Below are 126,024 nucleotides of genomic sequence, written 5' to 3' on the forward strand. Positions count from 1 at the left end.
CACTTGTATTTCCAGTGCAAGCTGGGGATGTCTGACACATAGGTGGGTCCACCCAACGTGGAGGCAGATTGGATTTTATTTGGAAAGCAAAAGAGCCATGCCTGCTTCTCGTTACTCCTTGATCTGTTTTAAATAAGCTGTTTGTGAAGAGGTATTTTGCTGGTCAAGCAGACATAATTGAGTTTGTGACTTCCCATGCAACCACCCGAGTACTGCTTTTTGTGGTTGACTTGTGCACCGAAGGGCAATATGATAGAATCAGAGGACAGTGGTTCATTTTTGCACTGGTGTCTGGGGGTGGAAGGTGTGTGTGACTTCTGGAGTTAATCATCCTTTAAGGGCACAACAAGGCACAGCAGAGCCAGGTGCATCTGATTTCCCCAGGGCTTGATTATCTCATGATAACCACATCCTCTGAAGTTGATCTTCTGCTATGTTTTCCTAGGTTTTTTACAAAGGAATGATTTAGGTAAACTGAATTGACCATAAAATTTACCAAGTGAAATCCCCCCCTCCTTTTTTTTTTTTCTTTTTTTTTTCTTTTTTTTTTTAATAACATCCAAGTAAGCAGTCTGATTAGGGGGAGAGACTTGCAAAGTGAAATAATCCCATTTATATTTTAAATTTCAAACATGGGTGTCATCACTGAAACTTTAAGAACTTGCAGCTCTGAGATCAGCCTTCAGCTTATACAGATCAAACAGGAGTTAAGGATTTGAAGGGGCAGGGGTGGTCATAAAACAAACGTCAAAATAAACAAAAAATACTTTCTACATACATTGAGCTGCTGACACCTGTTCCACTGCCGTGGATTTAAGGTAGCTCAGCATTCCCATCCCCAGTGCTCTGCTCTGCAAGCATCAGTATCCCTGCTTCTTTTTTATCCAGAGCACTCCAGTGCTGTGTGCCCAGCCATGCTGGGTGGAAGTACTGACGTGTGCCTTATCCAGGCAGCTGTGACAAATGTGCTGAGGTACCTAAAAGGTATCCCTTTTTACACGTGTAAGAATAGGCTTTTCTCACTGTAAATGTTAAAAAATATATCAAGTTGGAGAAAGTGGTAGTGGAAATAAAAAATTCAAGTATCAAATTAAGAAAGGACAAATCAGATGTCATGTAGGGGTCATTTATTTATATTTCACTTGCATCCCAGACTGGCATCCTAAAAAGCCATAGTTCTCTGCCCATGGATGCTCAGGATGCTTGAATTCCAGAGAAACTAGAGCTCCCCATGGACATTATTTCATGAGTATAACGCATGCATGTGCCATGATGCAATGCCAACAGCCAGGCATTTGAGCATTCGTGAAGCACTACAGCATTTGCAGCATGGGAAGTGCCTCTGCATCTTGCCACCCAAACGCCTGAGCTTCATTTCCAGCCCTGCTGCTACCTCACGCTACCAGGTTGGACGAGGCACTTAGCTTCTTTCTGGGTTGTTTTTCAACAACTAGATGAGAGATGACTTAATATCTAGTGGATATGAGAAGATTTCAGTCTTCTTTAGATCACCGATTTAATTCCAACAAAAATCTCTGTAGGCAATTTAGATATACTATTATTAGTAGTAACACAGTAGTAACAGTAATAGGCAAGATATGGATTCCTCAGCTTATGTAGCCAGCCCTCCTTTTTTAATTATTAGTTTTACTTCAAAGCAGGTGGGGAAAAAAAGAAGAAAAAAAGAAAAAACCTGTTGACAGCCTCAGTGCTAACAGGAGAGTCCAGACTCCCGTGTCTTGTAGTAAATGTGACATTTCAGCTAATGTGTCTAAAAATAAAAGGGAAGCGGTGGAGAAAGTGCCTGTTACCTGCAAGTTCAGCCACACCCTGGTGCATTCTTTGCCTGATGAGATCTTTTTGTGACAGAGCCAAACTCCAGATTTCCAAAAGCCAAGGTGTCAGTCAAAAAATAGTAATTTCACCTCCAATTCTTGCTCACCGTCATTAATGTTTCAGCTGCTGACAATGGAGCAGTGAGAGAGTTGGATCGTTTCCCTTGGAAGGGGTTTGGCTCAAAGGAGCTTACTACCTTTTTGGAGGTTCTCATTCTACCCATGCAGATGAACTTAGGGACAGGTTAGCTCTTCGGTTACCTCTGAACCATTCTGGCCAGGGCTGCAAAACCTCCACAAATGGACCAGAGCTCTCGCTATCCCACTCTGTAAATCTCTGTTGGTGGTAGACAGTGAAGATCCCAGCCATTTTACATGGCACATGCATGCTGGTAGCTCACGGTCTTTATAACACATGAGGCTTTTTAGGCAAAGTACCTACTTCTACGACTAGTTGAGAATTTCTAGAGAAAATTCTTTTTCATCGTGATTCATCAAAACCACAACTTTTTGCAGGAATGTATCCATTTTGACCAAAGCTTCCCACATCCAGGATAGCTCTTGGCTTTTGATACCAGGAGACATCTCTAACAGACAGTGAGAATATTTGAATTGGAATATCCAAGGTCCCAGGCGAGAGCTTTCACCACTGGACTATTATATATTCTTGGGTGGGTCTTTTTTCTCTTGCTCTAAAATACTGATTCCTAATGCAGAGCAAAGATGTTTTTGAAATCTCAAGTATTTGTGGGATGGGAAAACTGTCAGACATCTTTAGATTTTATCCAGAATATTTTTTTTCTTTCTTTGCAAGGATATTTTTCTGAAGCATCATTCTTCTTGTTTCAGACATATTTTTTGCTAAAACTAAAAGCAGATGGAGGAGATTAGATTTTTTTAATTTTTTTTTTTCCTGAGGGAAATAGTGAAATCATCAAATTTTGCTTACAATGAAATTTATGGAAATGGTTGCAAGAATTTATGAAAATAAACTTTTTTTTTTTCAAAACTGTAATAGAAAACTGCAGTTTCCTAGAAGAAAATCAATGGTTGCACCATCAATATTTTTTTTTTTAATTTTCTTTAGACAACTCAACACTTTCTTGAATAACTTTTTCACTGGAAAAATAATTGTAGGTTTTTTGTCTTTTTTTTTTTTTAACCACTGTCAGTGCCAAACTGCTTATCTGAAGCAGGTTGTCTAACTCAAAGTTTTTGGAAAGAAGAGAAGGAAAAATACTATTATAATTTTTGAATACTTTACTTAAAAAAAAACTTTTTTTTTTTTTTAAAATGATGAAATTGAAATTTGAATTTTAGACATTTTTACCATTCTGGATTTATTTTTTTTTTATTCCCACTATTTTCTTAGGTTTCACCCAAGAATAGGACACCATCGATGTCTTCTGTGACCTTGCCTAAGCTAGTGGCAGATTCTGCAGTTGAACAATTTGGCTTTCTTCCAAATTAAAACAGAAATTCACTTTGTCTAGCCAGGAAGAATGCTATTTTGTTTGCCCACCCTTTGTCTTTCCTGTTCAATCAAGAAATTTTGAGTTGCTTAAGGCCAATTTACTCTTGCAAGGTGATGCTGTAAAATCCAAAGTCAGGCAACAGTGGTTTTAGTGGTCTTGGGGAAGTGAATGCAAGTGACAGTTAACAACATTTTGGAGGCTTTAGGTAAAGATTTCAAATGGAAGGACGGAGATGTGCTTGGGATGAACGTGGAAGAAGGCTTTTCTACCCAATTCCCAGTCAGCTCAATGTTTATGCACAGAAGCACCCAGGTATTTTTGCATTTTAGTGGGGCAATGCAGGACTGTGTTTGTATGGTATTTCCAGGTTGGTTCTCCAATCTCTGACTTCTCAGCTGCACATCTTTAAATGTAAGGTTAGTATTTTAACAGAATAAAGAGGTATTTGGGCTGGTAACTAAGCCATACCGTTTGTGGATCTGATACAGCGCTTGCACTGTTGATAATTTGAGAATTACAACGTGGGTGTCAAAGCCTTAGGATACCATGTGTCTCATGGTATCCCTCTGCAAGCTCCAGCAAGAGGCCCCTTAGCAACACTGGAAATCCCCACGGTCGCATGAAATGTGCTTTCCTGGCACATCAGGCACTGAGGTCATGTGGAATGTCTGACTAAAAGGGTTTTCTCTATCTCAAACTGGAAGAAACAGCAGGCAGTTTTATTGTTTTTCCTGAAACCTGCCTCTTTGCATGGGTGAGTACACTGGCACTCTAAATTTCTTCCCCCCTTCAGTAAAACCGATTACCTTCTGTTCTGCCTTCAGAGGCCTGTCCAATATCAGGGGAAGAAGTTCCTCTGTATTGCTCTCCATTTCACTTTAGATAATAATATTCCATTTTCCACAAACTCCCCTCAATGTTTCAGCTGGTTACAGCAATCTGATTTTGTCTTTTATAATAATAATGAAGTGCTTCTATCTGAGAAGCTGTTTGCTGGATAGGCAGTTTCCGAAATATAGACCCTGAAAATTCAGATTCTGGATTTGGCCACACCTGTGCAGGAGTTGTGGTACCATGGTAAATTGTTCTTAAATTTCTAGTATTTTTATTTTTTTAAGTAGCAGTGGAAGGAATTGAAGACCCTAAATCCCCAAAGCAAAAAAAAGCTGTATATTTTGAGAGGTTTTCTCTCCCTTCCCCTCTTCCCCCTAACAAAGCCCATCCCCTCTTCATAGAATTGCAAAATCATTCAGGTTGGAAAGGACCCCAGGAGGTGTCTGGCCCAGTCTCCTGCTCAAAATAGAGGTTAAAACTGAATTCAGACCAGGTTGCCTCAGTCTTCATCCAGCCAGGTTTGAAAACCTCTGAGGATGGAAATTCCACAGCCTCTCTAATTATTCTCACAGTAAACTGATTTCTCATACTGACTGGCTATGGTGGTGCAATTCTTTTTCTGAATGACATCTCCTGATGTCAAAGCATTTTCCTGAGGTTCTTAGTTTCTCCACGACCATCTCTTATTTGGGGGTAAAGTGCATTACTAAAATTCCTAGATTTAACTTCTGTATTTTAACCTCAGCTTCACTAGGTTGATCACTAGGTTATGTCTTGGTTAGGCAGAATTGACACAAAAAATTGAGAATTGCCCGTTTCTCATTAAATTATCTTTTTTTTTTTGGCATTCTGGTATACTATCTTTTGTCTTGCTGTACACAAGCAAAATAAAAATTGAGTGCTTATGTATCTCCTTGCATAGGATGCCAACAGATGGCAATATTTTATCATCATTAAACAATGCAGTTCTTTACTCCTTTGCACTGTGGAAAGTTTGCATTTACTTCTATATTGTGATAAAAGGAGTTGACAAAACTTGTATTTGTCTAGAAATACCTCTCCACTGTGGTATTTTTAATTTTTAAAAAAATATTGCAACTGTATTTGGCAGAATATGTCACCTTTGAGAATTTTGGAGAAGTCTCTTATATAAAGCCCTTACATGTGTTATGGTTCCTAGAAGGCTACACTCACTGCAAAGCAAGCACTGAAACATGAGCTTCTGAGTGTGTCCTAGATTTTTCCCTGGAAAAATCCTTCTTGTGCTTTTTCATACTGCTGCATTTCTCTGTACAGAAACAGACTTAAAGGCCCTGGCCTCTACATTACACATATCTCAATAGAAAGCAGGAATTCTTAGCTGCAGTAAACCTCATTGTTGGTTGTATTTGCTGTGTTTTTATTTTCCTAATCAGTGGCAGTGTATGCACAGACCTAGGAATGAAAAATCCTACCTTTAACCCATTGGGCGTGCCACCTAATCTCTCTGCTTCCACTACCCTGTGTGCAGTGGCCTGCTAAAACATTCTGGACTCAAAGGGTATTAGTTATTTTATCCAGTTGAGGAGGGAAAGCAGGTAGAGGGAGGTGTAAGTCAGGCACGAGGGAGGGGAAGCCTGATTACAGTCACAGCAAAAAGACTGAGTATACAAAGGGCATTATTAGAACATCCAAATCTGCTGAGGACAGTGATGTCTAAATCTCACTGGTACCTCCACTGAGCAGAGTACAGGCTCTCTGCCTAATGCAGACATGTCCCAGGCAGCTTTGGACATTAAGCATTACCTCTTCAGTTATCCCCCTCTCCTTTTAGATTATACATGTACCTACAGGCATCGTTTACTGCTCCTCCCCAAGAGCACCAGTCAAAGTACCACACAGCGCTGTAGGAGTGAAAAAATGTAGTATTTGTCCAAATGAAGTCACCAATTGGTCCTGTTTAGTGACAATCTTCTGTCTTTTCAGCCTGTTTTTTTAGGGCTTCATATGTTTTACAGCTGGGGTAGCGCTGATGGCTGCCTGAGGCCTGTAGGCTGCCTGAGCCTCCTATAAAGGTTCACTGGATTTGAATTTGGGAAGGGTGTTTTCACCTCTTCAGCCCATGTTTAAGGGTTTTTATGATGAAAACATAATGGCACATGGCACAGCTGTCCGCTCTTTAAATTCGACAAGAAAGAATAAAGGATTGTTGGCTGTCTCCACATCTTCCTGTCTTCTGTCAGATGAGCTGTGGGGGAGATGATGGCAGTGAAGGAAGGCACAAACTTTGCAAAGACCCATGCTCAGGATTTCCTGACCTACTGGGACACCAGCATGTAGTAAGTTCTTCATAAAGTAAGGAAGTAGACAGAAACCAACTCAAGAAGTCACCTGAAAACTTTTGTACTAAAATATTTGTCCAACTCAGATGCATCACAGCAATATGTTTGACTTTCATCTTGAAAACCTTTCCCTATTAAAGAAGATGATCTAGTGGACTGATGAAATCCTTTTTGCACCCTCTTCCATTTCTGTTTGCATATTTTAACGGCCAGGTCTTTTGCTGCCACCTTTTCTAATGTTTTAGCCCGTTTTCTATTTGTATTTTCAGATGCATTTTTTCCTGACATATAATCCAGAAACTAAGAAGCAAAACATCTTAGTGCAAGATCAGATAGGGTGGAATGCACCAGTACCCCTTCTGCCCCCATGGCTCAGAAATGTGCTAGCAAAAGAAAACAGTCTCATGAGACAGAGGACAGGAGGACTGCTATTTCAGAAAGGTTTTCAGTTGAACATGCCAGTTTTTTCAGAAATGAACTTCCTCCATCTCTGTTGGTCACTTTTTCCTAGCTGTTGAGAGCAAACATTTGGCAGGGAAAGGAAAACAGATGGTCCTTAGCATATTGTCTTGTTTTCTTTTTCTCAGTTCACTTTCTGAGGGGGTAAACCCAAGTAAATTGTCCTTTTCTTCTTTCTCTTTGGGCCAGGAATCCACGTGCCTTTGCAAAATATCTTTTCTTTTACTAAGTGTGCATTTCCCCCTCCCATTGTTATGACAATCGTTGAAGCAGGTATGAGCCATGTCTTGCATCCTGTAACAATACACATCAGCTTTGACCTCTACAACGAAGACAGGACTCCAGCAGCAAATCCACAGGCAATAAAAATGAGACCACCAGAAAACCAACTACCATTTATTTCTTTTTAAAAGTGTTTCTTTCTTTCCTTCCCTCAGCAGACTTTCCCTGTGTTGAAAGGGATCCTCTGGTCACAAGTCAGCAGGTGAGGTTGTCGAAAGCTTTGACAGTCAGTGAAGTGGAACATTACAACACATGGTAGCAGCACGCACCAACGGAGAGTCCCAATGCTACATGGACCTCCCTCCAAGAGCAACCTCAGATCGTTCTTCATCCAGGCCCCCTCTAGTGATTCAGATCCCCTACTTCCACTAGTCCCGACACTGCCTGGGTCCCCAGGTTGCTCTTTTCCACAGGTATTGCTAAAGCAAATAGCACACAGTATTTACTAGGTGCAACACTTTAAATCATATTAATCTGGCCAATAAAGTATTTATGGCCAATAAAAATTCCACAGTGGCGTAGCTGATTCGTAAGGAGGATGAACGACAGACTCATGCCCTGCCCCAGCCAGACTGTCAGAAGTCTGGGAGGAACAAGGGAGCAGCAAGAGGAAATGGCACCACAGAGCTCAAATGGCCCATGTGCTGGGGATGGCAGGAGAAGGAGACACATTAGCGTATCTGACTTATTGATCATAATAACAGAGGGGTTTTTTTATATATCAGATGAGCTTCCAGAGTCTTACTTAAATAGTGAGAAAGCCAAGTACTGCTCTGGTCTAAGGGAACTTAATTCTGAAGCAGAGCTGTATTAGTCGTGCATTAGATCCGTTTGAATCAAAACTCATTCACTACAAAACTGATAAACACTATTAAGATCTATAGAAACTGCTAAATCCACAGCACATTGTGAAAACATACACTGGACATGTTTCTGTGCTGGGGTCAGTTCTCACTGTGTTTTTTGGAGAGTGCCTCAGCTGCCCAACTCCTGGTTGCAGAAGGTAGATGAGTTGTAAATAACTTTACTCATATTGGGAAAGGAGATGACTAAGATGACATTGAAAACCTATAACACACCAAATGAATCACATAAGCTTCTCAAACCACGACCTTGGCCACATGGCTGGCCAACTCTCAACATCTCTGCTCCAAACCTCTTTTTAACATTCTTTCTTCTCGGATTAGGAAGGAGACTCCAGGGAGGATTTCTCTCTTTTTGTTGGTATTACAGACCTTATGTGGCATCTACTATGATTCTTCATCTCTTTATCTGAGAAACAGAATATTTGTGCAGTGCAGACTCAAGCCTTGGGACTAGCATGTCAAATATACAGGCTGAGAAAAGGGGATTAGTCTGGACCAGCCTGGTCATTTCTTATTTCTGGAGTACTCTGTGCATTTCTCCATGTTTTAGATGCATCTGTGTCTATTCCAGGGACACAAAGCTTTTTTAATGCTATATTTGAGCTGTTGCAGCCTCTTGCTCTTTCCTGGAGGACCTGAAAGCATAATAGCTGTGAATAATGCAAATGCTTGGTGTACACAAATCAATTTTACATTGCCCATTGTTTGTTTAAATAATGTATTAGGCTTTTTTTTTTTTTTTTAGTCCTTTAATTCTGGATAGCTGTCACTATTGAAATTCGTGTGGTTATGGTACAAGTGATTATCTTAGGACCAGAGTATCTCAGTAGATGATCGGTTTGGGGATGAGAGACTTTTCAGCAAATCATGGGTTGGTCCAATTTTGTTGTTGTTGTTGGAGTCAAAGCTAAAGAATTAGACGTTTCCAATGGAAATCACTTCCTTTCCTATATTAGCTCACTGGAGTAGATAGGAGGAAAATTAGGATACCTCGTTGCCTAGGTTGACTGGCATCTTGAAGCCCTGTGAGTCAATGGGCGTTTCTTAGACCTTTGAAGACAGCTAGGCTTCTGGTATTACTGACAGGTATCTGTTGCCACTTCCCAGGGATGTGGATAGGCACTTGCTATTTTTAGATGGAACATAGAGGAAGAGAAGGTAAGAGACATGAACTCATGGAACAGTTTATGAATTGTCTCTGACATTACGTTGCCTAGTCAAATCTATTTCTTAACCCATAGTAGTTTTGCCAGCATCTTTCCATGTTGCCACCCAAATTAACATTCTCTCCCTGTAGAGGTTAATGAGTTAGTGTTATTGAATGCCATTCTTCAACAATGATAGCAGAAATGGGAGGAAAGTGGCACTCTCACTGCAAATACAAATATATGAGGTTTTTTGTTTGCTTACTTCTGTGGGTTTTCTTTTTTCCATGCTAATTCTTAGGTGACTTTCCATTTGACATCTTGTGCAGCTCGGAAAGGAGGTTGCTTCAGCAGAACTTGTGCCTGTAATACCACCACCCTTTAGAACAACAAACCCATCAGTATGTGTAATTCTAAAAACCCTGACATGGCATGACATAAAGATGAACAAGGGCAACACCCAAAGTTAGCAAAGACAGGCTGTGACACTGGGGTTACTGATGATCCATAGGTCCAACCACTTAGCTGGATAAGCTACAGAAATTTATACCAGCAGAGAGGTTTGCCTCTCAGGAAGCCTCAAATTCCCATGCTCTCCTGTCATACAGACCATTTCAAACTGCAGAAAAAACAGCTGGATCGATCTGTCACATTTCCTATGGATTGATATTGTTTCAGAGCACACCAAGAACACGTACCGCTGGCCCACAAACAGTTATATGTCCAGCTTTTTCCTCTTGCTCTTTGGAAAAAAAGGAAAGCTGTGGCAAAGAGATGAATTTTCCATTCCTTCCTGAAGGAATGAGGATTTGTTGTGGTCATTCTTAATTACCTTGAGGATTTGTGGTTATCTGACACCTTGTTGGACCTGGTCTACGAGAAGATAGAGACTTCTTTTCTGTCAGCTTATGCAATTGGCTTTCAGCCTCAAGGTTTTGCAGTTCCATTTTTTTGTCTGTCCTGTACTCCTGTGTAGAAGTGCTGGCAGCCTATGGCCAAAAGCAAAGAAGCAAAACTTTCCATGAACATGAAGTATTGCATAAGTCGGTGTATGTATACGTAAGTGCGTGCATGTGTGTATCAATATCTGCATGTGTACTCTCTTTTCTTTAGTCATTTCATATGTGGGCAAAGAATCCTGAACTTCAAGTCATATGTTCATATTGTGTGATGTGATGGAAATTAACACCTTAATATATATATAAAAAACAGCTCCAATTAGATTTTTTTTTCTTTTACTGTGTTTCCTGCTCCTTATGACTAAGTGTGGGTAATTATCCTGGCTCACTTTTTCCACTCCACCCATGCTTAGAGAAAACCTGTTGCAATTTTTCTTGATATTTGCTTTTTTTTCCTCTCTCTCCTTTTCTCTAGTCTTGTTAATTAAAAGGTTTGCAAATTGTATGCAATAATTATTTTTATTCAGGTTTAGCAACCTAAAAGTAGAGATTTGAAATGCTTTAAAAAAGAAATCTTGGTGTCCAACATGATTTCTTTTGCTGTAAGTATTATTTAAAAAATAATTTTCCAAAAACTTATAATGAACATCCTCATATAAAGAGGGTCAGACCAAATAATAACACTAAACTCCACTGCTCACTTCTGTAAGAGTTCCTTTCTTGCCACGTAATTTCTTTCAGTTTGATCTGAATTCTGTAGCATTCTGGACCTTGTATGGTTTGCTATGGTTAAAAGGTAATGCCACGTCTACCCATCTACATCATTCCTGCCTCCCAAACAGACCCAGCACTACTACAAAGGAGGGCAGTCTATACATTACATATTAATTACATATTAAACATAGAGCTGGTCTCAAATACACCCCAAGTCCAACTATTGGCAAGCTTGGGCCATCACTGAAGTGTTTTAAAGAGGGAAAACATACCTCCTCTGTCAGGAAAAAATAAATGTTGGCACGCTCGCTTTCTTGCTGGCTTGCTTCTATTTTTTCTTTCTCTTCACCCATGAAAATGATCAGCACCTCCCAGGAGGAAACCTGGTCACAAAGCAAAAGATCTTTCAATTGATTTCAGTGCTATTTTCTTGTCTCTATACCCAGATCTTTGGAATACACATATTCCCAACTTTTAGAGAAAATCTGGCAAAATGCAGCAGTAAATTATCAAATAATACACTTCATTCATATAACATTTCACACATAAATAGCAAAAAAATATAAACATTGACCTCCATGGATCAAATGAAATGGGTCTCCCAGGCATTTTCGCATGACCTCCAAAACATCCATAACTTTTTTTTTCTCTAATAAATGTATTCTAACTTCTTAAAGGATTTACTGTTTTGATCTAAAGAGAGGCTTATTCTGCTCTACCCAATGGTCAAACAGCATTAATTTTAGGGCTTCTAGAAGATTTAGCTGATTTAAATATTTTTTCAAAAGGTGACATTGGTGTTAAATTGAAATCAATTGTTCTGTTGATACTACCTACAGGTGATAGGAGACTCTTTGTATTGCTTTACATTGTAATATACTGTGTGATGCACAGTCTCAGGAAAAAAAAAAAAAAAAAAATTAGTTATCATTGCTTTTTTCTTAATGAAAAAAAACGGTCGTCAAAAACACCATGGGTTTAGCCAGGGGAAAGGATTGGGGGGACTCTTGAAATGCTACCTGGGAGCAGAACTGAGGAAGAGAAAGAGTGGCTGGAGGGGGTGAGGCACCCTCTTTGCTAGGGAGCCTAAGAACTGCAGGGGTTGGAAAAGCAGGGAAACTCCTGTAATGCTGAAAATTGAGGGGAGCTACAAATGGAAATCAAGGTTAATGCTAGCAAAGAGCAGCCCAATGACTAATAAAGGTTCTGAATGGTGAATTAATCTTAATGCAAACCTGAGGTTCAGGACGGAAGTCAAATCTGCTCTGCTCCCCAAATAAGATCATTTTAGGAGCATTCTAGCCCTACAGCAGACAAGAATGTATAGTAAGTCTTGCAAATATATATGTACATATACATGTACATTAAAAGATTCAAAATTTATAAACTGAATTATCACTCTGCTGGTAAGAAACAGCACTGGCTTGAGAGCTGTCTTCTACCTGCAGGAGTTAGCTGGGAGAGTGTGAGTATTGTACTTGAAGCTAAAGAGGAATGACAGATCCGTCATAAAGGTTTTGTTTCATGATTCATTTTGGTTCTGGACACAATGAGTAAAAGAAGCAGCTTTATCCAGTGATTTCTCACTTTCACTGTTTCCAAATATTTCCTTGAGTTTTCTGTTGCAGACGCCGCTGGTGTCTACATTTGTGTGCTGCCCTGTGACCTTGGAGCATAAGTAGGCAACTTATCCAGGGCCAGGATGAAACACAGGATCAAGGCAAAATTATGCTGATCCTCACTCTAAGTAATTAAGAGATGTCATCTTTGACAAGTGTGAATGTGTAATTTCCAAGAGGAATAGTTCTGTGCCTTTCTGCAATTAATTGTTGGGCACAATTTAAACAAAACAATAATTTGTTTTAGGAAAATACAGTATCCTAAACAGAACTTGGGCCTTTGTAAAAGGACTTTAATATTTTGAATATATAAATAATGAATGACTGAAGAGGAAATCTGGTGTTTGCCTTTTTTTTTCTTTTTTTTTTTTTTTTTTTTTGTATTATTGAGTATGCTCCTCCAAAGCATCTTCTCAATGTCTTTCTTTTAAGTCTCTGAAACGCCACGCCGGTACCTTCTTAATTAAAAATCAGAATATGAAAATCAGTTGCGATATTAGCCAGAAAAGAAGAGGCAGTGAGCAGAGCATTGAGCTGGGACTCAGGGTACTTTCTGTTCTTCTCCAGGGCTTTGCTACCTGGGTGGAGAGGACCAGTAGGAAGTCCTCAGCACTTCACAGGATCCGACCCTAATATCCGCGGGCAATGGTGCCTGAGTAAGCTTGTGGGTTTTCCTGAATTACGTTTGGCTGTCAGCTTTTCTGCTGCAGTCAGCAGGGACTTGTTTTGTCTTGCCTTCCGCCAAAATAATTCCCACAGACTGAGCAACCAGAAAGGTTCAGGTACAGGTTACAGACTTCCAGTCATCCAGAAAATTGACAATCGCAACAGGAGATGGATTTGACTGTGTCTCTTTTTGAATATTTTTCCTCATGCATGAGACGTTAGGCAGACATCTTAGAGACAAATATCAGGTCCTTTTGTTCTGCCACTTCCTTTGTTTTATCAGAGGAATCTGACAGATCCAAGGGAGATTTTGTTGCCAGTGGGCTTGGTACTGCACATGCCATGCACACACCACGGGGTCTGTTCTGCAGTGATTGAGCTTGATGTGTCATGTGAGAAGCAAGAAGAAATCGATAGGGAAAATGGGAAAATAAAGGCTTATGGACAAGAGGAAAGTGGATAAAAAAAAAAAAAAAAAAAAAAAAAAAAAGACATTTTTTGTTCTACGATTTTCTTTTAATATTTAACTACCAGTTCCTGACAACAAAGGGTTCCTAATGGCCATTCACTGGAGAAAAAAAGAATTAAATTTGATTTCATATGAGAACAGCGATGCCATTTGTTACTCTAAACTGAAGTGCTGGTCTGTTTTAGGCTACATTTCTTCCAAAGCCTAAAGGAAGAAATCGTTATCATTATTCATTATCATTGATATCAATGAAAAGCAATTCTTCTAACTAGAAATATCACATTTAGAATCCAATCCTCGCTGGTGCTGCCTCTTGCTTACCATGCCCCAGTTCTGTAAAAATGCCTGACATATTCTAGGCTCTGCCACTATAAGGCTTGGCATTGCTTAAGAGGTTTCCTTCCTCTTTGTCTACCCCAAGTTTCCCTGCAGTGCTAGGAAAAATACTGATCATCATGAGATATGAAAGTGAATCCCAGGTCTATATCTCATTTGACTATCTATGCTACCGAGAATTTTCCTGGCACCGTAAGACTAAGTCTTTCCCTGCGTAAATTCTGGGATTGAGGTTCAGCAAAGAACAGTTTAAAGCATGAGTTACACTATAAATAATTGTTCAAGCTTTAGTGCTTTGTTGAATCAGGATGTGAAAAGTCATCTGACAGAGAATAAAACCCGGCTCTGAAACAAAGGGTCATTGAGTGAGTTTCATTCATGAAGAGCAAACACAGTTTTTCTAGAGAATGAACTTCAGTTATTCTAATTTTGATTTTTTTTTTTTTTTAATGTCAACATGACGGGGAACAATATAACAAATAGTGCCTATTTCACGATAGGTCTTTGTTTTAGGATTCAGATATGCTATTAGCATTACAGATTCCATCTTATTTAACATCTTCATATTTATATATTATCCTATTATTTAGATGTTAATCTGAGTGATGTGCCAAGTGTAAAATATGTCTTCTTTTGAACAGCAACGTTTCCAAGATGCTTTCCATTTGCCCTTTGGCAGCAAGAAGGTCAAATGATCCAAGAAAAAATGTATAAATACTATCTGTAATTCACATACACATTATAGGAGTGCGGTCAAAAAATATTCATAAAGGAAAGGAATTCAGATCCTGTTGTAGTTCCATCAAGTTATCATCATCTGATGCAAACAGATTCCATGAAGCAAATATGACGGTAGCCAATTCTTATTCTTAGTTGCTTTTAGTAATATTCCAAATCAATCAAATATGGAACAGTCAATATTTTAGTTTCTTGAATGCTAAATTATTCTCTAGCACTACACATCAGATAAAAAATAAACATGAAGCTGCTAAGACAGAGAGGAATAAATCCTCTTCTGGCAGAAGTGTCACTGTCACAGCTGAGCCTGCTCTGCAATCACAGTTCTTGCCATCATTCATGGAATCATAGAATCATCTAGGATGGAAGAGACGTTCAGGGTCATCAAGTCCAACAATCAGCCTGACCGACAGAGTCCCATCAACAAAACCATGTCTCTTACTGCAACATCTACACATCTCTTAAATACCTTCAGGGATGGCAACTCCACCATGTCCCTGCCCAGTCCCTTCTAATCCTTGACCTCCTCTTCCATGAAGAAATTCTTCCTAATGTCTGATCTAAACCTTCCCTGGCACAATTTGAGGCTGTTTCCTTGCTTCAGCTGAGAAAAGAGACTGGCACCATGACTACCGCAAGCTCCTTTCAGATTTGTATAGAGAGTGTTGAGGTCTCCCTCAGCCTCCTCTTCTCCAGAATAAACAAGCCCAATTCCCTTGGTTCCTCCTCATAACTCTTGTTTTCTAGTCCCTTCAACAGCTTTGTTGCTCTTCTCTGCACACACTTAAGCAACTCAATATCCTTCTTGTAGTGAGGAGCCCAAAACTGCAGGATTTCCAGACCCAATTTCACCCAGTTAACCACTGTAGTATAAAGTGGTTGTTATATTTTTTTTTTCTCTATGTCTTTTCTGTATATATTTTTTCAGAATTTAAACATGATTATAAGCACAGTTCTAGGCAGCAGCACTTACCGTGCCAATGAGGACTTTTTATGACTGTTCTCAGTTAAGGGCATACTCTTTTCTCACTACCTCCTTCTCCATTTGTTTCCATTTATTCTGAATTTATACTCCAGTTAAAAAGAGGGAAAATGAGCATCTCTGGTGAAGAAGAGCAACACTGAACATGTGGTCGTCGCTTCCACTTCCAGTCTGGTTGCATAACTTGGAGGAGAGACCTTATCTGCCTGTCTGATCAGAATATGATGCCGCAGAGCAGCGAATGGGGCTCTTTTTCACTCACTCTCCTGTTCAGACCTGCTGCTTTTTGCTCTGTGACATATAATGAATGTCAAGAGAAATTATTTTCCAGGTAATAGAGTACTTAACCCCAACAATTGCTGTTGATGTGGTGAGCAGCTCAGAAAGGGATTCACCTTCAGACACGTTGCTGCTCAGTAGGTGGCCAAGCAGCAGCGCAGTTTGCTGTCAGGCAGGGGACCAAAGCTGAGCTCTTGATAAAGAGAGCCAAATGCTGCTGCCTCTTTGGGAGCCCTGGTGTCTCATTTTTCCTATGCACATGGCATAGCAAAGACAACTCATGCAAGGGCTACAGGACTTGTTCAAAAGGGTCACGGCGCTACCAGACGGCGTGCATCACAGCCAGTGATGACCCAGAGGGCCTTCCTGCAATACAAAATATTTTATCTCATATAACGTTTTTACTTTTAAATGCAGCCCCAGATGAAGGCCAGAGTCCAGAAGAGTCCCTGTGGTTTCCCCTTAGCAATTTCCACTGGCTGGAGCACCTGGCAGCTGCCCAGGTCTCTCTGGAGTGGCTTGGATCAGTATACTTGGACATACACGATGAGAGTATATGTGGGGGTTACAGTGCCAGGTGACACAATGAAAAATCAGTGTTCTTATTAGGACAAATCACTGAAAATCAGGTTTGCCTCAGTCTGATCAAGATGCCTGGCAGTTCAAAGGACAGCATGAAAATGTCATCCCCGAGCCAACAAAAGCACTAAAATTCGACTAGAAGGAATCTGGCAGCTCATGACAGTGTAATATCTAAAGTCAATCATGATTAGGAAGTCCTCTTTCTCTGGCAGTAGTTGGACTGCTAACCAAAGACTGCATGAGATGCTGTCACTCTGAAGTTACTCACCAGGAAAGCCATCCAATTTTGGGAGGGCACTAGAAGCTAGTGAACAAATAAATAGATAATGCCTACCTAGCCCTCTATCTAACCTGCACCCCTACCTGACAGCACAGGCTATTTTTAATAAGGAAATGCCACAGAAGCTGGGTTTGCTTATCCTTGAAAGGATTCATTAATATTGCTTTCCTTTTACAGACTTCCATTTTTCTGTACTATATATTTTTTGAGGTCAAAACTCAAAGGATGAACAAGGGAAAGTCCACTATCCAAATAAAGTGAAAGACAAGTGAAAAGAAATATGTGTAAAGTCGGTTGCTGGTTTGTTTGTTTAGAAACCTCACCTAGGGTTTTGCTTCTGCTGGAAAGGCAGAGGGAAAAAGGCAAATGATTACAGTTGTGTTGGAAACCTCAGGAATTATTTTAAGTGCATCACGATAGTTATAATGTCGGTCCAGTTTTGATTTGTAGGATGGCAATATGAAGTATCACAAATCTCTGAAAGAAATCAGGGTGCTAGCATGCAAAACCCGAGGACAGTCTCAAAGCCTTGCTTGTTGTGACATGCTACCTTTATTGCAGCAAATCCTTCATAGCTATTTGCAGTCATTAAGCTAATCTGTGGCAGGAAAGAGAAGGGAATAGAGAGAGAACACAACTGCAGAATGCGAAGGAAATTACACAGACACTGTCCACCCCCAGATCTAGCTTTTCCCTTCCATGTGGTTTTGGGATACATGTGGGATTTCAGTTGTACTTGGAAAGCATAATGCATGTACCAACATCTGGAAGTATCATAATGGTTGCTGTAAGAATTATTACAGTAGTTGTGGATGAAATTTAGCGCTTTGCAGCACATGCAGCCTAACAGCAGCTTGCTTTAGTTATTGAAAATATTTTAATGTCTTGAACTGTGTTTAACTGAAAAGGAAAAAGAAAGAAAATGTAATCAAGAGAATAGAGAAGCGGGATGGGCACTGAACTTTTCTGTCCAGGCAGCAGGGTTTTTGAGGGCACGAGATGCGTTGTGAAAAGAATTGAGATGCATAAATTTTAGATAAGCAATGAGTTTTATCATTGGGCTCCCTCTTAAGGTTGGGTCAAGCCACAGAGGTTAACCTTTTCAACTATTTCCACCAATCGGGCTTGCTTTATATTTTGGGTGCCACCATGGGAATCCACCGGTTCTCCTATTCCAATGGAAGTTAGGAGATAAAAATAGGGAACCTTCAGCACTTACAAGGGATGGATGCTTTGAAATAGCTTTTCTCTTCGCTATGTTTGTGTTTCAGTTGGCTCATCTGTGATACGGCTACAGGGCAGCATCTCTCTGACAGCGAAGTCGGGAGGCTTGTTTGCCGCATGTGTATTGATTTTCAGGGCTTGGAAAGGAACTACCAAAATTGTGATGTGAAAGCTGTTACTTATTACTTGGTCTATTTCTTGAATTCAGGGTGGGCTGAATACTTTCTCATTGACTTAATTCTGACCCGTGTGTGCTCTGAGTGGCCCCACCACTGACTGGGGCTCTTTTTCCTGCAGGATGAAGCTTACTTGCATTGAACCTGATGGAGGGAGGGCTTGGCATAGCTATTGAGCTGGTCCTCGGATCAAAGACACAACTGATGGCATCCATTAACAGTTTTTCACATAAAGTGCTAGAAAGCGTTGTGTATTAGGCATGGATTGCTTGATCTGTCCTGTAAGCACCAACATCTGGACCTAAGGTTTTTGGTGGATGGATAGGTTTTGTAAGAATGTGATTTGTAAATAAGGAATAACAACCTACTTTGATGTGTTATATAAGGATCCAGCTGGATGTCAGCCCAGCTTTGGTTTTCTCTTCACATCTGTGTACTGTCCTGTGGTGCTCTGAACCTTGTGGGCATTGTGTCTTATCTGCAGTGAAAAATTGGGAAAGCCTGATCAGTTCCTAGTGAAGGAACTGCAGCCTCTCTCCGAAGGAAACCAAGCCCTGAATGCAAAGAACCCCAATTAAACCTGTTGACAAAACTCATTACTGGCCACATGCCACTTCAAACAGGCTGCAGGCTGGGGAAGGTGGGTGTTGTTTATCAGAGACACATCTCTTGAAGTTTCATAATAACTGCCTTTCAGGAAGAGGTCTAGTGAAAATAATTCCTTGCTGTATCCCATAGTGCCTTCTTGCACCCTGGGCTCTTAAAACACGATTCTGGGAATCAAAAAATAATAATAAAAAACCTATTCACTTAAGTCAGACCGAGCCAAGAATGGAAAATTGTCCTAGAAGTGCTTTTGGTTCCAGCAATAATAAAACCTGTCATTTGTTACATGTTAATTGCACGTTATTATCTTTTGTAGGTTAAGTCAACCAAAGGGTTCTTGTATAGTTGGAAACAAAATTGTAATCTTTATATGGTTTGCAACGTCAGGTTAGGGGTTTGTTTGTTTTCTTTTTGGTGGTGATGGTGGCTTGTTTGTTTGTTTTTCTGGTAGTCCTTGCTCTTAGACTGATTCTTTGCAAGTGAATTAGATACCTGTTTCCCCATGGAAATGTACAGCCATTTAAGTTAACTTTCATAGAATAATCTCAAAGACCAGCACTGCATTTTGGTATAAGTGAGCCTTACAGTTTCCCATTGGAAAGGTATATCCTAATCCTCATTTCTGAAAGACTAGTGGAGCAAGCCAATGATGAATCTAGGAAAGGAAACAAGATTTCCAAGCACTGAAGTTCTTTAACCACTGCAGATAAAACCATCTGCTCTGACCAAGTACTCTACAACAGAAGCATGATAGTTCTATAAGACTTTGCTTTAGCAACGAAACACTACCTTTCCTCTTCTCTCCCCCATCTCTGCTGTCATTTTGCTCCTTAAAAGTCTCAAGCACTTCTCTCCACCGCTCCCAGGACGCTGTGTAGCAGTCGCTGTCTGCACGCGGTGATTTATCAGGACTGGGAATCCCCGGCGCTGATTGACTGCTCCTTGACGCTGCTGATCAATCAGAGTCTGGGACAGGCCAGGGCAGGGACAGGGGGATTGGCTGGACTGTAACCTAATGCATCCTTGATGGGCTTCTAAATGTTTATGCCTGAATATTAGTTGGCTAAAGATCTGTGTTGAGAGATGGAAGAGGATACCCAGGATTTCTTGCATTCAACAGTAATGAAAATCGAGCCCAGGAAATAAGTAAAACATATTGTCCATTTTTCCTTCCACTTAGGAAGATCCTGGCAAGCTGTATCAGACTTTTCTAAGTGCCCCGGCATTTCTGCAGGTTACTATATCATCTTATACAAAAGCAACACCACAGCAATCATCCTCCAGCCACTGCACTCTCATCCCATATTTTGTCTGTTTCCATCCTTTACTGACTTTTACTGCACAAATAATGGACAGTCTGAGATTGCTGGCTGCAGACACGGAGAGCAGCTTTAAAAGCTGCACAGTATTTTTTCCCTATTGCCCCATGAATGTAATATAAACCTGGAATTGCAGGATTTGCCTTGTTGTCACCATCTTTTTTTTTCTCTACAGACAAGTCTGGACCTGCTTTTCCAGTCAGGGCTTTTACATTCGTCTGTTGATTTACTTTCTCACGGGGAAAAAAAAAAAAAAAAAAAAAAAAAAAAACAATAAAACAATCCCAATCCTCTTAAAGTCTTCCCCAAAAGGAAACAATACCCTGCTACCTACAGGGAAAACAAGACACTGAACTTGAGCATTCCTAGGAGAGATTTCCCCTGAAGAAGGGAAATGTGTTAGAGAGTGACAAAAATCATCTTCAGACTTATTTATACTTTTCCTAGAGTGCCGAGGGACAGCACGCGCTGCCAACTTGAGCCATGCAGGTGTCCAACCCGAGCCAGGCTCCTGGGCTGCAGTCAGCGGACAAGAGGCAGCCAGCCACCAAGAGGAGATGATTCCTCTCAATTTCCTTTAGGGCAGAACTTTTGCCTGTGCTTCTTTCACCACATTGACATGAGAGGGAGTTGGATACAAAATTTAAATTGGGTGATGAACTTTTAGGGAGCAAGAGCTGCAGGAGATGAGTTCTGGCTGTGGCTGCTGGTCTGCACAAGTCCGTTCTCGGGGCTCTGTACCTGCCTCTGAGCATCATTTTGTCAAAGGTCATACAGCTGACAGTCTGCACAGTAGTTTTCCAATCACTTGGAGTTAAAATAAATTGCACAAATCTTTCGTATTTTAAAATACAGTTTAATTAACCCACCTGTCCCCTTATCTCCAGTCCTGTTTGTACTCACCTGTTTCCCTATCAGTCGTCAATCTGTTTTCATGTGTGTCTACTTATGTAATCACTTATCCAATTCCTTTAATTTCAGCTCAAAAAGGAACATGGTTTCACATGTTTCTTGTCGTGTGTTACGTTCTGCACCTGGAGTGGTATGGGGGGTATTTGGGCGTTTGGTTCGGAGGGGGTTGCTTTGTCTGCCTAGCAGTTTGCCTCGAGGCATTTACAGTGTCTGATTAAAGCCTTCCCCCTCCTGAAGGACAGCAAAAAGCTTTGCAAGAAGGAACAAGTGAGATACTTTTTCTGGTCGTGGCAGGCTGAGAACAGACCACCGCACTAGAACAAAAGAAAATAAACCAGAACCAGCAGCTATAATTATACACTGCACAGCTGGGGGTAGGACCCAGCACATCCATGTTTGTACAGCATATGTATAATTTCTTTTCTTTCTATTTTTTTTTTAACTCTTTTAGATTCTTTGGAAAAATGAAGCAATGGGTTAAATTTAGCACAGGTATTAGGAAGCTCGTTGCAAGGCTCACAAATTGGGTGTGGGGCCCTGCTGGTAGCGTGGATGTGCAGCTACAGCTGCCCTGGCTGGGAAAGGCTGCTCTTAGCAGGTGAAGTTCCTGCTCTCTGTCACTTGGGCAGTGTCCAAATGTGCAGCAGGTAATCAGAGGGCTGTAATTCAGTTTGAGACAGTGACTATGTGAGAACGCTTCTTGTTTAGACAATGAGCAGCAGTGAGCAGCAATAATGCAATTCCACGTCTCTCTTATTTTCTTTTCACATAAAAGCAAAACCCTTCCCCCGTATGCAGCACACTAAAGGCTGAATCATTTCCAACCCTATCATTAATGTTTCTCATCTGGAAGAATCAACCAGTCCTAACGCGAGCTGCTGTCACTCCTGCTGGAGCGTGCCATTATGGTGAGATAGTCTGTGAAAAGTTAGTTAATTGTGATAACCACTGCGCAACTATTTGTTTGGTTTTCTGTTCCATGGAATAGCAGGAAATGTACGCAGCATCCTCATGCTGCCTGTACTTCTATAATACTGTCACTTGTGCTTTATATACACTAGATCTGTTCCTGCTTTTCTGCCTTCTGCGCTGTGTGACTAGTGACAAAAAGGGGCAGTCGCAGAGTTCCCCTTTTTATTTTGTTCTTGGAAGGGCAGGAGCATGGAAAAGCTACAGAACATCCAGAAACGTGCATTTTGCTGCCCAGGGTTTTCAAGCTGTCTGCATGCTGTGTGCTTTATCTTTTTAATATGTCGGTGAACCCCTGCACCTTTGGAGGGTCTTGGGTGCCTCCGGGAGAACCTAAGAGAGCTGCTGGAGCACAAGGTGCCAGCTCTGGCCCCTGCGTGGCCAGGAGCTCAGCAAGGCAGCAGGGGAGCAACCAGCTTCTTGGTGGGGTGCTAGAAGCAAGCCTGGCAGTGGCAGTGACACAACTTTACCTTACCTGCAGCATTCTTCTCACCAGGGGGAAAAGCTCTGTTCCAGGGGAGGCTTTAAACCCAAATCGATGTAAATAATATTTTAGTTGAGGACATCTAGTGGAAGAATGATATACTGCATATACTGCATAGCACGTATCTGTGCTAGAGCTGGATGGGAGATTGGAGGGTCTCCTGCAAGTCTGTACAGTGTGTAATGGAAAAACGGGGAGAAAAAAAAAAAAAAGAAAAAAAAAAAAAACACTTTCGAAATACTCAAATACTCCCTTGAGGAATGACAGAAATGCAATGTACATTCCTTTAATTTAATTAGGAATTTAATTCTCACAAACATCTCATTTTTTTTCTGTTTTCAAACAGATAAAGATTAAAAAAAAAAAACTTTTGAGAAATCCATCATTTAAGGGAAAATAATTCATTTTACAAAACTGGAAGAACTAATAAAATTAGAAGGTAGAGGATGAACTTTTTTTTGTAGCTTCAGTTTCAGGGAGACTTTCAATTTGCAGATTGAAGTGGTAATAAAGTAAATGAGGGAAATGATGAAATTGTTTTGGAAACAAGAGCCCGCTTTTTGGCAGTGACACATTTGTGCAGTGACAAGGGGTGCCCGGCATGACTACGTCTCCTTGGAATCACCAGTGATGATGGGAAAAGGTCATTTTTTATGTTGTTTCTTGTGCTGCTGTGCCCAGGAGCTCACAATGGCTGCAAGATCCAGAGAAAGCAACAAGAACCCAAGTTCGTGCTGCTCTTTAGCAGCAAAACTTTTGGATTTGCAAATGAACAACTACATTTTGTGCTGTTTAGAAGCAAGTAAGGATCAACGTTCGTATCTGACTAGAGACATTCAAAAGGCAGGACAAATGGTAGTGAAAGGCAAAGGGTAGAAGTATGAGGTCTATCACATGCTCCTAAATTTGCTTCTCCCACCCACTCAGCCCTGACACTGACAGGGCCAAATTGCAAAATTCTTTCCTTGTTTGTCAAAAAATCTGCCAAAATCAGATGTTACATTGTGCTGCGACCATCTCTGGCCTGATCATTCTTGGATAACTCCTGGGCAGACTTAACCTTGACCTTGACCACCTCTGTTAAGGTAAGAGAAGCTTTTCAGGATAACAAATACAGTAACAGCTGAGAAGCTTTCATTCATTCTGCTCCGCTGCCTTGACGTAAGCATTTGTTGTGTATATATGCCAAGTTATCCAACACCTCCTCAGTCAGTGGCTTTGTCGCTGAGGTTATCTGAAGCCTGCCAGAGAAATTGCTTCCTTTAATTGATGTATCTCTTTGCAACTGCAAAACAGCTGAAACGGGAGCAATTCCTGTCCGCATTCTTCAGTGGGGCTTTAGCAAATGCACTTAACTTGGGACTAGGCATTGCATAGCCCCTCCTTGCTGACTGGAGGTGCTTGCAGGGATCACAAGGAGCTAGAGCAGGAGCTGCTGAGGAAGCTGAGCTGTTCTGCCTCCGAAGCCACAGGGAGGTCTGAGGACTGGTTAACCAGAGCAGTGTTTAGTGAAGGTCAGAGATCTCAGCTTGTGGATTGTGGATCTGACAATTTTGTGTTGGCTCCGAGGCAGGCGAAGTTGATCTAATAATTATTATTTTCCATCTCTAGCTCGGAGGAGGCTGATTCCTTCCAACTTTATTTTTCTCCTTTTGGGATAATGAGGTGGATAAAAACCATGAGTGTTCTGTATCAGAATCCCTTCTTGACACTCTCACATGCTCCTAAGTATGTCATCAGTTGCACTCAGTCCCTGCTGCCAATACACAAGCAAAGGTTTCGGAAAGAGTTGAATTGGAAAAGAGGTGGGATCAGGCTCGCCCACATAATTTTCTTTTGTGCCAGTGCTAACAGACGTTTCGAGTTAAAGTAAGAAACAGCCAGGAAAAATGTGCAGATGCTTAATTCTCTGCAGGATTTATAATATTATACGGTAAGCGTTTGCACCCTATACAATAAAACCAAGTTGGCTTTACTACATATAAAAGAAAACAAAACAAAAAATCACAAGTTTGACAGCAATTAGAGTGAATAGACATTTATTTTATCCTTTTACTAGCAGGACCAATTGTGATTTTATGCTCTGAAAAAGCTCATTTTAAAGTTTTATGTCTGAAGTGGCCCTGCCAAATCTAGCTTAATATTGTTACATTAAATGGATGGTAAAATGTGTTCTTAAAACCCTCCATCCTGTAAAGGACCTGGAACCAGGGAACTACTGCTAATGAGAGTCAGGTCCTGAAACCCAGCCCTTACGCATGTTTGCTAGCGACCCAGCTGGAGGTGTTTGCCAGTCCCTCCCAGTACGGATCGTCCTTGCTTTTCAGCCTGCATGTACCATCCAAGCTCCCACTGATTTCCAGCCACCCAGCCCACTGGCCAGTCCTCAGCAGGAAACCCAAACAGCCTGGAACCGTGCTGGCACCATGAACATTTTTAAAGAGGTCTTTCACATCTCCAGAGGTGGATCTCTGACTTCCTAGATCCCCACAGCCATTCTTTTCGGCAACTTTTCTAGCAACAAGAAACCCTGAAACCATTGCTTAGAACTGGCTTTGCAATGGCAAGAGGAATTCTGATGATATCTTATTTTCTTTTCCTTGTGCATCAAAAATCTTTATAATTCTTTAAGATATCTCCAAGTGTTTAGGAGCATCCCTGTTACTTGATTGCCCACTGGTGCTTAGATGGCTCTCATCTTTATTGGCCTTATTACCCCCACAGAGCCCCTTGCTTACCAGTGCTTCCAAATATGTTTTTCCCCCCCCCATTTTTGATAGTGGGTTGGACAAATGTTACACACCAGGGACTGTTGTTGGTATTCACACCTGCACAGCTCTACCTAGACGTGATCTGGGCCACAAAAATAGTACAAAAAGCTGTAGAAAAAGCCGGACTGGAAATGAAGTGTCATCGTCAGCTCTGGTCTAAGCATGAGCAGCTGAGAGACAGCATGGATGAAGTAATAGGGCTTACCAGGTAAAAAGCCTCTCCCTGTGCACTGGGGCCTTCAGACTGGTTGCACAGTTCTCCAGGTCGGTGCAGAGGGTGCCAATTCCCGGTGCTGCCCCAATGCCCCGCAGAGTTCAGCAGACTCCCAGAGGGTGTGGAGAGCTTCCCATGCACACCCAGCGCGTTGGCTTCCCCCAGCAGGTGAGACCAGGAAATAACAACATGCAGCTAAGAGGAGATAATTACAGGGTGAAAACCGTCCAACCTGAAGGTTAGATATTGCCTGAAGGTAGCACAGGAGTGCTGCAGATACTGAAAGCTGCCACAGAAAAAGTTTCCAGCTGCCGCCACGCTGTTTCTGGTAGAGCAGGTCTGCAGGCAGAGTTCCCCACATCGTTCCCATGCACGAAACTGGAGTATTGGGTTTGTTTTCTACAAGGCTACTTAAATCCGAGGCTTTCGCAATGGAAGGCTGCAACGTCAGGGTTGTGCAAGGAACACAGAGCCACAGAAGTTAGGTAAAGCAGAGAGGTGTTGTGCTGCTTGCTGCCCTGAGATGTCTGAGCCTCTGCTGCTGAGTGACACCTTAGCAGGAGTGAGCACTTTTTTGGAAAAATAGTTTGCAGGTTGCTGTTGTGCAGTTGATTGGGCCAGGAACTGATACCTAATGTTACAGTCTGCAGTCTGTATTCACTAAAAATAAAGGTAGGGTTCCATGTTTAAAAAAAAAAAAAAAAAAAGGAAAGAAAGAAACAACACACACACACACAACCCATAATCAAAATTATTTGGATGTACCCACTGAAACTCGTGATTTTTATGAGTATTCCAGCCTACATCCTTCCTCTTCATGAACGAGCTGATTACTGAATTGTTAGGAAGCAAGGAGGCGTGGTGTGTCTCTGTGCAAGTCAGTAGGATCGATGTGGTGCTTTCCCATTCCCATTGCTCTTCCTTCTCCTGCTTGTTGCCAGGACTGAGTTAGGCCAGGATTTGATGAACCTGCCTCAGAGAGATGCTGATCCTAAAAACTAAGTGCGTCTTTCACAAAATGCTTGCATTAGTAATGAAGTAACGCACAAATATATCACTATTTTCCACTCTGCCCTTTTGCCTAGGAGGCATTACTCAGCAATACAGAAAGTTTCAGATCTTAATGTTGCTTTAATTAAGACACTGTTATTTCAGACCACTATTGGCTAGCTTCATCTTTTTTCAGGTGCTTGCTGAAAGCTGTTTTAGCTTTCCTGTAGGGTGGTGATTTCCATTTTGTTTGTTGCTTATTTAACAATTATATTTGACAGTCTTAAAAGCAAACACTGAGACTGCAGTAACTGGGAATTTAAAAATATCTTGCTAATACAATGCCAAGGGTTTTTCTCCCCCCTCCACCAAGTGGTTTGACAGCACCAGAGAGGGAGCCTGTTTTCTGTAGGTACAATTAACAGCAAAGAAACTAAGGGTTACCCCATCTGCCGTGGCATGGCTTTCTTTTGCTCACACCTTGGTGACAATCCTTGAACCAAACGCCTGTGGGGTGCTTAGGAGCCCCTAAGTGTTCTGAGGTCTCCACCCAGAACACTTTTTCTGGAGGGATAGAAGGATTTTATTTGGGTATCAGAGTTAGAAGTGGGCGTTGAGTTTAGATGTGATGGCTGTTTGCAGGTGTTATCAGATAACAATTTATAAAATGACCTTGTCTCTTAATATATATATAAAATGTAGGCTGCATCTATAGAAAAAATCAACCAGTAAGAATTCAACTACCACTTTCAGCCCATCTTATAAAATCAAACATGATTTTTTTTAATTTAATAATCTTTTGGCCCAACCCTTTTAAAATAATTTTCAGAACATTGAGCTTCTCAGCTCATGCAAGCATAAACACATGAAGTTAAAAATGCTAGTTTCTAACATAGAGACATCATCCTGTAACAGCATAGAAAAATCTAGCTCCAAATAAATCCTAAAGGCTAGAATTTGGACATTCATCCTCTCAGCATCGAGTACAGAGTTGACGGCAAATGTGCTTCTAATTTAGGCTATCCCCAGCAGACGCCTGCAGTTGAGTGGGGTGAGCATGTGCCAGGTATTCTTCCATGCAGACTTGGTGTCACTGGGAGGAGAAGGTACTTCAAGGAGAGTATAAACTTGGGAGGGGCCTAAAATAATTAAATAACTTACTTAATGTCGCAGCATTTCAGTTTATACAGAAGGAGAAACTCTGGCAACGTGAGTCAGGCCCACTTTTAAGAATGACTAATATTGCAAACAAATGTTAAGATAGTGGCGTTAAATTCGCTTTTAACTGCAGTTCTTAAAGGTCATAAAACTGATTCAGTTTTCCAGTTTCAACTTTTCCCATCTACTTTGCTGAACAGTAATCAGGTCATTGGGCCATTTCCCTTGGAGACTGACCAATACGTCCTCAGCTTTATTCTAAATATAGCAGTCCTTTTTTTAGTATTGTTAGTTTTCCCACTTTTTTCTTTTTTTTTTCACTTTACTCCTTTAAAAGTGAATTTAGTGCAGCAGAAAGGTGCCAGATCGACATCACTGGAAAATGACGTTCCAGGGCTGCTGTTTATCCGCAGAGAGCAGCCTGTGTTTATCCACGGCGTGTTGGCAGTGCAGGCTGACTTCTGCACCACTCCACCAGTGTGCCTTAACCTTGACCTGTGGGAACGAGGCTACTCTTAGTCCCTGTGCCTTGCTGTCCAAAACCACCCCGTGAAGGCAGCCAACAAGATTAACAAATCCTCTTGTCCTGGTTGCTTTGAAACTCAGACAGCAGTCGACAAAGGCTGGACTTGCGGATTTAATGGCATCAGTGGGATCCTTCTGAAATCACACAGAAAAGCTGGGATTCAGCTTATCCATCTCGAGCTCTCGAGAGACGATGCGTCCAGTCTGAGCTGCTTTCTCTAGACACCTTCTGTAATTACCTGACGAGGGGAAGGGACCTGTGCTAAGAAGCCCTATGTGAAGGCTGTGGCACAACTCCATTTCCAGCCTGGCTTTCCTTTCTTCTTTTCTGTTGGCTCTGAAGAGGGCTGGAGAAGTAGCTTAAACTAGACAGGTGACTTATGGTTGGGTAGGGTGTAGTGAATTGAATCCCACCCAAAGTGATTGGAGGGAAAACGACATATTGAATAGCCTCCTTCTTCTGCTATGTCAATTGGTATATATTTTCTTAGGCCCCAGTCCTACAACTGGATTCCTGGAGCCTCCAGCATCTGCTGCAGCCGATACCATTCACAGAGCAGGGCTTTATGTTGCAGGCTCTCCAGGGTGCTGTCTGCAGTCGGCTCCACAGAAGCGAGGGTCTTTTGATACCTTGACATATACAGGTTTGCACAACACCCAAAACAATGGGGGAAATGTGGTCCTGTTGGGAGCCTCTGGTTGTGATTGAAACATCAGTTTCTAAGTAAATAGTACTTGAATTAAATTTTAATAACTTTGCACTGCTGTTTATTGTGTCACCAAGAAGTATTATATATGTTATAATCGCTGCAATTTGCTCCTGTAATTGCAACTTCATGTTTTGCAAAATGCACGTGCTTTTCACTTTCAATCCGCAAAAAAAAAATCAGATTGACCCTGACAGCTCCCAACTTTTCCTTTTTCCCCTGTGTGTTTTCATTTCTCTTGACGATTCTTAGCTTTCTGCTTTGGAAGCTGCAGGACTATTTGCAGGCAACAGGGTGTACATATTAAAAAACAGCATAGCAAGATGTCCTCAAATGGATTTCTACTCATGATATTCCGGTGCAGCAGCCATCCAGTACAAGAAAATAAAATTGTCTTGATGCCCTAATGTTCTTTATGCTCCAAATCCAAGAAATGATGAGCTTGGTTTAAATGGTACAGATGCTCCACAGTACAGTGGACTTTAAGTGCAACGTTATATGTTATACTTTCTCTTGTGCTTTAGTCTTTGTTGTTCAATCTAATGTATGTTCTGGCAGAGGGGTGGCATGACAAACTGCAGTGAGTTACCTGGTTGGCACACTTTGCTCTTCTGGCTTACTGGGGTATTCACTGCTTCAGGAAATATTTTCTGCTCATTTCTGAAGTCAATAGAAGATGAAGGTGCTCAGCAGTAAGGAATCCTGCAAGTCTACCAACATCAGTGGCACAGCTGTGCAGGGAGAGTCCCTGCGCAAATACACTCACAGAAACTTTACATTTATGACTTTAGACACCTAATACAAATTTGGCTCAGAAACATGACGAGCATTCTAGCAGAATTCTGGTAGGTTGAAAACATTCATGGACAATGATTAGGGTTTTTTTTTGTTGGTTTGTTTTTTTTGCCAACAAAGAACAAATTATATTTGATTTTGTTTTGATTATTTTTATCAGAGTTTGTGATTTAGATGGTGGCTGACCCTGCACTGAGGAAGTATGTTTAAGAAACCTTTGAGCCTCTGCATGTTTTAGAGTATCAGGATCTCCATTCAGCTCTTTCCTCTACTATAGGTTTTCTGTAAAACCTGGATGAATCAAGATGAGTCTCATAGCTAGCTCCTGTCGTCTGAGCAACTGCCCAGGTGAGTCCCCCTGGACTCCTGATGTGCTGCTGGGAAGAGCTACAGATCTGCAAAAGAGGATTTAGCCCACCTAGTTCTTCCTCGCCATGGAGGCTCGAGTGTTGTCTGTTAGTTCCCACCGAGAACAAGCAGAGGTTTCTCCCTTCTGCCCCGGAGCCTTGTCCGTTCAGAAACTGCGCTGGGCTCTGTGTCGCTGCAGGGGGCTTAGCATGGAGAGCTGGGCTAGGGCTCAGCCATCCTCAGGTCCCAACAAACAGCAAAAAAACACAACAACACAGAAAAAGTTTTGACCCAATTCCATAACCTTTGAGAAGAAGGAGAAAAGACTTTCTTAAAGTACGTTTTATAATTTATTGTCTCAAAACAAACCCAGCTAGTGGGTCTGCCTTCAGATAGACAGATATTTGTCACTCTATTATTGTTTTACAGTGTCAGTTCCAGACACTTAAGTATTGTTGGAATGCAGTAGGGGAAAAAAAGTCATGTTTTAAATCTCCGATGGGGTAATAAACTGCAGCCAGGAGCTAATTGTCCTGAAACTTGATCCTTTACAATATGTTATTGCTGTAATGGGACTACCCAACTCTACTGCACTGGGGTTTGTTTCACCATTAGTTAGGTAGTACATACACATTCAAAAAAAAAAAAGAAAAAGAAAAAAACAGATCACAGGTTTGCTCCCAGCTGTAGACTTAAGCACAATTCTCAAAGCTATCGATGCATTTTGTACATTAAGCTAGTAAGGGAGGGTATTAATCCTCATCAAGTTTAATGGCTCACTGTGGATTTGCTTCCTACCAACTTTCTTCCACCCAAGAAGTCCTGAGAATGTTGTACCCCTCCTGTCAGGAGAAAATGAATCATTACCCAGAGCCTGGAAGGCCAGAGGTGAATTGGAAGCCACACTATGGAACACTCACACTACAGTATTATTATTTTCTTTTTACACTAGCATTAAATAATATTTGAGCTCAGGGTGGTCAGCCCAATGGGTGGTTTTACATGCTGAATGCAACCAAAGAAAGAGTACATCCATCATGTACTCGTTTCAGTTTTTGTTCAACAAGCTTTTTTGTATTGGTTTGTTTTGTTTTGTCCCAAACTACTTATTAGCCAACCAGATCTTAGGCTGTAAAGTCCAACTTCTAAATGTTAGCCCCCAGTTTGGATGGAATTTTGACTGGAAAATCTTTTGAAGATCCAAAAAAATGTGATGTTCTTTCTCAGTGTTTTTCTCATCTGTGTTCTGGTTAAGGCCAATTAATAGATGTGCCTGGTGACCATTGGAAAAGCTGTTCTAAGGATGTTTTAGCCAAGTAGAATGAGATTTATTGAAGCTAATGGGATGCTGGAATCATATTTTAATGGAAATTCACTGAATTCTTATTTTCTGAATTTTCCAACTGTAAAATCTAGTGTGAGTGTCATAAGATTTCCACCCAGTCCTGGGGTCCTTAGCTGTGAGTCATTAAGCAATGCCCAACTCGCTGTGCATCGAGTTCACAGGGGATGCACATTTCAAAGGGTCAGAGAGAAATTGAGGTCATCAGAGAGAAAAATCACTTGAGGTGCCGACACAGAACAATCAGGTGTTGTATCTCAGTTGCCTTCCATTTTCCTTTCTGATAGTGTCTTTATGTATGTGAGACTTTTAACATCACTTCCAGTTTGAAGAGTGGTGCAGCGACTCTTGATGTGCTGTTGAACCTCTTGGGTCTGAACCTTGGTGCTCTGTCCCTCGTGACCAGGTGTCAGTCATACGCCTGTCTAATTCTTCCGCAAGTCTACTCAACAGAATAATCATTATGCTTGTGCTATTTTAGCATATCCATGCTTCCCATGCAGTAATCCCATTCTGAAAATGGATACTAAATGTACCTCCACTTGGCAGCGTCTCTCTGTAGAAGATGCTGCTTCTGGAACAATGCTAAGAGTACTGTTTGTTGATTGCATCTTGGTGCTGATGAAGAAAAATGTTTTTCTCCCTAAAGAATGGGATTTTTATTATTATACACAACTCAGTTAGCTGAGTACCCCATTAGCGCCATGTTGCAGTCCAGGTAGATGACAAAGGTCGTTGCTTCTTTACACAACTGCGGATCTGACAAATAAGCAAATTCACTGGAAAGGGTGTGATGCTTAAAATGAAAGCCAAGAGCTTGGCACTCAGGACGCAGGCATGCAGGGAGCACATGTGAAGTGAGGAAGTGTTTTACACTATCATTTGTCACACCATAACTGCTTGTTAAACAATGGTCAGTCTTTCAAAGTAAATTCACTCCCTCCTGCCTAAAGAGAGCTGAGATATACATGTATATACACCATAAACTCCCATGGTTTAGACACAGCAATTAGAAACTAATTACACTAAAACACTTAATCCCAGTGCAGGGGGGGTGGGTTGGTGGGGGGGAGCTGTTGAAATTTGGAGTTGTTAATCCATCATCCTAAGTGAAGGAGCAGACCTGAACCCAAACCAGCTCAAGGAGGTTTTTCTGTTTACTCTTTCTTTAACTCTGAAAGCGCGTGTTTTGTCACAGGGGGCATTACTGTCATTGTGTTTATACTGAGCTTTCAAGGGGCATTTCAGCATGTAACAGTTAAAGTTTATTCCCAGTCTTCTCTTTGCATTTGAATTAAGTTCAACCAAGGCAAGAATTAATGTTAAACTCAGCTTTGGTATAGCTAATAGAAAAACTCCTACTAGAGAAAAAAGAGCCTTTCACTCTCAGATACTTCCAAAATAGTTGCTGTAGTTTATTAGAGTCACTTCAATTGCTGTGTGTTGTATTTTGAGACGTTCTGTGGCAAACAGTACATCTCTGCTGTGTTGTACAGTGCCTCGTGTTGTGCAATGCTGATAATCATGAATCCCTACAAAGCTTGAAGCATGCCTGACGATTTCTCTATGAGTGCTAGCTCAACAGCAACAGTGCGTGGATGTTAGTAAGGCCAGAAGGCAACAGACCTGTTCCTTGGCAGCCTGGGCAGCAGAAGGATGCTCTGTAAAGCTGGGCGTTTTGATGCTCTTACACATAGAGCGGACATGTGAGTTATCATACAGGTATCTCAGCTCTCTGCCATGTACGTAATGACTTCTGGAACAAGTGCTCCCAATGGCTTATTATTCAGTTTTACATGTCTATGGTTGAGGGGAATGCAAAATTGCTTCTTCATGGGGTTATATCATGAGGACCTTTCCCACCAAACCAAGGATTTTTTCAGTTCTGTGGAGGGTTGACCAAAATATGGGATTTCCATTCTCTGGGAAGTGCCCCTAGGTAAAATCTAACTTGACTTTTCCTCCTGAGATGCGTCGTTGCAGTGTACAGTAAAAGCTGGTAAGGGTAAAGCAGAATGTTCTGGCTTTCAGAAATGAGAAATTGTGATAATTTTTGACAAAAGTCAGCAAAATTGATACATATCTTTGAACATGTGGATTTCACAGCAGAAGGCTGCGACACTGGAAAAATACCAATCAGCTCTGTCTGAAAGATCAATCACGTTGCATTTGTGGAGGAGAAGTTAGGGAGAGGCCTTTGGGTGATTCACGTTCCTCCTGTTTCTCCTCTGACTTTGCAATGGGCCAAAATAAGCTTCAAGGGCACAACCACCTTTTGGGCTGAGTAGTTTGGCAGGTAAACCATATTCCACAGACATCGGGGGTACACACAGCTGAGTCGAAGTGGAGCCCATGCTCAGCTCTGCACAAGAGAGGTTGATTGTTTTGGCCTCTTTCCTTTGCTCTAGGGTAAAATAGAGGCACCCTTCTTGGGATATTATTGGTGCGAAATCGTAAGTTACAGTTTTATTACCAGTTGCTGTGTGCGTGTGTGAGGGAGAGAGAGGAGGAGGTGGCGGGTACAGGAGAGTATAACCACTCTTTTGTAACTGTGAATCCATTCTTTTTTTTTTTTTTTTTCTTTTTTTTTACTTCTTTGCAAAACACGGGTTTAGTTTTAGGTAGACAAAAATAGAATTTGCCTTTCCAAATTATGTTAAACATCAACATAGTTTGACAATCACTTTCTAAACCCTGCTTTTCTACGAAATGGTTGATTTCTTCAATTTGCATTGCTGAAAAAAAATAAAAAAAGAAATAGGTGGCCTATGTGGATTTATGAAATGTTCACTTTATATCCTACAAAAATTTCAATTTTATGTTGCAGATTTTACATGCAGCATTTTCAAATGCTCTGTAAAACCTGGCTGTAAATGGTCACAGTTAAAATGTAATTGATTTATTCCAGAGAATAATTTGGCCTAGAGACTGAGGCATAATCTAGCTTGTAGATCAGCTGAACAATGGGAAGGTCTTGGTACCAGAGAGAAAATCTGACTTACTAGCACTTATCGTGGAGCCCAGTGCTATATGGGACTCCTGTCCAGCCACGTGAAGAAGACTGCAAGAAGAAAAGCTGCTAAAGATGAAAGGGGGGCAGAGGATGGAACTGGAGATGATTTTCCTAAATACAAAAAAGATGGTTATAAGGCCCATTAAAAAATAAATAAATAATAAATTAATTAATTTAAAAGAAATGATTAAATCAACAATGAAGTAACTGGGGAGGAGAATGGCAGAATTAAAATATTCTTCCTCTGCATTTGATACTATATTCAGTGTAGTTCAGTGGCATGACAGGACATCTTCCCTGGCTCCCTAGCTGGACAGTTTAGTAGATGACAATGTTATTCAGAAATTTAACAAGAACACTTCTACTATTTGGGCAACGTTACACCCAGACAAGGACAAACTGAGGAGCCTTCTGCCCGTACAGTCCCTGAAAGCACTGGCAAGTTGTTTTAGACCACCTAACGTATTGATCTACAGCAGCCACGTTTCCCACGTCAAACATCTCCGTGCGTTTCCTTGCTTTACAGATTTAGAGGACCCTCAGTCTGTGTTGAGTTGTAAAGTTCTGTTCAATGGCTTGGTTTGCTTCCAGTGAAACAGGCTGGAAAAAATTGGATCTGAAATCAAGGTTGTTGGGGAAAATAATATTTTTCCCATTTGCTCCAGGATGTTTTCATTGATTGTTTTGCATAGGGTATTGATTTGTTGGCTTTTCCAGTGCCAGAAGCTTCAGCTGGTACATTGAGTCCATAAGGCCAGCTTTCAGCAACTGGCAGATTTTTCTGTTCCACTCAGCAGAATCAGAGCAATGTGTTCTTGGAGGCAGGATCACGAAGAGTTTGTCTTTTGTCATTGAAATGACCTGAATATATTGTTCAAGCCTGTCTGGCAAGATGGGAGCTCACCTTATGTACCATGGGGGGTAGTGAGGATGCTTTTTTTTTCACTCTTGCATAGGTAAGGTCCTGCAGTTGTCTTAATTCCAGCAAGGAAGCTGTTTGGAAACGAGAGGCAGGGGTGGCCCTGTGAGGATTTCTGTTACAGACAAAGTGCAGGGTGACTTCTTTGCTCCTCGAAGAGACGCTCTATATAAGTTCTAAATTTAGCAGACATTAAAGTTTATGTTGGTATTTTTGTAAAATGATTGTTAGAGTATTTTGTAACTTCTGTTCCCCTCTGGCTGGGATTCGAGAAACCTCTCCCTCCCACCCCCTCCCCAACTCCTTGACAGCAATCGCTAGTTGTAAAATAATAGACCATCAGCCAGCAATAATTTGCAATCCAAACAGACTTGACGCTCTCTGACATTTATTGAAACCTCAGACCCTGTTCGCTGGTTTCAGTTTTCCTCCCTTTGCTCTGTTTTTACAGACAGACAAGTGCTTAGATTTGGGTTTAATAATGAGGAGAAATTTCGTCTTGGCCCAGCTTTGCTTGTGTTGGCTGCGGCGGGGGCTTGCAGCAGACGGGCGGTTGGAGTTAATTACGCTAAATGGTGAGAACATTATTTGACCCCACTGGTTCGGCACCAGATGTTGTACGTTGCCTCTGAGAAACCAGCACAGACGTAACGCTTTCAAGGCTGGATGGGGAAGGATAACATACTTGGAGCTTAGTCATTTTTTGCAGCGTTAACTATCCCAGGATAAGCCTGTGACAAACAAAGCACTGCGACTTATTAGCTACAGATGACAACGTTCAGCTTGAGCCACTTGGGGCAAATTAGGGTATCACTGTATTCTTGGAAATGAATGCATCAAAAGCCAAAAAAAAAAGAAAAAGAAAAGAAACAGAAAGAAAAGAAATCCTTTTGCTAACTGTACAGTTAACGTTCTGCCAGCACAAGGTATCAACTTTGGTAAATCCTTCCTGGAAAGTGAACTTTACATTTATGGGCCAGACATGATGGAATTTAATGTTTGAAAATGATTAAAGGATTTTGTTCTTTCCTAGTAACAACTGCATTTATCAAGGTGGCAGACATGGTGGCCTTAGAAAGAGCTGAAATGTAACTGAACTTCTGAGCTTACACTGGTTCGGGTCTGGGAATCCCTCTGGTCTTTAAGCATTAGGGTTGGGGAATTACATTTGTAGATATGGGAGGCAGGGAATATAAAGTGTTTATTGACCCCAGTCTGTGTTAATAAAGCATTAGAAGTATTACCTGCTTGGGGATTGTCAGCACAAAGCAAAGTTCTTCTGACCTTTGTGGAAAAATGAAATTCTTCTTAGTCTTTGAATAAACTGTTTGGACTGGGGAAATGACAACACTTCTGCAAACTTGGATATAACAGGAGAGCAAGCTAAAAAGCATTCCTTGTACACAAAAAAAATGTATTCCCATGGCGTTATTTCCGTGCATGGTAATAATAATGTATTTAGCATTACACCATTCGTAGATAAATTTGAGTTATATCTCCTTTTCCAGCACATGACATCACTTACGTTTCAGTAAGCAGTAGCCCTCCTTCAGCCCCTTCCCAGGGGTGAGCCGGGTGCTCTGGATGCAGTCCTCATCGATCCACACACCCTCCACTCTCAGTTCTGGACAGTTTTTACTTACTTTTTGGGGGGTGACATCCTCTGCTGGAGCAAAACCATTGACACATCATCTACTTGGACCAACGCTGGTAGGACAGGAGAGAGTTTACTTGGAGCTTTCTTGGGTGAATCTCAACAACAGAGGAGGGAAGAGGCTCAGTCAAGCCAGCATCTAAATGCCATCAGGTGGCAACAGATTATTCCATCCTTTTTTCCCCCTCTGGGCACTAAATAGGTAACATCAGATGAACTATACAATTTGCTGTATGTACTTCCTGAAAAATTGTATGCCTAACATCTCCACCTTGCGAGTTCTTTCCTGAGCTTCACAGCCAAGTAATCTTTTCTTGGAAGGGGAAAGGCTGCTTTAGGGGCACTGAGGTTGTCTACGAGAGATTTAGATTCACTCGCAGCCTGCAACACTGTCTATAATTTACTGTGAACCATGAGAGACATTAGCTGAAATTTTCAGGAGCAGATTAGGTCGAAAAAATTTATGACAGCATTTAGAAACATTAGACTTAAGACTGCATGCCAGAGCATGACAAAATAGCAGGTAATAACAGATCTCATTAGAACTGTTTATTTAAATTGAACATTATCCTGTCAGGGATGTTTTCACTGCTGTATAGGTCTTATTTTCATCCAGATTAACTTCTACCAAATCCAAGCACCCAGAGATGTCCTCCTACAGACGACTCAGTGTATGCATTCATTTCAGTGTGCTCACAAATTTCATGTTTTCTTATGCAATTTTTGAATTCAAATGGAAGTGCTCCTTTTCTTCCTCTTTATTGACAATTTCAGTATTTAATAATTTTTCTGTATTGAAATGCAATTAGATTTTCAATAGTATTTATATGATTTAGACCCCAATATACTTTCTCAAATAAATCCAGAAATACTTGAAGCACCTCAGTCCCATGTAAAGGTGCCTCGGTGACTGTGGCTCTTGGCCATTACCACCCTGAAGCCTGAGTCCTATATATCAATGGATATTACACTGCTCAGCGCCTGTCCTCTCTGACAAAGCAGGATTCAGGCAGTACAGCTCTTCAGAGACTTAAAAAATATTGTGCATGGGAAAAGTCTTGGCTCACAGACGTCAACTGCATATGTAGGTAGTTGCTGCAACATACAGGCCAGAGCAGAAAGCTTGGCTCAACCTCCCTGAACAAAAACCACTCTCTAACATTTAGGATTTTGGTTTTCATCTTCAAGGTGATTGTAGTTTCATCCTTGTGGGGTAGTTTCCACCACTTAAAGACATGCTGAATGTGTCTGGACCTCTTGCATGGTTTAATCACGATAACCAGGCCAGCTATCTCCAAACAGCTTTCTGCTATATTTGCTTAAACAGAAGAGGTGGTAACAGTGTACTTACATGTATAAAAATTAGACAAGACTATGCCAAATGAAGAACATACAGGCAAACACCTTAGAAAGACCTTAGTTGTTTGTTCTTTTTTATGGAATTGAGCTTTGTATGATGGAAATTCTGTCCCAGCCACGTCTCCTGTAGACATTAGCTGTGTAGCTCTTATAAAACCAATGGAATGATGTCACCACTGCTCAGCCGAAGTCTAGGCAATTGTTTGGATTTTGCAACTGTGGATATGAAAAGTACTTTTCAATCAGTCTTGTCAAAATAATGTTAAAATCACTTTCTATTCTGTATTTTATTTCAACAAATCAAACTGTTTCCTTATATGTCATAAGAATTTGGAAAACTTTAATCCTGCAGTAGCTTCCTAAGCCTTTTTTTTCTGAGGATATTCCAGGGCACAGAAAATGGCAGTTTGGGAAGGCAACACCAGAGCAAACAAAATGTTTTCCTGGATGCTGTTCAACCTTAAGTATCTCCAGGTTTAAAAAAAAAAAAAAAAAAAAAAAAAATTAAACATTAATACAAAGAATGCTATTCCACCATCTTTAGATAGGCTCCCTGATGTCTTACTACCTTTGATTTCCATTTGCACACCTCTGTGACTGATGAAAAGCAGCAAACTGCTATTAACTTCACTGGAGCCATTTTAATAGGGGCTTTAATATTCATTTCACATGCTTCACATCCACCTTTTCCTTACCCTCAAAGCTCCAGTAAAACATATTTTAGCCTATCAGGGTTAACAAGTATCCTTCTGCCAGAAACCCATCAAATCCATTTACTAATGACGTATATTCAAGACAATATAATGTTTTTGATTCATGTTTTTTGGAAAGCATTTTGAGTTGACTTCCCTGTAAATCTTGCCACTTTATTAATCCCCGTTGAGTAGCTGGCAGACAGCGCTCTGCTTTATTTGGCCAATGGCACTGGTTTTGAGATAATGCCCAGCCCTGCCATTCTCATTAGGGCAATAAGCAATTTAAAAATGTCTTTCAACAGCAGGTGAAGTGTCTGAATAGACTCACCTGCTGGGGTCCCCAGGGTCAGTTGGCAGCAGTGCCCACGGTGGCATTATTTACTGGAGCTGTGGGAATGATGCTGTCACACTGAGGGTACCAGGGCTTTTCCAGAGAAGGTCTTTCAGAGCAGAATTTCAAGTGTGCTTCTGCAAAAAAAAGTGGCTTGCTGACAGAGCTTTGTTTACCCTGGGGAAAATTCATGGTCATCAACATAAAAAGGATAGTTTATATAGTGGGAAGAACTTCTGCATCAAGACAATTGTGCACTGTAACACAGAGAAACCCATCACCAAAAATATTATACAACCTCCTTCTTCTATCAATGAGCTAACTTTCTTCTAGGCTCTCCTGTTAACAGCCACATTCTGTTCTCTATTTGTGCTGGGCAGATAATATATGTGATGATCATTTTTCATCACTTTTCTAATTTTCCCCAGTTTATGGCCATTTCATGTTTGTTAATAGTTCATTCAAAGTGTTTAAATAACCTCGAGCTTCACATAAATGGAGAAAAAACTGGATTACTAGATCTAAGTGAACACAAAAGTAACTAGATGCACTTGAAATTAGAGAAATTCAACAGAACAACTTTTTAAGAGTAGGCAAACAGCCACCAATGCAGTTTGTTAACAGCAGCACTGCATGTCACTGCTAAGATCTTTAAATCATTCCTGCTTGTGTTTCTTAATGTTGTTAACTTCAAACCACTGAGCTCAGTTGTGTCATTTTTAGGTAACAGAGAAGAACATTTTCCTTGCTTCAGGAAACACAGGGTATAATTCTGTGGCTGACGTTGTGGTAGCGTTCAGACTGATTTTTCCTTTCTGGCTAAGCTCTGTGAAATTACAGTGTATTTTAAACTTCAATTCTCAAGCACCTGAAGGAAGCAAACCTGCTAGGAGTGTGAATAGATACAGCACGAGGAGCTCTTCAGCTGCCTGGACAGTAGCAGGAAAGCTTTCTCCATCATTTCCCGACAGGCTTCCTTCACCCTGCTGGATGGAGTTAGGTTTTCTGCAGCCCTTCACTCCCGATGTCTTTGCTGAGCCAGCTAACCAGATGCCATTAGTGCTAGTTGTTGTGGTGGGTGATCTCCATTTTTAAACTAAACAGAATTAATTCTGTGGTCGTGGTGGGAAGCTCACCCCCAGCATTTTTGCTAAGTTCTCAAATAGCATACAAAAAAAAAAAAAAAAAAAAAAAAAAAAAAAAAAGGAAAAAAAAAAAGCAGTGGATTTCATCCCAGAATGGTAACAGGGTCACAGGCATCACACTCCTCTGCCAGCCCTGTTCCCATTGAAGGCAGAGCCATTGTTTGCACTGAGGGCATTGTGGTACCTCCTGACATGAAGCAAATACTTGGAGATACTGTCACCTCATAAATTTGCAGGCTTCTCAATGGCTTTCCTCTCCTTCCCCCGTTTGGATCCAATCCACTGCCACCTCCTCGTGTGAGGACAAGCTCAGCTCCCAGCGCTGGGGGAGGATGGTGGCAGGGCATAGTTCTGGTTGCACCAGCCCAGTGCCACCCCACAAGCTTGCCAAGGTTTGAAACAGGGCATGAGAAGCACAAATGAAAAGGAAACATTGCCTTTATGGTGCTGCTTTAATCCGGGGCTGTGCAGTGGAAAATACCACACCAGCAAAGTCAGATTGTGGTTTTTCTTCCTGGCTAAAACAAATCTTTCTTTCTGGTTTCTGCCGTATCTTGCCTAGGGAGCAGGGGGAAGCATCTGTGTTATTGCTTGCTAAACAACTCCAGTGTGCCCAGCCAAGCCACAGAAGCAAATTTTAAACAGGGGAGAAAATTCAGAGAGGTCTGCAGGCTCCAAGCCTAGGCTCCACCGAGGAAGGATCCTTGGTGCAGCATGCAGGGCTCCCACTGGGCCACCTCCTGTCCCCCACCCAGCAGGAGATGTTCCCCAAATTTAAATCCTACAGAATGCTTTTATTGCAAGGAAATGAGGAGAGGGCTTTCTGAGCATTTTCATCAAGTAACAAGAAACTTATGCTCAATTATTGCTCCATAAGAGCATAGTGGGATGGTCAATGAAGTCCTCCAAAAGGAGATTGTGGTTTCACCTAGTCACAGCCATGTGGGGCTGGCTCCTCCCCGACAAAGCAGCTGCTAATTGGCTAAATTTTTATAAGAAAATCTCAGGTGTTGGCTTCTCTTTTAATTAATCAATACTGCAGCAGGGGGAAAAAAAATAATAAAATCTCCCAGTTTTCATCTGGTTTATTCCCTCATTGTGCCCAAAAGATATCCTCTAGCCAGAACTCATCACTTGGTCTTGTTAATTAGTTAGATCTGCTGTGTATTTATCCATATTTCTCAATACCTAACCTCTCATTCTACCTGTTAGCTTATGCTGCTGAAATACAAACTGAAGAAAGCGGTTAGAATTAATTATAGATTTGGGCTAAAAGGATTATCCACAGATGTTGGATTACTGTTATTGTACTCTATTTGGGAATGACAGAAGGAATGTGTGGAGACTGATGGGATCTGTGAAAAGAAACAGGTGTTTAAATCACAAATGAACTTTAATTCTCTTTTTGTTTCCTCGTCAATAATAACAATGATAATGAAAATAAATAGGAATGCTTAGAAAGAGAAGAACTGAGGCGACAGCCTCCGACAAGTTGTGCTCGTTACAAATAACCATGGTTGCTCGGTTGACCAGTAGTGTGGTTTTTGCTTGAGTGGCTTACAGACTAACACACTTTCTTCTACCAGCCATGTACCTGAGATGGCTGAGACCTTTGAGATGTGTCCTCGTCTCACATCATTCCCCACCTTTTGCCTTAAAGCCTCCTATCCCTGCATGAACACTCCTCAGCATCTCTGTCGTGCCCAGGTCTGTAAATTACCATTGCCTGAGCAAACTGAAAATGCTGTTTCCTTTTGCTATATCTCATACTGAACATACCTTTTGGGAAAATCCTTGGCATGCAACAAATGTGAAGTAACTATTTAAAAGCTACTTCAGGTAGCAGTCACTGCAGAGCCCCCCGATTTTCCAAAGGCAAAAGGGCTCCCTTAAGCCCCCAGAATGAGTTGCACACACGAATGCACTGCTCCATCCTGGAATGCCTGCACATAGGTGTAAACAAGATATATATATTTATTTGGAGGGAACAAGATTCATGCTTGCACCTACAGCTCATTTTTGTTTCTTCTCGGTGGAGCAAACAAAAGCTGGGCTTTCCTGTTTGTAAGGATTTTCCTGGAATGTGCCCATACCACGTGTGCCTGCCATATGAATTTCATGGCTAGCAACACACTATATTTTCTGTATTAAACTAGTCTCCTTAAAGCATCAGTTGGACATTTATAAATCAAAACCATGCTTTGAGAATCTCAAGTGAAAATCATCTTGCTCTGTATTTACAAATTATCTTTTCTCAAAACTAACTCCCTTCGTAGTATAAATTGGCATATTATAAAGTGAGGCTTGTCACATTTAAGTGTTTGGCATGTGAGTTATTAAATTGCTCTTCTGCCCTTTGCAATTATGACTGGATTTGACCACGTAACCTTGTTCAACACCTGGGCATAATCCACAGCACCGTGAGCTCAAAGATTATTTTTCTGTTGACTGAGTTCAATTAGTTTTGCATTTAGCTCTGGTAGTGGCTTGCCATTGTTACAGCTAGTTGGGATTCAAAGAAAAGAAAAAAAATCCAGTGTAGACAAGGCCAAAATGAATAACATCAGAAGCCTGATCATTTGTCACCTATGGTCACTCAAAACCATTATTTCTTTTACACACTGTAATTTCAGATAGACTTGTGTAAACAGTGTAAAGATTTATTTTCTCAAAATATCAGAACCACTTAGCATGAGTCACAAGCTAGATTTCAGGCAGATAATTTTCTTCTAATAGATTTTTGGGTTAACAAGATAAAAATTAACATGAAAATGATTATGTGCTGACTGAAGGAAACCTGGTTTTATTTTGTTCCCTATTTGTTTTACAAGGGAAGTCTTCAAATATCTTGCAGAGGCAAAAATATTTAAAGTGTTTGCACATGTTTCCCATTTCCATTTTATAAGATTCATTCACAGTCAGCCAAATGTATCTCTCTTTCTCTCTCTCTCTCATTTTTTTTTCTTTTGATACACTTCTTAATTAGTCTTAAAGGCTCGAGAGGTGCTTTTTTCTCTCTGTCTTTTTCTTCCAGATGTAGAGTGGCAAGCAATGCTAGCAGTTAAGTCATAGGGCTGTAAAACCAGTGCTGGATGCTCCTCAAAGGATTATGGGGTGTCCTATGATTTGCTCTTTCTACTTGGTATGAAGGAGAAAAGTGGAGATCTAAGGCTTGTGCGTCATTGTGAACTGGAGTGACTGCACTTGGATAATGTAGTTTTGGCTCTTGCTGCCAACTTCTAGCCCCTGTGAAAGTTTTGCCACTGGGCTCAGCGTATAGCTCCGTCTTCAAAGGGCTGGAGGCTGAGATGAATGCTCTCATCGCGACGGACTCCAAGTGTGCGGGGGAGCCAAGGCGATTTCAGTTCCTCTCCTGCTCTATGGTCAGACATTACAAGGTCTCTGCTAGATGATGGGCAAGAGTCAGGGCTCTTTTGGAGCCCTTTTCTATCCGCAGAGGAGCCGCAGCCAGGTCACAGTGCCACCAGAGGCAGGAGCACCATGACATGAGAGGTGCTGCGAAAGCCATCCCCAGGCCAAGTCTCAGTAGGGTGTTTTTTTTGCACTTAGGGGCCAGTCTTCAAAAATATTAAGGTCCTGATTGGGGAGGATTCGGTAAGAGTTGGGTATTTCGTTCTCTTTTTAAAATCCGATCCAACTGGGTAACAGACAAAGGGGAATAGCAGACCCAAGGGATCAGCAAGGCACAGAGGAAGGACTGACTTTCCCCTGAACCATCCCGACAGTCCGGGAGGCACTGCTGCACCTCCAGCACCAGCTCATCCTTGGGCTGTTCACACTGCCTGTCCGATGTGAACTTTGTAACCACAAGTACAGGAGGTAGGAAATACAATTTAACAGGCCTCAAGGTCTCTTTGTCCATGGTGATGAATGTGTCCGCAGCAGCACTATCAGGACCGAGCTGAACATTGCTGGGGAGAATCTTATCATGGTGATTAAAGTTGCTTTGTATTTTGCAAAGTGATCTTTTTTTTTCCCATCACCCCAAGTTTTGGCACCACAGTGAAGTCTCCCCTCCCATTTTAAAGGTAGAGGAAAGAAGGACTGAAAGAAGTTAGGAACTGTTTAGTCTGTCCCATTCCTTCTGCTCCACGTTATGATAGTCTCAAAATCCCCTACAGCGTGAGAAATCATCATCTTTTCACTTCTTTAATCCCAAGCTAAGTTAATTTCATTTAAGGCTGGTAAATAATTTTTGACTGATGTTGATGTAAATAAAATAGGAGTGACTGGTACTTCACCAGGACATACCAAATATGTATTTTTACCACAAATAATGGGAAAATACTATGTTAGTACCAACTAGAAAAGAAGAAAAAAAAAAAAAAGAAAAAAAAAAAAAAGGAAAAGAAAGAAACAAAATGCAGCTGTTTGTAGGAGATCTGTGATGCATTAAAACTGGTACTGGAAGGTTGCCCTTCTGCTCGAGTAAATCAGCAGATCTCTTTTAGAAGTGGGCAGAGTTTCAGCAGTTTCTGTCTAGATCAAGGGCAGAAGCCGTTATCTGCCTGAAATCTTAACTGCCTCGATTCTAGCTCTGGCTTGTGCAGAGCGGTCCTGCTGAATCCCGTTTGGGTCCATGTGGAATGGCAAGCGGGCCCACAGCAGTGGGCTCAGTTCGAGATTAGACGTGTGGTAGTAAAGAATATCAAAAAGCCCGTGGGCTTCCTTGTGGCTTCAGGTAACAAAATATTTTAGTAAAGGACCGGCAAAAGCAGCAGTGATGCTGGAGGTCAGCAGCAGCCAAACTGGGGCAGCTGCATGAGCCTCATCCCTTGCTTGGAGCCAGTTTCTGCTGCAGATTTTGGAGTCTGCCCGACCAAGTCTGCAGCAACCTTCAGAGGCAACACCTGAAGCTCGCTTCTCCTTCTTTTCTTCTCTTGGAACCTTCTCAGCAGTCACTGCAGAGGTTTTACTAAACATGTCAGATTAAAGGTATAACCAGACGAATAAATGCAGTCCATCTGAGGGCATGTTTCCTCTCACACGTACAGTGGCTGTCAGCATTTTGAATAGGATTCAGAAACATGTCCTTGAAGCTGGCTGGAATGTAGCTTAATGTATCAGGGGCAGCATTAGAGAAAGGAGAAAAAAGGATGGGGGAAGCTTTCATGGAAATGTAACCCTCCCCTCCCCGTCTTTCCTCTCCAATATTGCGTTTGCTGCAAAACTGATAAACAAGTTGTGTGAGCGAGGAGGATGGGCACCTCCAGCTGTCTCACTCTGCCCATGAGTTCAGTGGTGGTGTTTTGTTGTACTCCCTATAGCCTTTTCTCTTTTTTCACACTCTCCTCAAAGCTTATTTTCTTTTTATCAACATTTTGTTTAGAATGAAAGGTGATTCATTTCAAGTGCTTTTAGCTGCCAGACATCTGCAGTTCTCAGAGTTAGCCTTTCGTTAATATCCCTATTTTAAATGGAAACTGAGGCATGGGGTGACAAAATGACTTCTCTATCTCACGCTTAGTTCTCAATCTCTTCTCACCACTCACTCACAACTCATTTCTCCAGGAATAGCTCGTCCTTCCCTGGACAAGATTTTGTCTTGATCCCAGTGCAGGGAGTGGAATCAGAGCAGCCATTCAGAATTAGGCTTGCACGAAGCAAAGTGTTCTGCGTGCAGGTGACAATGCTCTTGGCATGCAGAAGAGTCCCAAAAGGAAGGTGAACTGATCCCAATATATCAGTGGCAGAGAAGAAGCAGATGCAGGTGTCTGGGTGCTCTACCAGAAAATAATTAATAGAACGAGCAACATTAACCTTCTACTAAATTGCACATTATCATCTCTATGGAAAATCAGGAATTTCTCAAGTGGAGGAGCTCTCAAGCATTGGTTTAAATGTGCAAATGTTTAACTCTGCTATTGATTATTGCCTTTTTTAAAAAAATTTAAAATATGTACTTGTTTCTTTACCCTCAAGTCTTTAACAAATAGTTAATTCCAAAGTCTTTTTAAGGCCTTCTTTATTCCAGAGCTGAAGGCTTTATGGTTACACTGCACCATCCTCCTCTGAATCCTGCCTGGAGTTCAGGAGGGTAATACCAGAAGTTCACTCGGAGAAGCTTGAGTAAATGAGCGGTACAGGACACATAATGACTTCTGCATTCATCTCTTTTCATCCACATGTATTTCTAGGAAGACAAAGTGCTGTGTTACAGTGAAAGAAAAACTATACGGGCTCCTGTGCATTGTAGGGTACTTAAAATATCTCCTTAAAGTGTAGATTTTGACTTTCTGCCCAGCATTGCCTAGAAAGCTTTGCCATTAAAACCTAATTGCTAAGTAAATGTTCCCTCTATATTTCTCAGTGGAGGACAGGGAGAAAGTGGTTCGCTGCATAGCTTTAGTATCACTTTTGCTCCCAGTAATCTGTTCCTTTTATTTTTTCTGTGACATTCTTTCATTGCAAGTTACTAATCTTCCACCTTGGAGTGGATTGCACCTCTTTGAGACCGAGGGGGAGGGTAAAATGTGTTAGGTTTCTGAGAATTAGTTACCGCTTCCCAACCGAAAGATGGATTTCCCTTCTCTAGGGTCGCTGGCACCATCGTTTTTCCCTAAATATTCCTGACATGTCGCAAATCACTGCTCGGTTACTGACTTGGAAATGGTCTCCTTTGTGCCTCTCTTGAGAAGATGGGGACAGCGGTGGCTCAGGTCCAGAAATGAATCCACCACTGGGGTATAAGAAACACTTGGGGCTCCTGGGTTTGTGTTTATTCAATAAGATGCATGGAATTAATTAAGTTAGGCTTTAATATGATAGTCCTGTTCTGTGACCTTGTGGGCTCCGTACCTGGGAAGGGATAGGCAGGCAGAGTCCCCAGGAAAATGACACTGGCAATGGCTCAAGGCAACCGCAGACATTTGCTGCTGAGACAGAAGCAGCTCCCGCCTCGTGTTGGGACTGCAGAGGTTCCTCCTGTCGCTGAGGCAAACAAAGCAACAGTTTTCAGCTGTCTCTTTGTTACCTGGTGAGGGCAATCTCAGGAAAGTCCCCGTTTTTGGAGGGGAAGATATGCACAGGCAGGACGTGCATATCTTCCCTTCGCTGCCTTTCTTCTTTAACTCTGTAACAGGCATCGGCACATTTACTGCCATGAGGAGCTTGGAAATGAGGTTCTGCTTTGGCACAGGAATACTTGGAGGGAAAAATAGTGAAGGAAGCTCTCTATCTAGCTGTTCCTGCTGACCACTTGGCTGATACAACAGAGCTGGGAAGGTTGCTCACATCCCCTCCCAGGGACTGGGGACAGATGTCCTTCCCCCAGCACACAAAGGGTTTTCTCACCTGATGGATGAAAAGCAAAGGTGGGATATTTTGTAAAAACAAGGAATAAAAAGAGGCTTTAGCTCTCTCTCTTGCTTTACCAGGGAAGAGAGGCTGCATCTCTGAAGTCTTGCCCAGTTCAGGTCTCCATGATTTGTAAGCATAAAGTTATCAGCTGAAACTAATAATAACAATGAAGCTCTGTTGTATTTCAAAGTAGATGCTTATCTACGTGAAAAGCATAGTACTCCAAAACTGCAAGATTTATTATTTGCTATTTATTTGATCTTATGGGTAATTGCTTAATTAAAGCAATTAGTAGCTGCTTTCAGAGCCTGAAATCATTACCAACCTAGCATCCAGCAAGCAGTTACTCCAACCACAACACCTACCTTTGCTCTCTGACAGTGCCAGCCCCGTTTGCAGTAGCTACACTTCAAGGTAATTCCTTCACTGCAGGACAGCCCATAGCAGTGTAGGGTGGGATTGCGGGACACGGAGCTGGTACTGCACTACCTGTGGCATCCACATACCTGTTGTCACTACAGCCACAGTCTGATTGAGTTTGGCAGGAGGCTGGAAATAGATTTTGAAGTGAAAGGCTTGGATATATAGAAGTCTATTTGGTGTTTGCTAATAATTTCTAGCTCCGAGTGATATTTTGGCTTTTTTCTTTTCCTGATACGAATTCTTCGTGGCCATAGGAAATTAATCAGAGTTATTTCATGCTTCTCCTGAGTGAACGACTAATATATACATACACAGTTAGGCCAGCACCAGGGCATAATACATTGAAAGGACATTCTGTGATGGAAATCTGTGTTGATGATCCAGTGGGGATTACCAAAAAATGGCTTAGTCAGTTGAAAAACTTGTCAGGCAGAATGTAAATAAGCAGAGGGTCCATATCCACGGTCCTAGAGGGAGAAAAGGAAATTGAGTTCATTTATGTGTTCGCTCTTGAACCCTCCCACAGCAGAGGAAGCAGTAGGCCATGTAAAACCTATAAATAGCTATCCGACTTCACGTTCCCTCTCAGACAGAGAGCAAAAAAATAATGCTCCATAGGGAAAACCAGGACTTTTTCTCCATTTGAGTTGTCAGTTTTGACAGAAATGATACAAGCTAATTAAATTTTTGTTAATTTATTTTGTCTGATTCAACAACTGCCTGTCACACAAATCGCTCAGTACAGCAGACTTGGCTATAGGCTTCCCAGTTCTCTTCCCCTCTGAAGCACCATTAAGTTGATGCAGGCAAAGTGGACCTGTTTAAGGCAAATAAACACGGAGAGCATTTAAATTCAATTCTCTCTCCATACTTCAGCTTTGTACATCTGCTCCAAAGGGAAACCAAATTTATTCCACCTTATAAATCTCTAGCATGGGAGACTGGCTACTCTCCTCTGGTCAGCTGGGTGAGCTAGAGATAAAATACGAAAAGGCAGAGGTAGAGGACCCAAAACTCCATTCTGGAATTGTCCTTGCATTTGTGTTAAGCTTGGAATAACTGAGCAGTCATATTTTTGGCTGGATTTTTCCCAACCTATGAACTGTTTTGTTTATTTTTTTCCCCAGTGGACTGTTCTGAGATCCAAGCATTGTCTCATTTCACATCAGGAAAAAACCTGAGGTTTGTGAATGGGTTATCACAGAATAACTGAAGGAAGACTGCAGTATCTGATAGCTTGGTAATGAACGGTCGGAAGAGCAACCCCTCCATTGCACAATGCTTGCTTTCGAGTCTACCATGCAGAAGAGTTCTGCAGTCACTGAACCGTGATACCAGCTTATATCTGTCTTAGTTAAATATTAATTACTTGGATAAAGCAGCATCCCATTTAATTTCTGTTTAGATTTCAAGCTTCTCAGATGCTTTATACAGTGCCATGCACACTGACTGGTACATGCCTCTGAAATTATTCACAGTAAAATTCAATTTTTGTTCAAAGTGACACTTCATACTTCGTTGATAAAATAGAAAAAGACTTATTGTATTTTTTCACTTCTAATATGGAACTCAGGACCCAGAGTATGTGTTTGGACCCAGCACGTTTAGCCCAGCTGCCCCAGACCATACCCTCCCCCCCATCAGTGTTATTTAGGGAAATGATTTCAGCTATCACTTTCCCTCTCTGTGATGAGAAACCCCCTATGCTTTCCACAGGGAGATCCATTTGGTCAGTGTTGGTCCTGTGTTTATTGACACCTTGCCCAGGAGGGTGGGGAATCACGCACGCAGCTCCCCAGCCGTCCGGGGCCGTCGCTGCCTGCTCCGACACGCCACCATCTCCCCTTTGCATTCTCCTGTAACTCTGTAAGTGCAAAGCCAGCTCCAAAGAAAGCACTGTGAAGTCTGATTGTTCTGAGATAATCAGTTGAGGAAACAGGTAAAAGACAAACCCTGGAGGTATTTGTTCTTTTTTTTTCTTTTTTTTTTTCTTTTTTTTTTTTTAACCAGTCTTCTGTAAGGGGTATGCACTTTGCAGGCCTTTCACAGTTCAAAACACACTTAATAAACATACACAGGAGGCAAATTGGGCATGAGTTTGGAGCTGGAGGTAATCAGATTAGAAAATGAGATAAGCAATTAGCAGAGCCATTCAAAAGGGTGTCTCCATCATAAACACAGACACCAGCCGTAACCTACAGATGTTCCCTTGCTCAGGTTCAGTCTGTTTACACAAACATCCAACGCTCATTCCAACAGGGCTTTGTGTTGTGTTATCTTGTTTAATGGGTAATTTCTGCATTAAAGGATCTGCAGTTTTAAATTAAAGCTCTAATTCTTTTTGGCATTAAAATCCCAATGTACGTGACTTTGCACTTATAAAGCACTGGCAGTTCCAAGCCCATTTTTGTTGAACAGGAACGTACCCGCAGCACATTCTGCACTTTACATCAACTCACAATTGCAGCTGAGGGCATGAAAACCAGCCAGAGGTGGCAGGAGTGTTGAGTCACATCAGGGAAGAATGGTTTTCATAATAACTCCGGGAGCTGAATCGGGATCAATGTTGTTAAAAACTCTCAAGTGTGTACACAGCAATTACCCGGTGATGCGGTTTCCTCAAAGCTTTCTCGCACATTTCATAACATTTAGATTGTGGCAGCAGGAATTAAGGGACAAATTTGCTGCAGATCCTCAGGCACCTAGAGGTGAAGATTTATTCTTTGTAGGATTTGCAAAACTTTCCATGAAGATCAGCTCAGAGGGGTTAGGAACATGATTCACTGTGGCTGAATGCAAATCTACATTTATCTGCATTTCTAGCATGTAAACCTCTATCTAAACATAACCTGTGTTTTTTTCCAGGGCTCTTCTTTTTATCTTTTTATTTATTATGTTTACTGAAAGTGCTTAAGGGAGAGCTAAAGACAGAACTTCATTATGCCAGGTGCTGTGAAAACAGAAAGTAAACCTTGTTCCCATTCTGAAGAGTTTATAACATAAGTGGATGAGTTAAAGTGTCCTCTTTTCAGTAGGAAACAGTAACGTGCTTAGATGATGTGTTTTTCACACCCACAAAAACATGATGACTTGCTTTGGCGCAAGAGGTGTTGACTATGGAGGGAATGAGGAGATTCCTACCAACCTGTTTCTTCACATGCTATTCCTATCCTAAACAGAATGATGAAGAAAATGGGGGGGATCTTTGAACCACTAGAGTAAGACTAACCTTGTCTTTCAAACATGCTGCAGTGGAAAATTGCATATTACTAAGATGTCTTCAATAAACATTTAATCACATAATCTAATATATTAAAGTTATATATACCCAGAGAGTCAGGTTTGCATTACAAACATATGTAATAAACAGGTATAATTTGACAGGCTTCTAGACTACTAAGAAATTAGCAAAAATAGCAAGTAAGAGAGTATATTTTTTCTTAAATATTCATCCTAAATTGAAGTAAATGAAATGGTGTTCCACCTCATGTGGCCACATGTAAGAAAGGAAAATGTCTGATCTTGGTTTACCAGGAGCCCAACCCTGTATACTGCTCTAATCAGGAGGTGGAGATGGGGGATAATGTTGCAATGAGCTGTACATGACCACAAGAAGAAAAAAAAAATGCAATGGGCAAACAAAAATCACCTAGAGAACATGGTCCAACTGTTTATCTTGCAACACGCCTAGCATACAGGTCAGCCAGATGGAGCAGGGCCTGGCTGTGTAATTTTCCCCCAAGCAGTCTGCCAAGTCACCTCCAGCCTAGCATGCTATTTTGTTGCTGAGCCTGTACAGAGCATGGGCTTCCAGCAGAGCCATGCAACGTGTCAATTTATTGCCAGCTTTGCTTTCCTTTCTTCAGGTTGACACCTTTTTGCTCAGCTCTGGTTGAAAGGGCATGCTAGATAATCCAGCTGAAAAATGGAGCCTGTTGAGCAGTAAGATTGATCCCAGCTGGTTCTTTTCCAAGCCCATAGCAATGTTCCTTTTTAGTTTGACTGGGAACTGGATCTGACTCCTGGCAAACCTGTCTGCACGGCTGTGAAACCAGGGTCACATTTGGAGTCCAGGTTGCACCACTGCCATCCTGAACCACACGGCTGCTGTGGACACTCAGCGTGTGTGCACGGTGCAGGGAGCGCAGAGCATGGAGGGGATGAGCAGAGGAGGAGGAAGACACTTCTGTGAGCCTCTGGGAGCAGGAGCCACATCCAATCTAGGCTGATGGAAGAATTGATATGCATAGGTGGAAAGGGATCTTGCTGTTGTATATGGGTAACTAAGCCTTGATTCAGAAAACTCCTCTCAGGTCTACATTTATATCATGTAATGTTCAGGACTGTGAGCAAGATGCAACCCTGAATTATCTGCATGTTCACTTTTATTTTCTTTCTGTAGAGATCTATAGAGAGAGACAGCCAGGCAGAAAAGGTTCCTCAGCTCTGAGCTTTCCTCTAAAAGCAATCTTTTCTTGCACACTACAGAGACTGCCAAAGGTGGTCGCACTCCTAAGATAACTGATCCAGGTAGATGGGTGATAGATATACCAATGAGCTCACTGGGCCAGCAAGGTATTTACAGTAAAGGATTACTCAGACCTTCAGTGTTTGCCACATGAAAACTGTGGGATGATGAAGGTCCCCTAGGAAGAACAGCTTGTGAAACTCCATCCATCTTATGCGTCACATTTCCCAGACTTCTCTCCATACTCATAGCATAAAATGTGTACAAACAGCAGATGTATCTTAAAATTTAGTTGGGACATTAGCCATTAAAGTACTAGGTCAGTGAGCTGAGCTTCTCCTTGCATTCAATCAGATATGCTCCTGGTGCAGGACAAATGTGACTTCTGTTTGCAGAGAGGCAGTGAAGCTGTATGAGCAATGAAGCAAGAGTGAGCTGAAAGTATTATTAAACCGTTGCTTTGCATCTTTCTGCCAACATTTGAGATGTTGACCAAAGATAATGTTGAAGTTTCAAAGCTGGGGAAAAAAAAAAATCACACAGCATTTTTATGATGTCAGAGAAAGAAGGAAGCCAGCTTGAAATGAAGGTCTGCTCTCAGGCTCTAATCTTGTAGACACCTACTTAACTTTAAGCCAATTAAATCAATGGACTACTTAACCTTTGCCTACAGGAGAAAGGATTTGCCAGCACAGTTTATATTAGTGCCCCAAACAAAATAAGCAATCCTCAAAAAAGCACTCTTCTTTCAGCAAAACTGTATCTGCCCTTAGTGTCACGAGTATAAAAATATGGCCATATACTGTTAAAGAAAACCCTTCCTTTAAGTGACACCAGTAAAACAATTGTTTCTGTCAGGCTCAGCCCTGTTTTCTTAAAGACGAGCTGCAAACAAAAGCTTTTGTAGAGCAAGGCAGCTTACACAGAGCTGGCCCTTAAGCCCGTTTTGCTCATGGCTCTCAAAAATCCAGCGGCGTGCTTCCTGGGCCAGGTTCCTGGGAGCACGGAGCAATGGGCAAGTCCAGGGCTCGAGGTCCAGCTTGGGAAGGTTCCCCCACATCCCTTGGGGCTTGCAGCCTGGACTCTACCCTGCGGCTGGTGCCGGTTTGTGAAATGTCTCCCAGGGGTGCCTATTCCCCAGCTAACAGAAAGGCTTAAGGCATATGATAAAAGGATGGTATGAAAGCCACTGCTGTCTGTTTGCTTTTGTCAGTTTGGTAATACCTAAAAGTGACTTCACATCACTTTGTGTGTGTGGAGGTGTTGTTGTTCTTCAGAGCTAGTTAGAAAAAAAATGTTGCGTGCTAACTTTAATGAAACCCAGGGCTCCACTGAAACAGCACCAATGGTCTAATAACACGTTACATCATTTGTCACTGGACACATTGAGAATATGTCACTGGAAAACCTTTAAAAGCTGAGATGTAAGTGGTGTGGAGACAACCATGGCCTCAGCAGGGTAAAAAAGACAGTATCATTTATAAATGTTTTTATGTATAATATTTACATTTGGAACATTTAAATGTAAAAAGGAAAAAAGAAAGCCTACACTTAACATCTTCCCAGATGTTAACAACATCTGTCTGGATGTCAACCCAAGGATTTGACATTTCATGTGGAAAGGGGAGCGTTTCAACATTTCTTTTTTCCTGCCCCACTCCCACCCCGGTTAACTGTCCGGCATGTTGGTCCCATCACTCTTGCTCTGAGCCATATGGTCAGATGTCATTAACCCTGGAGACCAACAGCCTAAGAAAGTGGAAACATATGTTCTTACCAGAGATAAATCGTAAAATAGGGCCGCACATCCAGGATCATTGGTCTGGGAGCAAAGGGGTTGTCTCCTGGTTGTTGTTGTTGGTTTGTTGAAATGGACACAAACACCTTTGGGTGACAAAGTACACAGACAAGCATGGGCCAAACCTAACAGCTACGTTGTCCTCTGGCAGAGTAGCTCCTGTGGCTAAAGGAGGGCTTGTGGCTTCTGCATCCCAGCTCTGACTCCTGCTCTGAAGCATTAGGTAGGGAGAAAGGGGAAGAGGAAACAGTCCTTGGTTGCCATGTTGAAATGATGCCGGGTACTGCAGGTACATCTGACTTTCTGTCAATTTGATGTGACAAAAAAGCCCCCAAGATGAGTGTGCTTTTCCTCTGGGCCAATTATGTTTTGGCTGACATCATTTTGAGCTAAATGAGAGATTTCCTTTCAGTTCATGGATGCTATGGCAGCTCTGTCAGTAATTCCATGGGACACAAAGGGGCAGGAAGTCAGGAGTTCCTTGATCTGTCTCACCCTACCAAGTCATCCTGACACTGCAGTGTATCTGAGGAAAAATGGGAAAATATGCACGGATCCATGGCTGGCTGATGAGACAAGCTGAAATGTTTGTTTCTTGCCAGGCATCATTCTTATTTTCTGTGTGTTTGGCGGTAAGGCCTGAGTTCTCATTTCAGACAAGGGCACTGTTGCTGCATGCTAAAAACTGGAGTATTTCAGCGGTAGCGTAGAAAGTCAGTGAATAATAACTGCATATGTGTGCCAATGAGTTATTTTTATAACAAAATATCCACTTGTTTAGACTATTTATCATGAAAGAACACCAATAACAACACCTGTAGAGAATTACTCAGTGATGCAACCCTGGAAAGAATTTGGGCCGAATATCAGGCCTTGCAGATTTGCTGTCAGCCCTTTGAACTTGACTGCAGATGGTACTAAAATTATCTGCTAAGGGAAGAAACTTTGTAGTCCCAAATATTCACCTCCTTGCGGTGTGGAAGGCCAGGAGAGCCCTAGAGGCCTATATTTAGAGCAGGTCAAACGGAAGAGCGGGGCTGATAAGGCATGGCTGGAATAAAGGCTGTGCCGGCCTGCCCGCTCTGCATATCGCAGGGGCAGGCCACCACAGCAGCCAGGCTCCCAAACCCTACTTTCTGTTTGTTTGTTGTCTTTACCTAAACCAGATTAGCTCAGCCCAGAACAACACATGTTTGTGGTGAATAACTACAACGTGTTTGTTTGAATGAACAGCCTTGATGAGGGGAAAAATAACACGCAAAGCCACATATGACGCCAAGGGCCTACAAAAAGGCACAGCCTGGAGGGGTCCCAACCCGGACAGCTGCTAAGATGAGGACAGTTTTATGCAGTATCTCTGTATATGACAGACATTATCACCTCTAATAACACTGCCTGGTCCCTAAAACCTGGGATTTTGCCCGGGCTGCTAAGGCTTGAGCAGCCCATCCTGGCAGGGCAGCCCTCGCTTCTTGTACTGCTATGGGATGTGATTGCTGTACTGCATGTCTGATGTGAAGAAGATGAGATATGTGTGGAGAAGATGAGATACGTGAGCTCTGATCCAGATGTAATTCCAGGCAAGGTTCAAGGTGGCTTTCTCTTGCCCCTGAGGAGCAGTCGAGGCCCCATGTGTGTCCAGCCAGCCCAGGGCAGCCTGGCTGCTCTGGAGATGCAGACGGCCTGAAATGCCGCTCCTATTTGGTTCTTTTCTTCGTGTGTTTTATGCTACAGGCAGGCCAGAGAGATCTATCTCACCCTGAATGTGTCTCTCGCTGCCCCCAGGAGATTCTCTGCCTTTCTCCTGTCCCCAGCACTGGCAGGGGTGTGCTGCCACGCTGAGATACAAGCCAAGGGGAGCTGGGCTTAGCACCTTCCTCTGGGCACTCAGGGGTACCCTCCGTCAACTTGGCCAGGCTGCTAGTTGCTTCTCATAACACAGCTAATTTGATCATATTTAGCATGCATTCTTCACACATGATCTTATTACAGTTCCAGGGCCCTTGTTTTTGCTTATTCAGGCTGACCTTAAGCATCTCCTGCCATCCTCTGCCATGGTCAAGACCTCCCAGCTTGTTGCCTGGTGGCCCCCAAAGGAAGGTGTGAAGATTAACAGCCTAGAGGATGTATTTAATGAATGGCAACAAGGGATTAGTGACACAGTGTCACCTTTCATGGCCTCTTTAAGCAGGCGAGCTGACACCCGTTTATTTTTGTTTGCACTGTTGAGTAAACTCTGGAAACGGACTGGATTTACAGTCTCTGCTCCCCCAGCGTGGAACCTCCTCCTGTCCACCAGCCTTTGCTTGGGGTGATGATAAAACTGGTAATCTCTCTCCCACCTTTCTCCCAGAGGAATCCAAGGCCTTAAAGTTTTGTGGCCTTCTTCCTTACTGCTAAAAATACAGGGGGAGAGATGTCTCAAGACTGTGGAAGGCCTGATTGAGAGCTCAGGTTTCCAGCTCTCCACATCTGTCAAAAGCCAGCCCCATATTCCCCACTTCTGCCATCTGCACAACAGTTCCTCAAGGTCCCTGGAGCACCAGGGCAGGCTCCCTGCTGTCCTCCCGCCCTCCCTCACAGTCTCCTGCCTCTAAATTGTCTTAGAAAGAAAAATTTCTGCAATGAATTCTAAGGGTACGGGATGCAAATGCCGGTTTTCTTACTACAGAGCTGGCTGTACTGCACCGAACATAGAGATTGTGTGACCACAGCAAGTTACATTTATTTCATTGCTTCTCCTTGCACTGACTGGCATCTGCAGCCAGACTCTCCCAGACTTCAGTGGGCTGTGTTGAAGCCTTCAGGACTCATGCTGATGACTTTGCTCCAGCAAAGTGTTCATTCATCAGGTCCATTTCACAAGCCCTGTCAGCTCTGTTTGGCTTCTGAATGTGCTTCAAGCTTATCACATGCACTCAGTTGTTGGGCTGGACCAGGACCTGTGGTCCTTATAGCATGGTGTTGGATAAAGCGATCCCACAGTTGGCCTGCAATAAATTCTGAGTGACTTCTGCAGTCTCTGCTTTCAAATTATTCTTTAGGCTAATGAAATCCCAGTGTTCACAAAGTTTTTTCATGGTGGTTCTTGGTTCTACTTCATTTGATTCCCACTGATCCTCTCAGCCTTTGCAGATCTCTTGATGAAATCCACAGAGCAAATTTGCCTGTGACACTTAGTTTATATCTCAGTGCAGCTGCTAGGGAACCAGAAGAAAATACACAAAGCACAGCGGTCAGTTGAGCAGAAAGCCCAGCTGCACGGATGGTGGGGTAAAGGGAAAGCCCCACGTGGAGATGGGAGGTTGAAGCTAGAGGGAATGCTTTGGACTCCACGTACATGGGTAATCTTTGCTGCTGGCAATAAATAAATACATTCTGTAGTGGGGGGGAAACTGTGAAGTTATCTTTTCCAAGAAGCTTTCCATTGCAAATGTTGCAATTGTATCTGAAATGCAATGCAGAAGTGAGTGTCTGCAAATAAGAGGCCAATCAACTGGCTTTGATTTCACTCCAGAGCAGGGAGTCTCCTGAGATCCTATCTCCCTCCATGTCAAGGACAAAGTCTGATATGTTTCCTGAGCATAGAGAATAAAACAAACAACCTAAAATCCTGACTGGGCAGTATTTCAGAGAACTGATGGTCTGATTCAGCAGTTGGTGCTTCGATGTATTTCTTTAGGTATTTAAATTGTACTTCTGAGCTTAGCTGATTATTTGTGTGGTGGAATTCATTTTAATGAATTGTTTGCTCTACAGTGAAGACCAGAAAGAAAACAAGCAAACAAACAAACAAGAAGAATGCCTTTAAAGATGCATATTCCATTTTTATGTATTATATGTAAAATGAACAATAGATGGAGAGATTAAAATCCTGACTGACAGCTTCTGTTCATGGATATCACTGACAGAGGAAGTTCTGCAAATCAGGGCTGAGCCATGCTGGCAATGCTATGTCAGTCTGAAACAACAGGTCCAGACTGAAGATGCATCAGCCTGTCATCGAGTGGTCTGTAATCAGAGCAAGGGTGGGAAATGCAGGTTAGGACTGAGGTTTATCTGCAGAGATGTGGAACTTCAGTTGGAAGATACACATCGGGCCAAATGCAAAGCAGGGGAGGTGGAGAAAGCTGCTCCAGGACTCACCTTGCTTGGCACAAGCCAATGCAATCTGCTCCATTGTCTTAGAAATTAATTTCCCCTCACATCACAAATTTTTTTCTTCTTCTTCTTTTTTTTTTTTTTTTTTTAATCACACTTGCTATTATTTTTAAAGCAATTAAAATATAGAAACAAGACCCAAGGAAACACCCACTGCATTCCTGGGATGATCTGTCTGTGCTCCCTGCATTCCACCCCAGGCACAGAGGTGGGAGGCAGCTGTGTGCCAATACCACCACACTCAATTCCCACAAGGGAAGAAACCAAGGATAAAGTAGGATGATACAACTCGATTGCTTCCAACGAATACAAGGTCTGGAAAGAAGTCCCCCACGGCCTTTTTCCAAGTGCTGCTTCAACGGGAGAGCACAAAATGCCTTCCACTAACCAGGACAAACCTATCTTTAAAAAAAAAAAGCCAATTAACATTGCACAGTCTCCGCACCCAGATTCCTGCTGGTTGGCATTTCTGTACCTTGGATGCTGTGTGTCTTTGCAGCTGGATTCCTGAGGCTTAACACCTTAATTCCTGAAATGAGCCCCAGTCCTAATTCCTGATTTTAGGAAAACAACATTCCTCCCATTGAATGAAAACATTTGTACACAGTTCATAAACCATCTTCCTGAGGGGTGGGAGGAAAGGGGGGCTGGAAAAGGAAAGCCTGCAAATGCATGGCAGCACAGCATAGAAGTGCATTGTCTGCATGTCTCTGACACTGCTGGCTATAGGAGCCAGCTGCTGTTTGGGTAAGTGCTCTGTTCAAATATCCAAATCCCCCACTGGACAGGGCTATGACCAAAACACTACGCAAATACTAATAAACACGTTGCGTAGAAGCTGCTGGATCGGGTCTTTCATTTCTCTCCATCGGGAACAGACCCAGATTCAAACTCAGCCCCTGAAGTCCCCGTGGCATCAGCACCATTTGGGTGGGAATGTGTGCCCCCGTTTTCTGACCAACCCAACACAGCCGAGAGGGCTCCAGATCTCAGGTCCAACAACGCTTTTGAGTAGAACAAACAAAACCTCATTGGAGTGGATGTAGTTGCTCTGCAGCTGTCGTGTTGCTTATTTTCCTTCTTCCAGCCATGAGGGGTTGTGGCTCAGAGGACCCCAAAAGGGATCCAGCACAGTCATTCTCATATCTTGCAGTCTCTTTCCTTTGTGAGCCCGTATTAGCCAAGCTAAAACCAGTGTTTTCCATCAGGGTCTCTCTCAATTACTGTTTCCATAAGATCCATAGAAGCCACCTATGAGAGATCACCCCTGAGATCAAGTTCAAAGTGGCCAGTGAGCCCCAAAAGTAATATTTTTGTAACGAGCAATGCACCTACAAGAGCACATATACAAAGCCCCCCAAGAACCAGCAGGATTATGGCTGAGGGAAGAGGTAACTGGTGCAATTAGCATATTTTAACAGTCAAAGTAATTTCTTTCGGGTATTTGCCCTGCTTTAATGCACTCTAGAATTATTCAGGACATTCCAGTCACTAGTGGCGTCCCCCAGGGCTCGGTGCTGGGGCCGGTCCTCTTTAATATCTTCATCGATGATCTGGACGAGGGCATCGAGTGCACCCTCAGTAAGTTCGCAGATGACACCAAGTTAGGTGCGTGTGTCGATCTGCTTGAGGGTAGGAAAGCTCTGCAGGAGGATCTGGATAGGCTGCACCGATGGGCTGAGGTCAACTGCATGAAGTTTAACAAGGCCAAGTGCCGGGTCCTGCACCTGGGGCGCAATAACCCCAAGCAGAGCTACAGGCTGGGAGAGGAATGGTTGGAAAGCTGCCAGGCAGAGAAGGACCTGGGAGTGATGGTGGACAGTCGGCTGAATATGAGCCAGCAGTGTGCTCAGGTGGCCAAGAAGGCCAACGGCATCCTGGCTTGTATTAGGAACAGCGTGACCAGCAGGGCTAGGGAGGTGATCGTCCCCCTGTACTCAGCTCTGGTGAGGCCGCACCTCGAGTACTGTGTTCAGTTTTGGGCCCCTCGCTACAAGAAGGACATCGAGGTGCTTGAGCGGGTGCAGAGAAGGGCGACGAAGCTGGTGAGGGGCCTGGAGAACAAGTCCTACGAGGAGCGGCTGAGGGAGCTGGGCTTGTTCAGCCTGGAGAAGAGGAGGCTCAGGGGTGACCTTATTGCTCTTTACAGATACCTTAAAGGAGGCTGTAGAGAGGTGGGGGTTGGCCTGTTCTCCCACGTGCCTGGTGACAGGACGAGGGGGAATGGGCTTAAGTTGAGCCAGGGGAGTTTTAGGTTAGATGTTAGGAAGAACTTCTTTACAGAAAGGGTTGTGAGGCATTGGAACAGGCTGCCCAGGGAAGTGGTGGAGTCACCATCCCTGGAAGTCTTCAAAAGACGCTTAGATGTAGAGCTTAGGGATATGGTTTAGTGGAGGGCTGTTAGCGTTAGGTTGGAGGTTGGACTCGATGACCTTGAGGTCTCTTCCAACCTAGAAAATTCTGTGAAATTCTGTGAAATTGAGATCCTAAGTCTACACATATTTCTTATGTCTCTACCTATAGTCAATACCCAGTGCTGTGTGCATGCTTAAATTCACAGTGTGGTGAATGCTGAGGCTTACGGTATTATGGTTTTATGTGGTGGTCTGTTCATGGAGCTTCTGGGTTTAGTGGTTCTGAAAACCAATTCAATATATGTGCTGGCTCGTGGAGTGGTTGTACAAGATTAATACAACTGGGGGGGGGGGGGGGGAAGGGAAAAGGGAAAAATAACCCAAATAAAATATCTGGATGGCTAATTTTGCATCAATTCATCTCAAATGTCAAGGAGAACTTACACCTTAGAAAGCTCAGTGAGGTGCTAGTTGGGATGGCTGATTAAATACATTGCATGATGGCTCACCCTCGCCTCAAGGCATCTCTGCAGTACACTAAGGGCTGTCATCATCACTATCCCATTTATTTTTTTATTTGATTTATTTATTGGAGAAGAGTAGAATAGAAGACCACATCAGAATTTGAATGTGAAGGTGCAACTCCAGAGAGAGCCATGAAGGAAGCAGGAGCTACCCCATTTCTTCCTGGCCTGTGTGACTGCTGGTCGGGTAGAAGCAAAGCTGGAGGCTGACCAGAAGGGAGACAAACCCTTTTCTTACCAGTTCATGCTCACAGAAACACTACAGGCATGGATTCGTCCCACCCAAGCTAGAAGCCTCGTTGCCATCAATTCCGAGAGATTCACTGTGAGCAGTCTGTCAGGACACATTCATTTTGAAGAACGAAGGGAAGAAATGTTGGCACAGATCAGCTAGAAGGGAGGTGGAAGCTCCAGCACATGGTGTCCTTACGGCAGGATTTGGTCTGTTTTTAAAGGATTTGCTCAAACAGAAATTCTTGGGTGAAATCCTTTGGCCTGCATTCTGCAGGAGGTTTGCCTAGAGGGTTTGGATGGTTCCTCCTGTCTCTTAAATCTCCGTTCTAGGAAAATATAGGTGAGAAGCAAGAGTGAGAATGTTGCTACCTGCTTATAGCTCAGGTTATGCTCCGCTTCCCTGCTAGAGCTCAGCATGTTAACGCACCTTCTCTCTCATGCCTGCAAGCTCATAACCCACTCAGCATCCTGCCAAGAACCTCATCGCAGCCGTTCTGTCATAACAAACAGCCCTCATCCCCCACGGGCGGTGTAAGAGCAGCGAGAACTGACAGAGAGCCCGACACAAAGCAAGCAGAGGAGACGAAGTGAGCTCCGGTGGGTTCTAAGATATATTTTTCCAGCACACATTGCCTGTCAAATTACAGGATCCAGTCAATACAGTGAAATTGCAGTCCTGGAAAGAAAAAAAGAAAAAAAAAAAAAGAGAGAGAAAAAAAAAATTTGATTCCGAATTGGAGGGATTAATGGTCAAAAGAATGTTCTTCTGGGAGTAATCTAAGTGTTATATTTACATTTGGCTTGGAATTATTTGCAGTGAGGAATTTCAAATGCAAATATTTTAAAAGCGTAACATGTAGAGAGACACTGTGGGCACTTCTGTTTTCTCAAAAAAAAAAAAAAAGAAGAAAAAAATTATTTTCTTGACTATTTTTTATTGGAATCTTAATGAGACCATAATTGCAGGAGAAAAAAAAAAAAAAAAAAAAAAAAAGGAAAAAATGTAGCTGTTAAAGGTTTGCTGTTACTGTACATACGGGCCTTGGATTAAAAAAAAAAAAAAAAAATCTAAATTTTTAAAAACTATTTATTTTCCAAAGTGGTGCAAAGGAGGGAAAAAAATGACTTAGCTAAGTAAGTCTTGTCCATTTATGTGCTTAGTCTGTATTTTCTTTTTCTAAAAAAATATATATGAATCAATGTTGAAAGTAGGCATGTTCTGTTTGTCTTGGCTCTCTCCTTTATCTTATTTTATTGTGTTACAGTAACAAGGGTGTTTTAGGAACAGCAGATTTTTCTGCATTTTTTTTTTGAGCAGAAAGTGAAGCGAGCACTCGGTGTCTTCGGGTTATTCTCTGTGTTGTAGCTGCTCATCTGTGAGGCTCGTGGCACTGAACGACACACCGACAAGAGGACTTGCACCTATTTATTTGCTCTCCTGGTCTGGGAGCAGCCTCACACGGTGATATTATGCAGATTTCTTTCTTGCATGAGGGCCTGCATGAGTGCCCTCTCCTGAGCAATATAATAGGACCAGACCTCACAGAGCTGAGAGGTTTCCTCCCCTTCATATGATGGTCACAATTTCAAATTGCTTCTCATCAGCAGGGTTTGGTGCCTGTAGTTTTTTTCATGTGATATTTCAAGATCTCCAACTATTTTTCTTATTTTGTTCACGTTTATTTATTCTTCATTTATGTTCTTTGCCTTAAATTTTGCTCAAGTTTCCCACAGGTTTCTTTCACTTCTTTCCACCTTTATTTCTCTCGCTGACTTCTGACGGATGCCACTTTAAGTGAGGAGCAAACATGTTAAAATAAAGTCCCTTTTTTTTTTTCCCCCAAGGAAGAAAGTGTCCATTTAATATCCCATATGCCCATCAAAGCCGATGAGGAGGCAAAGCATGACAGGCATATTCTGTGCTCCAGACCTTCTGGGTATTGGCAGGAGAATGAAGCTTGTGTCTGACATAAGAGGACATCAGGAACCAGGGAAACTAACCTGAAGCTTTTGGACAGGGTCCACTGAGCTGTCAGTCAGAAGGAGATAAACTTTACATGAAATAGGACCTTCTAAAGCCATTAGTTATCCACTTCTGCCAGAACCGCTGACGCGCAGCTCTGGAGGAAAGCAACGAGCGGCAGCCAAAGAGAACAGAAAACAAACGTGAATGGCAATATGTCTCTGAAGAAAGTGCCTAGTACAAATGTGGGAATGCTTCCTGGTCTGAGGAAACACGGTCTCCAAAAGGCTCGTGTACAAATAGTATTGATCCACAGGAAAACTTTGTTGCCTGGATGTCCTGAAAACAGGGAGATTAGCTCATCCCAGGCAGATGGCTGTAGCTCTACACGAAGGGAAAACACAGCAAGGACCAGTTGTTCAATAATCTGTTTAACTGACTCCAGGAAGATCTGTCACTTAAGGGAAAAAGAAAAAAAGAGAAAAAAGAAAAAAAAAAAAAAAGGCGGGGTACTGCAGGGAAAGGACGAGGAGTGGTGATATTGCTATGTCAGACATACATTTGGTATACATTAAATAAGCTATCACCACCTCCCTCCTCCTGCTACTCTGCTCATACAAAATGTTCTTTAAAATCCCTGTCCTTAAACCTTACTGCTCTGGAAGATGCTCAGCTGGCTCCGCACGCTGGCCACCAGACAGCACTTTGCACGTGGAATGTGTCGTCCACAAAGCTGGTGGGTTTGGGGCAGGGAAAGGCACCCTCTGGGGCACACGGGGCTCCTCAGCCGGCCTCGGGGAGCTGGAGTCCCCCCAGCAGTGGGAACACACAACACAAGGCTGCCACGGTGCCCATGCACAAAGTAACAGCCTGCAGGAGTGCAGCTGCTTGCCTAACGCTTGCAGATAACAGGGCTGTTATGCTGATTTACACCAGGTTATGCTGATTTACTCCAGGTCCAGGCCCCAGCTATTTCCCTTTGTTATAAATAATGAGCGGTAGTTAAAAGGTGACACAAAGGGCTCCTTAATCCTCGCAGTGTTCTTCCCTGATTCATTTGCTCCTGTGTTTCTCGTGATAACCACTGCAGGCAGAAGGCTTTATAACGCAGTCTATAAACTTCCACCCAGTGGAGCTCTGCCAGTGCCAACCAATGACCCAGCAGGCAGCGAGCCTGTGCTGACTCAGTGATCCGAGTCTGCTTTTAATTTCCTTTCTCTACTTTTCCTCCATCCTGCGAGGAATAACTGTGAAGTAAATCAAACGGCCTATCTCCGCGGGCTGCCCCTTGGCTTGGCACAGGCCGAGCTGGGGGAAGAGGCTGCCAACGCTGCGGCCTCCTGACAAAGTGGGTTCTGTTAGCACAGTGCAACAGACTGCCACACGAACCCGCTGCCGCTCCTGCAAGGGCAGCGATCACAGCCCTGTGGTCCTGCTCCTTGGTGGAGCCAGAATCGGGAATCACTGAGACCTGTGGAAATTTTGGGGGAAGAGTGTGGGGTGGTAGGGGAGCGCTGCTTCTGTGTTTCTGAGGAGATTTTTAGTTCAGCCTGAGGAAGGGAGGGAGGTGAGGGTGATGCTGTGGAGAAGCACCCTGAGGAGGCCGGGGGGCACAGAGGGTGCTTTGCCAGGCAGCTCTTTGGGTTAACACCACACCGGGATCAGGGCACTGTGCTGCCTGAGGTGTGTGTGAAGCAGGAGAGCTGCCATCCACGCTAACGGGCCTGCCCGAGAGCTGGGTAGTCTGGCCAAATTCCAGCTCTGGCTAAATTACCTGAACTCCCCTCAACGTTATAAGCTAAATCTGCTACTCCTGCCTTCTCTTTCTAAAACATTATTTAGCGTTTCTGTGCACTGCTGAACAGCCACCGGGCTCCATCTCGGAGGTGCTTCACCTAACAAGGAGCTCTCCAGACTTGCCTCAGGGGTGACTTGGTGGGCAAACCCTGCAGTCCGCATTCAGCCAAAGCTCCAACTATCGGTGACATAACTGACACAACATTTGTTCAGAAGGGATTTCAACTTTTCCAGTGAAAACTGCTGCAAAAATGCCGAAACATCACATAAGTGAGCAGGCTCGGCAAATTTAACAGCAATGAAATAAAGGACAGTTCACTGCCAATTGATGCCATTGAAGCAGCCTCAAATATTTCTGATTTCTTTTACCTTTTGCTCTGAATCCCTTTGGCTGGAATCTGTTTCCTCATCCAATTGCTTCCCTAATCGTTCAAGAGACTTCAGGAAATGGCAAAGCCAGATCCTGCAACTCCCCTTGTGTCTAATGTCATCAAGGGAAGTTCAATTATTATCACTAATATAACACATGTGTTTAATAGGCGCTTCAGCGGGCTATTTGTGACACGTGGCCTGGCAGAACAATACCCTGCCAGCCAGGGTGTAATACTATCCTCGGCTTTAGAGCTGGAAAATTCTCCCCAGTACGACAACTGCCATTACCTCAGATTTACCAACTCCTTTGAGGCTCCTAAGGACCCTTGGGTTGCTGCTTGTTTCAGTTTATGTTACTTAGCTGCATTATATAGTGAAATGAGGGCAAGCTATCTTGTCAGAATCAATTGGAGCCATGGGAAGGATAGGAGCTTGTTAAAGCCTTGGCTCACACTGCTGAGCATTGCTAACCTACTGCCTTTCCGCTGGGTTGCCTATTTCCCCATCGCTTTTATCACAGCATTTGCAAGTGAAAATACAAGGGTTTGCATCAGCAGAGATGCACGCAGGGCACCTGTGGGCACACCTGTGGCCTGTGAACTTTTATCTCTACAGTTACATTTCAAACAGATGTTTTATGCTTTGTTTTCAGCAGTTGTTGCTGTTTGTTGTTGCCCTGAGTAACTTCATTTTTAACAGCTGTCTGACAGGACAGGCTTTTCTTCTTGACAATGTTTATTGCTTATAATAGAAATACTCAGGAAAACTCATTTCATGGGAGAATAAGATGGAAAGAGATGGGTAGAAATGGAAAAATTTAGTCAGATTTTAAAACATATTTACAGAAAGTTGAATTTACAAGGATAGCAGAGGCTAAATTCTCAATCTAGTAGCACTCCAGTGTGTCCTGTGTCTATGTATATAGGAAAATAACTTATAGAGAAGATGCTATTAAAGAAGGCTCAGCATTGTTGCTTGGTTTGTTGGTACTGTGTTGTATGGGTACACTCTGACTGTCTCTGTAAGTCCAACTGTTCAACCGAAAGTGAACAACAGCAGCAGAAAACAGTACGGCAGAAATGTGAGTGCTGAATATTTTCAAGGCTTTAATGATGCGTCATATTTTAGCATAAAGTAAGCTTTCCAGGAAAACCCTGGGTCCAGCGTCACTCCCAGTGCCAGGTCTCTCTTTAAGAAAAGAGCAAAGATATGAAAATGCATATTTCTTCTCTTCATCTGTGTCTTTCTATGTGGTTTCTCTTGCTGCCTCTCTTCACACTGAAAATTAATATCTGTCTTTTGTGGTGTCCTCCTATAGAGAGGATGCACTGATGATCTCAAGTGGAAAGAAGATGGTGACGAATTGTTTGAATGATCCCCAAGGTTATGAGAAAAATGACTTGAGAAAAGGGCTGCTTAGCCTTTGCTAATTTGGTTTTGGGTTTACTCTGTTTATAGTGTGATCCTCAAATAAGCTCTCATGGTGTAATATCTCCCCAAGCCATAATATCATTCTAATAATTTAATTTATAGCCCTGTTTGTTTACATTTATGGTTTAACAAACCAGCTGGCAATTAGGGCCCTAATTATGCTGTTATGCAAAGTAGCTCCCTTTATTTTTATAACATCGGCTGCAGCATAAGCTGTATTTGTTTTTAATTGTGAAATCAGCCATGGCAACATGCTGCAATGATCCATGTGTCACAGCTGGGAACGCTGCTCAGCTTGGCCCAGTAAGGTGCAGAAGAGCTGGATAGGTTACAGCGCTCGGACTCCCCATCCACACCAAGACAGGGGAGCCTAATGTGAAGGCTGAGTATTTGCCCTGGGTCCAGCACCAGCCTCTTGGTATTGCTTCTTCTCCTCCTTCTCCCTGTATAATTTCTCACCAGAAGAAACCAAACTGTGACATTCCACAGTAGCACAAGGCTCTACCGATTCCCTCGCATTGCTGGCGAGCCGTGCAGCTTGCTGGACTCACAGGGGTGTGCCGTTAGCAGCAGTAAACATTTGGGCATGTGCATAAGGAAACCTTCAAAAGGGCAGGAGATCAGCAGACACATCCTGATCAGCAGACACATCCTGCCGTCATCTCTGGCTTTTGGAACACCAGGTGTTTGGTCCTAATTTCGCATGTTACAGGAGGAAATGAATGCAGCCGTCTAGATGGCGGTGGTAACTGGGTGCTGGTCCTCCTACAGAAGGAGAAGCTAGTTGTGCTCTGTGCTAGAAGTCTGCATAAGACAGCTGAGATCTCCCTTCATCCTTCATCTTTTATCCGTCATCCATCAGTCATGTCTCCTGTTGGGATTCTACTTTTCCAGTCATCTTCAGTCCTAATTTCTCTCTCCTCTATGCTTTCATTTTGCTCTATTTCTTGTCACATTCCCATGATTCAGAGATTTTTTTTTGCCCTTATTTCCAGAAACCAAGTTTGAGAATTCCCTCAAGTCTCCAGCTGTAGGTGGTTGCTGTCTTCCCAGCTCTCCCCTTGCCAAAAGCACGCGCACACATGCACACACATTCACATGCACTTAAAACAGCTCAGGCTTTGTGACCAGAAATGTTTCAGAGAAAGGGTGTGACTTGCATGTGGCTCCAAATGTTTCAGTCTGTATTGGCCAGGAGATGTTGGGTCTGCAAAACAAGAATCATAATAAATCACAACTCTAAGGGGGTTGCAAGTAAAAGGAGAAATTACAAATGCCTTGCATTTACATAGCTGTCTTCACCCATTGGACTTTTTCACAGAACGACTTGTCTTATCTTCCTAGACAGGGACCAAACGGACATGAGTTCAGCTCTTGGCATAACCACAGACCGCTTGGATGATCTCAGACAAGTTACTGAGTGGGCTGCTCTCGAAGTCTGCTCCTGCAAAGTAGGGATACTCTCCCTCCTTCTGCTTTCCCATTGTATCTGTTTGAATTCTCCTGTCTTTTGGAGGACACATCCTATAGGTTTCCACATACCTGGTGCCTCTGAGAAGTCTCTGGTTTTAGGGGGAAGCTTGTGCTGGCAGTTACCTGGGATTTTAGGCTATAGGATGTGAACGTCTGCTCCAAGGTAGGGAGTAAGTAAATCAGGTCAGCTAGTGTATGGGCTCAAAACATAGCAGAGGCCTCCATACTGCAGAGGCCTCCATCATGTCTTTCCTGGGCCCATATTCTAAATAACAGTACCAGGATAAATTACTCCAGGATTGTTATTTTTATCTGATGCAATATGAAACTGATATGCAAAGGTTGACTTGTTCACTCCAACTGAGCACATGAGCCCTGCTGCTCAGGATGGAAACTTTCCCACCTACCTCCTCCCCACCACTCTTATCTGCTGAGCAAGAAATGATAGAGAAAAAAAAAGAAAAAAGAAAAAAAAAAAAAAAAAAAAAAAAAAAAAGAGCTTCCACCCAAGAGAGCAGAAGCAAAGAAAAATAACTGTTTTATGGAAAAATTAGCAAATATTTTTTCAGAATTTGTTTTTAAAGTGAAACAAAAAAGAAATCAAATCCTTTGGATTTGAGATTTAATACTGGATGCATGTCCTGGTGCTTTATTTTTGTTTGTTTCTTCAGAAGCAGTCTGTCAATCTCTAATGGAAATAACTGGAGACGTGTGTGAATTAACACACACGCACACAAAAATGCAGACAGCAAGAAGAAGTCATTCCACAGTCTAGCCTTGTTAAAGAATACAGTCAGTTTCCAGCAGCAAACCTTCCCCCCTCAGTCTCTCTAGCCAGAGGAATTTCTTTCACCTCCTCAGAAGCTGCTTATTAAAGCTAGGCTGGTGCTGGTTCCCAGGTAATAGAACAGCAGCAAAGCTTAACTAATCTATATTTTTACTGCAGTAATTAAACTGTGCACTTGCTAATAAAAAGGTAACACTTTAAATTAAGGCCCCATTTCTAAATGCTATATTAATATTTATGAAATGATTACTGCATACAGCCACATTCTTTAAGGACTTATTAGAACGCGTGTTATAAAACTCAATTGTAATAAAGCCTTAATGGTTATGCTCTGGCGAGCTGCAATTTTTTCAACCCTACAAGTGGCGTCTTCTGAAAATGAGACGAAAATACACACACACCCCCCACGTCCCCACAAACTTTTGTCTTTCTGCAGCTGTAGGTCTTGGCCCAAGTACTTCTGCTCAACCATCTATGAGGTAGGGGTGGGATTTCATTGCTGTGGTATCTCTTCTTGCTCTCCAGCCACTTTACAAAGGTCTGCAGTCTCCTGTGAAATCTTCGGGATCATACTGGATCATATTTGCCACCTGGGTTTCTGCAGGACTCTCAAAGGGCAATAGGCTTCTATGTTCAGGCACCTGAATCCTGCCCTCGGCATCTAGGCTAGCTGGATGGCCAGGCTCCTTCCAAGTCAATGCAAAGAGGTAGGGCTGCCGGTGATAATTTATTCCCCCTCCCCAAGGCATTTTGACATCTGTTTGGAAACTCCATGTGAACTGGAACTGCACCGAGTTTGCAGCTTCAGGGAGTGCTTGCAGAGGAAACAGGGTGAGGTCACACAAAAAAATTCAGACTCTCATCACCATGGTCACTTCATGGGCCAAGAGATAGAGGAGACAGAGACCAAAGTTTTAGGAGCAACGGGGAAAGAAGCTACTTAGACTATTTCCTTCGTAAGGGAATATATCATAGTGCCAAGGTACTCTTAATAGTTGTTTTTACGCTTACTTTTACTAACTAGAGATGCAACTACTCGACTTTTTCACCTTGAACAGTTATTTTCAATTTGCAACTTTTGCACTGAAGAACTCCGAATGTTTCATCCAAATGCAATTGGCAAGGGGCTGTACTTAAGGTGGTAATTAACAGCAAGACATTTTTATGTTGTTGCTCTTTTTATGTTTTCTACAGTTGTAATAGCTTGTGATGCAGTTTGCCTAACCATGGTATTTCTACCTCCTGCCTTTCCTTTTACTTCAGCTTTCTAGAAAGACAAACTTGAGGTCCCAAACTTGCAAAGAATGAACGTCCATAAAATATTTTGCGTCATGAATGGCTCAATTTAAGGCAGTGGGACTTCTTAGGCATAAAAATATTCTCGTGCAAAGTGTTTGGTAGTTTGTAGCATAAGTGATTAACCTCTTTTAATTAAAGCTCGAAAAATAAAAAATTCCAGCACAGCTCACAGACAGCATAACAAATGGAAGAAACTCAGAGAGAGAAAAGCTCTTTCTATGAAGGAGACCCTCAAATAAAATAAAATAAAATAAAATGAAATAAAATAAAGGCAACCTCCACCCCAACCATACAACATCTTTAAGGGCCAAAATGCAAAGACTTTGTGCTCAAACTGACCTAAGCTAAAGCTTAGACTTTATGGTCTAGTAACATAGCAACGTTTGTTATGTATAATAACAGCATCCAAAATGACACAATAAAAAAAGAATTATCTATGATTAGAACTAAACTATTGAAATGTCTCCAGCTGGAGCCAAAATTTGGAAGGGGACAAGGGAGGGGGAAAGAGGAGTTTATTATTTCAGTAGCTGCAGCGAAAATCCCCTCTGGGTGCTCTGCAAACCACCCTCTGCTCTTTGAAACCATCCCCCTCATTGACATGGTAATGGTCTTTGTTGAATTCAAAGACGATTACATCAGAAATGTGTGGCCTCTTGTGGGTTTTCCAAGGCTTATAAAACACACAAATTATATGAAAATATTGGGTTGAAAAATTAGTAAGCCATAGGAGTTTGTGTTGTTTTAGCCACGCTTTACTGCAGGGAAGGAAAACTGTGGCTCCTCCAGACCTTTGCCCAGTCTTTCAAAGCCACTTTATTATTTTTCTTTTCTGGTGGGCTTACTTCGGATATACAGCCTGTATTTCGAAAGGACTTTCATGCTGGAGCAAACATTTCAACATGCAATGTGTAAAGACCAACAACTGATTCTCTTCTCAATTACTCCAGCACAGCCTTACTCTTTCTGCAGTATAACTGAGGAGAAAGTTCTGTCCCACAACATTTTCTCAACTGAATTCTCCAAAGAGATTGCTCTCTTTATGGATTCTTGCACCCAGATGACAACAGTGTATGTACAAATGGGAAGTCGTGGCTAGAAAGTACTTTTTAAAACATCCTTAAGAAATGTGGCGTTCATAGACATGATAGCACCACCTTGAGATAGAGTACAACACACCCAACTCGGGAAAAGCACAGGTTCTTTCCAGCACCTCTAAATCAAAGCTAAATCACAGCTGGAGCAGTGGGATCACATAGCTGTGCACTGCGGTGTCGTGAGCACTGAGCAGTGGCCTCACAGCAGGACTAAGCTGAGAACAAAATCAGCTGTGAAGGACAAGTACCTTCGGGAGAGAGACTTTGTCTAAAGGATGGTGTTGGGGATCAGGATTCAGGTGTACTGGGCTCTCTCTGTTTAGCCATGTAGGTATTCTCAGTAGTGCTATCAATGAGCTACCTTTCCTTTCTTCTCCATCTTCTGGTGACTCGTAGTGAGGAAGCAAAAGCTCATTCTGCCATGCCCGTGTAGTGAGACTTGGATCTGGCGAGAGCACAGCTGACACTACCATGTCCTGAATGTGTTTTGTGGGTGTGTATTTATTTATTTATTTAATTGCCATTTGAATGCCACATTTGAGCTTCTTCTCAGAGTTCATTTAAAGCTTCCCCAAAGGAGTAAACAGAGCATACAGGGGGAGGCTCACGCTGTTTGTGCCATCTCCCCTACGTGGAGCTTGAAGTATGAGTTAGATCTGCAAACAAGATCCAGAGTTAGGAAGAAGGACTACCAAAACCAAACAACAAAAAAAGCTTGTATGGGGTTTTTAGATGCTCCGGAGTTCCCTGCACAGCCCGTGGCACAGCCCTGTCCCGGCAGGTGGCCGGTCGCCTGCAGAGAAGGAGCAGCAGAAGCGAGGGAGGCAGCCTCGCTGCCGGGCAATTTGCATCGTGAAACCACGGCCCCCATCTCTCCGCTGCTGCTCGGCTGCCAGGTTGCTGTTAAGGAAAGCAGCGGTGCCAGGAATTAGCTATTCATGTATAGTCTATGTATAAACACGGCGTGCTCACCAGAGCACCCGCTACCGCAGACCTAATGGGACCTTTAGCTCTGCCTGTGTGTAAGGGGCAGATAAATTTAGAAGTGAGATAGTCTGTTTTGACTACCAATTAGGTGGGTCTGAAGACAGGAGGAGACATAGGGGAGATGATTTTTCCCTCGGTGGCTGCTTGGCACCGTTACGTTAGCCTCCACACGCATGATTAATTGCCCCATCATTCAAGTAGCTCTTTTTATTCTGGCCACTCACAATATTATTATTATGAGCTACTGTTTTTCCAAAGCCAATTATTGTAGGATTAAAATACAGCATCTACCCTTGTATGTGTGTAGATGCATAAATAAGGAACCAGTAATCAAAAAAAAAAAAAAAAAAAAGAAAAAAGAAATGCAATTAATTTTTCTCCCTCTCCCTCTTTTTTTTTCCTCTACTTCCAGCATTTCATATCCATATATAAAAGCTCCTGAAGGAGAAGGCATTTGAACAAGCAAGGAGAGAAAAGTTTGTAAGGGGAAAAATCAGTGGGACCCTGCAGAACAAACATGTATAAAGGCTTTGTTTCAAAGTGCACGAATGCAAAAGCCTGTTGGGGATAATTTTTAGGCTTTGCCTATTTTTAAAGGGTTGAGGAGCAGGAGTAAAGTGAGAAAACAATTCTCTGTAGGAAGCTGTAGCAGACTAAATGGAGCTTGTTGTTATTGGCAGAGGCATCGATGCTGAGGGCAGCAGCATCGTTACTGAAGCTGGAGGCAGTGGAGGTTTAAATAAATACAGAGCAATCCATGAACCAAGATAAAATGTGATCTAGCTGTGCAGGGTCCTCCTGTCCTATAAAGCAAGGAGGTTTGGTGGGGTGTGAATAAAAGGAGATGAATGAGGGCTATCAGATAGGAGATATGGAAGAAAGTGGAGAATTTTTTATGCTGGTTGGTGTGTTATGAATTAGTCACACTCTTTATGAGGATTTTATCTGGGCATCTCCCTTGCACAGAGGCGCATAGACACGTTGTCCCCAAAGGCAGAATTAGAGAATGACAAAATCAAGGAGCTGTTGGGCTCTCAACTGCTCAGTGCCCAAGTCTGCAGCTCCCCTTGCTGCAGGCAGCCTTTCCCTTCAGGTGCAATGACAGACTCGGGGAGAAAACCCAAAGCTTCCCACCCACTTTTTCTTTGGCCTTACTCGGTCACAAGCTCACATAAAATTGATGGGGATTATTGCTGGCTAAGGCCAGCATTAACACAGGATTTGGCCCAACATCTCACATACAGCTAAGCAATACTAGCAACAATAAAAAACCCCATGAAATGGTTGCAAAACCGGTAGCCTGCAAGACTGCACAAAGTCTTGCCTGGCAACCTGTCCAAAAAGATTTGACAGAAAGTATTCCCTAACCCTCACCACAAGAGGCTGGAGATTTCAAGGTTAGGTGATAAAACAACCTGCAAGGAAGGACTTTATGGATTTGTCTTCTTCATCATTTACTCCTTAAATACACCTCTCCTTATCTTTGCAGTATTTTCTCATTTTTTCCTCTGGGCATAGATAGCCCAGCAAAGAATTGGGACATCTAATGTTATTCTAATGCTGGTGTTCACACACAGCCTGACCCTGAGCAGTGCTGGTAGAGGCGTTCCTGTGGTAGGAGACCCCAGCTACACCTTGCAGTCAGGCCTCATATCATGGTCTTCGTTCTCCCCACTCCTGCGCTGGGATGAAAACGCAGCAACAGAAATAGGTCCAGGCAAGCGTGTAGAAAATTCCAATTTTTTCCTTGAGGAAAATAGTATCTCTCGATTAAGTGCCTTGTTCATAGAGATGGAGGTTAGGCAGAGCAACATGGCTGTGATATATCAGCTGTAGATTTGATTTCCTGAGGTGTTTGCAGAGTGCCCACATCAGTGCGCGGCCGTCCCTAGGGCAGGCGGTTCCATACCCGCACCCTCCCGTGCAGGAACAGCATCGCCTGTCCTGCTCTCAGTGCTGTGTTGTGACTGCAGAACTTCCAAGCGGCCAGTGAACCATTGAATGCTGTTATTCAGTGTTGTGTGGAGGGGTTATACCAGTGCCTAAGTTAAATAAACCAAATAAACCAGTTACAGGTGAGCTGCATCCCAAAAAACTGTTTTCCTCCCAGATCAGCCAAGAAGCAGGCGCAGCTCTGCAACTGGTGGCCAACAGGAACAGATCCATTTTTGGGTGCCAAAAAAAGTGAACAATGTTCAGTGTCCTGAGTGCCCTGGAGAAGGAGAGGGATGGAGAGTTCTTCTACCTCCCTCCCTTGCCTGCCCATTTGGGGCTGTGGCTGTTAACCTCGGAGCCCCGTAAGGGCAGAGCCCAGTGCCACGCACCTGATTCCTGCAGCCAGACCCGGCCGGAGCCCGAGGCTGTTTGAATACACAGGATCAAAGAATCAAGAGCCTGTTTGTAATTTCTCTATGTAAATAAGAGCAGCATTTGTGCACTCGGAGGCTGTATAAAGAAGCCTTGGTTTAGCAGTAAAGAAGAACTATTTTTACAGAAGCCAGCGAGAGAGGCTGGAGCCACCGATTTAGCGGGATTACAATGAACAAAAAAAGTCAAGCCTGGAACTGTTTATTTTAATTTAGGGCTTTTGGGGCCACGGCAGGCTGCTGGGGTGGGAAGATATTATTTTTATGGACTTAATCAGATGGAGAGGATTTGTGGGCATTGCTAATTGAATGGAGAAAACTGAGAGAGGTGTCTACTTTGCCTTGAAGCTCTCCTTTTTTTCTTGTTTTTCTTTGTGTTTGGGAGTCAGATGAAAAGCGGTTTTATCACCTCACATAGGCTATGGAGGGCTAGCAGGCTGGGAGAGGTGTATACAGATAAAAGGAAAAAAGGTACTTCAGTTTGTAGAGAAACCTTTTGTCTCTCCTGGATTCAGCTGCCTGGCTGAATGGGCTCTGCATTTGTTTAACCTTCCCCATGGCAAATGAGGGCTGGCAGTGGCCTGGTGGTGAAAGAGTTGTTTAGTAATCCTCTGTACCTGGCCTTTCCCTTTAAAACACTTTCTGAATGCTAGATAATGAATCCTGTAATGGATCCCATAACACAGGGTGCCTCATTTTCCCCACTGACAGACAGCTAAGGATTACATGTATGGGCCAACACATGAAAATGCAACAGCAAAGTCACCAAAATCATACCTCCAAGCTGCACACTCAGCAAGACATGAACTTGACTTAAATACTGCTGTTCCAGGTAGTCTTGCAGATTTTTTCCCGTGTTTTTCAGTGCTGACTCCCCCACAAAGCAGCAAGCAGAAACCAGGACAAACCACCACTGCGCGTTGGTGAGCGGAGGATTTTCAGGGTGTTTCTTTCCTTGGTGGTTTGTTTTGTTTGTGGCAGAGGGAATTCCAAACAAACCAGGCGATGAAGAACATCCCAAAAGCTGCCACTTCTTGTGTGTCTGCTCAATGATGTCACTGAAAAAAAAAAAAGAAAAAAAAAAAGAAAAAAAAAAGCCGTCAGGGTGTAAATATCCCTCTCTGCACACCCTGCAGTCCCCATTAGGGCAAATGTGTCAGGCTCACGTAGGAGGCAGGACTGAACAGCACATTAGTTACGGTCCAAAAACATGATCTACAAATATTTTCTATATCATAATTATACAAAATGAGTGGAAATTTCTCCCCCCTTCCTCAAGTCCCAAAAACATAGCCCATTATGAACACAGAGCCATGCTGCCAACTCTACAGGAACATAAATATCATTTAAGTCTTTTTGTGCTGTGTAGTAGCTGGAAAGTGGAAAAATGATTGAGGGACAAGTGGTTTTTAAAATCCCCGCAAGGCCTGTAACTTACCTGTTTATTTCAAGAAGAGCTGCAACTGCCAAAAGGAAAGGAGTTACTTGAGTTGCTATCATGTTATGTTTCCAGAGATTATTTCAAAATAAACATGGGTTGGATCTTTGCTGTTCTCTTTCACTCAGCATTCCTCTACACGGTGACCACAAGGCTGCACGTGGGGCTGGGGGCAGGGGCTGCTCCTGTGCAGGATCCATCTCAGTTTGGACATGGCCTTAAGGATGCTCTGGGTCATGGGCACATCACTACCAGAGGCTGCTGCAGGGTGGAGTCTTCAGAGCCAAGAACAACCCAAATGCTTCCCTTTGGCCTCAGGAAGATGCTCCGAAGTGAGATTATTTGCTGTTGAGAATTAGATTGTGTTCAGAAATCCAGTGGGTGAGGACAGCATAAGCCAAGCTGTGGAAGACAGGACCCTGCAGATAACCCCATATCACTATGACTTCATCTCACGGGTGTAAATTTAAAAGATCTTTATACTACGTAAAATACCTCAAATGACAGAGAAATTATCAAGTCATTTATAATTGACTTTCAAAAATGTAAGAGAAAATTGGTAAAGTAATTAACAACATATCTCAATCAAGTAAAAGAGAAGTGGTATTGGAAAGTCAATTGTAATTCTTCACCAGTCTTTGGGTGTGAAAAAGAACTAGCTTAATGTTCATGCTTTGTGTTAAATCTTCATAGGAGTGTCAATTCAGCGTTGAATGGTGAGGAATTTACATCAGGTTAAAAGAGGACAGGGCTAAGAGTTATTTAACAACCGGTTCCTTTTCCATTATCGGTGTGAGTAATCCTGATGGAGTTGTGGAACAACACACGGTGACGTCTGGCAGAAATGATGGTTAACAACACAAAAGGTTAAAGACTAGAGGCTGCAGGAACCTGATACCTCTGGCATTGATCCAACGGGTAACACTCGAGTTCAAAGAAAAGATATGGATTTATCCCTGATCTGTACTACCTCTGCCAGTTATATGGTTGTCAAAGGACTCCAGAGATCCAATTTTCATCATCTGCTCAGCTACAAACTTCCTATGTGACTTGAGTAAAGTGACTAAATCTCTCTGCTTTTCAGTTCATGATCCCTCCAGTGCAGGGGAGACAGTTCCCTTCCTCACAGGGGTAACGTGGAGAAATGCTTTAAAAGCTGCAAGGCTCTGCTTTAACTTTTCCATTAAACAGATACACATTTTTGACCAGACTTGTTTGTAACCTCTGTACCACAGCTATCTGTCACAGAATACATTTCTGTGAGTTATTGAGCAAATATAAAATGACATTTTTTAATGATAGTCCAGGTGCCAGGTACAAATTACGAAATCTAGGTAATATGGATAATGATGACTGACACTGTAATTGCAGAAGATCCCTGGTTGTGAAAGAGACATTTGAGTTTTAACAAAGAAAAACTGATACCAGGAAAACAAAACAGAAAAATATAAAATTTAGCTGCCTTCTTCCTGAGATCACAGAGTAAGGTGTTCCGGATAAACTGCCACAATATTAAGAAAGCAAAGAGCTAACTGGACTTTTAAAGTGTAATCACGTTTTCTTCTAGGCACACTTGACTCTATTGCCATTATAAACCATCACCTGCAACTCTCTAGTGCATCCAAGTAGCTTTCATCTCGCATCAACGGAAGCTGTAAAACAAGTTCATGCACAATTTGCACAGTCCAGGTGTCTGCAATTTCCATCTACTGATCTGCACAAAACCCCCAGCCAGTTTCAACTAACTTGCTTCATACCTGCAGAGATGGCGGTAATGATATTCCATTTAATAACGTCGACATCTTTGTGCCAATTGAGTTAAAGACTCACCAGATTCTCATCTAATGAACCAAACTAATGAATGATAAAAGATCATTAAGAAAACAGAGGCACCGAGGAGGGGAACACAGAGCCAGCTGAAGGCTTCCTAGCAGCTCAAGGAAATGTAAACTTTCCTGCCCCAGGAACAAGCCCATACTGCCCCAGCCTTTGAAAGGAAAAGGATAACTGGGGGAAATGAATCAGGACAAGGAACTGGGGGAGAGCTCCAAAAACTCAAGCCTCTTGCTGTCAAAGAAATGACAGACAAGGCCATAATTTACTCAGTCTTTTGGAAGATGGAGATAATTACACAGTTGCTGAACTAAGTTACACATTGCAGCCATTTGTTTCCCTCCAGTTCTGTTTTAACTATCCTCAGCTTGGTCAGCAGAGTTCTGACTTTTGTGATAACTAGCAGTCCTCACCGCCCAGCTGCTGGAGTCAACTACAAACAGAAGAGTCCAAGCATTCATTGAAAACAAAATAGGAGGTGTTTCAAAGCATCTGAAGATAAATACTGAAGATGCTTGAAGAAAAAGTATTGTCCCTGCGACAGATAAGCCAGGCACTGTACAGAAAAAAAAAAAAAAAAACTAAAAGTTTCCCATTTTTCTGAGATGGTTTTGTGATTCTTGTAGTTGGCTTGCATCTCTTTGGCACCTAAGATTATCAATATTGCTAAAAATTCATCTCAAAATTAGTCTGTTATATTCAGTCTGTTTCCTTCTGGAATTCAGAGAATCATCCGTTTTGTTTATCAGCAATCCCTGTCAGTCTCCCCGTTGGTCTCAGCGAAGGGCAGTTCTCAACAGGCTGCAGAGGCTGGCTGATCCCCAAGTTTCTGGGTAAAACCTGCTAGTGTGCATGCTGCGGGGAATGTTTGCACTGTCCTAATGCACAGTATGAAATGGGTGAAGGGTCCACATCTAACTCATGTGTAGCCCAATAGTGGTTGTTCATGACAGTCACTTGGCACAGAGGTTAGAGAGGTGCCATAGGCAGGGGAGCTCCATTTATCTCACCTGCATTCAAAGGACACTGGGAGCCTGAATGCTCAGTTTTATGGATAAAAATAAAATGTCAGCCTCCAGACTTTTCTCTGAGCACATCATTCTCTTGGATTCCTCTGCATGCTCAAGCCACTAGCTTGGAGCTTGCATTCCTGCTCAGCGTGGCTCTGTGTTTTTCAAAGGCAGTGGAAATTTTGTTTTGGAAACACCACCGCGAGTGCAAACAGGAAGCAGGAAGGGCTTCTTCAGAAATGCAAGAATATGAAGGGAGTGCAGTTTCCATTTCTTTGGATCCAACCCATGAGTTAGTTTTGCAACAACAGCAAGATATGAGTGGTGAGGTCAAGAGAAAAGCAAACATGTAGCAGCCACAGAGAGTGACTTTCAAAATCGCCTGTTGGAGCTCTGAGTCACCGAATGTGCTACACGCAGCCAGGATGCCTAGAAAAATAAAGAAAGATGCTGAACAGTCCCTGCAGTGCAGCTGTGTTATTGACAGATGGGATTAAGTGGTAGGAGTGCTCAAAGTGGGATATTTTCTTATAAGTGCATTGCCTTTGTTTGTTGTAATTTTGATTTTTAGTCCTTTCTGCTAAGGCATTTGGGGACCTTTTAGCCTAGAGTGTACAAATGGATGTTTGTTATTGTTTCTGTTATTGCTGCTATTTGATTTGGGCATGTTTCTGTGATTCAGCAGTACCCTTATGAGATTGCAATGTGACGTTTGTTTGATCAGCAGATCATAGGAGTAAGAAGCAGCAAGGGAGGATGAGTTCTGTGCCTTTGCAAGGTAACAGGCTTGCAGAAGGAAAAGTAACATCAAGGTCTTTTTCCTGGCAACTACAATGTGTAGCTATAGACTCAAAGGGTCCATATCCTGCAGGATTATATCCTTTGCCTGATTTTTGAAGCACTTTCTCGTGCAACTAGCAATAGTAAGAATGCATTAGAAGGGCTCAAGGGTGTTCTGCCCTCTCACCCTAAATTTCCCCTAATACACCTTTCAAGCAGCCCCTTACCCACCCTGCTCTGGCCCTCATATGTGGTGCATTCCATGAGAAGTACCAAAGTCTTTCTCCTTTTTGCAGTAGCTCCAGGATGGAGCTGGTTGAAGGGCACCAGCCAGAGTGGGTGCACAGACATCCAGAGAGAGAGCAATGCTGATGTCTGCTGAAATTGCTGGTGTGTTGGTGCTTCTTGTAGTTTCTCAGTGAAAGCCTGGCTCTTTCCAGCTCGTGTGTATGTTCGTGCATGTGCTCTTTTATGCCTGCACTTAGTTCGAGATGCTCTGATTTTATATCCAGCAATGCAACTGGGGGGCTTTAGCATACAAAAGAAATGTCTTTCCTCCAGCTGATCTTGGCCTTAAAGAAACCGTAAGGGAAAACATGACTAGAAACTAAACATGAAACTTCCCCATCTCTTCCAATCTTGTCTATCTTCTTAACAACTGTGCCAAAACATTCCTTGACCAGGTTTTTATAGCTGATAGATTACAAATTTATGACACACAATTTAGGGAGATTGCTTAACTTTCAGAGGTGTAGCTGAGCCTTTGGCTGGCCGATTGGCTCGGGGCACCTCACCATAACCAGCCACCCATCAGTCATTGCCAGCCACCACTGTTTGCCTTTCAGGGATGCCGGAAGAATGGCAGGGAGATTAACGGAGGCACTCCTTGGTTTTTCAGACACAGTCAAATCCTTTCCCTTTCTGCCAGTCCTTTGTGACTGGCAAATTACAGCGTGAGCTTATCAAACATTGATAAACAATAGAGGACTTCCGCACTTGGGAAGAAAATAAAGTAACAGGATTAGACAGGCCACTGCATTCCAGCGCTGTGTTTATTCTTCACGGGGAAGATAGGTCTATGTACCTTAAGGGATTTCTCCTTCCTTTTCTCAGGAGTGACTGAACTCAAGTGCAGTTTGCACACTCTTTTAAACACCTCTCCTAGGAAACAGTGTTAAGGGAGCAGGTCTGTCAAGGAGGGCACTTAATGGCAAGTGCCACCCCAGTGTGCAGGGAGGCACACAGCCATGCCTTCCTCGCTATGTGACGTGGTGCAGAAGACCACGTACTACATCCAGCAGCACCGTAGGCAGGGAGGATGGCTGCAGCAACACCCTTTTCATCCCACTGAATGCCAGTGGACTTCCAAACCCCAAGGACTGGGGCATTTCTTTCTGGCCATAGTTCAGGAGTCTGTGATGTGATGGGTCTTGGTTCCAGAACCAGCTGTGTGCATGGGAACCAACTCTACAGACAAATGGCATAATTAAATGCCAATCAGAGCACATGTCAATTTGGCAAGGCCCTTCTTTCTTTCGGAGGATGTGTAGAGGATGTGCAGTTACGCACCCGAATGCAGATTTTTGCTCAATACTGTATGTGTAAAGAAATATTTGCTTATAGGTCCTCTACCTGCAGGCTAGGAAAATCCCAGCTCTCGCCTCTTTGTGGTGCAAGGCTCCTCTGGCCCAGCAAAGGCAGCAGCTCCGCAGTGGTGTTCACTGGTTGCTGAGTGGAACCAGGTTGAGCTAAGCAGAACTGATGTCTGATGACTGGCTTCTTCTGGTTTGTTTTTCCTATTTCACAGAAAAGTGGATTTTTCATCCTTCTACTCCATGAACTGGTTGAATTCAGGATTTTTTCTTTCCAGCACTGGCACTTTACCAAGGCTCCTGAAAAAGATGCAGTAATGTTTTTTAATCCTGTTCATAGCATAGCTTCAAATGGCCTCATTTTTTAATCCTGACAAGGTTTCTCTGCTGAATTCCCAAGCCCCATTTACTCCGGGGTCAGTCAAACCTTTCCTCTAGAGCAGACGGGGATTTGAGGTTTCTCCACTGACATTAGAGCAGGGCTGTGTGTTTATACCTCTAGAAGACCTGACTCCTTGCATAGACAGCACGGATCTTTATTTTCTTTGCTTTCCAGTGGGATAGTAAGTACGAAGGGTGCTTGTCTGCTTGCTTGATGTTCCATAACAAGCAGCCAGACGTAAATCTGTTACTGTCCAGACCTGAAGTAGGTAAATTCAGGTTGCCTGCATGTATCTGAATGTACCTGCATGTATCTATCTCTGAACCCTCCACACCCAAGCCTGTGTTGTCATTTCCTTGCAAAAGCAAACTTCCCCTCGCAATCCCCAATGCTTTTGCTCTCCTCCTTGGCCTCCCCTGCTCTCAGCCTGCGGCACACGTCGGTCCTGGTGCCGCAGCACTGGGAGTCTTGTTCGAACATTTCTCAGTGCATTTCAGACCGTGAAGGCTGTTCTTGTCTTCCGCCCTCTCTCCTATGCCCAAACAAAATGTTTCTCAATGGTAAGCTGTCATTAAAGTTCAGAGAAGCAGAGAAAGCAGATCCGGTTTCATATCTAATTTGCTGTAAAATGAGAGGCAGGGAAGAGAGGAGTCCTTTTTAATTAGAAAAAGGATTGCCGAGATACTTTAGCCAACACAGTCTTTCTCTCCAGTGCAAGAGCTTTCATGCGTGTAACCCAGCCCTCTCTCTTTCCAAAGAATGAAACATTATAAATATTGCTCTCTGCTCTGTCTTTATTCCTATTTCTCTTCCGAGTACTTTGGATCACTGCCGTCCTCCTGATTGCCTGACAAGTGAACGCTGAAGAGAAAAGGAGCCGAGGGCCAAAGCCTCTCCTTCTGTCAAGTGCCAGTTACTGGGCAAGTGTAAAGGGAGGACAGGGCGACTGTTAGCTCCCACCAGCATCATCCTGTGCAGCACATGTTCCCGTGTCATACAACAAGCCCATGGAAGTATGCGCCACTTTTTCCCCAAATAGGCTTGGGACTATGTCTGCCTCTTGCAAAACTTTGATGAAGAAAAACAGCAGCCCGTGGACTTTTCTAGGCATGAAAGGACAAAAATAAAGAAGGACAAAGAAGTGCAGCATAGAAGAGAACATTCTGTAGAGCTTGATGCAGGCTTGCGTGACTCTCATCGGGAGAGTGAACGATTCGTTTAGGTATCTTGGGTACATCCCATCCCATTTATCACTGAAGAGCATTCATAGGCAGAAAAAAAGCAGTCAGGTTGCCAGCAGCAGAGGTCTTTGCAGGTCATTTTCCTGTGCAAACACTGAAATGTCACAGGCAGACAAACCACCCTTCCTCAGAGCAAGGCCAGCCTTCGTCAGTGCCAGAGCAGGCAAGCTGTGGGCACCTGGATCTTGTGTTGTGACATCAGTGCATCTTCCACTAAGGCTGCAATTTAAGGGCCTATCCACGGAAAAACAAACTCATAAAACGCAGATTTGCAAGAAATTATCGCTATTAAACCAGGCTACTTTCTCTTCCCACAAAACTGTGTCTCAATTAATGGAAATATTTATTTGGGTGACTTGCAGATTATGTCTCCGGCCAATTAGCTCCATCTCAATGTTCTATTTCTTGCCTTTGAATCAATAAACAGTTCAAGATTTCCTGGAGTCAGAAAATGAACGTCAGTGCCAAGAACTGTGGGTGTATTAAAACCATACCTACAACAATAGCCTCAACAAGGGAGCTCTGCTAATCACTCCCTTGTTTGGCCGGGTGTCTGACAGAGGAGCTAGAAAGCTGAAAGTATATAACACCCCCAATAGAGGAAACCACAGCTTACAGAACCCATGAAAAACATTTACTAACCTCCAGGTACCCTTTGTTCTCTATCCCTCCTGACAAGCACTTTTCTTCAGCACTACATACCTTACATGCCTTTGCCATACGATTTGATTGGGGGCTTATAAGGTGGATCAAGAAGAGTGAGTCATTATCTGCCATTTATCTTTCATTTAATGAAAGGCGAAGAAATCGCAAGAAAGCAGGACACGGCGTTCCTTTCTATAATTTGGCCAAATTGTTCCAGGTTGCTTTCAAAACTGAACAAATCAGCCCCAAAACTCCTGTGCGTGCATGTGGGCCCATGCACATGAGCAGATGCAGAACTTTGGGGGTTTGTGCATGGGAAGGAAGCAAAACAGCCCCCGTGCAACGATTTCTGCTGGGGAGCGCTCCCAGGGCAGCACCTTTGCCCCATGAAATGGGATATACATAGGAGGGGAGGTCTTCCACCTCGGCCAAAATTGGGTTCTAAAGTGAGGAGAGGGGACAAAAAGGAGGCCTACCCAGCTCGGTGCTGACAGAGCCGGTCCCCTCGGCCATCCCAGCCTTGACGCCGTTCCAAGCTGGGAGCTTTATGGCCGCGTTAGCACGGCGCCCCTCCACGGGATGTATTAGTTTGGGCAGGGTGCCATGCTCATGCAGCTCGAAGGCTGCTAGAACGGAGCTGGCTCGTATTCGGCCTGCTTGGGGAGCCTGTAGGCATGCCCTTCCCCTCTGGCTTCATCAGACCCGCTACCACCCAGGCTGACACAGACTGAGGGTTGCTCACCCCGTCCATGTTAGGCCTCTGATGTGCCAGGCCGGTCAGTGGGCTGTCAGGCATCGGGGTGGCACGAAGGTGGGGTGGTGTGGGGACTGCATTCCCTTTTAACCTTCAGAAATCCCTATACTGGCACACAGAGCCAAAGCATCTCAGTTTTACAGGTCTGCTTATGAGAAAGCTGGCAAGAACTGGTGAGGGCAGCTCAGAGGGCTGGTGCTGATGGCATCTCAGGTTGGGATCCGGCGCCTGCCACCGGTTGGGACTCTGGGATCCCAGCGCACTGGGCTGACAGTGAATGAAAGTGCTCTAGGTAAAGATAAAGATACATCAGCAGAGCTGTACAGACCTTAGCACTGCAAAAGGAGACAGCTTCTGCAAGTCAGGGATAGGCACGTTAGTGAGATCTAGGTGAGGCCCATAATGTGACCTAATGGGTTTTCTTGCAGGGTTTGACTAAGGGAAATCAAGGTGACCCCAGAAACATAGCAGCAAGGCATCATTAAAATTTGGCAACAGAGGAGTTAAAGCACAACACAAGTCTGTATCAGTGACTTGAGGCTGTCCCGCTCCATCATGCCCAGGAAAACAATAACCTTTAAAAGAAACTGCAGCAGAAGAGCCGGTGTTGCGCGGTTCTTCCACCCACAGGCATGTGCTGGCTGGCTCTTGGCCTCTTCGGCGGCATCTGCCCACACAGTAAGGTCAGCGTGTGTCATTTTCTGCTTACCGCCGCCTCTCGCACCTCACTCCCACTCCATGGCTTGTGCTGGGCCATGGCCATGGCCAGTTCAGCCACTTGCTGCTGCCAAGTATGTCCAGCATCCATCCTTGCCATGCTACGTGCAGCCACACTGCCGGCCGCCAAGAGGAGAAACCCAAGATGGAGCAGGGGAAGGTGATAGATGCGGTGGGACCTGGCGTGTCAGTGGTATGCTGACTTGGCAGGGCTGGGATCTTAGCGGTCAGGATAGCCGTGGCTCTGCTGGCAGCCATGCCAGCTGCCTTTTTTAAGATGTAAATCACTGCTGCGAGCCCTGTAGAGCCCTGCTGTCAGTCACAGCAGAGTTTGTAATTCTCAAAACTACTATATTTTACATTCTTTGGGGGTTTGTTTTGCTTTGGTTTGTTTGTTTGTTTGTTTGTTCACTGGCAGTCGAAGCTGGGCTCAGTTCTGTAAATGAAGCTGGTTTTTATTTTTCCTCGCATGACAGCTATAAAGCCTCGGGTCACGATCACGTCAAATCATCCCTGCTAAGCGGAACATGAGCTGGTCACTGCTTGGGTGGGTGGCCTCCAGCTAGGATCCAGATGGTGGTAAGGATTAAATCATCCCCGGGAAGCAGCACCAACTGAATGTCCGCTTTTGGCACGATGGGACTGACAGTTCCAGCCTTCATGCCCCGCTTGGGCTCTGATCACTCCCAGCCCCAGGGAATCTCATCGCACCTTTCACAAGCCCACGGGGATCCTAGGATGGGTCCAGCTCGGAGCCAACACATTTTGCACCCATTCAACGCTGGTGTAAGGGATGAAGCCAAGTGCATAATGCTGCGGGTCAGGCCTGTTGTTTGGAGTTAGGAGATGACAGATCAGAGCCATGATACAGGGGAGGTGGCTGCATCTGGCAAACATGATTTGGATTCCTTCTGGAATCTGTTATTCCTTTCCCTTGCACAGCCTCTGTCTCCTGCACACAGACACACACATCCCGAACCTTGATGTCCATTAACTCCCAGCAACTTTGTCCAAATCCCTCAAACCAGGAGGGCCCCTCCATGTGGAAGCTTGAGGAGGAGGGCCAGGGGAGCACTCGTGCATGCCTCAAAACACAGTTTTGTCCTCGTCCCTGCCGGAGCAAATGGATGCACGCTGGGCAGGCTGTGGAGCAGCCCGTCCAAGTTTTGGAGCATCGCTGCGGAGAGCCGAGCCAAGAAAGAACACATGGTGGTTGTGTGCTGCAGTGACACTTCAAGAAAAATCGCTTTGAGTCGTGAGCCTGATCACTTAACTGCAGCGGGCACCTTCCCAGATTTCCTGAGTCAAATGTAAATTGCCTGAGGAAACGTCCCCCTCCTGCCCCCCACCCCGGCACCGCTCCCCCGTCGCACACACGCTGCCTCTGACTGCACACCCTATGTCTCAAAGCCATTTTACTGTGTTTACAAATTATGAACATTCTGGTCAGTTAATTATGAAAATATTGGTAGGTCTGTAAGGCTGGCTCCCGGACGGAGCCGGAGCAGAAAGCAGGCTGGAAAGGCCTTGAAAAATGAGCCGCTTTCCCTCTGCTCTTAGTGCCAATGGGTTTTGTTGTTCTAGGGAACGACTCCGCCAGTCTGCAAGCGCCGCTTCACAGGCGGCAGCTCCGGAGGCCGGGCTGGCGGCGTGATTTACCCCGCAGAGCTGCCCCGTGTTAGCAGGAGGGAGCCGGACAAGCAGAAGGGTGGTGGGAAGGATGAAGTCTGCTCTCTGTTAGCCCCGCGTAAATCTCTGTGCAGGAGCCAAGAGCCAAAGCTCCAGCAGCAGGACTCGGTGGAAGTACCTCAGTTCACACCATTTTAAACCTAGTCCTGAGTTAATTTCAGACTCGTCTACAGCTGGAGCACCTTTATGAAAGGCAGGGCTATGGCTCTGACCCCAGGAGAGGGTTTTTGCTCTGGCCTAGTTCCCTTGACTTGAGCAGGATACATCCCTCTGTGTGCCTTAATATGAGGATCAGGGGAACGAAGTCCAGTTCTGTCTGCGTAGGGACTGGAGGTCAGGCAGCACTCTGAAAAGAAGGGCAGGTCCTGCAGAGCCAACTTCTGAACCCAGTGGAGTTATGTGAGCAGAAAAATTGACCCGTTGCTCTGACCTAATTTCCTGTATTTACCTGGCGTAAGTGAGAGGAAAACATGTATTTGTTCGCAGCCTGTTTTCAGTACAACAGCACTTAATTTTCATCAGCCGAATCACTGGCCATTGATTTCTAAAGAATCACGCCAAGGCAGAAAGCTTAGAGAAAAAATAATTTTCCTACCTTACCTCTTTCCTTATCTACCCTAAAGGAAACAGATAATTTTGTTTTTCAATATTAGTAGGGGAAAAAGAATCTGTATAAATTAGTGTTCCCATTTCTTTGCATACACAGGCAAATAAAAGGGGATAATATATGTAAAGTGCAGCATATTCACAGTATGACAAAATTGATCAGTTTTCATTGTATTTGAATTATGTTATGACACAATACACTTAGATGTGTCATGCTGTATATTTTAAACTGTACAAAAATTGATCAATTTTGTAGCATGTAACACGTAGATTAGACATTTTTGAATATATTAGAAATACACACACCATGTTCTTTACTGAGAAAAGAAAGAATTTTGCTACAAATTTAAAATGTATATCACATTTTGCTGGAACTATTTGTGTATTGATTCTACCATATCATATATCATAGCATATCACATCATCAGGCGCTCTGTAAAAATAGGTTTCATTATTCTAATTGCACTGGCAGCTCTAATAGCAGGTTAATGTTTTTTGGGTTTTGTTTTGTTTTGTTTTGTTTTTGTGTATGTGTGTTGTGTTTTTTTTTTTTAATTCAGAATGTAAGATCAGGTGATGCAAATACAGCTTTATTTAAATTTTTGAAATGAATTTGGTTTTCATCAGGTAATACAAAGGTCCATTCAAAGAGACAATAGCACTATTTAAAGATATTGTAAGGTCTACAGGGTTTCACAGAAACCAGATTATCAAAAAGGATAATCATCTAATATGTTCAGAATAGCTGAGATTAACATTTTTTAGGGAGAATAAATTTAAAGATTAAAAAAGTCACCTGAAAATGCAGTTTACACAGAAGTTCCTTTGGAAGTAGGGGAGACATCCTTACCTAACTGAGCAGTAATTTATGCAGAAAGATGATACGTGCGAGCAAATCATTGTAATCCAAAAAAAGGCAGGTATATACCACACCAGAATTCTTTGTTCTCAAATAATATAAGAACTTTTACAAGTTTGTATACACAACAGTTAACTAAATCATTTCATTTATATTGCCTAGGAACATTTTGTTCTGTTTTACCTGCTCATATTACATAGTTGGTTTATTTTCCAAATGACAACATATTTTGAACTTTTAAAGAAATATCAAATCGAAATTTTCAATGATTTATCTCTTTTCACAATGAGAAATGTAGTTAGCTGACCTCTCCCATGAACAATTTCAACCAATGTTAGGCTGAGAAGTTTCTGAACCGGTCGGTTTTTCAATAGCAAATTCCTCCCTCGTAGTTTGTGAGGCATGTAGAATTGCGTGTATACTATTTGCTGGCAGAATTGGTTATTAGTGGTTATTAATGTTTTATTATTATTATTATTTTTGAGGGGGGGAGGCTAATATATGTTTTTGTTGTATTTTTCTTAAAGTGTCCAGATATTTTGTGGGTTGTTATTATTATTATCATTATTATAAATTATTACATTTGGGTGTATAATGATCCTTCCATTCCATGCACGGTTATGAATTTTCAATCTGTGTGGGATTAAGGCGAGTTCTGCCTGCAAAGTCAGGTTAGCAGGGAATAAATCGACCTGGTGCTGTAATTGATGGCCAAATACTGCATGCTCCTGCAATCGAATTGCAGTGGAGAACACTTCCAGTATTGCTGCTCTTGTGAAAGCATTATTTGGATACAGTGTCAAAAGTACCAGCTTGGCCCTATTATTCCGAAGCTAAATTGATCCATATGATTGGAGAATTGCCCAGATATTTTTTTTTCAAACAATCATTTTGAAATTACCATTATCAATACATTAATGCATGTTGAAGGCTTGTTGGGTCTGACATAGGAAGTGATGTAATAAGGGAACCCTTAATACTCGCAGCCCTCAAACAGGAAACATTTTCCTTGAGGAATAGTATACTTGAAAACTGCAGATTACAATTTAATATTAACCAGATTTCTACATTAAACATGATTTCCGAGAACAATTTGATTTTTCTTTTTTTCCCCCTTTTTTTCCTGCTTCTTCTCTAAATGATCAAAACTGCATCCAACCACAAGCGGCTCCTGGAATGAGCCCATGGCTGCCTGCAATTTAAATGTCAGCCCCGGCAATTGCAGAGTTACATTGGATCTCTCTGCCAGCCCTTGCCACTCACTACTTCCCCGTCAGTCCCAATCTGCCTCTGATACCCACACGTGTCAGTAAGCCTCATTTTGTTCGCCTTGCCTGGGTAGGTACGTTTTGCTTCAGGGATCTATGGAAGCATCCCCCAGGGTTTTCGTGGTAGCTCATATATAGCCAGGACCAGCTGATGGAATACTGATAATGCAGCAGCAATGAAATTCAGTTGTGTTTTTGGAGACAAATGGCAAACTTTACAGTCTCCAGTGCAGTAGGAGGGACGGAATGCGGAGAATTAACAACTGCACAAATATTTCATTTTCCGGACTGACCGAGTACTTGATTCCTCAACTGACCACTAATATTTGTAAGTATTTGTTCATGGTTTAGCAGTCCTGTTCACAAGTGGTCATGATGCCAGGCTGCTAACAAACACAGCAAACAAAAATTGCTGCCCCTGTCTCAATGAGTTTGCAAGGTGAGGGCCATCCTGCACGACACCAGGTAGCAATAGATGTGAGTAACATCGCCTGTCCTGCACTGCTCGGGTGTCTGCGTGGTACCAGGGGATGGATCCCTGCTGCTTCCTGCAAAGGTTGCTGCCAGGAAGCCCTTCAGGCTGAGCCAAGCACAACTCATTTCACCATCTCCCTCAAAAGTCAAGTCAGACCACACCATAGCAAGACGTGTTTACCAGGCCTGCAAAAATGATGGGTCTAAATATAGTGCTTGTCGAAACAGTCCTTACAGGGAGGAGGGAGAAGGGACGGTGTGGCAGGGAAGGAAGAGGTAAAGCTGAAAGTCCTCAGCTGAAACCTTCAGTTCTATTATGATTTTTTCTCTGGAATTATCTATTTGTTTTCCAGAGGCCTGCTCCTACAAAATGAAACATTTCAAAGAGACAAAGGTTTCAAAACTAAGGAAATCTCTGTGTACACCCAGATCCTGCATGCAAAGACTATTTAGTGAAGCAAAGACAAATGAAAAGGAGAACTTGTCTGCTGCTAGCTGATGGGTTGATTGGTAGCATCAGTTCTGCTGGTAGCTGCTTCTGGAAACTCACCTGCTGAAAGCCACTTTTTTTCCAGAAAGGCCTCCAAAAAACAGAAACCACAAGAGGCATCCTGCACCTGGCCTCCCTAAGCTGGTGCTCTGCAGGCTGAGGAGCACGATGGGGGAGTGGGAAAGGAGGGGCATGGCTGGGAAAGGAGAGGCACAGTTTTCTCAACGTCTGCAGACAAGGTCAGTCTCAAAGGTGAATTCCCACCACTTTGCATCAGGAGTACTTGAAAAGGGTTCGACAAAAGACATATAGCAGAGAACATTCCCCGAGATGCCTAAGGATAGAGAGTATCTACTTGAAACCGTCTGCCCCATGCTTTGAAATCCAAGCGCTTTGTTCCATGCCTGGTTTGAAATGGTCTCCTCTGTTCTCACACGGAAGACTCAGGAATATTGTCTGCCAGCCAGAACTGAAATGTAAACCAGGATCCCCAACGAGCGGAGTGACAATGTAACACTAATCCATCCCACTTCTGCTGATATGATGCACATGGAGAAGGAGGTTAACCGCACTGGTGCCTCCCGCGGTGGGCAATCACTGTAATGTAAATTGTGACCTTCGCACAATTGCTGGTTGGAAACATTTACATGGAGACTAAATCCCTCCCAGGTTGCATGATAGCACATGCTTTGTTTTCTTAGGCTGTTGTTCCCCATTTGGCACGCAGTACAAAGCCATCCAGGGGCTCTGAAATCCATGAAGCACAAGCCCGGACTACCCACACTCTGCCAGCAGAATTGACAAGCGTGCAAGAAAAAGGCTCCTTGGGCTGCCAAGTCATGCAGCTTTTGAATGAACCAGCCTCCCCATGAAAGATCCTGGCTTTCTTGATCAGCAAAATCCTGATCTGCCATGAAATTCTCTCACCCACCTTGGTCTTTGGAAAAGGAGCCCACACCGCAGCTCTGGGCCTGGACAACTGTTGTTCCATGCCAAACCCATTCTGTACTCTTCTGTAGCAATCTGTGGGCAAAGACAGCTGGTAGAGGGCAGTGAGACACCAGAGATGAAGGTGTGTTGGAAAAGGGAGCTAAAAATGGGAATGAAGAAAGGTATTGGCTGTTCTCTGCAGACTTTTGGTCACAAAACATTGTTGAAGACCTTCCAGGCAAGTGGCTTCATCCCAAGCCACTGATGCCAATTCAGGTATCAGTCCTACTAGAAACATACAGCAATACAGGAATAAACTGAAAAAGAAAGAAAAAGCTAACTTTGAATGTTATATTTCAAATCTTACCCCTAACTGATCGAGAAGGTACCAGGTCTGAGACAGCTACAGCCAGAGCATCTGCTGAGATTTACCGGTGGTTTAACTTGCTTCAATTACAATTAAAGATTCAATTAAAAAAAAAAAAATACAGTTACAAGATTCAATTACAATTAAAGATTCATTTTGAAATTCTGTTCAAAATCTGTATTCTAAGCACAAGCGATACTTGGGAGTGCTCTCTTCCCTCCCCTCTCAAATTTAGTCCCCCAGATCTGAAGGCCAAGTGCTTGTTTTGCCCCCTCTACCCACAGATTTTATATTCTTTTTTACACGAATGAATGAAACCTGAAATTCATAGACAGAAATGAGAGGTTTCATGGCCCCAAGGGACCTACCGAGAATATCTCCCATGTTTGGTTCAGACAAGGGATTCCCAAGAGAGCTTGAAAAAGTGGCTGACACCCATGGCTTCTTGCTCTAAACTGGATGCAATTTCATAATCCCTGTCTGTTCTGTTCTAGTTTTAGGTTTGTGGCTTTGGATAACCACCTATATGTGCCTGTTTTCCTTAACTAGGTGTCAGGTAACAGGCTGTTCTGAAACAGTGTGTACCAGCATGGGAACAGCAGGCTTAGAAACCGGTGCCAAAAAGTTAGGACAAATTTCTTTATCCGTGTCCTTGCTCTGGCGACAACATAGTTGTTAAATTCAGCTAATTAGAGAAGGTTGATAGAACAAATCTGTAAGTGTTGCAGTTGGACTTAGTAGATATCACGCGTGTGTACTTTCCAGATTCAAAAGAGCTTGGGGAGAGTCTGTATGTGTGATATGAGTCTCTCTTTATATTAAGCCTTTCTTGAACAAACATAAACCTCATGGGGGAAGTGCTATTTTTTTTTTATTTTTCCTGTCCCCAGAACCTCAAGATAAAATTTGAAATGCCAGGACATAAAATATCACACTTGGCTCTATTTTACCTAGTTACCAACAAAAATATTGGCATGAATTCCTCCGTTGGCATGAATTGGCACCATTTCAGCAGCTTCCGTTGAACCATGCCAATCCACCAAATGACACTCTGGCTCCACATATATTTTTAGCCAAAATACTCTGTGGCATGTGTTACTGTCTTTCTGGAACCGTTTATAGTTTCTGCAGTATCATTTACCACCATTTTCTTTAAACGTGCTTCCAAGAGAGCTGTAAACGTATACTTCTGCTGCAGGCACTGAGCACAAAGTAGGAAAAAGAAGGAAGGAAGGTCGGACCAACAGATGAGTCACTATAGAGCTAAAAAGAGTCAGATCTCAGGGCAATTCCGGAGCTTTTGATACTGGTTTTTGGCAATGCAGGGTTCAGGCATCCCAGATTATTGTGGAGAGAGTTATTGTCATGCATCAGTTTCCTGCAGAGTGATTGTACATGGATCTACTAACTGGTGCTGTGTTGCCTCATGGTGTCCTGTCTGTGTGATTCTTGGAGTCATAAAAATGGGGCAAAAAAAAAAAAAAAAAGAAGAAAAAAAAAATTAAAAAAAAAAAAAAAAAGGAAAGGAAAGGAAAAAGAGAAAAAAGAGAACCTGGTATTTCCCACTGTTATGCTGCTGTAACTCTTATCATTGTCCATGGAAGCGATTAATTAATATAAAGTTAATATATGGCAATAATCAGATCATCTCCCTCGTGAGATTTTCTGTTTTGTTGCGCTGCATCTTGTTACCTTCCTGATTTCAAGACAGGTCTCAGAATGCTGACAGGTGAGAGCAGTGTCATTTAGCAACCCCTCTGACCCCACTTTTTACTGGTATAAACGACTGTGAAAGGGAACCAGCAATAGAAAACCAACCTCTTGAACTTTTTTCATGGTGGCTTGTTCTGGATTTTGGTACACCTTTCTAAGCGTATAGTTTTCTACTGCATAACATGATCACAAAAACCCAACCAATCAGGCTTATTATCAGAATTTATTATTAATTATCAGAAGCACATCTATGTAATGCAATAGAGAAAAATTTAGTCCTATGGTCTTAAATATATGTATGACTCAGAATTCATCAAGAAAACACACCGTAACAGAGGGAAAAAGATATTCTCTCCACCCTTTTCTGTATGCCTGAAGGAAAAAGAAAGCAAATTTGTGAGGGAAACCTCAGCCCTAACACAATCTCCAAGTGATGGGAAATCCACGTCTATAAACCCTGCAGAGATGCAGAGGGAGCTGTTGATTGTGTGTCATGTTCTCATTAGCTCTTGAGCTCAGAGGAAAGGCAAGGTTTCTCAATACCAAACTTCATTACGATGAACAAAATTAGCTTGTTTTCAGCAGATTAGTTGGTTATCATCACTGGAAAGTGCTGAAACACTGCTACCCCCAACACTCCCATCCAGAATGGAGCTGCTAAATCTAATTTCTCAGTCTGGGATTGCTCATTTTGCAAGTGATGCCAGCAGGAATTATCCAGACGTGTTTTATTTGTTTATTTTTTCCCTTCCTAGGTATAACATGCTACTTTCTGGTCGTGACCAAAGATCCAAGAAATTTTCATTGCTTATAGGGAATAAAATAAAATAAAATAAAATAAAATAAAATAAAATAAAATAAAATAAAATAAAATAAAATAAAATAAAATAAAATAAAATAAAATAAAATAAAATAAAATAAAATAAAAGGACTTCCTAATTCTAACAGCACTGTAGTGTCAACAACGCAATCCCTCCCCACTGATAATCAATGAAAGACGTTGTGATTGCCCACAGCTGTATTACTCTAGGCTGGGTGCTTCTGCCAGGTTTTTGAAAGTAAGCAAAATTTGCAGGAAATCAGGAGGGGTAAGTTGGGCAGATGGTGCAGCCCTTAAGGTCAGGCTCCAGGCAAGATTGCCTCAAGACTGAGCTTGGTCAGCAGAGGGAAGGTTTCTCTTGGGACCTCTGATGTTTGTACCATGGGCAAAAGGTAAGGGACTCTATGTACCTTTTTATTTTATTTTTTTTTTCATATTGTGGCTCTGTCTCTGATAAAGCCTAGGTGCTGTCTGGCTTGCTAAGAGAATGCTTACACAGAAAAGGTGTTTTAGTGTATGCAGTGGTTTGCAGCTGGAAGTGTAGCTGGTGTTCTTGGATGTGGTGTTGGCCCTTCCAGTTTCTCTGGAGCTCTTCTACAAAGCTGTTATTTTTGTTCTGGTTGGACTCATCTGGTCATTTGAGGTTAGCCTGTTTGGTGTGTGTGTGTGTGGTTGGCTTTATCTCAGGAGCTGCTTTGGGGTCTGTACGTGAAAACGCCTATCCCCAGGTGGTGTGAGCAGAGAATGTTACAGAAGTAGAAAAGTGGCTTTATACTAGAAAATGTTTTCCGAGCTGGTCTCTGGGACTAGCAGGACTGTGTGGGGTAAAGATGGTATTACTAATACTTCCAATAAATGGTTTCAGAACCTGATTTCCTGGCAAAATGCTTTGAGAACATCAAAGGGGAATTGCTACCTGAATATATTATCTTCACTGGATCTCTCTGGTTATTGTTAATTGGGAAATCAAAGGATGTCATCTTGAATTGCTAAGTAACCCTGTGACAAAGAAGTTGTATGTCACATGGCAACTGTTCTTCCCATTTTGGTCAGATGAAATACTTAAATTTTATTTTTTGTTATTCTCTATTAGTATTTTATTTTTATTTCTTTAGTCTGAATATTTCCAGTGATTAGTACTGGTATCTCTGTCTGGTCTGGAGAAATTCTTCTTGCTGAAAACTCCTTTGGATGGTAAAGGATAACTTGGCCATTGCAGAAAGAAAGCAATACTCTTCAGGCACTCAGAGTTACTGATTTCCATCATGCTAAGGGGAAACTTGCATTTTAAAGGACTTCCCTCCACGCTCGCCCAGAGGCAGTGCTACAAAACCCAGTGCTGGAGGAGGTCCTTGTGTGCCTTCCTCGAAAGGTTGTGTGTGATATCTTGCATCTGTGACTAGTAGTTTGGGGGAGGGAAGAAAGGATTGCTTCTTGTTTTGTCTTATTTTTTTTCAATTCCATTGCATTTTTTGTTGTGTAGTGCGTAATTGCTGTTGCTTGCAAAAGCAGATGGGTGACAGATTGGTTTAGGTGACCTCACCAAAAGGCATTTTTATTCTCCTGTAATTTAATATAGCTTGCAAAAAAAAGTACCTACAACAAAGCCAAAAACCTTACACTCCTACAGCTGTTTTTCTCCTGGTCCCACCTACCATGTAGCTCAGCAATTACAATTTTTTGAGACAGTCTCCAGCAGGTCAGCTCTCCACTGATGGAGAGCTGTAATATAATGAATTTCAGAGATGCAGATTACAACATGTTCTTCTTTTGTTTGCTTAGGGTATATTTCTACTATTTTTCTGATACATGAATCATCTGATATTCTATAGCATGTTTTACCATTTGCCAACACTTATGAGGCAAGAAATAATTTCTTCTGAAAGTAGAATAACCAAAAATTATTCTTATTGTTTTATTGGCAAATAAAAATATAATTTATTAGCCAGTCAAGAGCAATAACCATTAGGAGTACTACTTCAGAATAGCCCATTAAGACTTTTTTTAATGCTCATTTTGTCTGGGCTTACGTTTTTTAATTCAAAAAAAAAAAAAAAAAATCAGACCTGGCTTTTCAAAAGTTTTTAGGTGTCTAACCCCAAGTTATTTCAATAGAAATTAGGCAATTCAGTCCCTTTGAAGATCTGGGCCTCAGCCCAAATTCTCTGCTGCTGTAAGCACATGCAGCTGCGTTGCTCTTGGTGAAGTCTGATCCCTTTTCTCAAGCTTGGGACCAGGGCCCTGGATGCAGCTGATGATCCCACTCAGACACTTCTGAAGGAAAAGGTCTTTGAGTTCTGATGTATCCAGACGTGTGTGAGGCTGAGGATTTCCCTTTGCAGGGAAGTGTGTGTGGGTGAGTGGAGAGGTAAGAGAAGGTGCAGAGCTTTGTGAATCATTTGTTCGTGTGGTCTGGCAGAAGCTGGCAGCTGTGCAAGGGTGATTAATAAGGAATCTCCAGTGCATTTGGTTCTCTAACTGAAGCGTACATTTTTTTTTCTTGTGCTTAATGCGAGGACGAGTTCTTAGCAGGCCATGTGCAGTTCAGTGGAACTGTGTCTAATCCTTCTGCAAACCTGACTCAAATTTCTAAACAAACAGGCTGCTGTTACCCTTGTCCTTGTTCTTAAGGCACCCAGGTTTGTCATCTGATAAAGATGGACTGTGAGAGGATGTAGGGTGGGAACAGAGGCTGAGCCTAGGAGGAAAATGTCTCTTTGTAGGGTTAAAGAGCAAAGTGTGCTGTAGGCAGGCTGGGACTTTGCTGGACATGCACCCTGATGTATGGAAGGAGCTGCAAGAGCTAACATGCCCTGCAAAAGGTAGAGATTCAAGTAGTGACCTTGTAGGAGTGACCTAAATGCAAACAAAAATAGGTGCACTTATTTTAAATGTTATCTTGTGCTGTGATTGATCTTGGGACTTAATGCACAGACACTTTCCCACTTTGGGTCTATAATAAACACAGGAGTCATGTGGAAAGGCAACAGCTCTGACTCCTCTTCAGAAAAGGAGAAATAAGACAGATGCTTTCCATCCCTATTAACTTCTATCCCTCTCCTCCTTCAATCTGATCAAACCTGGTGGAAGCTGAGCAAGTATTTCAGCTTGGTTCATTTGCTGAATAAGGGCTGTTGGCTGCACTGGATCCCTGGAGGATCATGAACTGCAACTTTCAGGCAGGAAAATGCTTGTGGAGAAGAACACGAGTAGGAGCATGGCCTGTAGATCGAGGGGGAGAGGCGGGAGACACGAGCTGTGCTCCAGAGGAGACACAAGGACCCATCTATCCAGCCCACTGGAATTATTCCTACCTTTCCAGTTAACTCTTTCCCTAAGGCTGGTGCTGGCCAACTCGTTTGTTTGAATTGAACAGATTCTGGGAATATTTGCTTTCCATTTCAGCTGAGGGGCATACAGCAGTTGAGCATAGGCCAGAAGGGATCTTTTTTCTCTTCTTTCTCTCTCTCTTGGTTGCCCTAAAAGTAAGAAAACAGTGAAAATAGTAAAACAAACAAGAAGAAATGATCTGCTGGGGTGGAGTTCTTCCTTTTTCCATCACAGAAATTTTTTAGCAAAACACCCTGAAAATGTTTGACATCCATTTGTGGAATCTCTATAATTAGAATTAATAAAAGGACATGTCAAGTACACCTACCTTGCAAACCACAGATGCATTTTTTTCTCCTCCTCTCAATGGCTTTAACTTGTTCTGATTGGCATCTGCAGGGAAATTATAATTAGCCCCCGATATGCATTCGGTGTGCATAATGCCTGGGTTTTTCTATAGGTATGCATATATTCCCGCACAACTCCTAGGAGGATTCCTTTAACTAAACAGCTCAAGGTATCGAGGATAGCAAAAACATTAAAATAAAAATATCTCTGCAAATTGAGTTGGTGGTCTCCAGCACATTCCCAATGGATTCTTGCCCACATCAGCAAAAGGCTGTCTGCTGCAACTGGTGCTAATTAGCACCCCAGTTGGCAGTCTCAAATGAGCGATGTGGAGCTGAATGGGCTACAGAGACAGCTGGCATCAGAAGTGGTCCCAGCAGGTCTGGGCTGAGGTGGGGGCAGGCAGCATGGAAGGAGCTCTGTGGAATGCTCCCTTCCTGCAGATTTGGAGAGAACCTGTCTCTTCTGAGGCCCTAAAAGTCTCATTCACGGCTGCACTAAGTTACTTTTTTTTTTTTCCTCTGCCCATTTTTGCCTTTTCAGTTCTTTAATTCTATCCAGAAACAGGTCACTGGTCAGAAACCTTAGTGTAAGCATCATACAAGGAAGAGATCTCCTAGGTTTGTGCTGGTGACTTCAGTTTTTTAAAACTGAAAGTTCAGTGAGAAAGGGGAGGAGGATGGAACTTAAAACTTTTTTTTTTATCCTCTGTGGCTGAGTCTGAACACTTTTTCTGGAAGTAAATGGGTGTGACTTGCCATTGTTTTCTGCTTCTGATCTTCTCAAGAAGATCAAAAGGATATCCTGTGTTCAGCTGGCTTTGCCTTAGGTGCTTCCAGTTGGAGAAGGGAGAGAAAAAGAAGCACCTACATCTGCAAACCCACATCCTTGGTGTGGTGTCACTGTTTCAGCATCTCCTGCCAGGCAGAGGTGGGGCAGTGGATGTGCATTTCCCTGCCAAGCTGCATGGCTGGAACACCCTATATTGTTGCATGAGTAATAGGAATGTATCTGCCATCACACCTTCCACCCCAAACCAAGCTGCAAACATCTTGTGGTGTTGTGGTGGGTATGAATCACTTGGCTGAGTGCTGAAATATGGCTGGGGTGGGTGGCAGCTGCCCGGCGGAGCTCCAGCCTTAGGAAAAGGGCTGCAGGAACTGCAGTGGGCTTTGCAGAATGGTCAAGATTTCTGCAATAAGATGTTGTGCAAAAGGCCTCTGCAGAGAGTAAACTCCATGGAGTCCAGCTCCTCTCTCACAGGAGGGTGAGGGGCTGAGCCTGCTGTGCCAGGATTTCAGCCTTTGGCTCCAGGCAGTCCAGTGCAGGTATTGGGAATCCCATGGTTAGGCCACAAAGCCCCCACTGCCGTACATTCCTGAATACAGCCTTAATGGTCATTATAAACACTATGTATGCCATGATATGACCAAGTCATATAAAATCAAAATGAAGTCACTATAAAATGAAATCTTGTAGTCTTTCCCTGTGTAAAGGTGGGAAATGTTTGCATGGGTCATAACTTTCATAAGGTCAATGGGAAAAGGGTCTGTGCTGGGGTCTGCCTACCCTCCTCCAGCTTGATTTTGTGGCTGGTGCTGGTACTGCTGCTCATCGGCAGGTACAGAGCTTCTAGGAGGTAGAAATCTGCGATAAATGTGTTGTGCTGTTCAAGGCAATTGGATCTATTTCATGGGGGATGATTTTTTTCTAATTACTATAAATTAACTGAGCAGATCTGTCACTCTCTGGGATGTTTATGATGTTCAAATTAAGCAGCTGCTAGGTACTTAATCTCAGTCCCATTAACACTGAAGAGCTTTTATCAATGAGATGCATGTTTTTGCAACAGCTCCTCAGACTCAAAGGCAGAGGTGTGTATTGACTTTCCCATCAAAATGTCATGTCTGAAGTGGCTCGTAAGTGCTTTATAGTCACAGACAACCAAAAAGAAACATAAGAGAAACCTACTGTCAAAAGCAACTTGGAGCAGTCCTCCTGTGGTAAATAAAGAAGATAACTATAGGGAGAGAAGCAGATGGGCAGAGTTTTTTTTTTTTTTTTTAAATCCCTAGTACTGCTTTCTTCATGTCAACACAGGCAGTTTCTGTATTAGATTTCTGTATGAAAAACCATTTTTAGAACCAGAACTGTGCCTCAGAAGTAGATTACTACTTATTTAGTGATGGGGGAAGATAGCAAAGCGACACGAGGACAACTCCATCCTTTCTGCACGTGCCTGTATGGGCAGGGCATGTTCCTCCGAGCGAGCAGTGTTACAGCGAGAACAGGGAGCTGGAATTCTCACCACTTCCGAACCCAGGGATTCCTCCAGACTTTTTCTGAAACCTGACAAGCGACTGCCTTGGTACCCAGAGCACAGGTTTGCAACCCCAATGTGTGATAAATTAGACCTTTCACTAGAAGTTTTTCCTGGCAGGAGTACTAGAACAACCCTCTGAATAGCTACTACTGCTGAATTTTAAAATCTCCCTGGTTCTTTGCTCAGCCAAAACTTAAAGTTACAGTCAACTGGAGCTTGGCGTCGTGTAATGTTCTGTAACCTTATCTTTTTATAACAATCATGTTTATTACTATTATACAGGGCATTATAGGGCCCCTCTTCAGAGCCAAGGTGCTGCGTCTGCTGCAGGATGTATAGTTTAGGTAATCATAACAGAGTTTTCAAACAGCTGTAAAACCAGCCTGGCAGTGTGGTCCTGGGGATGGACACCCAGCAGCTTGAGAGCTCTGCTCCTCTCCCACCTCTGCTGCCAGGTGGCAGCAAGCAGATTCAGCCTGCCTGTGTCCTCTTGGTCACTGCCCAGACAGTCCCGTGGTCCTTAGGGGACTTCAGAGGGGCACTCAGGCTGGTGTTTTAACCCATTTTCTAATCAAAGAGTCTGCCATCTCCTTAACCTCTTAGATCATCCTGAGCTCTTTTCCTTCCCAAATCCAATTCAGTTTGGTGGCTCAATTTACCCTGATGTGTAAAATAACTTAAAATGCAAATGTATTTTGAACTGTACTGCAAGTCATTTTCCATTTATTCTGCTGACAGAGTTCGGGCCCTATGTTTCCACTAAAATGGCTAATAAAACTCCAGATATCCAAAGCTGTTTGCAATGAGTTAACAGCTCTGGTATCACCTATATAAAGGAGCAAAAGCAAAGCAAGGATCAGACATTGCTAGCCTCTGCTGCCAGGATGCAAAAACCTGTATTTTCCTCTCAGGCCCATGGAGAAAAGTCTGCTTCCCATACCACTGCTAGGAGACTTGCAAAGTTAACAAAACCAGTATTTTTCTAGCCTTTTTGGCATCTCCATCCCAAACACCTGCAAACACCTTGAAGCTGCTAATTGGGGTTGGTTATCTAGGTGCTCCCTAGGAGGGAGACGATGCTCCTTTTGGCCATGGGTCCAAAGCCTGCTCTTAGGCTATATGAGCCTGTAGAAAATGATCTGTAGTGGTTCTTGGGTTGAGAAAAGGGGTTATTTCTGTTTGGATTTGTAAGAGTCAGGCTTAGGAAAGCAAACTTGGGTTGACTTTGCTGGGTACTTACTAAAGTAGGCTGCTGTCTTTCTGTTAGCACTGTGGTGGAGTATCCAGGCTTGGCACCTCTTTCTTCAGATGAAAATGTGTTTTTTCAGCTCTGTGTAGGGTTTGGACGTGACAAGCCGTCTTTTTTCTGGCCTTACCTCTATTTCTTAAATTTTTGTATCAAATGCTTGTTCTGATTGAAGCTTTCTTTCCAAATCTGAGTGTCAGGTTAAGTAATGGGTCTGGGCGACTTACTGTCCTCCTTATTACTGCTGTCAGCTTCTCTTCACTCGCACAGCACAAAGGCATGCATCTCCACGGGAGGAATGAGGCAGCCCTTTGGTTTTGTGGTAGTTCTTGCCTAGAAAGTGCATCGAGATATTAGTGTCTTCTGAGCCACTGAAGGCAAGAAAAAGCTGGTACTTGGGCTCACAAATGAGTTACTTCAGTTTCTTCTTAGAAACTGATACGTCATCACTTCAATGATATTATTTATGAGGGTTTTTTCCTTATTTTTCAAGCGCAGAAAAAAATGTCTTGCCATGTTTTAGGAACAAAATGAGTATTTTACACACATACCAATAGCTCTCTGGAAAGCACTTAAATTTACAAGCTGTTCGTAAATTTACTGACAGTTGGCAACACTGCATCCAACATACAGGAACCTTTTGGAAAATAGATCTATTGTAAATAATATATATTGCAGCTTAATCTGAGCGTGCTTTAGCTCAAAGTAGCTTTAACAAATGTGTTACCTAATATATTTTTTAAAAAGCTCTTTGACCTGGAAAGATGATTTCAGTATCTGAAAAGCTATAATTTAAAAAATCAGCTGCCTCTTCGGAATCAACAGCGCTTCTCAACAGAACTCCTTTGAGGGTACCTTCTTCTGGTATTAGAGTAGTCTGAATAATTCAAGTATCTTCTGTAGTAACGTGCAACTCAAATACATAACCTAAAGATTATGTCCTTGATATTTTAAGGACAGTAGTAGTTGTTTCTCTATAAACCAGCTCCTCACTGTAATGCAACTTCTGTATATATGACTAAACTGTGTGCATTTAAATGCAGTTTGGATTTGAGGAATCTTGGGTTTCTGTACATGCTGAGGTGGTATTTTATAAGGATAGTAATTGTTTTCTATTATAACTGATACTGGGTTGCAATACTTGAATTCTAGTGAATCAGAAAATCCATTGCTATTAGCCCACAACCCCAATGTTTGTGACTGCAGTAGTATTTAGTAGATGAAAAACAACTTTAAAAACTGCCCAGGTGGTAAGATCTTTGTAGCATAAAGACCTGTCTGTGAAGACGGGGGACAAGATCTTTTCCTGCAAACTGCATTTTCAATTTCACTTTAATAGTTTAAAGCTATCAAAAAGCCTCCCTCAGTGATGGTTTATATGAATCATGCAAATGAGTGCAGTCAATGTGGTCTTTTTCTGGAGTAGAAAAGCCTTTTCTTGATAATGCCTCAGGTTCTTCCAACTTCACAATGGGTCTGAATATGCCAAAGCTCTTTGTAAAGTACTGTGGGACCACGTTTTTCCTTGGGAAGCTAGTTTTTTTTTTTTTCATACTGGTGACCCTTGCATTTTCTGAAGGCACAACTGATAGCACTTCTTTTTTTTTTTTACTAGTTTCTTTACGTATTTGTATTTTGCAAGCTATAAATGCCAGTTTTGTGTCTTGGGACTGTGGCTCATCACTTCTTCATCACCTCTTTGACATGAGAAAAAAAAATCTAAGTAAACATTATCTTTTATCCCAGACAACCATTAAAAATGTCAGCTTTGCAGGTACTCCCCCTAAAGCTGATTTTCTTGAGGTCCCTGGCTGAGAGGCTCCTTCTGGGGGGGAGTCACAGGATACTTCTCAAAAGAAATGTGTTCCTATCACTGCTGCCTCAATGTTTTCTGGTGTTTGTAGCAGCCTCTTGTCAAGCTCTAAATGCAGCATGATTATTTTTGAATGTGATCAAGCACATAGCCGTTTCTTCTGGGAATACTGGCGGTATTGTTTTTAGGGAGTTGAAGTCATTTTGATCAGTATCTTAAAAAGAACACCAGCACAATAAAGAAACAACATGAACAGTTGCTAAATCATAGAGAAGTACTTATCTTTAATAGCTACAAATGCGCTTAATATTATCATTATTCAGATGCCTCAGACTATTTTAATGCCAGTATTGATTTTTTTCCTTTGTGTTACAGCTGTGGGGAAAGCCTGTGCACAAACATCAGCCCAGCACTGCCAACCCAACCTGAGAGCTCTGCTGGGCTGGCCCTCATGTGCTTGTCCTTCACAAACACGTGTGATAAGATCCCAGCCTATAGGGTTCACAATGTTTGTGACTTATCCAACATTGTCTAGGGCTCGAAGGCGATGGGAGTCTTTCCATGGATTTCATCAGGACTTGGATCCATTTAGCAGCGAATTAAAACCAGAACCTCAGCCTTGTTGCTCCCAGGCATTTGCCTTTTGAACACAAACTGCTCCTCTCGCAGGACCGGAGGTGACCTCAGCACCAGACGTGTTACACGATGGACAGAGCGCCCGGGCAGCTGCTTACAGCAGCGGCTGGAATCCTGTTTCACTTGTGTGGTCAAAGCGTGCAAGCCTTGAGGCTGGCTTAGCCCCTGTTCCCTGCTCCCACCCTGCTGCTGGGACTGGTCCCATTTGTCTCGGGGGGGGGGGGGGGGGGGGGGGGGGGGAAGTGCAGCTTCGTCCATCCCTGGGTGGATGGGGAGAGCTGCTACAGCCCCATGCAACTGAGCCATGCATGGGAAGGGCTAGGAAATGTTATATTGCTTTTGTCTAGCTATAATGAAAATAAATGAGGGCTTCAATTTAAAGTAGTTACTAAAAATTTGTTCTTTCCTCTGCCCTAATTCCAAAAGCCACTTGCAGCTAATCAGACTGAGTTGAGCATGCTCGTGCTGTGCTGTGCTAGTGTAAACAGCAGCCATCTGAGTTTCATTACAATAAGGAAATAAAATAAACACAGGGCCAGAAAACAGTAGTTTAGGCATGGCTCATTACAGCACAATGCAGTTAAAATTCTTTGTAGAGGCAGTGGGATGGGGCACAAAGGGGATTCTCTCCATGTTTCTGTCCTGAACTTTTCCCCACTGGTGCATCACAGGGAGAAGCAAAGCCCCTGCTTCTTGGCTCAGGGCTTCAGGTACCCGTGGAGCCTGAAAATGGGCTCACTGCAAAGCTGTATTTATTCCCTCACCCCCAGGCTCCTCATGTTGCTTGGGCAGAAGCTCAGGGGAAAGGTGACATTGCAGTGTAGTGCCAATGCCAGAGGTCTGGGAGCCTGTTACAGGACTGCAGAGATACCACAACCATCCGTGACTAAGGAGGTCACTGCTGCTTCTCCTGCTCTCAGCCCAGGGAGAGGGAGTGCAGGCAAAATGGGAATAGAAAAACTTGATTGAAAATCCCTAAGTGTCCAGAGTTGTTATGAGACAAGCTTTAAAAAAAAAAAAAAAAGAAATTTTATTTGTGCCTTTAAATCAAATGATTTACAGAATTAGACAAGTCTGTCTCCTTCTAGAGCACAGGGTAGGTTATTTGGAAAGGAAGAAAAACCCAGCAGCTGGTGGGATGGCACTGCAGTGAGGCTGAGAAGCAACTGGGTACAAAGCATCAGGAAATGGCAAATTTGAGACAAGCAAAACAAAGCGAAATGCAGCATCGAAACACATGTCCTGAAATTGGCATTAAATTTAATCTGTGGAAGCAGTCACCCATCCATAAAACAAAAGGCAGCTCCTCTCTGCTGCAGATGTTTATAAATGAGTGTTTTTAACAAATGTCTGTGTGTTGCGGTTCTGACTGCTGCCCTCCTGCGTGACCAGGTCTTGAGTCATGACTTTAAAGCCTTTCTTTGGAGAACGTCTTTCACATAAAAGATAAAAAGTGAAATTTGGGAAGGCTGTGTCCTGGTGTTCATGGGAGTATTGCCAACTTGGGTAGTAAAAGTGAATTAGATTTTAAATAAAGGAGATTGCTCTTTGCCCTCCGGTAGGGAATGGGGTGGAGATCTCCTCTTCCCAGGAGAGACCTGGCCATGGGAGAGTCAATAGCTTCTGTTTTATTTTCCTGTGCATTGTATTAATAAGGATCACCTTGAACAACAGCTCCAATTCTTCATCCCTTTTGCCCCATTTGCCAAAAAAAGATCAGAGCATATTTGCCACTGTTTGTTTTTCCAGTTTCTTTAATTTGGGTAATTGCTTAGTCAATTCTCAAACATATTTTGTCTTTAAAAAGCAAAAGGCAGAAAATGACAGATCACCTTCTTTTCCACACCAGCTTTGGCATGCAGGTCCCAGATTGTGCGTTCTCTCTGTGGTGCCACACCAGCCTCCCATACTTAATTAATTTCCCTTCGTTTGTGCAGCATTGCACTTAAAGAAGCAGTGTCCCATTTTGATGGTTTGGCTTTGGCTAGATTTCAAAAGTGTCACTTCTTAAATCTTCTTTCCTTGTTTTCCAACATCCCAGTGTGCTGTATGGCAAAGAGCTGGCATTTTTTAATTCCCACTACTCTCACTCTTTCTCCCCCTTCCCTGTCTCCCTATTCTCCCTAGCACTTAAGATCCAAATCAGGCTGTCTGGGAAGAAAGGATGCTTGGGATCTGGTTTCTTGACTGTCCTTGTGAAAGGGCAGCATGGTTTGGTTTAATGATACTCTCAAGGGCTTGAACATCCAAGATCTACAGTGGTCTCCTCGAGCTGGCTCTTCATGTGACAATTCAGCTGGTAAAGGGCTATTTTCCTGTTATATCAGAATTATTATATCAGGTTCCTGTGTTCATAACCTCTGCATCATTAATGATAGCTAAGGCTTAGATCCAGCACCTCGTAAGCCTTGCCCTAGATCACTCCCATTCTCCTGATCTTCCTTCCCTCCCCTCCCGAATCTTGCAGTGTTTTCCAGCCCCAAGGCAGGAGCATGGCTCTGCCTGCTTTTGCAGTGGTTCTTTATAGCTGCCCAATGCTGTTTTGTGAGTTTAAAAGCTAAACAGGGGCTCAGTGCACTAAGACAGGTGGTTTATTGACACCACACACTGAGAAGATCAGCTGCAAGCCTGTCCAAGTGTCTTGCAAACCTTGGTAAAGTGAACATTGCAACATCTGCAAGTTGCATTTAGTTCCTCATATGAAGCTTTGAGTAAAGGCTCCCACCAGCTTTGGGTCAAAAATCCTCTTGTTTTGCTGCTCCTGGCTTTTCTGGAGACACCAGGTAGCCTGATCTTGCAAGAAGAATGTAGCTGAGTCTTCAGACCTCCAAGGTTTTTACCATTTGGATAAACATCAAAGTTACCTGCAGTGAACTGGAACTCCTTGCAGCTTGAGGTAGACTCTTTGGGAACAAGTTGATGTTTCTCTCTTCAAAGTCAATAAAGAACTTGCTGAGACCCAAAATGTTTTCTACCCTACATGTATGGAGCCTTAAAATTTCAGATGTCCAGCACCACATCTGGCTATCAGGAGCTTCCAGGAGGTTTGCAGATGAAGGCTCCCATGGACAAGTGGACACAGCACACATTGAAATGCTGCATTTGGAGTCCCACAGAGACTAAGGACGAGTGTCTGCAGACTCCTACCTCCCACATCTGGCAGAATGGACCATCCACAGCTGTGGGCAGAGGTCAAGGCTGGTGCTCAAGGCTCACAACTTGACTAAATTCAATCAAAGTAGTGTCTAGTCAGAACTTATCTCCTCCCAAAACAAAACATGCAGTAGAAGAAACAAATTGTTTGACACCTCATTAGCAATTGTAAGCAGACTCCATTTTCACTCCAGGGTCTCATTGGAGTGATTTGTGAGGCAGTTTTTCCCTCCCTCTGCCTATCCCCTTAATGGTCCCCATTTTGAGGGAGTTGGAGGCAACACAAGAACAACAGTGATTATTTGTGTTCTTCTGGGACACCCGTCCTGCTGTCTGCTGCTGGAATGCCCCTCTACCTGGTGTTGTTTCTGGAACCTGAAGCTTGTTTCATGTTGCTCCTATGCATGTGTGTGGTTGTTAGGAGGGCACAGCTGGCCTAGAGCAAGATAACCAGAGCTCCGTGTCCTCTCAGAGCTGAAATGTTGATTCATGTAACCAGCTGACTGGCTGCCTGATGGAGATGTACTACTAAGCACAAGTGTGTGGGTGTTGGGTGACTGTTGTTGCTTCAGGGCTTGAGAGATGTTATTGGCTGGCTGTGTTCTCATTCTACAGAAGAGCACAACCCAAAAAGATGAAAGAAAAGGAATGAAAACCCCTCCTATAATGATCAATTTGTTCTTTCTTAATTAAATGTCCATCCTCATCACAGTTTGATCCCACCATACTTCCTCTGCAGTTCTACCTTCTTATCTTGGCTTGAGAAGCAATTTATTTTCAATTTCAAGACCTTTTTGTTCTTGCTTTTTTCTTCCAAATCCCCCATCCACCCACCCACCACAGCAGGACATGTCTCTCAGGAAACCGCTTCCATGCTCAGTAATAACTTTTGAAATGTAAGCACATCAAAAAGGACTTTGACAAACACAGTAAGACTTTTGAGGGAGCCATTTGTTGTTGTGTTGGGATTTTTTTGGTCTGCATGCTCATTTTTCAAATCCACACACACAAGCAGATAACTTATCTCAGGCAGCAGCAATGAGCCGACAGGCAGTGATTCGGAAGCCTGGCCCCAAGGGAACATTCCTGCTACAAGACAGCAGTCTGGGAGAAAGAATGAAATTGTTTCTGAGATTTAACATTTTTCTCAATTGCCAGGTAGCTATCCTGCCACTGAAAAGAAATGTTACTGTGTGCTTCTGCCTTGATTTGACTTTCTGAGAAGAATGGATTAAACTAGGACCAAAAGGGGGAGTGGTGAAAGACACCCCTTTCTTGCTTCCTCTAGCCTTGTTGTCTTTCATTAAAGTTTCACTTAAAATTTTCCCTATCATCCTTGTAAAAATATATATATATTCTTATATCAGAAAATAAAGTTGTTTTCCCTATTGGTACAGATATTAGCAATCCGCTAGTTAAGTGATATTCCAGTTCTTCAAACAAATCTGATGTTGAGATCAGTGTTCATGATTACAGTTCATCATTCCAATGGAGCCATTGATTTGTAATGTTCAAACAATCTTATCGCTCTTCAGTAACTTTAATTCTTTATGCATTCATCCAAAGGTTATTCCCTGACAGTTTAGTTTTATTTTTCTAATTTCATTATACCAGCTTTAATTCTATCATCAAAATACATTAGACATTTTAACCCTGCACATAGGAATGAATTTTCACTAGAGGTGTGTGTGGCTTGGAAAACCCGATGACCATATCTGTTTGAATTCCTTTTCCATCATTCCCTGCATTTAACAGTGTTTCATCTTGGCTGACTTCAGCCACTTAACACAGACAGGCTGAACCACTCTCCAGAGACCCCAGTGACTATGGAACAACCATAGATAACTCTTTTTGGACTAGACTCCTAGCTTTTAGCAAGCTGAAAATACAATGGAGCCTGTCTCATCTGTGTGAGTTTGAAGTTAAAATGATATCTGATGAAATTCTCTTTGAGAGGAATAAAAAAAAGTTATTTTCTCTAACATTTGTTTAATGGAATTGGGGAGTGCAATTGATTCTGATAAAAAGGGATATTGTATGATGAACAGGCTAAGAGAGCAGCTTTGAGCTGAATGAACAGCTACTAAAAGGCTGGTACAGTAGCAAAAGCAGCAATGCCATGAATATTATCCAGGGATCTAAGGCAAATGCATGTTGTATTGGATACACACTGTTGAATGTAAATCCGTAGTGCTGAAATACTGTATATTTATTATGCAAGCCAAAGCTGAAGACAGTTTCTGTTTGATGGACTCCTGGTGATGAATGGATTGTTTCATTCGAGTAAATGAACTGTCAGAAACAATGGCTACACAGTACAATTTCCCTCCCCGTCCCCAAAGGCCAGGAAAGCTCTGCAGCCAAAATAAAGTTGTATTTTTATTTTTTTTTTTTTTTTTTTTTTTTGTTAAGTCTAGTGAGATGGCAGGCTTGGGCAGAAAATTCAGAGGAACGTGTATGGATAATTTGACCTTAAAACAGCCTACATCTTTTAGCTAAAAGCAGACGGGTTGTAGGCAGATTTGTTTAAAATCGAGGTGAGATCAAGGCAAGTGTCTCTCTAGGCCAGGGAGATGCTGGAAGTCCTCACTCTGGTTGGGGCCAGAAATAGGTGTGTGTGGGGAGTCCTGCTGCCAGTGGGGATGAAGCAATGGGGTACACGGGGTCCTGGGCATGTCCCCTGTGTCCTCTGCAGGAGCTCAGGGCCTGCGAGCAGGCCCAATAGAGGCCTGGCAGCTTGTCTGGCAGAAGCAGGCCATGCTCCTGCAGGGCTTTAGTTATACCCAGGAAGGTTAGCCCTAAATGAAATCTTCTAATTTCTCATGTTTTAGAGGCCAATAGCTTTCTCAAGAAGTGATGAGTCAGAGAAACCCTGAGCTATGTGCATTCATGTGAGCACTTGTAATGAGCAAAGCCTTTGAAAGTAAATAAAAAGCATACTGCAAACTGCAGGTGGTTTGAGATACCTGCGAAAGAGAAATGTTCCTGGAAGCAGCTTTTTGCAGCTCAAGAAATAAGGGAGTGCACGATGTAACTTCTCAACGTTTTTTATTTAATAGAACCTTCCTGAAATAATTTGCAAGATGTATCTTTAAGGGGAAAAATATAAGAGCAATTTTGGGTTTTCATTTCAGGGTACTAGTTCCTTCTCTGAACATGGTGTGCTTAGAAGAGGGCTCTTTCAGGCAGATTCTTCCTATTAAAGGGCTGGTCTTTGCTAAAGGACAGACAGAAAATGCCATACCAGGTAGTAAATATCCCCATCTTGTTCAGAACTTCTGCCAGTCCTTATTGTAACAATGGGAGGCTTTGGATTATACTAACAAATTAACAGTACCTTTTAGAAAATAGTAACAGATAACTCCTGTTGTAACTTCCCAGTAAAACAGCTTGATTCTATCTATACCATTTGCTCAGGAAGCCTGGGTATTTAATTTATGACCTGGGGTCCTTTCTGAGCTCAGGCAAAACAACATGCAGGACTGGTAGTGGGAATCATGACGGTTCTTTGTTTGCTTTCCACATATCCACACTTCTTCAGAGCAAAAAATCTTATCCCACTTCAGTGAAGACCCCCTGAAGTTCTTGGATTTGGCCAGATTTTGTTTTCTGCTAAATTAACACAAGCAAAAAAAAAAAAAAAAAAAAAATCAATCTGTGAATTACACAGGAAAAAAAGCCTGATTTGGATACTCCTGGGTCAGAGTTGAAGGCGCTCTCAGCTGTCGTGCTCAGAGAGGTTTTATTGACTCCGGCTGCTTCCGCACCATCTCTGCTCCAGGCTATCACAAACTGACAATTATCTGGGATCAGTGATTTTTTTTTTTTTTTTTTTCCCTTCTCCTTCAAACAGTTAGCTGGGTGCATCTCTTTTTCCTTTCTGCTCAGCTTTTAGAAAAGAGAATTTCTGTTTGCTGAAAACTGATAGCCCAGGTTTTTCCCCTGGATGTACTGCTGAGTAATGAATTTCTGCACATCTGGGCATCCCAGTTGTGCTATGGATGCACACCCTACAGGCTTTCTGTGATTAAGGGAAGGTGGAGGAAGGCTTGGTGTGCCCTTAAAACACGGGCTGAAAGCTCATGGAAAACAGGGAGTAACTAATTTCAGAAAAAAAATGATCTCAATGTCTTACACACCTGTTCATGATGCAAGCTTTGGTGTCAGAAATGAATTTGGCAGTTAAAAAATAATAATAATTCTGTATGTTTTCAAAGTAGTCCAAAGACCACACAAGTCGTTGTTATTAGATGCCAATTCTAATTAACTTGATGTTACTTAACAGTCTACTGGTGAGTGATTTAGGCATTAACAGACAGTCATTGGCAAATTTGGTATCATGCAGTACTGTCCTGCAGCCTGGAGCATGTGCACACACCATGTCCTCCTGGCTGTGCCCTGCGAAAGGGGCCACTCAACCTTTCTCCAGCTCCAGCATGGATCTAAGCATGGTCCTCAGCCTGGCCTTCACTGCTTTAGGGTGTGAACAGGAACTCATAGCATCCCTGTGTTCATGTGAGAGACTGGGGAGAGGGATATGATCCACCCGTTGGTTCCCAAGATAGCTTCACCGTAGAGCCTAGTGCTGTAAATCAAGGCTGGCTGACATAAAGCATGGGCAGGTACAAGCAGAGAGCTTTCTAGACTGAAAAACACACTCATCTCTGGGAAAGCTTTTCACTGCCAGCAGTGTGAGTTCTCCTGTTTGTGCCAGTCAGCAGCACCCTGGCTGGGGTGGGACTTTTCGAGCAGCTCCTTGAACTCAAACATCAGGAAGGAGGCATCAAGAAGACAAACGAAGAAAGCAAATAAAGAAGAGCAGTTTGTAAGATGCCCTGGCAGATTTATGACTTCACCTGCTTCCCTGCCAGGCTTACATGTTAGTCATCTGCTGCTGCCCAAGGGGTGCGGCTGGAGGGGCCGTGCTCCCCCCAGCATCTGCCTGGGCAGAGTGCTCAGATGCGAGCACCTTGGTTTTTTCCAGCACAGCTCCTTGGGTCATACGTGAGCTGCTGCTGCCTGTAAACAAGCTGCTTCACCAGTGATTTACTGACCCTTGGGCTTCACCCTGCCTGCTGTAGGAGAAGAAAAAAGGCTGCAGCATGTGGCAGGACATGAAGGCAGCCCTCTGGCTGTTTCTTGAGCAGGAGTGGAGGAGTGAGGTGCTTTTAGCCCCTGCCTCGGGCAGTGAAATGTTCTGGTCAGCTGGGGATATGCTGCTTCCATGGGTGATAGAGCACTGAGCAAGCAAATGGTGCTGGGTAGAGCAAGGAGTGCGTCTGCCCCCAGAGACCTGGTGAGGGAACAGTTCTGTAGTGCTCCCAGAGCATGGTGTCCTTCATTGGGACACAATGTGTGTGTTTCCAAAAAAAAGAAAAAAAAAAATCAAGGTATGGGCACTGCTGACAAACTGTCTCATTTGAGTAAAGGATAGGGTCAAGTCCAACCTCTACTTCAGCTTTTCCTTTTTCTCTTCAACTGTCTGCAGTTCTTGCCTGCTCGTTTGGCTGAGGTTAGGGCAGGCTGTATCAGCCAATATTTGTACTGAGTCTAGGAATGTTGATGCTTTGCTTTCAGCAGTAATAATCCCATTCCTTCACTTGTTTTGTGCCTATAACACTTCTACAGGAACTGTTACAAGGGGCTTTGACTCAGTTGTGACTATCACTTCAATAAAACACTGACATTACAACAAGCAAGGAAACCTCTCCCATTTGGGACCCTTTAGAGATCAACCTTTTTTTTTTTTTAGAACCCCATGAAGAGTCCTGCTCTTAGGACTAGAAGAGACCCAAGAGAATTGGCTGAATTTCTGTGTAACTAAAGTGGTGACTTGACAAAATTTAGGGGACACACGACATTAGGAAACCCTAGAAGACCTACACCCAGAAATAGGCTGGGAATCTTTGCGTGATACAGAGCTTGCTTTCCTTTCTATCACCAGAAGCCAGCCGAGTCTTTTATATAACGATTCCTCAATTCAGAGCTGCTGTTCTCTGCCCAGGGCTTGATTAAATATTGTATCCCTGTGTGAAAGCTGAGAGAATGCCCATTTGTGTGCACTAGTGTCTAAATATTTGCCTGTGATCTGCTCGAGGATGCAGTGCTGCAGGGAACTGAGAGCTGCCAAGTCAGCAGACTGCAGCCCTTTGCTGAGAGCCACACAACTGCTTGCCAGGGTGGGACAAACACGCAGCCTGTGGTGATGAGCATGGTGGTAGCACGGTGCCCTTCCTGAGGGAGACAGCAGCCCCTGGGAGGGCTCAGCTGTCACCTCACTGCCAGAGATGGTTTGTGCTCCCAGGACTTCAAACAAATCCCCTGTGCAAGCAGAGCTTAAAACGAAGTAAACCATGGAGCATCCATCTAGCTCCCCATCAACACAAGTGACTGCAATTTTCTTCATAGGATTTTCAAAGCTTAGCCCTAGCAGGGGCATTTTAATGATGGGAAGAAAAGCACGGTGAGGCAGACCATGTCTTTTTTCCACCCTTGCCATGTGGCTTTATAGGATGCTGTATCTCCACTCCAGGGTTCCTCTCCATTTGCTGTCACAGCCTCCTCAAAATGAATTCCTGCTCGCTGCAGGCTCCAGGCTTCCAGGCACATCTGTGTGACATGCAGAGGCATAGCCAGCCCTCAGCAGCAAGCCCAGCAAGGTCGTATCCTGTCTCTGCAGTCAGCAGAGCCTGAGGGCAAGAGCCTGCGGCACTGCGAGCAGCCGTGGTGCTGCATCCTGCTGCTGCTGGGAAGGGTGAGGGCATCAGCAGAGACTGAAGCCCTTTTAATATCAGCCCTCCTGACATATAGCTAGTGGAAACATCCCTTCATCTGACCCTGGAGGACCACCCAGGGGTTATTTAATCCTACAGTCCATCTTCTGAAACCCGCTGTAACAAGGTGTGTTAACCTCTGAGGTGGATTTGCAATTGCGGCCGGGGCTAATGACTGCAAGCTCATCTCCCTTGTGACCTTCCTCCTCACACATTGAGGCTTTCATTGGGCTCCTAATATATATATTGCAGTTAAATGTCACTGGCATAAAGAGGAGGGACACCACCTCTCTAAAACAAAATAAATAGATTGCGTTGGCATCGCTTAGGTTTTTCCCCAGCCATTTTAAAATAAGATGTTTTTTTGGAAAGCCTCTACCCGGATTAATTCATGTCTTCATCAACAGAGCAAATTTGTCTTTAAGAAAGAGAGCACAGTGAGCAAGAAAAATATTGTGGTCCAGCAAATGACATAGAGGTTTGCAGGGTAATTACAGCACCTCTGGTCCTTTGGCTATTTGAGAGGAAAGGGGGATGCTTGGTGGAGTTCATCAGAGCTTAAGGTAGTTCCACTGAAATGCTTTTCCTTTGGTCTCCTTTCCTTGCTGCAACTGTCCTATAATTTCCCTTTTTCCCCCTCTACTTTCCCTCGCTGTGGAAGAAACATCCCAAAGTAAAGTTTTTATCTGATCTTCTGAAATTGTAGCACTTTGTTTAAGAAAACACCAAAGCCAGTTCCTGGTGGTGCATCAGAAGGTCCTCTTGGCTGGATATTTCAGCCCCATTTTTACCTGCATCTACTGCAGCCCAAACCTATACAGAAGGCATTTATCTGATATGCAGGCAGCCAAGTCTTCTCTCCCTGGATTCAAATTTAGTGCCTTGGATGAATTTTTAAATCAGTGTCAATGTATGTCTGAAATGCTCTTGAACACTATTCCTAGTGTGTATATATATAATGTATATATACAAACAACAACAACAACAACAAAAAGTATCTCACTTCTGGCTGCAGTATTATGCCCCATGTTGAATAACACAGACTTCCCATAAACTTCTCAAATTCTTTTTTCAAGGCCTATTTTATCTTTACAATATCTGAAATGTGCTTGTCCCTAAGCCTTTGGGCACATGCACAAATATTACTTCAAGAGCAGTGTGTTCAGCTGTGTTCGCTCGTTTACACTTTCCTTGAAGTTTAAGCTCAGTCACATTAACCGTAATCGGGGGGGGGGGGGGGAGAATAAGAACTTCAACAGACATGGGTGACGCTGATAGCCTTGTTGAATCTCTGTAGGTCAGCTGTGCATTTTAGCTCTTTTTGGTGCAAAACAAAACAGAATAATACAGCTTTAAGCTGCTGCACGAGTGTCCTCCCCTGTAGTTAACCAGCCAAGCTCAGAGGCATAGCTGGAGTTGTGTGAATGCAACGTTGTCTGCAGAACGTGCCTGAGATTTCAGAAGCCAAACTATGTGGGATTTTATAGATCTGCATTAACACCTGAACACCAACTGGAAACCCATGCAGTGCTGGGATAATAGGAAGAAAATGTTCTCTGCAGTGGGCGGCTTTAAAGGAATAGGTGCTGCCTTCTGTTAGCTGGGGGATCTCAGTCTCCCTAGCAAACATATTCCAGTAATTAAACATCAGAACAAAATTCCTGGAGGGATGAGAATTTTTTTCATGTTTCTGGCCAGTGGCCAAGGAGATGGTTTTACCTCCTGCCTCCAGATACGGCTCCAGGATGTGATAGAAGCCAACCTGTATCTGCTGTGGGTGATACAGAAGCAAACTGAGAACACCACTTTGCTGGGTCCAGCCTGTAGCAAACACAAATGAATGTCCTCTCCCCTGGGGTAACACATCTCTTACAGTTGGTGGGACAGATTTTCCACTAGTGGTGTTGTCCCCTTCTTATAAATGCGGAACCTGGTACAGAAAAGGTATCTGCCTCCTGCCTTGGCCAGTGGCTGGAGCTCAGTAAGGCCCTAAATGTTTATGACCGCAATTAGCTCACATAAACCTCCCAAGGAGGGAACCTTGCTGCTGCCACACACAGCACATTATTATGGGGCTAAAATCCTCACGCTTAACCTGCACCTTCTTTGCTGTAGCAGAAGCTAACACTCTGCCCTTCCTACCCAGGCTGGGGATACAACTGGCCACCCTAGATTTCAGCGAGGAAGCTAGAAACACCAACTTGCCAGAAGCAGGCTTGGTCGTGCTTTTTTTTCCCACCTCTGTATTTTATTTTGACACATCAACACTCTCTATGAGGTGACCTTCAGGCATTTGGCTTGACACTAAAGCCTTGAGCCTAACCCTTCACCACCTGAAATCCCCTGCAGTTGTTTATAATGATGTCAGTGATCTTTAATACAGAGCCATCCTCAGCTGGAAGTGTTTGCCCAGGTATCTGTGACAGAGGTTTGATGGCAGAGGTAGATCAGGCTCCTAGCAGTATCAGACCTTTAAGAACTGACCTGCTGCTAAACCTCACGGAAGGAATGCAGAGGAGGTAGGTTACCACGAACCCTAGAGTCATCTTCTACATATGCACAGTATGTGTCCAAGTATGAAAGGCGTTTCTAAGCCTGCTGCCAGCGGTGGCCCTTTGCTAAACATCCAACCACATTTATGACACCTCTGGCCTGTGGGAATTGCCTGTCTGAGACCGTAAAGTCAATTTTCATCCAGCTATGATGCGAGCTTAATGCGTGCTAGAAGAAATAATATTTGGAAATGAAGGACTGAGGGAGGGAATCTTCAGCTGATATAAGCCTTATTGACTTCAAGAGAACCACACTGGTCTATGCTAGCTCTGCTGGTGGCCCATGGTTTAAATAAACTGTAAGGGGTAACTTAAATTCATTTCTAGGAAGGAAAAGGCTGCTGGGAATGCTGTGTTCTTATTTAAATCTATTTTGCACTGGTTTGGGGTTCTGTCCTATCCTTTAGCTTCAAAATTTAAAGGATTGATGGTTTTATTTGGCGGAATAGCAACTCCCCAGACTTTCTGCACAATCCTAAATAAATGACTAATTCTGCTGTCTTTTTGTTCGGTCTCCTAAGTGGAGTCAGCCTGTTGTGGTTACCACCACTTTCTCTGAACCTTATTCCTATTCTCTTTTGTAATGTGAGGTTGGACCACAAGAGGCCATCACGCTGGGAGAGTAATCAGGGCGAGGGAGACGTCTCTGTGATCTGTAATGTGGTCCTAGGGTTTGTGGTGGACCATCATGCATGGTCACCCGCCTGGCTTAGTCAACTTTCACAGATGATTGTGAGCAACTTAGAGAAATATGTGCTCAGCTGCCAGCAAACGCACGGGATGGCTGATGGATCTGTGGTGCTGCTTGGTACTGACGTGAAGCTCTTTGATTAGTTTTTTGGGCTTTCCCTAGTGCCAAGGACCAGCAGATCTTGTGGACTTGGAGTCAGCAGCTGATCTAGAAGGAACACAAATACTGAGGTTCCATTTATTGCCTTAATCTACCCATTCCTGAAACTTATGCAAAGCCTTCCCGGAGCAAATTGGAAGGGCAGATTTACACAAAACTGTAAATCTGTAAAGCAATTGCAAAGAGCTCCCCAGCAGTAGCTGCCTGCTCCCTTCCCCCAAAGAAAAAATGTTTTACTCAGAAGTATTCCAAAGGCATGGCAAAACGCACATGTCAAACCTCCTTAACTTTCACTGGCTCCAAAGGAGGATTTAATCAGTGAAATAAAGTGAGGAGTTGTGAGTTCCTTGCAGTAAACAAGTTAAACGTTATTAAACACACACGTGTCTCTTTAAGGAGATGAATTGATTGTGTGTGTTTATTTTTACAGTATTATTTCACTGAGTAAGAAAAAAAAAAGAAAGACTCGGAGTTGATGCCAAGATGATATAGCAGAAACAAAGCCCAAGAAGGGATTTTTCCACTATGCTCATTTTTTTCCTAATAACTGTCTCCCATATCTGCCAATCTTAGGTCAACAAACACAAGTTGATTGACAAGTTAAAATGTTTAGCTTAGCCTGCAACTCATATAAACCAATTTAAAATTTCTAGTGCAGGAGGGAGATGTAAGAGAAACAAACAATATCCCTTCCTTCCTAGCCTCTCCCTTGAGGGTAATCTAGGAATGTTTTTGTCGTGGGCACTGGCTGATAGCAGGGGACATCCCCTTGTTCACGGAGCAGCAGGTGGGAGCTCCTTGCTCCACCAGGCAAAACGTTGTGGGGCTTCCTGGGGCTGCTGGGGGAGCTCCAGCAGGATGCTCTGAATCTGGTGTACTGCCATGCTCACCAGGAGTTCTGCTTCTACACAACCCTTTGTCTGCTGTAATATGGCCGTGCAGCAACTGTTTCAGCAGTCATATCCTAAATAACGGCACGGATAGAATTATATGCAGACAGGGCTCCTTCTACCCTAATGGTCCTGGGGTACGTTCACAGCATGATTAAGGCTTTAATTGATATTTTACAAGTGAGGAAATTCTAACAGGATGAAATCACGTTGATCGAATCAGAAGTGTTTGGAAGGGTGATAACTCCCAGTCTTCTGTTCTGAGGCTGTGGACAGGAGGCGTGAGCTGAAGCCAACTGGAAGCTGCTGCATTCTCAGTTGTTCCTCCTAAATGAAGAACCAAACTTTCCTGAAGAAATGATTCCTTCAGTCTCAAACGTAACCATTGCGAAAGGAAGTCTTCACCACCCTTAGCCAAAGTAACAGGGATTTTGGTGGCTGAGGTTGGCTGGGACATGGGACGTGGCCTCCAGCAAGTCCCTGAATTGCCCTGCTGCTTTCTGAAGACGTCTGTGTCCTCAGTCTCCCATTTTCAGTTTCTGCTTCAGAGAATCGTAATTTAAGACTATTTGACCTGGCATAACAGCAATGGGAAATAGGGAAGCCAATAAGGTAGGGAAATGGGGGTATTGTTTTGCTGTTGCTTTGTTTTGGTCTTCCCACCAAGGAGTACTCTTAAGTAAAACTTCTTTCCTATCTTTCAGCCGATGGCCTATTGGCTGCTCAGTGTAAAAGACCTTTCTTTCTCCCCATTTTATTCTCCAAGGTCATAGATTTGAAGTCCCTCAGCAGTTTTTAGGCAAACAAGCCAACAGCACCCCCCAAAAAAGTCCCCAAAGAAAGCGTTGCCACAGGGCAGATAGTGTCTCATTTAAGAGGCAGATACCAGCAGTCAGCACACCGATTTTTAGATGGGTATCTTCAAGTTTTCTTACCATTTTATAGCAGTCACCCGAGCTGTCCGGTGGTGGTGCGGTGCCCACAGCTCCCTCCCGAGCCCCAGCTGTGGTGGGCTGCTCTGCTCAGCTCACATCCCCTGGGTCCTGCTGCACAATCAGACCATCTGAACGGAGCCGGCAAGCTTCTCCGACCACCTGGCTGGCAAAAGCAACAGCACGGTGTTTTGAAATAGCAAAGCAGCGAATTCCCATCACCACCGCCGAGTCTCAGCCCACCACCAAGGAGTGTGCTTGAGCTTGGTTTCTTTCCCCATGACAGCAGTGCTTTAAAAGTGGATTCTGAGCTCTGAATCAAATCCATTACTGGGTAGTTATTCCTCTGGAATTTGAGCATTTTTCTATGCAGTTAAAATACTGAAGGGACCTGTTTCTGATTTTTTAATACTTATGCACACACCTGCACGTTTCTTGTGCCCCAACACAGAAATGTTAGCCAGCTCCACCTCCCTCACCAGAAGAGGTTGCAAGTTCTGTGCCTGTTTTCTTATCTTCTGTAAATATTTAGCAGCCAAGCTGTGGGATTCTCAAGATGTTTAAAAGATAAATCTACGTCATAGTAGCCCCGTCTCACAACTACATTCTCTTAAATAATATAGTAAAACAAATAACCCTTCCAACTTAGCTGGATGGAAAACAATTACTTGGCTTTGAAGGCGTGCGTACAAATGCCTCTGCAGTTGACACCTTTGGTGATTGATGTTTTTTGATGCTATAGGTTTGTTTTGCTCCCTCACTGTTTGTTTTCCCACTGGGCTGACTTGGTCAGGGAATGCCGTTCCTCCCCATGGAAGTGCATATTTGGGCAGCTATGGACTTTGGGATCAAAGAAGTGAAATGTGCAAACATAGCAATTCATCTGAGAGGTCGAATGCCCTCGAACTAGCCAGAGAAGGCAGATGGAGGTCTCTGCTCCTTACGAATGTTGATAAAGACATCTCAGAGTTGAAAGAGTAGTGTATTGTGGACCAAAGAAGAACCCTTATGAGAAGATTAATTAGTAGGGTTGGTCCAATTTTATGTTTACATATTTTACTTTATTAGTAAGCCTAGTTTTTGCTTAACTACTGGCATGGCCAGAGTTGGGGATGCCAGGGCAAAACAGACACAATTTTCCAGTTAGACATACGTGCTGCTGTTGCCAATATGAAAGGTGCAAACTGTGGGAATCTGTGCGCTCTTCTCCGAGAGGTTCTTGCAGTAGCCCACTGCTCATCTCATGGTTCCTGCCCTTCAGCTGGAGAAAAGTGGTTTCCGTACCTTGGTGTGGTTGGGTCGTTCATTCTTTGGCTCGTCAGAACCATGTGGTATGGGTCTGGGTTAGGTGTGCAAGAGCCCCCCAGCAGACGCTTTGCTTTGCTCCATGCTGCCATCTGACTTCTGAGCTCCCCGGAGAGGAAGCTGTTCTGGCAGCCTGGATTTTGGGTTGTTTCAAAGCGAGGGAATAGGGAACTACAAAATGAGAATTAACTAGCTGATACTCAGCCAACCACCCAAGGAACCAGTCATGTCTCTGCTGCTCCTGTTGCTAAAGTTTCCAGACCTGATGTAGATTCTTCCTATCATTTTTTTTTTTTTTCTGAAAGAATATTGTTCATTTGCTCTAGAGTATACTGCCCTGATACAGAAGCCCCTAAAAACGTCCAAATCAAGGAAGACCTACAGAGTATATTTGGGAGGCATGATTTACCGACTTTTCCTGTCTCTCTCGTAGGTAGGCGTATTGGGCAAGGCAGGCATTGTGGTTTCTTCAGCCAAGCCAATGCAAGCAAGCTGGATACCGTGGGTCACTTCACGGTATGCAATGAATCAGGCTTGCAGTGGACTGAGGCATGGCTTGGGCAGGTCAGCGCGTACGCGTTCTGCCCCATCCAGCTGCTGGCACTTCAGAAACCTCCGCATGCACGCACACGCTCGCGCCGCACACACTGGCAGCCTTGTTTCTCCTGCCACAGGCTGGTCAGGATCTACCAGCAATTGTTGAGATGTCACAGAAAACTGGTTTAAACTGAGACGGAGCTGCAGCTGTGCTACAAACGCTTGGTTTTCCCAAGCCACTAAACAAAAGTGAGCTGTCTCCTTCTGGGTGGATTTCCAGGGAAGGCTTTTCGTTTCCTTGGGATCAAACTCTTAGACCTAATTTTTCTTTAACAATGACCAGCTTTAAAGTGAAGATGTATTACCATAGTCTGGACGTTAAAATGAGAATAAAAATTACTGAAGATATTGACAGTTAGGTTTAGGTATTTTGATATTTTTCTGAGATCTTTCTCTGACTTAAAAATGATCGTTGGTGCTTGTGCCACAGTGTAAAAAATTCTTCTAGAACTGCCCAGATGGGCCTCTTTTGTATGATTTTTGCAAAGCTGTTATCTGAGTGAAAGCTGCATAAAGCAGATCTGGCTGGAAATGACAAAATATGTTTGTTTTGTTTTTGTTGTGTTTTTCTTTGGGGGGTGGGGGGTGCTAAGCATCAAGGATGAAGATGTTTGTACACTGCAGTTTCTTTATTGTAGGGCACCAAATAGGAAATAAATTAGCAGTTGCAGGATTGTTGCTTGATATTCAGCATAGCTTTAATATCCTTAAGAGTGCTGTTAAGTTGTTTCACTGTGCACGACACTGCTGCTGAGCTGGAAGCCCATGCTTTCCTTGCCTTTACATGCTCAGTTTCTCCCTGTGAGCAAAGGAGAACGCCTTAGCCGGCTGGAAGGAGCGTTGTCGTCGCTGTTTAATACATTTGGTTTGAGGTTTACGTCCTGCGTAACAAACATCTTGTTTGTGGCCTGACAACAAGAGTTGTTTAAAGCCGTTTTCTTCTGCCAGCTGCTTTGTGGTCAGCTGGAGGGAACCCAGCCAGACAGCCACCCTGTAATCAGATCACTTTCCAGTTAGGGCAACCAAAGAGATAGTGGCAGGCAGATCCCTTAAGCCGGCGGCTTTCAGAAAGCCCTTTGTTAAACGGCTGTCTTCTGCCTTCATTCCAGGACGGCTCCATTGCTGTTCATTTCCTTTCCTATTAAGTGCTTATCTGTGGCTAGACACGAGCAGCTGGATAGAGACTGAGTGAAAATTGGAAAAGCTCGCGGCATCGCTCTCGTCGGAGGCAGCCACAGCCAAGAGCCATTTGCCTGCGGAGCTGGAGAGTGGCCGGGGCTGCTCCGTGCAGGTGCGTTTTACCCTCCTCACAGCTGGGTGATGAACGGGATGGTCAAACAGACTGTTTATCCTCTGGCACAGGAGGGACTGACTAGCATGAAAATTAACACTCAGCCTACAGCTTTCACTCAAAGCCCCCAACCGTGGGCTGCCGGCGGGCAACCTCAGGCTTCGAGTGAAAAATGGAAGAGGAAACGGTCTTGTTTTTCTAACATTCAACATCAGCAAAAATTAGGAGACTCATCAGCTACTGATGACTTTGCTTTGTTTTGTTCCAAGTTCTTTCACGAACCTACGTTATGGAAATATCCAGCCCCTGCTTGGAAGAAGAAACCATTTAAACAAGCAAGAGATAAGGAGTACTGCAAGGACCAACGTATTCATTAGAGCAACATAAAAGACAAGTTTTCTGAATGATGCAAGCTGTTTTTATCTTTATCTAGAGTGTCTTGTCTATGAATAAAAATCTGCATAATGCAGGCTCTCACAGTAGAGAATATCAAGGAAGCCTCGTGGTTTCATGGCTGCAAAGGTGCGCTTGCCAATATAAGGCAGTGCAAGGCAGTCTCCTCTGGATTTTCCTCTGTGCCTAGGTTGATTTCATTACTTCATCTCTTTCTGCAGTTTCCTCATCTCCAAAATAAGGGATTTATGTGTCATATTTGTGAAACTCTTTGAGATCCACAAATAAAAAGGATTATCATGTTTTTTGTTTACAGTACAAGCCTCGCTCCAGCCTTCATCTCTGGAGGAATACTCCTGCCATTCTTGTGTTAGAGGACAAATCCCTTTTGTAGCAGCAGTCCCTGTTCAGACTGCTCAACCCTATGGGCTTGAAAAAAGCCCCTAGAACTCTCTCTGTATTTCTACAGCTGGCACTGCCACAGCACTTCTTGCAGCCTGGTTATTAATCAAAGTCTAATTTACAGCTTGTCAGTGCAAAGAGAAAGCTTTTCACATCTGTCCATGAGCTTGCCATTGTGCCCTTCAAGCTTCGCAGTGATTTTCAAGTTTTTGGGTACATGGGAAACCTGTGAAGAACGGGGGAAAAACTCAGCCACTTCCTTGAGCTCACCCAGGAGCCCGAATTGGATTAATCCCTTTATCTGATCCACGTGGTTTTTCTTGTGCTGGTAATGGAGCCACAGGGGATCTCAGCTTTGGAGCTGCCAATCTTTTTTTATGAAATAAAAGTGTTATTTTTAATATTTTGTTACTTTCTAAAGTGTGTTGAATGAGATTAAGCAAAATTAGCACCTTCCAGTTGTGAACTCCAATTTCACTGCAATGATTGCTATTCCCCTTCAGGATTCATTCCTTTGCCAGGTCAAGAGTGCACAGTAGTGCTCTGGAAGCAATGGATTAAAGTGTTGATAGGAGACATTTCTCCTTTTATCTTCTCGAGAATCTGTCTGATGGCTGCTTTGGCCTGTTTAAATATTGGCTTCAATTTCCTTAGCACAGAGATCGGCCCTGAATTGTGAGTGTGTTTATTCTGTCGAGTTTAATGGCAGCAGCTGCTTGGTAAGGGTTAAATACTTGCACACGTTTTCAGCACTGTCTTCACTTCTCCTTCACTGCATGGAGGTGAATTTCTGTGAATGACTATTGCGTTTAATTGGGCACACGGGTCTCAGCAAAAATGTAGGAGCTGAGGCAGTCTGTCCATGGTGGAAATGAGTTCTTATAAACACTTTATCTCAACCATTTCAGCACAGGCATTCCTTGTATCTATCCTGGGCAGTCAGTCCGAGGTAAAAGCAGCCCACTGCAAACACAGGACCCCAGGAAAAGTTGAACACATGGGTACACAATGTGAATAATAGTAATAATAACATCAACAACAACAATAATGTCACTACTCATTTTACCAAATCAGTTAAAAAAAGCTTTGTATTTCAAATAGCAATCTTAATTTCCAATGCTGTCTAGATGCAGGCTTAGACTCTGCTCTGATTTTACACTGTGTAAAACAAAACAGCTGTCAATAAAAAAGAAAACAAGTTTGCTGCAGAAAAGGTGCTCATTGTACCTTTTCCAATGCTGATTAGAAGCTATGCAATGCAAGTACTTAGGGCTTGAGGCATAGAACAATTTTTATTTTTGAAGCTACAGGACAAACAACCAGCTCTGATGCTTGCTATGAAATACTGGAAGCACAAAGTGATTAAGCAGAGCTTGAAAATAACCAAATCTGTGCAAGATAATTTGACAATGGTTGAAACTTCTGTTTTCAAATACAAAACAAAAGCCGAGCTTGGGAAAGCATTGGATGATTTCCTTTCCCCACCACCAATCGAGACTTAGATGGATCTCTTTGTTCCCATTGAGAACAAAAATAATATTCACCGGTATATTTGTTCAAAGAATGCTACTGTCAGCATTTTCAGAAATCAAATGCAATCCATCAGCTTAAACGGAGATGGTGACATTGTTTTGAATGTTTCATTATCAATTTGCACTGAAGGAAGTAGCCCCATGCTGTTATCTGCCCCTGTTTTCTTTTGATTCAAGGAGCCTGTTTGTGGATTATGTTGTGTTGCATTTTTGGCTTGCCAGGACACTACCATGGCTTCAGCAAGGTTTTCTTATAAAAACTGCCCAGTTTCTATTATTCACAGTTGGTGCAAGGCCAGCGGTTGTTAGACATCTGCCTGCTGAGGCTGCTGAGGGGGACGAGGTCAGCACAGGCGGGGAAGCTCGAGGGTGCCCAAACAGAGCTAGGAATCAGCTGGGACCATTTGCACGGCTTGAGAAGGGCTCAAGTAGCCTGCCCAGTCAGTTTAATTACCATTCAAACCGGGACAGCCATTGTGTATAAATCATGGGAATTACAGTTCTTGCAAAGGCAGAGACAAAACATAGATGACAGTGAGCAAAACCAACGTGATTTCACTTAAAGCACCAGGATCTCTCTCTCCCCTCCCTGCCCAGCTCAGACATGCCTGGAAGCCGGAGGTCTCTGTCCTGCAGATCTCCTGAGCGAGGGTTTGTGTTCCCCCAAACGCAGACGTGAGCGGCCTCAGGCCCGCTCCTGCAGGAGCAGCGTGTAGCTGGGGAGTTTTAGTTTCACTCAGTCCATCACTAGAGAAAAAC

At 43.1% G+C, this 126,024-nt stretch overlaps 1 protein-coding gene and 2 long non-coding RNA genes across 3 annotated transcripts; 1 reads left to right on the forward strand and 2 right to left on the reverse strand.

Annotated features, from left to right (window-relative positions):
• Positions 1-48,574: 48,574 nt before the first annotated feature.
• LOC311421055 (uncharacterized protein) lies at positions 48,575-92,784 on the reverse strand. The gene is made up of 4 exons (XM_084492581.1): positions 92,735-92,784; positions 92,001-92,092; positions 76,069-76,349; positions 48,575-48,647 (listed from the first exon to the last, which is right to left on the reverse strand). Exons 2-4 carry the CDS (start codon positions 92,069-92,071, stop codon positions 48,586-48,588), a joined length of 414 nt encoding a protein of 137 aa, XP_084348707.1. The 5' UTR covers positions 92,072-92,092; positions 92,735-92,784; the 3' UTR covers positions 48,575-48,585.
• Positions 63,095-64,576, reverse strand: LOC311420877. The gene is made up of 2 exons (XR_014684584.1): positions 64,337-64,576; positions 63,095-64,139 (listed from the first exon to the last, which is right to left on the reverse strand). It is a non-coding gene; the product is annotated as an uncharacterized lncRNA (long non-coding RNA).
• A 2,387-nt stretch (positions 92,785-95,171) lies between the features above and the next one.
• On the forward strand, positions 95,172-115,323 carry LOC311420944. Its single transcript, XR_014684626.1, has 2 exons — positions 95,172-95,291; positions 113,501-115,323. It is a non-coding gene; the product is annotated as an uncharacterized lncRNA (long non-coding RNA).
• Positions 115,324-126,024: the final 10,701 nt, after the last annotated feature.

The sequence above is a fragment of the Aythya ferina genome, assembly GCF_964211825.1.
Source record: "Aythya ferina genome assembly, chromosome: 18".
Lineage (NCBI taxonomy): Eukaryota > Metazoa > Chordata > Aves > Anseriformes > Anatidae > Aythya > Aythya ferina.

Bases quoted from the DNA above. Each gene is read 5' to 3' on its own strand.
- LOC311421055 (XM_084492581.1), bottom strand. From the start codon at position 92,071: ATGGGTTTGGCATGGAACAACAGTTGTCCAGGCCCAGAGCTGCGGTGT. The intron at 76,350-92,000 runs GTGGGTGAGAGA...TTTTTTTTTCAG, and splicing joins CTCCTTTTCCAAAGACCAAG to TGACATCATTGAGCAGACAC. The intron at 48,648-76,068 runs GTATGATTTTGG...TTCTCCCTCTAG, and splicing joins GCTGAGTGTGCAGCTTGGAG to GACCGTGGATATGGACCCTC.